This window comes from Haemaphysalis longicornis, unplaced genomic scaffold (genome assembly GCF_048455015.1).
Source record: "Haemaphysalis longicornis isolate Haplotype H1 unplaced genomic scaffold, Haemaphysalis longicornis Haplotype H1 scaffold_1, whole genome shotgun sequence".
NCBI classification, from domain to species: Eukaryota; Metazoa; Arthropoda; class Arachnida; order Ixodida; family Ixodidae; genus Haemaphysalis; species Haemaphysalis longicornis.
In genome coordinates, this window is record NW_027526203.1 from 296571193 (window position 1) to 296715371 (window position 144179).

Genomic DNA, 144179 nt, shown 5'->3' on the forward strand with positions numbered 1-144179 from the left:
GAACAGGCAGCACACACGTAGGGTTGTTCGCTTTCGGGTAAAACCCGATTTTACCCAATTTTTACACACGAATCATTGCATGAGAATCAGGTTCAATCCGATTTCTCCCAGATTGGACCTTTCCAAAGTAGCGATCTGAACAATTGCGGGCTGACGGTCCGCCATTCTCAATCTATACTTGCTGGAAGCAAGCCCCACAATCACAGATTTCGAGCTCAATGGGTATTGGCACGACTCTACTGTTCGCTATTCCAGGCTGGCAAATTCTGCACCGACATTGTCGTGCCTTGCTAATGAAAGCTGCGATGTCGAGAGAACTTTCTCCAGGCAGACTAACAATCGCACAAGTCTCGAATAGAGACCGACATGTTGCGCATGCAGATGATAATGAATGTAATCAAGGATGGGTAAAAAAATCGATGAACAGTTCTTTGCGAATAAAATGCTCCATGCCCTTTACTGTCATCATTACCGATTCATTTTGAAAGAAACACCAAATTTCTGAGTGTTTGCTAGAAAACCTTTATGTCCTTTCGATTACCAACTTGAAACAAACACCAATTTAAACATGTTAGAGTTAAAAAGCTCGTGACACCTTCTGATGAAACAAACTGAGTGTATTACATAGAATATCTGAAGATTTAACAAGACCCCAATTTTTGTAATGGTTTTACAAAAAAAATCTCAATTTCTCCTCAATTGTTTCAAAAATAGCACCCAATTTTTATCCCACCCCCCCCCTTTTTTAAAATATAAAACCCAAAAACGAACAACCATACCAACACGCTGCCTGAGCATACACCGCTCAGCGAAAGTGGACCTCGAAAACAAAAATGGACTTCCCTGGGTATGTAGGCAACAAAAAACATCTTCAAAAACATCCTTGGAACACAGCACCAACCTTCTAAATGCCCCGTTTAGGCTGTTTTGTCATGTACTGATTAGCCGAAAGTAAGTATAAATGCCCTCATTCCAAATGGCGTGGCAGCCACACAGCCGGCCGCCACGCCAAATGGCCGGCCACGCAGCCGGGTCGGTTTGTCGGCGCTTGCGCGTTTTGCCAACCACCGCCGCATTTCGCGGCCGCCAGTAGGCGCCCCCCCATCGCGCACGTGCGCTTCAAGACGTCACGGTTTTTACATACAGGGAGAGGTCTATTGTTTCACATACTGTGAAGATGCCATACTGTTTTGGGACATCCTCGAAGAACTCGGGACTTAAACTTGACACCATATAGCACGAGGTGTCTTGTCTCACCTGGATACAACATTGTGCCTTTGTTTCGTTAACATGAGAGCATTACTAGGCTCATTAGATTTTTCCGTGGACGCTGTCCGCTATCAGCCATGTTCATGAAGTGTCCACGGAGACATCATCCCCCCAAACGAGAAGCTACGACGGCGGCAGCCAGAAGTGCACTCACCTGAAGCTAAAATCGGGTGCAGCAACAGCAGCATTGTGGAAAGGACAATGATACACAATTTTGGAAAGTGCCGCACCTGCAGTAAAGTTCGTTCTCCTTACCTGGTGGTGGTTGCATGGCACTCAGCAGACACAGACACCAGCTGTGATGCAATGATGTCATTGCACCAAAGTGCCTCTCCAACCTCAACTGATGCTGGCACCAACATTAGGCCCCCAACTACAAAAATTTGCCAAAATAGGCTCTCAAAACTCAATGCAAGGACTAAAATATGTACAGAAACGAACTAAAATGCGTCCCAATTAGAAATGAATACCTAGAAAATAGTGCCTCATTACAAATTTTCATATTACAAATCTCCCGCTGCTCGGTCACCCTCGCCAGCTGTACTTGCCAAACGAAGGATGGCGCTACACGGCCACACACTGTGGCCGCATGGTGCTTTGCAACACTCAAACCATTGCATTCTTCCACTTACTCAGCAACTCCCTGCAGCCGCACACTCTTGCAGCCACATCTTAAGCCACGCAAGCGTAGATATCCTAGTCTTTTCTCTCATTGCCTTGCACAGCTTCTAGAAAACACATGCCCGACAGATACGCTGAACCGATGGTTTTTTTCAAATCCCACTTCTGTGAAATGATCACTAATCTCAAAGATGTGTACGACCTAAGAGTTTCCTGCTCAGACTGGTATGCCTGGAAAAAAGAAAAAAAGTTGCCCCCTCCTTTTCCCCCAAATATTCAGTTTAGTTTTGTCCTTATATTCTAATCACTTGCTGGAAAAAAAAAAAAAAAAAACTTTTGGCAGTTTTGTTTCTCCTCAAGATCCCTATTGGCAAAAGCATTTTGTTTTTCAGATCTGGCTTATCAGCGCATACACCACGATACCAGAAAACACATGGCAATAAACACACACGGAAAAAAAAAAGGACCTCCTACAATAAAATCTACTGAAACAGTTAAAAATTTTCAGTTGAATACCATTCGCTTTACTAAGGAAACAAGTAACAAGTACGCAGGAATTTCGGAATGGACAGACGCTTAGCAGTGTATCTTAGGTTAACAAAAAGGTACAAGCTCTATTGAATGCTTCCTGTAGCTGCATATGCTACAAAAGGAAACAACAGCAGGACTCCCCACACATTTGCTCTCTCTACCTCACACACTTCCCCATCCATCCCGTTATCTAAAATCAGACAAGCAAGGCAGGTGCTTTGTTGAGTTTTTCTAATTTATTTTCCCTTGGTTTTTGTCAAACAAAAGTAAAAACCGACATAAAATGCGCCAAAACGAGGAAAACAATAACACGACGCCTATGGTGCAAGCGCAGCTTGCGAAGGCTGCTCCAGTGAAGGCCAACGCAGGGGAACTACCTTCCCAGAGGAAACACATGCACACACATGCACACACAAAAAGAACTCTCTCACCAATGGCGTCACAGTAAAAATCAAAATGTACAATGTCCTTTTTTTTCTCTTTATACAACGTCGTTTCAAAAAGGCAAAAACACTTTTCACCGCCTGTCCTTCAGAAACCTAAAAAAAAGGGCTTGTCCATCAGTACAGAGTGTATTAGTGGGAGTCTAGAGGAAGTAAGACTATTGCGTATATATATGTACAGACATGGCGGCTAATCCTACCCGGTCAAACGAGCAGGACAAACAGAAAGACTGCGTCCCCGGTGGGGGTGCGCCCGACCCTGCAGCTGGTTGGCAATCCTGTCCATGGCCACAACTATCAACCTTGCCCCCAGCTGTTAACCGTGTGTGAAACAAGCAGACTACACCTCGGGGATGGGGGGCGTGCCGGCCGTGGCAAGTGGCTGCTGGCCAGTAGGCCAGCCTTGACCACTCGGCCACTACTACCCCCCCCCCCCCCCCCCCTTCCCTCGTTGAAATTGCGATCCTCGATGGTCATACGGCACTTACACATTGCCAGCTCTCAACCCGGAAAACGGCCAACCAAAGGACCCCAACAGAAACCGCCTCGTCCAAGATCACAAATCACAAAGAAGTGTTGTCTCCAGACTCGTAACAAGTGCCTCGGCATTTGCCACAAGCACTTAACAGCAGTCTCGTGATAACAAGGATGACAGAAGCACAGAAGTGAATCCTTTGCACATGAGAAGCTGAAACAAACAAAATACAGACAAACGACAGGAAAGGAAAGAACATAGTCAGTATAGCCAGCTAACAATTGGAGACACATGGTGCATACATATGCAGTTGCAGATCCTAGAAAAGACAAGGGAAAAAAAAAAAAAAGACTCCTGCTAGGATGTCTTGCATTGCAGCATGACTAGGTTCCATGTGCCTCAGGCCTGTACTGTCAGCACTGGCAGACTGAACGACACAGCCTTAGTGGCCTGCACCATCTTGCTCCTTCTGCTGTACGACCACTTTTTGTCAAAACTCCTAAGACTGCTTCTTCAATTTATCACAAAACGTGCCATAAAAGCTACAAGCGTGCAAACTTCAGCCCCGCACTACCTGCACATAGCTCCAGAAGTTCTATGTGCTGCTGGAAGCAGAGCTAGCATACTCATTGCTTTCACCCCACTGTTGGTGATGCAAGAAGTCACTACACGACTTAACAAAAAGGCCATCACCAACCACTCTGCAGTTTTTGACGGCTGTATGGCCTGCGTGAAAAGCCCACCAGTGAGCTTGTACACTTTAATGACAGCCGTCTGTCTCCGTGACAGCACTTTTCAATTGAACAAACTAATGAAAACAAAAGACATACTTGTAGAGCAGGAACAATCATCTTTTTTTTTTCTTCTGTGCAACATCGGTTCACCATTTTAAAACCATTTTTACCCTTTTCCCCAAAGAAACATAATTTATACACATTCAAACAACAACACTACCCTTTCCATGCACATTGCCGTGTATATTCATTCACAAGCCTTTACCACATTAAAACAGCAATTCAAATAAAGTGGCACAGAATATTTCATGCAATATTTGCATCCTTGGACAATAGTCACTAAAACAAAACAAACAAAAACAAGAAGCCTTGCAGTGACTGAACCACAAGGGCTGCCTTTTGCCATGCATTTTATCCCCTGACAACAAAAGTGTCCTCTTTAAAAGGTTCTAGGGCATAAAATCTTCACTTCCCTCCCCTACTGTCATGTTTCTAACACAATTAATACCATTAGGAAGCCAATCCACAGAAAAAGGTTCGACCATCTGATGCAGCATTTGCAGGCTGGAAACAACACAAAGGAACGACACAAAGGTTAGGATGGCCGTGGCCTGTCCAGGCTCTGCTCAAGAGGACTGCAGAGAGCCTTTATAAATACCGTGGCCTGCCTACGCATAACAAACATCGGTCCAAACTTCTCCCACACAGCCTCACCCTGGCAGCGCTGCACTGCCCCTCACATCACACGGGACTGTGCACTTGCATTCAATCAATAAACGAAGGTTGCCCTTCACTACAGATCAAATCCCTAAGACAGCCATCCCCTTGCTTGACCTTTCCGAAAAAAGGGGAAGTGATAATAAGGCAGAACTCATTGGATAAAACACCACCGGCCCAATGGGGGCTCCAAAATCCATGGCTCGGTGCCGCAAACATCGAGGCGAGCAGCACTGAGCGTGTGGTTACGAAGGAAAAAAACCGCAGAGATGGACAGCAAGAAAACAGGTGGTGCACGAGTTCTTCCTCCAGAGGCAGGCGGCGTCCCTTGCCAGCGGCTGCGCCCAGGCAGCTAGGACTGGTAGCGCCGCCGGTGGTAGCTGTTGGCCGACGCTCCACCATTGGACGACTGGTCCACAGACTGGTCTCCATCTATCACTTCTATTGCACCATCTGCACATTGCGCCACTGCACGGTCAGCCACCACGCCGCTGCAACCTGACTCGGCTCCAAACTTAAAAAGAGGGCACAGCTAACGAGCAGGTGTAGAGACCTATGCAGATTCCTTCGGGACCTTAGCAAAATCTGGGAACACAAGCGTCCCAGTGCACTTGTCTATTTTCCCTGCAGTACAAAAGAGCCTGGAAAGGAGTGCAAAGAGCAAATTCAGGGAGGGAACCCACTTGGACACCAGTGTCCAGGTTAGGCGCTGCATATCACGCCCCACACTGCCCGTTCCCCTCACTCTGCCCAACCAAATCTTCCTCACCAGTGGCTGAAGATGGCCAGGCCACACGGCAAAGCTTCTGCCATATGCTCGGAATGCGCCTAAGGGTGGTATACCATGGTATGAATTATGAAACCTGCCCCATTTACTCCCCACACCAATGCAACAGGAGTGAGGGGGAGACACCCTTAGCCTTGCAGCACCACGGAAGATTTGATCTATTATCAGGCCAAGAGGCTTCACGTATACTGGCTGGAAAGCTTGACCTTTACGTCCTGGCCTTCTTCAAAAACTAGTGGGCTCCACTGTTTGTAACATACATTCCGATTGCACGAGTACACCACCACAGAACAACTTTCACACCTTGTAAAAACTGTGGAGCTAGGCCCCGGAGCATTTCTGCTTTTTAGAGGCAGACACACACACTGTAAGCAGTTGTGCAGTTTACCTCGATATTGAGTGGCTCCATGCTGGCCATCAGAACAACCACATGTTGCGACTCAGCTCATAAGCAAACTAAATTGCAAAATATTTGCGACTGCAAACCCTTGCTGCTGCACCTGAACGCACCTGCGCAGCAGATTCACTTGTCCACACAGCAACAGTGTTATAGTACGGATTTCTAATGTTTTTATGCTCTGCTGCATGTAGAGGACTTGCTAAGCCTCCTCAATTTTGTGCACTAAATTAGACCCTAAAACTGCTTTCATTTTAGCCTGAATTTCTACCTTTCAATCCAAAAATGGCATTTTCTTTCTACAAAGCAGACATTTCCCCTAAAAAAGTTCTGGATCAACTAATTCAAACACACCAACAGCAGGTTTTTAAAAATTGTGGCAGTGCAGTACAGGGGGGTCATCCGCAGTGGCTGGGACATCACAGACGTCACATCATAGCAGCGTGGATATGCAGAATGTATTTGGGTTCCTCCTGGTTCTGACTAGCTACAAGATGGGTGCCCTGTTCCATTCACCCTTTTTGGTGGAGCCCAACAGCACCTACACCTTTTAGGTATGGAGTATTATAAAAGTTAAGGGAGTGCTCAAATATTGAACAGTGGAGCTCAAATCAAACATTGAATAGCTGCAAATTTACCACAAGTCGCGACAACTTCTCTCATAAGAGAAGTTGCTGCGTATGCTCCGTATAAATTTCCACCTGCTTCATGCCAATGTTACAGTCATGAAAATCCCCCTTCCACGGTACTTGTGTCATCTTAGGATGGTAATGACGACATTTATTCGAATTCTTTTTTGGCTTCAAAGTGCGATGCAGACATCGACAGTCCAGGCTGTCGAGACAAACAGCACAGCAATAGTTTTGACTGCTGGTCTCGTGGTCCGTAAACTTAAAGGGACACTGAAGTGATATGTAAACATTGCGGGATTACTAGCGCAAATTGTTGTCCGGAGTCCCCAGGCCATGTTTCGACCACTCTAGGCGCGTTTACGCGATTTTATTTAGTAGAAAAACTAATTCGAAAACGCTGTCCTCCTCTCTTTACGCTCGCCCATTTTCTGTGGCGTTTTCGTGTGACGTCAGGAGGGGATGAGCTGGCAATTGGCTGCGCCACGGCTGCGCTACTGCACGGCTCCCCGGCCGACAGAGTCAGTCGGCCCAGCGTTTCGTCCGCCGGCCGCCGGCGGGTCGTCGCAATCAAGGAGGTTAAAAAAAAATTGCTTGGTCGCAATTCGTTCGCTTAGTTGAAACGAAGCCAGGACACGTTTGTGAATGGAAGAATGTGCCTTTCTTTACTTGGTTTGTTTGTACACTGTATCTAGCTCCAAGTCAAGGTCGCTTCACACAAGCGCAGCACATGCGACGCTTCGCTGACTGGTACGCCAGTAGGAAAATATAAGGCCTCTTGAAGGCGGGAGAAGAGTCAGCGAAGTCAATATAGGTACTAAGCAAATAAAATCAACTGATATTTTTACCGTACAGCGTAAAACTAGGGCGCGGGAAGCACTTTTTTGCGCTGGGCGAACAAGCACAGCGGTCAGCAGCACGACTACGCATCTGCGAACGCTTTTCCGTCTACGAAATGCAATTGCTAGACGTGAGCTACTGCGGAAACTCGGGCGACGCTTACTGCACGATCGCAGTACAACAAATAGTCACCTAAGCGGCTTGAAATGCCAAAACTAAATAAAAGTGCAAACCGGTTGTACAATATATACCCTATATTAGCAAGGCATTCCCGTCCCGCTCCGTGGCCTAGCAGTCTGGGGCGCTACGAATTTACCCCAAATGTTTTGCGAGTCACGAGTTCGAATCTCCGCGGGTACGTGCTTTTTTTTTTTGTAAGTTAACTTTTTTGTTTTCCGCCGATGTTTTCTATATTGAGTTCACCTTTTTTGGGGCCGCAACGTTCATGGCTACACGAACTAGTTCACAAAACGCGCGCAGGCTGGCACTGGCGCGCTAGCGAGTTCTCGTTGGCGTGCTGTTGCCATAAGCACCGACTGCTTGCAGGCAGTGGGCACAGGCCAGAATGAACAGACCTTTGGCCTGGTGCGAACACGCTTTTTACGATACAGGCGTGAGGGAGGCAAGCTCCAAATATGGGGGAAAAGCGCATGACATTTGGGCGTCTGCGGGTACGCGGAGGGCGTTCATGCACTGCGTAGGTCTCGGCTAGTGAATGCTACGACTACAAGCCGTCCTGGGAGGCTTATCTTGTGCATTTTACAGCCGGCAACATGGCAGAAGCGCGGCACAATGATTACTGAGATATTGAGAATGCCCATCCAACAAAGCCATTGGTTATGTTTTACAGAACCGAAACCGAAACCGAAACTTGTGTGATTGCTAACCTTGGGCATCGTCCAATCACGGCGCCCCTCCTCTCAACGTCACAGCCTTAGTTGGTGCGGCCGCCGCAAACCGCGCATGGTAGTTTTTCTTCTTTCGCACTTTGTAAAATAATTACCGATTTGTCAACCGGATAAACGATGAAAAGTGTGCTAATTTGAGCCAGTCTACGCAGTGCAAGCAAAAACGGGAGCTTGACAAATTCACTTCAGTGTCCCTTTAAGCTCGCGTCTGTACTTACAACTATTTTGCCTAGCCTAGGAGGGCTTCGTACAACTATTTTCTTCCCGAGCGTTTCCCCTCAACCCTAATAAACCTTTTTTATTTTTACAGGGCATAAAAACAAAGCAGCAACTGCAGTCACCTACGTCGACATCCCACAGAGCTAGCGCCCGGAATTTGAGTTCAGACTAGTAGACAGATCCCCTCCAAATTCAAATCGCACTTAACATTCAAACTGTACGTCGACATCCCACAGAGCTAGCGCCCGGAATTTGAGTTCAGACTAGTAGACAGATCCCCTCCAAATTCAAATCGCACTTAACATTCAAACTGTACTTGTACATTCAAGTATTCTCATACCCCTAAAGAAACTGAACATATCGCAACAACATATTTCGTATTCAATGCGACACTTGAAGTCAGTTTTTTTTAAAACATTTATAGTATGTATTTTCCGTTGTAGGAAATGTTACTCAGTTAACAGTACAACTTTTAAAGAAACAAGAATAAGAAAGGAGTACATGTTATCACAGCTGCATAATGGCAATCCTTTAACTGGCAAAAGGGAGGCCCACTGCACAGTAATAGCAGAGTCCTTCAATGCCTTTCTGGTCATGAAAATTCGCCGTCACGCTATGGGAGAGCTTCGTACGCTGCCCAGGAAGGCCGCGCCGCGGCGCTGGTGTTGATCGGAGGGCAGCCGGGGGCATGGTCAGAGCGCGTTTGGCAGGGAACAGACTACGGAGTAAGATAAAACAGACGCTCGCCGCCTTATCAGCAGTGCGCTTTCACTTTAAGTGTCGTGGGCCGCTCAAATGGACTTGTCATTTTGTGAGTGGCGAAAAAATTTGGTGCGAACGGGCATGCTGCTACTGCGTTCCTGCCTGCCGGTTCGGCTACAGAGCAACGGCGGCCGCCCGATGCCCTCCGATCTGCGGTGGCGCCCCTCGCGGTAGCCTTTGTCGCCGTACGAAACTTGGCCGGGAGTTTCATGACCAGAGAAGCATTGAAGGACTCTGGTAATAGATTACTGCAGTCCTCCTGTGCCCTGTAACTATTGTGTTACCAACTCTTGCAGGTAACTAGAAGGAAATGGGGAATCTGGGAGAGGCTAAGTTACTTCCAAGCGACAGCTGCTGTCACCCAGTGCTAGGATAAGTGTATTTCCCATGTTTTTCCTTTTTCTGTCTTTGAGTTAGGTGCTTGAACAACCTTTGAAAGGTGCAAGTGAAAGGAATGCAGCACTGTGTGTTCCAGCCTGTATATGGCTGACATGTACGTCAGTGGTCCGTACGTATGTAGTGATATGTGAGCACGACAAGTAAAAAATTGCCATGCCAGCCCTATCCTTACGAATGCAGTGCGACACCAATTTTAACCACAAACCCTGGCAAGTAAACTGGTTTTGCTCATGTGCTAAATTTGATTAAACAGAATTTCAGTATGACAAAGGGAAGTGCCAATTTTAAAAATTTCAATTGTATTTGAACACACCTAGTAGATGAAGTTTTACCCTCTGCTGTGGCCCAGTAGCAAAGGCGTACCACTAAAAATGACGTCGCGGGTTTGAATCCCAGCTATACAGCTGCCGTTTTTTGTTGGAGATGGAAAATGAGAACACCCAAGTTCCAAGATTTTGGTGAACACTAAAGGGACACGACACTGAAGGCAAAATACAAGTTGCTTTTGATCAATCGATTAGCTCACCGAGAACACGAGTAAACCACTCTTACACATAGCTTTTCCAAAATAAGGCAAGAAATAATGAAAATGTGAAGACAGGTGTCGCCACCACTGGCTATACCACACAACTTGAACCATAATGGCTAAAATTGCGTGACAAATATTTTAACAATACACCTTAACAAGTTTATAGAAACTTAACTGGAAGATCTTGTGGTGTCATGTCTGAACGTCGAAGAACAAAGAGAAAACTAGAAACAATATAATAGGAGCAATATAATGGCGTCTGGGATCGGTTTCGGTGCAACACAAGGTGCAATACTCAGCCAGATAATTGGGTGACCGCTGTACAGTATTGTGTGCAGCCATTTTTATCATGGCCCTCTGCGTGCTTTTGCTGCACTAAAAAATACAAGAATGCTTATTTTGGCTAAAGACAATATTTTCAAGAGTACGCAACGTATGGTGTATGCGTCTTCCCTGGCTGCAGCTGAATGGCACTACTTGTCCTCACGAGAAGTTGCTTCAACTCCAACCTTCACGCGGCCTAAGAAGGGCAACATGCTTTTCTTCAACAAAGTGTCGATACTGATTACAGGCCCCATGAAGAAATATTTTGTTTAGTGGTGCGGAGCAGCAAAGGGCATGGTAGTTTGGGAAAGCCCAACTGATTTGACCGAAATTGACGAAACCGCTTGACACTTGGTAGCACTGTATTCAGTTGCTTCTGTACCGCTATACATCACCGCTGCCTCGCTTGTTTCCGGTTTATCATGACGGAAACAGCGGCTGCAGCAGCCGCTGTTTGCGCCATGGAATATCGCTGCGAGGGAAATGAAGGGAAATTCGTCGTTTGATTAACGCTTTCTCAGCAATTAAGGCATCTTTTGGCACTATATTTATGCTAAAAATGGCTATGGGAAAGTCAGAATTTCGCTATACAACAACTTGCTGGTTGCCTTCAGCGGCCCTTAGGGCCATGCAGACAAAACACAAGTTTGGTTCATTCGAAAGATTGCCTCGTTCAATCATACTGACACCACTTTTGACGTAAACTTTTCTCAAATAAGCTACATAATTTGGAAAAAAGGGAATGGCCATGCAAATCACTACCTCATTGCCAGTACTAGAACATATGATGTCATATGCACAGCCGTGTGATATGCCGAGGCCGACAAAAGCAAACGCAAGTTAGGCAGGGCTTATAAACTTGCAGAAGGAGCTATTTTCGCTTAAGTGTAATGCATATTCCTTTTATAGCAGTAAGAATGGTGGGGTGAAACAATGGAAGCTACGAAAGTACGCACAAACATAGAAGTACCAGTGCATACTGCTGCTGGTACTGCGCGCATTGTGCTTGTCATACTGCACAGCAGTGCGGCTCTTCAGGGTTCCCTCAAACCCCACTGGCCCATTAGCGTAAGCGCCATTGTCTTACATGACCCTATTTGTCGAACATACCCCACATTTCATGAAAGTATTACTACCTACTGCAACAAAAACTAGCCAGGCTCAAATATGGCTAAGAACAAAGCAAAGATGAATAGTGGTGCAGAGCAGTATGCTGTCGCCATCTAGGAGAACTCACGGTAAATAAGGCTCCGCAATACGCTGTGGACTGAAATGCTCACTTGAATTTTGTTTGAAGACCCGTACATGTGATGTTATGGCAAACGTCAGGAAACTTGATTTGGTGGGAGAATCAAAATTTTAACTTAAATTTATTAATTTCTCAGTGAATAAAGCATCGTTTGGTGCTGGATGAGCACTGGGGGCACTATAAAACACCAAATCTTTCGAATCCTTTTAAAGACAGCAGGTGGCCTCAACTAACACTTTGCCCTCCTCTCATGGGCGCATAGCCCAGGTGCAGTTTCAAGGCACAAAATTCCCACTGGATCTGGTGAATGCAGTTCTAGAATTCTTGCTAGTTTAGCACCGTCGCAGTTAGTGTTTGAATTCAAACTAACTTTATATTCTGAACACCTTATTTGGCATCACTTGACAGTGCCAGGAGTGGAAGCACACCAGAACACTTTGGAGCAGCTCAGGGAGCAGGAATACAGTCAAACCTCGTTACAAGAGACACTCAAGGGAGCCAGGAAAACAAGTCTCTCTTGTATGCAATGCTGCCGACATGGCGAACATAGGAAAGCCAACCAAACCGCTTTCATTCAAATGTCTCTTATAACCAAGTGTCTCTTGTAACGAGGTTCTACTGTAATGCCGTAGTGGAGCAGCTTTGGAGCATTAATAAAGGACAGCGGTTTGGAGCAGTCTAATTATATTTTGGACCAGACTTCTGGGGCCAGCTGTCCTTGTCAACTGCAATTTTCAACCCAGACTTACTACAATCACCCTCACCTCCACCCACCCCTACTACCACTGCCAGGATCTTAGCTGCACTGTCATTTCTAAATTACTGGCCCTCACCAGAAATAAGGTAGCGGCCCTTGAAGAGAGTACACAGCACCAGGGGGGTGTTTGGTTTACTTTTTTCGTATCGTTTCAAATTTCTTCTCATGTGTACTCAGGATTGTTATATGCGGGCTCCCACTGTAATACCTACCGTGCAAATTACTGGCCGGCCAATAGGGTTATACCCTACTTGCGCCCGGATAACCGGTCCCAATAATTCAAAGCTTGAGTAAAGGTGGGGTGTAAACCATAAGGGCGGTAGCAAATTTTGACTAAAATGCAGCTTCCCCTCAATGCGGGTAGCACCATGATGCATGCGTCATCACCAGTCGTCACTGCAATGTTCCCCCTGTTCTATCCTAGGCGGCTTATTGGCAAAATCAGAAATAAAGTGAAGTTTCACTGTTCAGTCTCGAACCTTAGCCATCCTATATTTATCATGAGTGTGCTTGCCTTTCCAAGGTCAAATGCCACCTTGTGGAGTCAAAGAGGATGAGAAAACGGGCACGAATGAGAGGCGAGAAACTACAGGTGCGTTGGTGTACAGCAATAGATTTCTTGACTGCCCCACCCCCGACTAGTTTTTTATGTGCGCATAAAAAAGGACAGATGGTTTGGCTGTGCCAACCGCCGAGTATCCTGTGAAAGCCCATTTTCTTGCACCGACAGTTTTTTTTTCTTCTTTTCACCAGCTAGCAGAGGCTTTGTACAGACAGAGGTGAAAACTAGGTTATTAGGGTAGCAGTGCCTTTGCATTAACAAAACAGCTTGATAACCACCGATAAATTTGTTACCTGAATAAACACAACATTATTATGCGGTACACCTTTTTTTACCAAGATTGAAAGGTCGCATTAGATGGTCAATGATATGGGCAATATGCGAGGATATTCTTTTTTTTTTTTCCAGGACACAAGTGCATGCAGCAAGGGCAGGTTCTACGAGCAAAAATACCATATACAAAGTTCACACATGTTGCTAATCATTGCATGCCACAGCACCCCAAAACACTCATTAGTACCGTCATCGATTCTCTAGCAAGCAGATGCTGAACGCAGTGATGGCACTTCGCACAGCACCGCTGCAGCAGGCACGTCGTTCGGAGTCGATCAGCCAGTTCTCACAATCCCCGTTTTATCCTTTGGGCTACCCTTAGCTGCCTCCCTAACGTAGCTGGCATTGATCAATTACTTCACAGCTGTTCACGATTTCTGATGGCACAAATCGTAGTGCAGGGAAGTGTGCGAAGTAGTGATATGGATTTCCAAACTTTTGGCACTTTCTGCGTTACTGGCAACTGCTGCGGAGATGAGCAATATGTTTGTGTTCACAGAGTTGTAACCTACTGATAGACGCCAACTTGTTTCCGCACTTTAGTGTCCCTTTAACAAGCTCCACAAACCTGCCTTACGCCATCACAAATCACATAGGGGCAATAGATACTATAATGACACCTACTGCATTTACATCGTCATTATTCTTCAAGCTTGTCACAGAACTTTCCCACAAAGTATAACGTATTGTGAGTGTCAAGCTCCGAAGCACGGAAATTCATTTATTTCACCTTCCCATTATGCCCAACATCAAAGTCTACTATCACAAAACACTTCATCTACTTCCCCAGCTGCTGATCATCATTGTCGCTTGTGGTTGGGCTTGTTCGGGTCGCTCACGGAATAAACAGGCCTGTCACTACTCAACTGCCTTTTTCCTTACAGTATCTTTAATATAGGCATGCTAAGTCACTGATACAAATCACCTTGTCAGTGGCTTAGCATGCCTATTTTAAGTGGTATTAAAAAATATCAGCACACTTCCCACAATCCTGTTGTTTAAAGATAAGATTTTGACAAATGTATTTTCACTGCATTTATGGTATACTAACCCTAACTAATGAATCTATTGTCCAAAAACACACTCAGCTTTACTTTCCCGTACAGTGCAATATTAAAAACAAATACTTTTCGACGGAAAAGCACACCTTTTCCCCAGCAGCAAAACATTGCTCATACAAAAGCATTCCGCAAGAACAACCACTGCAACTACCTATAGTTCTCGTACTGCTTCGAAGCTTCCGCGCAAATAAAGTTCTTTTTTAGCGTTGACATTTGCCGATACCTCTGCAGTGTTACACAAGAGTCCCATTTGACATGTCACACACCTTGAGAGGAGCCATGCAGAGCATTGCGGCCAGAAGTGCCCAGACTGTTGTGAGTCTGCTCATATTCCAGGACTTCTTTGTAGATCAATTCTGAAGCAGAGAATGAGGGAAAACAAAGTCACCACTTGCACAAGAGGTATTCTCATGCAGCAGAGCAACGCGGGCTTTGATCGGATGCCTGGCCACCAATCGAAACCATGACGAGTAAAACCAGCAGGTCAAAACAAAAGGCTCTTATAAGCCCCCACACGGAACTAATGCTATAAGAACAACATAGACGGATACATGAAACCAAACAAGCTAGGCTTGACATAACAGCGTACTGCAAGTGTTTAAAATATGCATACAAATTACGGAGTTTATTAAAGTAGCCGCCCTATTAAAACATGATTCGATTCAAAAATTTACTCAATTTTTTGTAACGTACTGTCGGAAGCAAAAGTCTGGATTCCACGCACACGCGGCAGCCAAAATACATTGCAGCGCTACCACGTGAAGGAGCATCTGCTGCCGAGATGCTGGCTATGCGGCCTATTTTAACTGCAGGCATTTCGTTGGCTTGCTCGAGTTGGTATACAGAAGGATCGAATGATGCCACTTCAGTTCTGCCCGTAACACCTTTTCAAAGCGTTCTGGCCGAGCCAGGCTGAGTGGTATAATTAGCACAGAGCGATGCGTTGAACAGTGGTCTGGAGCCCTAGGTTTGTTATTTTGCAAGTCGCAAGTTCGAATCCCCGAGGGTACATTCTCTTTTTTTTTTTTTTGTAAGTTGATTTTTCCGTTTTCGGCCGATGTTTTCTATACTGAGTTTACCATTTTTGAGCCGAACGTTCACTGCTCCACGAGCGAGTTCGCAGAACGCGCGCAGACTGACACCGAAGCGCTAGCGAGTTCTCGTTGGCGTGCTGAAGCCATAAGCACTAACTGCTTGCGGGTAGTGGGCACAGGCCAGAATCAGCCGACCCTTGGCCTGGTGCGAACACGCTTTTTACGATACAGGCATGAGTGAGGCAAGCTCCAAATATGGGGGGAAAAGCACACGGCCTTTGAGCGCCTGCAGTGACGTGGAGGGCGTTCATCCACTGCATAGGCCTCGGCTAGTGATTGCCAACTGCTACGATTCCAAGCCGCCCTGGAAGGCTTATCTTAGGCATTTTACAGCCGAAACACGGCAGAAGTGCGGTATGGCGATTATTGAGATATCGAGAATGCCCATCCTACGATGCCGTCAGATGTCAAGCATGTTGTTTTACAGAACCGAAACCGAAACTTGTTTGAATGCTAATCTTGGACATCGTCCAATCACGGTGAACCTCCTCCCGACGTCATAGCCTTTGGTTGGTGCGGCCGCCACAGACTGCGCATGGTAGATTTTCTTCTTCCGGGCTTTATAACATAATTACTGACTTATCAGCCAGATAAACGATAAAAAGTATGTTAATTTGAGCCAGTCTGCTCAGTGCAAGCAAAAACGGGAGCTTGACAAATTCACTTCAGTGTCCCTTTAACCCTTTCAGGGTCACGGACGTACATATACGTCCTCAGCAAACACATTCAAAATGGTCAATAACGTATATGCACGTCATCACTCGCATGTTTAAAAAGCGCGCCTTTTTCACCCAACTTCTCTAGCTTGGCATGTGTTGCCACACTGCGGAAATACGTGAAATTATTTTCTTGCGCCGATGGCTGTTCTTTTAATTTTTTTTTTATGATTTACTTCAGCGGCGCGCCAGCTATCGCTTGCGCATCCGGTAACGAGGGGGCGCGATGGGTATCGCCCATTGGGCGCCCTTCACTTCTTGTGCCTGCCACAGACCAAGGGCGTCTGCGAAACTGATAAGGCTCTTTTCTCGTTTTTTTAAGTGCGAATGCACTTTATAAGCGACCCCAAACCATCCACCGCCGGCGGCGGTGGCGTCCGCAGTCCTCCTCTCTATATATAAAAAAAAACAGCATCCGGCGCCAGGTTTCGATCCGAGGACTTTGCGGCCGCAGCGCGACGCTTTACCGACTAAGCCACGGACGCGACGCTGATATCAGTGTTAGTAACACGCTTTATATCTTTAACGCATTCAAACTACGTCGTCAGCGGCGTGCGTTGGCGACTCAGCGGCGTTATAGCGGCTTGATAACTGCGTGGTGTACACGTGATACAACAAACCCGATGGAAGAGATGGAAGAGAAGGCAGCGAGGCGGTGGGCTGCGGGGGCCGAGCGCAAGCGCCGCAAGCGGGCTGACAACCGTGCATTCGCACTTTCACATTCTCCCCCTCGGGGAAATGCGGGGGAATTTTTTTTTTTGCTATTTTATAGGAGCGGTGCGCCTTCTATCGCTCGCGCATCTGGCTGCGCACCCGCGCGCAGCGGCTGGTTTCGGTAACATCCTCCGGGCGCTTCCCGCTTTTTGCGCCCGCGAAACTGATGTCTATCAGATTTCGATTCACTCAAAAGGTGCCAGCTTGTTACTCTCTCGTTTTTATTTAGAATTTTTCTTGTGTTACTCATGAATAAACCACATGTATGTAACAACACAAATGATTTTTTTTGTCACTTTATGGCCACCCTAAAAAAATTACGATAATTTTTTCTCAAAATGGATTCATCCATTTAAATCAGCAATAACAAAAATCGACCCCTGGGGGGTCGCATTTGGCGAAAAAATTCGACCCTCAAAGGGTTACCGTATTTACTCGCATAATCGGCGCACTCGCATAATAGGCGCACCCCCAGTTTGGTCGCAAAAAATCTGATTTTTTTTATTTCTGCGCATAATAGGCGCACCCCCAACTTGGCACTGTGATCAGTGCCGATTGCAAGCCGACGACCCCCCCCCCATCTCAGGTGAAAAAGCACGACGAGTAAGGCCATCACAGAAGATGAAGAAGAAGAAGGGGGAAAAAAAAAAAAAAAAAAAAAACCAATGGGCGAAAAACAGCTGTTTCGTCAACTACCGACACCCCCTTGAACCGCCGAAGCACGACGACCAGTACAACTGGTGCGCAGAAAAAAAGACAAATCAATGAGTGAAAAACAGTTCCCGCGAAGCACGATGACCAACTAATACAAGTGGCACGCGGCTAAAACGACCCAACGCAGCCGTAAAAAAAAAAAAAATAAAAATAACGCATCAACAAGGGCAAAATAGTTCTTCCATAAACTATTGATACCGCCCCCTCCCAAACCACCACATGCATGTACGCTTATCACCACCTTCGCTGCGAGACTCTCCGAGGCCCGGCGACTCGACACAAGCGACAGTGCCATCGCTGTCAAGCGGCAAGCAGCGTGCGTTTGGTTATCTAGCCACCACAGCGTGTTCCTCAATGGGGAAATACGTGAGCTACACGGCTGGATTTAAATTGAAAGCTGTGCAGTATGCACTGGAGCATGGAAACCGCGCTGCAAGCAGGCATTTCAGTGTCAGAGAAACAAGCATTCGCTACTGGCGGGGTCAGCAGGAAAAGCTTCAGGCCTTCGGCATACGAGGACAAGGTGCTAAGTTTTCACCGCTTTGTGATACGGCTCCGGCAGGAAAAAAACTTTCATTTTTTCCCAGATTGGGAATGCCGATCAGACCCCCATCTGTTTCGACATGCCGAGGAACACAACAGTGGAGGAGAAAGGTGCACGAAGTGTGCTTGTAAGAACATCTGGCGCAGAAAAGCTCAGATGTACTGTCATGTTGGCAGTAACTGCGGGTGGGCACAAACTGCCGCCTTATGTACCGTATAAACCGGAATATAGGTCGAGTTTTTTTCCAAAAAAATCCGCACAAAAGTCACCCCCGTCTTATATAGCGGTCATTGGCAGAATGTAAATCGTTGTCTGGCAACAATGTGCAAGCGTAGTCTGTCGCCAATCGACATCGTCATTCGTGTCGGACTGCTCTCTCGCTCTATCAGGCCTTTATTTGATTTCGCTTTTCTCTAGTTTTTAGTCTTTTACTCGTCTATTACGCGTGCGTGCGTACATTTCTGTACGTCTCTGTTCCGAGATAAGTGGCGGCAGTCGACGCCAGTTTACCGCGGCGTTTAAGCTGACGGCGATTGAGTCACCGAGCAGAATGGGAATATGGCGGCGCAACGCCAGTTAGGCGTTTCAGAGAAAAGTGTGCGGTACTGGCGGAGCCAGAAAGCTAAGCTGTGCGCGTGCAAGCCCCGAAACCGATCGTTCTGTGGACGTCAAGCGGTGCACCCCGAGTTGGAGAACAAAGTGGCGGACTTCGTCCGGGAACTTTGTTCGGGAACTTCGCTCACGATCGCTCCGGAGGTCATGCGCGGACCGGCTCCGCGAACTGTACAATGAGTGGATAGCCGGCGACAACAAAAAGACCTATACGGGCCGGTTGCGACCGTGTCAAGCTGGGTGTCCTTCTCTGGGCAGTCGCTGCCCGACGACATGGTTACACGAGCGTTCAGGAAGTGCTCCATCAGCAACGCGCCTGATGGCATGGAAGATGACAGTGCGAAGCAGTCATCCTCGGACGACTCTGAGAGCTCGGACGAGTGACTTCGGCAGGCATAGTGAGTGGCAGTGACGGACGGGCGTCGAAAATAAATATAGACATTGTGAGTGCGCTTCTGTGCCGAATTATATTTTTTGTCAACATTTCCCACCTCAAGGTAGGGGGTTGCCCTATATACCGGGTCGACCTATAATCCGGTTTATACGGTAATATTCAAGAGAAAGACGCTTCCAAAGGGACATTTCCCTCGAGAAATGCACGTCAGGGTCCAGGAGAAAGGCTGGATGTCCGCGGAGTTGATGGTGGACTGGATAAAGACTGTCTGGGGCCGGCGGCCGGGCGGCCTGTTGTATCCGGCCATGCTCGTTTTGGACAGTTTTCGCGGGCACCTTGTAGAAGCGGTGCGAGAGAAGCTGAAAGAGTTCCGCATGGATATTGCCGTGATTCCGGGAGGCCTCACTTCGGTACTGCAGCCTTTGGACATGTCCTTAAATAAGCCTTTTAAGGACCTTTTAAGGACAACGTTCGAAGGCTATACACCAATTGGATGGCTGCAGGACAGCACCAGCTAACTCCAGGTGGCAAAATTAAGAGGCCGCCTGTGGAAGTGTTGTGCGGGTGGACAGTTGAAGCCTGGCGGGAGATCTCCGATGACGTCATCAGGAAAAGTTTCAAGAAGACGGGGATCTCAAACGCACTAGATGCGAGTGAGGACGACCTGTTGTGGAGTTCCGACAAAGAAGACGAGTCGCCACTCGGCGGTGATGAGTGCGTTCTGACCGACTCCGACTCGAACTCCGAATAGGGGGAGGAAAGGAGCACATGTACTGGCAAAAAAACATGTTTGCTTGAGGGGAAGTGGTCAGCCTCCCCCATGTCCGGGAGGCTGCAAGCCCGCGCCGACTTCAGTGCTCGTTTTGCCAGGGCTAGTTGTTGCGTGTGAATAAATGTTACGTGTGGGTGCAGTCGACGTCTCTCGCCTGTTCATTAAAAGGTAAGTAGATAGCTTTCATTTTACTTTATACTGGATTTATTAGTAAATGATGTGAGGCGACAATGCGAGGCGAAAATTTTCTGGAAATTTTACCCCGCGAAAGCGCACCCCGAACTTTCGAGCCGGATTTTTGAAAAAAAAAGTGCGCCTTAATATTATGCGAGTAAATACGGTAATGGAGCCAACGAGAATTTTGTTGACAGGAACCAGTCATGGGGATCTGGGGATGCTGCTTTCTTTCCACCAAGTGATACGGGAGTGATGCTCATGCAATAAAAACAAAAATGCACTATTCCACCTGCTGGGGTCCACCAGTATGGAGTGGTGCTCTCAGTGTTTCCCACTTTTGCAGTGCAATGAAATATTCAGCCACAGCCAGGCTCACTTTTTGTCTGCGCAGCTACAAGGAAGACAACAGCACTCACCTTTCCACTGCTCCACGGTGTGTTCGCGCTCATCTACAGAATGGTCATAAGATGCGGGTGCTGGCTGCAAGTCAGAGAAATAAATACAGCAGCACAGTATAGCAGCCATACATTTTTTATAATAAAAATGTTCAGCATGAAATACAGGGCTGTAAATGCCTGAAACATCAAGTTATACTGCAGGGACCTTGCACATAACTGCAACAACACTAGGTGCTGTACCACTCCAGAATTGTGGCAAGAAACATGCACTGAAATGAGGGTAGTAGAGAGAAAAAAAGTAAAGCTACTGGTGTCTAGATGCATAGTAAAATTTTCCAAAAAGAGCAGCACACAGAAATGCACTAAAAAAGCATCATTTGGAGTGAATGTATGTATTTATAACGTACCAGATGTTGTATATGTATAGCATGTGAATACATTTGTGTCAAAAATTAAACTCAGAAATATGGAATTTTCCAGCATAAAAGTAATTACCAGCCATTAGAGTAGTATGGAACTATGTAGTATGTTTACATTTTAATTAGCCAATAAGATAAAATTAATAATTATTGACTTAATAAATGAATTTAGCCGAACATTTTCAATGAGCAGTTGTAAAACATCGCGAACGTATCCGGAATACTGAAGTTGCTGTTGAAATTGATTAACTTTTGTTAAAATTGGCGAAAACTAAAATATTCCCCCCTCCCCCCCCCCCAGCACAACTGATGACTGCAATGCTCTCTCCCAGTGAAGTGGTTACTCCGACTGATTTTTCACACTGCCATTGATGATTTGGTTATGTAACATGTCATAGTTAATTATGCTCCCCCATTCTTATTGCTCGTCAGCAGGCGCCTTTCACAGGATGTTTGAAACAATCTGAGCTTGTCAGGTGACTGAAAGTAGCAGAAAACAGGCCACTCACCGCGTTCACCTCAGCTTCATCGTACCACACATTGATGTATGGGTGAGAAAGGGCGTCGTCCACAGAAATACGCCTTTCTGGGTCAATCACAAGCATTTTGGAAAGCAGATCCCGTGCTTGACTGGCTGCAATGTCCGTTTTAAAAGAGACGTCATGCATCCACAAGTATGATCCAGATGTACCGAATGTTCCCCAATGTACCACTGCACGCATACAGCAGTGCAATGCAAACAGGGAAGGCCCCCGTGCTCACCCTTCAATCGGCTGTGCTCGTGGCTGTCAGTGGGGAAAAGCACATCTGGAAAAAGCTTGTCGAAAGTGTAGCCTGCATACCGAGGACGATTCTCGACATAATTGCGCACTGTAGGTTGCAGGCGGCGCATAAACTCCTGGGATGGTGTACCAAGCTGTTCGATGATCTTATTCCACTGGTCGATGTCTGCAGAAACATTAGTCAAGGGCCAAAGATTCTTCTTGTTTTTGTTTTTAAACCTTCACTCTTGTGCATGTCCTTTTTTTTTTTTGTCAGCCTGTAAACTATGCCCCTTTCAATTTCTTTCACCGCAATTCTCTGTACTAAATATGATCTGGCCATTACGCAACTGAGACCCAGCATGCTAATGGCTGGCAGGGCCACATTTGCAAGCATAGACAACATGTGGCAACTCTTTGCAACCTTGCTTATATTCCAACACTTTCAGTGCAGATTTGTCCCATGCACATAGTTATCCACTGTAGCTTGAGCATGAGGCAGTTAATTATGAGTGATAATTAATGAGGCCGCCTAAGCTGCAACTTGGGCAGGTCGATGTGCTTACTATGCACATCAACGTTGTGGTGCCTCCCAATCACCACACTCCCAACAGGAGAGTTAGGCCAGAGGGTGAAGTTTGTAACTGCTCACAACTTGCTAGTATTTGTATCTGCACCAAAAAGTGTAATACAGCATAAAAAATGTATCTCAAGATTTTTGCAATTTTCGGAACAAATTTAAGAGAAATATTGTTGCAAGGCTGCAGCCAAACATGGTTTCGATAGAGTATGCACAAAGAAAAGTGTGCAATCATTGCAAAAGCAAACACTATGAAACTTGTCAGTCGTGCTACTTTTTTTCTTCACACTGATTCCAAACATTCCATTATTTTTTAGTCAGTCAATTAGTTCCCAAGATAATTAGAGATAATTAGTAATTTTTGGAGGAGCAATAGACAGAACAGACTCAGCACTAAAACTGCAATCTTTATATTTTCAAATACTATGAGCCCTGGTGAATGCAATAAGAGAAGCGTTTTTTTAATGCACTGCTTGGAACTAAATTTCACAGTTCATTAAATTTTGGTGGCACTAGTGGCAAAGAACCATTTTGAATGACGATTTCAAACACCAAAGTTGTAAAATTAGTTCCAAGCGGTGCATCAAAAAACCGCTTCTCTTATTGCATTCACCAGGGTTCATAATCCTTGAAAATATAAAGATTACAGCTTTATGACTAACTCTGTTTTGTGTATTGTTCCTCCAAAAATTACTAATTATCTCTGATGATTGATGAACTGTAGGGTTTAACGCGCCAACGTAACGCATGCGATGAGGCGCGCCGTAGTGGAGGGCTCCGGATTAATTTTGACCACCTGGGGATCTTTAATGTGCGCCAAAATCTCGTACACATGGGCGCTTTTGCTTTTCGCCTCCATCAAAAAAGCGGCTGCCGCAGATGGGAATCGAACCCGCATCCTTATGCTCAGCAGCCCATGCCTTAGCCACTGAGCCACTGCTGCGGGTTGCTAATTATCTCTAATTATCTTGGGAACTAACTGACTGACTAAAAAAATAATGGCATATTTGAAATCAGTGGGAAGAAAAAAAAATAGCAAGACTGACAAGTTGTGTCAAGATAAGGCTCCGAAAGTTGAAGCTAAGAAAAATAACTTCTTTTTTCTTTTTTCCAAGCCTAACTTTCACTCTATGGCAGCTAAAATGATTCCGTTACTTTTATTCTACACTTTAATTTGTGTATAATCTATCATTACCAAGTTTGGCTCCATTCATGAGACTTTTTTTAAATTACTGACAATTTCTTTCCTGACAACAAGGCCAAGGTAATCTTTTCAGTCAGCAAAAGGATCTAAAATTCTAGCCAAATTTCCATTACAGCAACTTTATTAATGAAGTCTTTCCAAGAATATGATCCCCTCTGAAGTTGTAGAGCTCAATGTGCGTGCGCAACACAGATTGTACAGGAAAAAGGATACGGTCTGTGCCAGGAAAAAGCACTGCACCTCGGATCATCTCTCCCATGATACAGCCAACTGACCAGATGTCCACTGCAGAGAAAATAAGGACACACGTGGGAGGTAAAGTTCTCATGCCCAGAACAGATGCATACAATCCAGCTCACGAATGAAGCAAGCTGCATCCTAAAAGAAGTAGGCAGACACCAACCTTTATCTCTCTCTCTAATATTTGGTTGAACAATACATTATTCAATAGATACTCACTCCAACTGAAGTTCCTGCATTAAAAAGTTTGTATTAAAAATTTATAAGTACTCAACATTAAGAAAAAGCTAAGGTAAGGCTGCTATCTTTCACTAAAAACAGATGACCCACAGCTAGGATACATCCCTTATGCAAGGCAAATCTAAACCAGCTTCTCTTTCGTTGTGTCCGCATTCCGCATTTATTCCGCATTCCAGGGCTCGGTCACTAAACATGGACTAAATAAAGTCGTACGTGCATGCCACGACCCGGACTTGGATAAGGTCATGGACCGTATAAGATTCCATTAAAGTAACCACCACAGAAGCAGAGCCCTTTCATTAAAAGCACTATCTTTGAAACTTCTATTATGGCTGTAGTTCTCCTCACGCAGCTCTGTTGTAACTCATCCGCCAACTCGCTTTTTCTGCTCGAAGGTCAAGCTGTGCTGCGCCGAAGGGGGCCGCACAGAAGGTGCCAATCATATCACAGGCAAGGCGGGCCTGTGATATGAGGGAGGGCTCTTTACAACCTGACAGCTACCTGGGGGAAATCTGCCCTGTGGGTGTACTGTAAACATTGCATTTCAACTTAGCTGCATTTTTTTTAACAATAAAATGATGGCTTCATTGTGTGGAAGGAAAAAAATTGGCTCCGATCCATGCTGTGAAGGTGATTGGAAAGCGAAGCTTTATAACGAAACCCACAACAATTGCCCAAGTGGCGTCATTTGAATTCACACACGTGGCTCTACAAAGAGTGAAACCAGAGATTCTGCCAGCCGTTACCTGGAATTCGCGGGAGTGGCGTCCCAAACGCAGCAGCAGCAGCGTCGGCCACGGCCGGGCTAGAACGGCGGACGCCGCCGCTGTAGCCCGGCCGTGAGTCGGGCGAAAAAAAAACGGAGAGGAGCGTCTTTCGAAGGGTGAGACAGCGGAACCTAGCCATCATGATGAGCTGGTTCGTGGCTACACCACCGCGCGACACAAGCGCAGACACCGAAACAATTCGGCATGTGAGCTTAGTGATTCCCATTTATGGTGATCTAAATTAGTTAGTTTAGTACGTTTGAGAATTGCAAGAAAGCTGAGGAAACTTTTATAATCACTATTTATCAGAACCAGTTGCTACTTTCGCCTTTTGTAATACCTCTAAAAACACAACCGAATTGGTATTCACCAATTTAGAAAACAGAGTCCCATTCGTGGCAAGTAGTGCACAAAAGGTAGCGTTTCTCTAGCGGCCAGATGTCTGTATGTCATTTGTACATTTTGTTTTCCCGCCCTGCAAACCAATCCTTAACGTATCTTTGCCGTACGACCACTTAATTCCACCGGGTCCGGGTTGCCCAGGAGGTGTTGTCAAACAAGTTAAGCCGTGCGAAGGAAGCACGCAATGGACACAAAGCTGCGCCAAAACAGTCCCAGAACAACCGTCACTAAAGCAGACGCCAAAGCCGTACCGCCGACGCACCCGCCAGCAAGCAGGCACCTCTGCACGGGGAACACTGGGTAAATTCACCGCGCCATCTACAGTGTGCTCCGTGAGTGAAACCCTTTCCTCCCCCCTCGCCGCCGCCTCCTCCGCCGCATTGGGAGTTTATTGTCCCACACACCGCGAAAGAACCGTTGGCTGGTAGAGGTAGAAAACTTTGCTTTAAAAAATTCTAATTTGTAATTACCAATGTAAGATGCATTTACTGTCTGGGCACATTTCAATGCCCTAACATTCAACCAAATACCATAAGAGTTCACCCTGAAGTTAGTTATTTATACATCTTTGGTACGTGTGAAGTGGATAACACAGGCACCCCACTCACTGCTCAAAACGGCAACGAAAACTTCTCCAGTGCAACACTAATGTAACTGATCCAGCAGGGAGCTCAACTCACCATTTTCCTTGTACCCCATGCCAAGAATGACTTCAGGAGCCCGATAGTAGCGAGTCACTACATACGGGGTCATCATAAAAGTTGTTCCTGCAGTTCGGGCCAGGCCAAAGTCTAGGATCTTGAGTGTGCAGTCTGACTTCACAACAATGTTGCTCGGTTTCAAGTCCTGCATTTGACACACACATGCCCTTGTTAGCAAATGCCATGCACCCTTGTTAATCAGATCCCAGTAAAATAAAACAAAATTACTTGCAGCAAGAACATCCAAACTACTCTGAATAAAATTACATTTGCACGCACTGAGGTAGACTCCAAAAAAATTTCCCTCCCTTGGTATCTACCCACCCATTCTGCACAATGAGTGGTATAGGTGTTGACAGCAACCAAATTGCTTGAACCTAACTTCAGACCTCGATACCACAATAAGGAGCTGTATAAAGCCCAAAATGATGATTTTCACTTCCTTTGCCACATAGAAAAATTTTATCTGATATTCCCATGCCTGCTGACTCATGTGAACCAGCACAGCAATGCCTATTTTGTTGTCAAAATACACAGAGATAAGCAGACTCCCCAGAACTTATGGGTAATGCTACACTTAGTGGGAGAACTTTGTCCAATGCTCCTGAATAAACGTTTCTTTTGATTATTATGCATTGGTAACTTAAGCTACTTCAGCCATTTGCCACTAACTTGTGTAACACCAGGCAGTGGAACTATTATGCATTGGAAACTTGTGCTACGTTAAATATTTGCCGCTAACCCAAGCAATATTAGACACAGGTGGTTTCCATAGGTGACTACATGACGAAGGGCTGTCATCCATCTTCTTAGTGAGCAGGCACTTACTCCAAGACAAATGGCACAACTTGACATACTCACTGCTGCATTCGAGACTACGGTTACAGAGTTCACTTAAAGGAGTACTGACACCAAATTCCGACGCCTAAAAAATGATATAATTGGCTTCAGTACTTTGTACAGATGCCTCACAGAAATTTTTGCAGCGATCCGAGGCCGGAATCACATCGAAAATCGATTTTGATTGTCCTGGCCGCGATTTTCCACAGATCGGCAGCACTAGCGAAATCACTATCGGCGTGACGACACATTGGCCGGCGTGTCTGGCCGGTTCAGGGTGACGTCATATAGTCGTTTTCGGAACCGGAAACGATAGCCTGCGCTGCTGTTGTCAGTGGTCTTCCTTTGGGCAGGAGATGTGGGTGTACCTCTGTGAGCAATGCTTGTAAACTTTGCACACTTTGCGTGTTCGACGTCTTTGCTCTTCAGCTAGTGGCCGGCTCATGGTGTTTTCTTGCACTGGTGCCGAAAACTGCGTGGTCAGCCTCTTTGTCAGCCTCTTTGACTGCCAGGTCGACAGAGGCACGAGTAATACACGTGACGGCTTTTCTTACCATGTCAGCATTATTATTTCTTTCAGCCTTGTCTACATAATGAACAAAAGTAACACTGCCTGAATTGTGGGACACTCTACTGTGCCTGCACGTGCATAGCATTGAGGAGCGAGGAAGACAATAAAGCTCTCCTGCCCTGCACCATGCACCTGGCATCATGCACGTTGCAACAGGTTGCATTAATTCCAACATGGTGTCAGAAGCAAACGTGCCGGCCACTGCCCCCCGCCTGAGAGACATACCAGCCCAGACACCCCCCCTCACAGACAGACACCCAATCGACCCTCGTCTTGAAACCAAAGTTTAGGGCTCTACCTGGCAGTTCGACCCCTTCCGCCTCATCTACGGGCCTTCCTCAACTACAGAAACTGCCTGCGACCTTCTTGAGCAGCTGGTCCAACACGACCAACAAGAACGGGAGCACTGCCTTGTTCTAAATCGCAACACCCGACCCCTTCACCTTCTCCTCGCTACCAGACTGGCTGGCCCTAGTGAAAGGGACACTTCCTCCGCTACCGGGCTCAGCAAATGTCCTGAAGAATGCCAGGTTGACGCAATGATCTACCTCACTGGAGGCCAGGCACAAGACATCTTTAATACCTTCGAGCACAAGAACTTGATGTTTTATGATTGTGGGAACCATGGAAGCCTGTGATCGTGATTCAGAGTTCGCTACCAGGAGGAGGTATGTAACTAAAAGACAATGGGCCCAGCACCTCGCGGCACTCTTATTTGTTTTGACGACGGGGTTCAGCTGGGCCCCAGCAGATGGTACTACACCCATGGGCAGGCGTGTGGGAACGGACAGCTTGGCAAATGCGATGGTGCACGAGAGCGTTTGGATCTCGAAGGCAGCGCGTGCCGCAGACGAGCAACTCCGCTCTTCTTGTCCAGCCTGGACCAAGCATTGTCCACCAGTTGCGGCAGTGCCAAATGGGTGCGGTTGCCCAAGCAATGCGGGACCCCACTAGAAGACAGGAGTGCTAGGGACGTTTTGGCAGTAAACCCCCTTGAATGATTGTTGTTGTTAGGCTTTGTCTCTTGCCTGCCTCCCTACTACTCAGCGAAGCACTCACAGCAGCCATGTGTGAAGGGTTTTCGAAGTGTGACACATACCACAAGATTTTATAACGAACTTAAATTTTTCCAGCAATTCTTTAATTGGATAAAGTAGTAGAGCTCACAAAGAAACACATTAATGCCGAAAGTTCACTGTATGCCACCTGTGGCTACTGAATCTGATACCCAACAAGACATTCAGGCAAATCTGTTTTTCTCAACATTTGATGACCACCACTTTCCAGCACTGACTCTACCCCCTTTTCTGCCCAAGGAAATTGTTCTTAAAAAAGATCAGTAAGTGGTGCTCAGTTACGGGAATAATGAAGTTATTTTAGTCTCCAGCTGTTCACTGACAACTGCGCAAGTAGCAAGTAGGAAAAAAAAAAAAAATTGTGAATAAAAAGGAATGACAGATTTCAAATGGCAATAAATGTCATGAAAGCAGCAATGTTTAGTCAGCTCAATGATATAACCAGATGGCAAACCTTTATAATTATGTTTAGAAAATAAACGAAGCACAACCGTGCCCTCTCAACTTGAACCTCAAAAGCTTTGTATGAAATGCTCAACCTTCTTGATTGGCAAAGTTAGCAAGCATACTCACTCTGTGGATGATACCAGCCAGGTGGAGGTGCTTGATGCCACATAGCATCTGGTATAGCAAGTAAGACATGCGTTCGTGATCCAGGTCCATCTGGATCACCTGGCACAGATTAGCGTCCATCAGTTCCATGACCAGGTAGCTGCAACAGACCGCATGACACCATGTTAGCAACGACACACGTGATGCAACTGCACCCATCCTTGCCATCAGCCATTAGCCTAAATTAAACCTCAGTAAAGCAGCGCAGTCAACAATACACAACATCTGTTTATGGGGTGATTCTGTGATCACCAGCAACATGCTGCTACATTTAAGAGTAACTGGCAACCTAGCAACATGCAGAACAAAATATTTTTCTCACAGAAATGAGTTTCTTCGCAATATCACAAGTTAAAAAAACTTACAAGAGGCTTGCAATCTCTTTATTGTGGCCCCCAATGAAATATGTTCCTCACAAGAAATTTCAGCAGGCAATATAGGTACTCAAAATTTCTTTCTAACATTGTAAAATTTCCCTTCAGAGGCATAGTTTTTTAAAAACTTCAGGCTATACCAAAACAAAAATAGCATTAATATATAGAATGTAAGACACCCTCAAGCCTCCTGAAAGTTGACTCTTCTAGGCTCAGATAAAAGTTAAAGGGGCCACGCAGACAAAATACAAGTCTGTTTTATTCGAAATATTTGGTGTTTTATAGTGCCCCCAGTGCTTGTCCGGCAGCAAACGATGCTTTATTCACTGAGAAATTAAACAGTTTAAGCCAAAATTTTGATTCTCCTGCTATATCGTGTGTTTTACGATGTCTGCGATGACGTATCCAGGGCAGGTGTTCAAGCGAACGTTCATATGCTGTTTAGTCTGCAGCGAACTGCAAAATGCCTTGTTTACCCTCAGTACTCCTAGATGTCGCCACAATACTCCTCAGAACCGCTGTCTGCACTCACTTTGTTTCTGACCGTATTTCCACCTGGCTTATTTTGTTGCAGTTAATAGTATTCGTTTAGTGGAACATTTCTCTGCAAACAAGGTCACGTAAGACAATGTCGCTTACGCCAATCAGCCAGTGTCGTGTAAAAGAACCCTAAAGTGCTGGACTGCTGTGTAGCCATGACAGGCATAGTGCACGCAGTACCAACAGCAGTACGCAATGGTGCTTCTATGTTTACATTTACTTTCGTAACTTCCATTGCTTAACCCACCATTCTTACTGCTATAAAAAAAATATGCATTACACTTAAGCGAAAATAGCTCGTTCTGCAAGCTTATAAGCCCTGCCAAAGTTGCATTTGCTTTTGCCGGCCTCGGCCAACAACACGGCTGTGCATATGACGTCATATGTTCTAGTACTGGCAATGAGCTAGTTATTCGCATGGCCATTCCCTTTTTTCCTAATTATGTAGCTTATTTGAGCAAAGTTTACGTTAAAAGTGGAGTCAGTATGATTCTAACGAGGCAATCTTTCCAATGAACCAAACTTGTGTTTCGTCAGCATGGCTCCTTTAAGGGGCGCTGAAGGCAACCAGCAAGTTGGTTTCTAACGAAATTCTGACCTTCCCATAGCCATTTTTAGCATTAATACAGTGCCAAAAGATTAATGGAACGACAAATTTTTCTTCTATATTCGGTTGCTTGTATTCGGTCACATGGCCATTCTCTTTTTTTCCTAATTATATAGCTTATTTAAATGAAGTTTGCGTTAAAAGTGGTGTCAGTGTTATTCTAATGAAGCGATATTTCCAATGAACCAAACTTGCATTTTCTCTACATGGCCTCTTTCGGAATGGCAATAGTTCGTGCAATGTATCTTCCGCCAAAGTGACGGCCCCGGATGTCATTGTGGGCACGTGTTTTCAGAGGAGATTGCACTTAATGACTGGCATTGCCTCCTTTTTCTCATGTGGTTTGTTTTTGCTGCAGTAATTTATAGGCCAATTAAGTCTGAAAAATCACTGAAATGACTCGCAGTACTTTGCAAAATCATGACTTCCCGCTGCACAGAGAAACAGCCGGCTGCAGTGATGAGGCGCAGTGGCAACTTCAATTATTGTTCCCAAGTTGTACCCGAGTATAAACTACTGTTCCACTGTTACACCTTTCCCTCCTTTTACATAACCACCGCAAGGGCAACTGATGCCACAAACTCCGTGGTCAGCCAATTCCCATTATTTGTTTTTGCCAGTTTTTTTTTTACTTGTGCTGTGAACCCTGTCCCTAAAGGCCCCAGCAGCCATTCACTAGCCCCATGTTTGCATCACTGCACATCAAGTGAGGTAAGAATGCGTATAAAACAGGGGTAGAACAGGGTAGATGGGTTTGGGAGCAGTCCTGGGAGCAGGCAAAAGTGCCTTTTGTAGCAGGCTGGGAGCAGCCAGGACAGCCTTGTGGAGCAGGTTTGGAGCAGCCAGAAAGGCCGTTTGTCAGGGGGCTGGCACAGGCTGCTGCGCCAGCCCCCTGCCAATTAAGTTTAATCTATCTATCTACTATATTAGGCCTTCTACTGTGCACTAGAACCTGCCCCGAACCAGGAACGCAGTTCTTGTACTATATCTAGAAATTTAGAATATGCGGAGCTATATACCTTCGACCCCAGCGAGTGCGCCACATTATCAACATTTAAAGGGTAAACCTCACGCGGCGCGAGTCAAAGGGGATCAGACAACAGGCCTCGCTTCGTGTCCGGCAGACGGCAGTGTTAAGCGAATTCACAGCGGCATTCTGTAAAACAAGGCGTCTGCTTGCATTTTTTCAATCGAACAGCGGTTTCAGTGCATGTGCAGCAGAACATAGCTTTGTCTTCTCCCGTCACGGAATTTTGAGAGTCGATGAACGTACGCCATAGACTACATAACAAGAGCGTGTTCGAAGGCATAATTAATGCTGGACCGTCCTCCACGTAAGCAAAGCGAACCCCACAGTTCACAGGCGAAAATGAGTAATTACCTCACAACAAAGGCGAACTGAATTAACAAGCTACGGAAAAGCGTTCAAGAGCCTGTTTGTTCAATAATGCCGATACCTCGCCAAAAATGGGCGACTAAATTGAAGTCCACCTCCAATAAACTACAACCCTTCATGCAAATATTATTCTGTTTTCTATGTTTGCGATGTGATGCAAAAGCACTTTACTCCCTTTTGGTCATTTTCCATTAATTGTGGCACAACGGCCGGCCCCAGTCAACAAACCTGTGCATATGTGGCGCATATAAATCCAAGGCAAAGGCGGAGAAGGCGCATAGTGCCTGCGGCCTAACAGCTAGGCAAGAGCCAGCATCCATAGCCGCTCACAGCCTCGATGAAACCGAAACCATAACGGCTTGAAACATAAAACATGATGTTTCCGAGCACGGGGCTTCACGGTGGTCGTATCTCGTCGCTCAATTTGAGCTCTGCGGCACAGGGTGGTGCTGATACACGAGTTTGGCGCAATAGGCTTGGTTCGGCGCAGGATGGCACAGCTGTTCCAGAACTGATAAAACAAGTTTACCGCTCAATGGCACAAAGGGCACAGCTGTTCCACCCCTGATAAAATTACTTAAATGTCAATGCTGCAGGGAGGTGTTTCAAAACAGACAGACAGACAGACAGACAGACAGAGAGAGAGAGAGAGACAGAGAGAGAGAGAGAGAGAGAGAGAGAGAGAGAGAGAGAGAGAGAGAGAGAGAGAGAGAGAGAGAGAGAGAGAGAGTGTATAAGCCACCTCCTTTCTACTTTTTGTTTCTGAACATCACTCCTTTTTGTCTCTGAAAATCATGCAGTTTGGCTAAACCATATTTACTACCTTTCATCACTTTGTCAGAAGTTAAACTACATTTTTTTGCAGAAAAATCTTTATGGCCTGCAGCTTCATTAGCACATATATGTCTATTAAATGCACTTACTAACTTTTCGAAACCCAGCTCCACAAATTACCAAAGTAGACAGTAATCACACACAGAGAGCAAAGACATGCGAAACTAAGGACAAGCAATTGCACCTAACAAATTGTTCCCCAAAAGATCCAATAAAATGTTACACAGCCACCAAGCCCTGTTCATGCTTGATGTCATTTTTTAAACTGGTGATTGCCAAGATCCAATAAAATAGTACACAGCCACTAAGCCCTGTTCATGCTTGATGTCATTTTTTAAACTGGTGATTGCCAAAAAATGCAGAACTATGACTTTATTAGACACATTTTTCCTAACATTAACCTCCTTTGGCTGTTTCATTCTGTAGCACCCTTACTTCCCACACTTTTTCAAGTGCTGCAATATTGCACAAGTCACCAAGTAATGTGGCTGCTGTATCAGCCCTCAAACGAACCAAAGGTCACTGAACAGTTGATTTATGCCAGTACTCAAGGAGAAGACCACTCAAGACGTCACATTTGAAGTAAGCAACAGCAAGCAAAGTATTTGCAGGCTCCAAGCAGGCAGTAAACTTCGCAAGTCCTTGGATATTTGGCTGTAGCAGCTAGGGCACAGTTTTTGCCAGCTTCACTCTGGTACTCTTCTATCAGAGGTTGAGGCACACAAAAGACAGATTCAGTGCTGGGAATGACCAAAAGCATTTTCGGGCAGATTTTGTAGCAGGCAAAAAGGCAATTTGCAGTAGCTGTCAGCTCTCCTGAGGCAGGCACTGCCAACTCAGAAGAATGCAAAGAAAACAATTTGTCAGCAGAAATACAAACATTGCTTGATGAAAATAGGCGTAACAGCAAAAATGAAATACGTGCAAAATAATTTTCATCAATTGTCTGAGACTTTCAGGTAGGCACGAGCACTTTCCCATCCAAAACACAAGGACACTTGAGGCCCTACTCACACGTCCTGGAACTCTTCCAGTGTCTTCTGCGGGGTGAAGGCATTCAGCAGGCCAATTATCTGCAAGTGATAGCCACGTATTGTCTCACAAGCTGCCCATGGCAACTAAACGATAAGGTTACACCCCTGTCACACGGGCACCATCCACGTTGCTTGTGAAAGTGCCCATCAAAAAATACCGCGGTGGTAAGCCGCGGTGGTAAGTACCGTGGTGGTAAGTACTACGGTGGTAAGTCTGCTGCGGCTCGGAGCGCTTCAGATCTCCTGCAATTAGGTGCACGTCTCCTCATTGGTGCAAGTCGTCAGAATCCTCCCACTGCCACGCAAAGAAGCCCCGCGAGCGCGGAATTGTCGACTTGAGTGTGGGGAAGAAGAAGAAGAAGAAGAAGAAGAAGAAGAAGAAGAAAAAAAAAAAAAAACTTGCCACGTGCGGATGCGGAGGGGGTCGCTACCTGCTACCTTCTGAGGTGCATCAAGGACGGACAGTTGTGGTCATCACGTACGCGCGAACTAACGGTTGCCTATTCTTTTCTTGTGCGTCGAAGTTAGAGGAGAGCAAGGGGTGCACGCTGCGTCAGATGGCCGATTTCATCCGTTCTTTTTTTCTTTTGCTACCCTAAGCAATGCCCCAGCTGCGCCGGTCGATCGGCAGACCTGCCACAAAACCGCACTGTAAACGGTATTGTGCTTCGGCCAACCACATTTTAATTAAGCGGTACGCTTATGCATCGAGTTCTATGGGAGGCAAACCGGTGGTCACAAAAACCCGCGTTATATCCGGTCCCGCACTATAAGCGGTTACGTTATAAATGGTCCACACTGTACTTGAGATTACGCAAAACTCTGAAAGCAGTGCCCAGGTATACTGACATCCTGAGTGGTCCCTGAATTTAGCAAGTAAGCTGGAAACCCTTTCAACAGAGCACCTGACATATCAGTATATTATCAGTACTGATATCAGTTTTTATCAGTACATATTTTTGAAATGAAGAGTTCTACTTTGTGTTGCAAAAAAAAAAAGGACAATGGTACAGCAACATTTTGTTGAAGGAATGCCCTTCATTCGCTTTTTATCTTTGTGCCTGAGAAATGGTATAAAGTTGGAGTTGTAACTGGGGGTTCTCAGCAATACTTTAATATTACAAATAGCAGCAATGTTTGTGCGGCAAAGCTTCACTAGAAATCCCTTCCTTTTTGTCTCCCTAAAAGCCCCTGCTGGACAAAATTTTGCACACCCTTTCCAACATGACTTTGCCACACCTGCCATAGACATTAATGAGCAAGTGCACAGCAGTAGACGAATTCGAACGGAATAACAATCACACCCGCAAACCTCAACCTAAAAAGCTTGGGTCAATCCCTCCTTCTAGTTACCAAGAAGAATATGCCAAGAGCTCTGGACTCCATACCTGAACTTTTTGTGAAGTCCACATGGCCCGAGAAAACACTTCAAACTAGAGCCATGCTCTCGTGACAACCAACAAGACCGCACTTCATTTCACCTGCTAAATGTTCCCCCACTAACATTTACAGCATGGCACAGAAAATGTTTCGCAGAAAAAGTATTAAAAAGTGTAAATGAACATTTTTTTCACAGCCCAAAACTTGAAGCACACTGAGCTGAATTTGTCAGTCTTATTTTTGGCTGCAGTCAGTAGTGAACAGTTTTGGCTTATTTGCATTTCCTTCCAAACATGCAAAAAAAAAATGCAGGAAGGAGGGTCAAAAAGGTCATCACAGCCATCTTGACGGGGACCCAGCTTCCCTTTACTTGGGTTAAACTGTGCAGTTTTACCCTATAATTCATTATTTGACTAGGTACTCGGCGGAAGTCTATTGGTGGTGAGATGTTTGAGTGGCGCCCCCTGGCTCTGACATCAGCTGAGGGTCTCGCGCCGCTGTCGTCTGCTATACTTGCGCCGCTGCTACACTCGCGCCGCTGTCGTCCGCTTGTGAGGTGAAGCAGTGCCTGTGCTAGAAATCACTCGCTTTGATGCTTCAGTGCATTAAAAAGCGTATTTCCAGTAATTCAATAATTTTGCCAACTTCTGACACCTCTGAACAATTTCAAGCTGAATCTGCACAAGTTTGCAACACACGAGGAGAGAGAGAACAACTTTCTTCAGAGCATCAGTCAGATGATCGTGTGTAACTCGTCCTTTCCAGCTTATTTGCGAGTATTCAAAATGCATAGGCTTTCCTACAATATTTTTGAAATGTTCCAATGAAGACTCAACAGTTTAACGCTACGCACCAAGGAGCGGGTCACTACACGCGCATCTCACAGCTGGAAATAAAACGGCTGTCTTTTATTTTTTGTTGTTGTTCACTTGTATTAGATGAATGTTTTTTTCTGTGCCCAACGCATTATTTTTCTGCACCTTCACAAACGTCTTATTAGTAGGTTTGGGTATGTTTGGGAAGCTCGCAAAGTTCGTGCGGATATTTCCTTTGGTCGGTAAGGCATACAGTACCTTCTTTAGAAATTGGCTTTCATTATGGCTGCGTACAACAAGGTGCATATCCGCAGCGTGCGTTGTTTATTCACATGCATATGCAATGAAAAGGATTGTGCTAGGTCCAGAGTACTTGGGGCAGCTTTTGTGCTCGCAATTTCTATCTTAACCATCGTTATCGTAACGAACTGAATTTCAACCTGAACGATTGACATGATTACAGTGTTGAGGGCTTGATATACTCGCTAACGAATGCAATAAATAGTATACGTTCCAGTTTTCAGTATAACAAGAATTGAAACCGATGAATATGTGCAAGCAGCTCTCTATTGTTTTCACCCTTTCAGGCGCAAAGAACAAATCCTGGTCTACTCGGAAGGACGTTCGATGAATTAAAGAAAATTATTCTTACTCTGTTGTCCTGGACTGAGGAGCCCGCCCACAAATAAAGTTTTCTCCTCCTCCTCTTGAGTGCAGTTTTACTATAACACATATCTGAATATTGGGAAGATATGGCTCAATGGGAAATACCGAAATATCCTTCCAGGTCTGAACGAACATAGTGCTACTGTATTTTACCATACACGTGACTCGTTTTGCTCAATAAGCCACTATACTGGTAAAACCTGCATGGCCTTATGCACACAGAGGGTATTTGGAACTCAACCTACATTTTTGGCACCCCATCGTGCATGTCGGCAGACCTTCATGCTATGACAACGTCAAGTGATGTGATACACTACTTTCGAGTGTTCGGCAAGGTTGCAAAAACTTTTACCTCACATACGATTGCCGGGAATCGTAATGCCTTCTGCCAAAGCCAATAGCCCCGAAGGCTTGGAATTTGTTTTGGTCATGCATTTTCGCTGTTGTCGGTTATTAGACTCTGGATGCTCCCTTTGTTCGAAAGATTGCCCGATACAGAAGCTGACGCCTGGCTCCGACTGTTTGTGCTCCGCACAGGATCACCTTCATAGGAATGGGGCGATGCCGGCAGTGTTGTTTCTTCCTGAGCGGGTATTTAAAACTATACTTTAAATCACGCCCTAAGCTAGTGTATGCAATTTTAGGTCTTTTTTTTTATGATAAAAAGTCGTGCATATGCAAAATCTGTGCAAACAAGCATCAAAAGTCAACTGTGCGCAAAGAAACACCAGGGAGAGTGCGCCCGAGTGTAGCAGACGACAAATGCGAGAGTCCCTAAACCGACATCACGGACACACGTCTCGCAGCGCTGCCAGTGGTCGCGCTCACCGCCAATAGCCTTAATGTGCATTAAGCACCAGAAAAGAAAATACCATGCACAGGGTTCGTACAGGCTTCAAAAGCAAAAATTCAAGGGTTTTCAAGGACTTTCAAGGACCAGAAAACACATTTTCAAGGCCCCCATCTAATGTTTTATCTGGGATTATTTATAACTTTTTTCAACGCAATGCAAAATTTTGTTATTGCGCAATACCTAAGCACATTAGTGCACATTTAGATAGGCACTAACAGGTTCGTGAATGCTCCCTTAGCATTATTTTTTATTTCACAGTTGGTATTTAGAGGTTTTTCTTTTTTCATGGTGCTTTGCTGAGGCTGTTTGATTTCAAAACTTCATTAATGTTGCCTGTATCTCCTGCTTTGTCAGCAAGAGTATCAGCTGAATTTAAAGCAGCAAGTGTTGCTGCAAGGCAGGATGAACTATGTACACGTCCACCATTTGCACATAAAAGCAAACGCAGATGGAGCGTATGAGGCACAGCAAACATGCAATGAGCGGCCGTCCACAGACTAAATGGAACATGCAAAGTAGAGAAGAGAAGCCGGCTTTCACTCGATTGTATCGTGACATGGAGTCTATTCAGGAGTGCTGCTCCCAATTTTGCCTCGTAATAACGATAATCCAGTAAACTCGTAATTTCACGCAACACACTGAAACTTGATTGTTACACTGTTTCTTTAAATTTTTAACACCTAAAATCCACGACAAACACTTTAAATTCTTGTGAAAAGACAGGGCCATTGGTTCTCGCCAGAACAACCAAGGGTTTTCAAGGACCATTTAAAAATTCCAGGACTTTCCAGGCCTTGAAATTGACACTTCTAAATTCAAGGGTTTTCAAGGATTTCAAGGACCTGTGCGAACCCTGCATGCACCATCTGCGGCCGCACCACACAATAACTACAGTAATCACACCACTAATTTCCAATATGTTTTTATGCAATCTCAGCCTTGAAGATCACTGACCCATTACATGGTTAATACGGACTTTTGTTTGTTATGTTAACGCACAGTTGCACAGGCTAAACGTGCTAGCAATCTGTTCAAGGGGCCATGAAGACAAAATACAACCTTGTTCAATTTGAAAGCACTAGCCTTGGGTAACTCACTCTGCTCCATTCCATCCACAAACCAAAAATATGCAAGAAATAGTAAAAAACTTGCAATTTTCGCAATGCAGTGATGCAACAGAGGCCTGCACTGAAAACATAGTTATCAGTGTGTAAACAGCACGTTAGCATTCAAGTGATGCGATCAAACAGAACTAGAGGCCACACTGCAACCGCCTAGTCATGTTTCTTGGTGCTGGCTTGGGTTGGCAGCCGCCAATCGCACAAGATTCTATGACATTCTAGAGACCTCGCCTGTATTCAAATTATTTATTGAAGTTTGCAAAAAAATTACTGCTTTCATCGGGACAAAGAATTCTTTTTAATGAACAAAACCTGCATTGTGACTTCATGGCCCCTTTAAATTTAGCCCTCTTGCCTTACAAGTGCACTGTCATGTCTCACGACAGCAAACTGGTGGGGAGGACCGTAAGAGGAAAAATGCATATTTGGACACAATTTCCTGGTTTAGAAAATGTCTGCAAATTAGCCAGGAAAAAAAAAAAAAAAAAGGACATGGTTTATGTCTTCTGGACTTTATTCTGGCAGGGTAATTAAACATGGTTTACAAGGATTGCGAGAAGCTGATGTATGCCAAGAAACAAAATGGCGTGCAAGTAGTGGGCTGCAACCAAAACTGCTCCCTTGATGAATTATCGGCCCAATTGTATAACTTTTATCTCTAATGATGTGCGTGATACTTCTGCTCCATAAATACTTTAAAGCCGCCCCCCCCCCCCCCCCCCCCCCCCCAAGCTTTACAGCTACAGTGGAGCCACAGTATCAACAGTGAGGAGTGTGCCCTGGTCACGCACAAGACAGTTTCTTCTACAGCTGTAGCTGTACTGGCAAAGGGTAACCCTGTGATGCAGAAAACGCAGGCCAGTCTTGTCACCACTGCCACAACTGCACAAAAAAGAAAAGAACACAGCAAGGTACTCACGTTTTTGTGATTGACCAGCTTCATAAGCTTGAATTCACGGTATGCCCGTTTGGCGTGGGTCACATTTTGAAAAGGACGGCTGAGCTTCTTGATGGCCACATTCTGACCAGTCACCGAGTCATAGGCCGCACTGGAACGGCAATGCAGACACAGCCCAGGTCAGTTCTATGGCACAAAAAGCAGGCTCGGTTACAAAAGTATGCAAGTTAGCAAGACTCAATACTTTATGAACCCCCCGGACAAAAACAGTTCTTTAGTAACTGGGAATAGTGACCGTAATATTATTTTGAAAACTAACCATGTTACACGAGCAAAATTACAATGCAGTGTTTAACAAGCTACAGAAATAGACAAGCTACAATCTGAGAGATGCACCATGGTTAAGGGCCAACAATTAAGGTAGGCCGGATTCAGATTACGGGATTTAATGTGGCGAAGCTACACCTGGGAGATGGGCGCGCTGTAGTGGAGAGCTTCGGATTAATTATGACCACCTGGATATCTTCAACGTGCACCAAAATCTCCCAAGATGGGCATTTTTGCTTTTCACCTCCATCTGACAAGCAGCCATTGCAGCCAGGAGCGAATCCGAGTCCTAGGGCTCAGCAGCACAACGCCTTAGCCACTGAACCACTAATTTAGGCCACTCGGTGTTTTTAAACATACGCCAGAATCAGATGCTCATGGGTATCAGTTTTCTGCCCACATCACAAAAAGTGCTACTATGGTCAAGAAACAGGCTCTGCGATATCGTGGTCAGAAACAGTAGCAATGTGAATGTGAAATGACCAACTCAATGACAACACTGAGGTTTAAAACATCAGCAGATATTGCTCTCAACATTAAAAACATTACATAGGATACGTGCAACATATGCAACATGGAAAAATCACAATGGCACATGTGGCTTAATTGGCAACTCCCAGTTTCTTCGTAACATCACACCACCAGCTATGCACTCTTCTTTGAGTAATTGCGCGGTCATTTCGCAGCATGCAGTGTTTTTGACTTCATAACAATGGGGTGCTTATGTCCGTTGGTATGATAGATAATTAGCAGTAGCAATTTTAATACAAATAACATGAAGCCACTGCTTCTCGAAGCTACCCCAGCAGCCTCACCAGAGGTTTGGCAAAACCCCTCTGAAATGGATGGAGGTGGTGATGGTGATGTTTATTTAACAGGCAGACCTAGCCTTGTGTGGTATTCCAGCAATTATTTCCCCGATTTTAAGTCTCACACTTCTCTGCTTGGAAACACTCATCTGGAAAACGGAGGTCACATGCTAGTAAAAAAATTTAAATACTCCGATCCAATATCCAATTTCAAATATTCACAGAAGGTCAAGCTGTCACATACTGCGTGCAACAAAAATGCTCAGCAAGTAGGCTAAGAGAACCAAGAATCCGAAAAGTTCATGCACGATGAAAGTAATGCCTGCAAAGCATGACTACACAAAGCTTTTTTCTGCCAGTTATTATTCAATATTTGATTTAAACCACGTATACAGAACCAATAAACAAAAAAATGGTATGGTTAACCCATTATCAAGGGAGTTGATAAAGACCTACTGTGATTAGGAGCGTGACAAGTACTATGCGTAATTACCACTCTCCATCCAGCCACAAAATAGACCCATACTCATTGAAATCCACTGTTGGTGCACACTACAATAGGCGTGCAGTGTGGCTCTCCACGAGAGGTAGCGTTGGTGCAGGCGACACAGTGGGGGACAGATCTCCCGGCGTCATTTCATCGGGGCTATTAACATACAGACATTTCCCAAGTCTACAAGTTTCAATCCATTAAGAACTTATCTTTCCGCAAATTTCCGCAATACCCACCGTTATTGTTAGTCAGCATTGTTCAGCAAGACGAATCATGGTGTAGTCATCACCAGACGCCAGTGTAGCATACTTTATGTCAATGGATATAAGAATACCATACACACTCATGAATGAGGGGCCAGGGCGCACAGTGAGTGGGCCGTGCTCAAAGAATGCTTTGCTGAGACATGTAACACTCAGCAATTAACATCCACAGCATTCAGCCTTTCTGCACTTGCTGTCCAAAGCTCATATTCTACATAATCGCCACAGCATTCAAAACCTACAAACCATTGTTGCAGACAACTGCCCAGTGACACCAAAGCAGCGGAGCAGCCAACCTCGCTATCTGGCCGCCGTGCGTGCTGCAAGGACATGTGGCTGCAGTTTACAAAATAAGGCTGCCATTTCCATCCCATTTTCTAGTTTCTGATGCATGAACTCAGCACTGTGGCCTTGACGCAACAGCGCGAGGAAAAACAAGTGCAGTTTTGGTATGTTTGCTGCCCCTCTGACACATGGCCGGCATAGTGTTAAAAAAAAAGGCCACTACTGCAATTAACTGAAGGGCAACACGAAACTTTAGCCCAACAGGTGCCAAAGTGCAAATCTGAATGCCCTGCACATGCTTGGCACATTCAGTAAGATGACTAAGGCATGCGGCCAGCTGTGAAAAACGCCACGGCAAAGCAATAGCAGATGCCCGCCAAGGCTACAGCTTCCAGCACACCCATCATCATCATCTGTTCTGGCCGCACACGCCCAGTACTCCTACTAGTAAATGACAGACCGCAAAATACCAACGGCATATGACAAGCTGTGACGAATGCCACAGCGGAGTGACAAGAGGCATGAAACAGTCACAGGGTCAGCGCACATGTGATCACCTCTGCTGGTGCCTTGCACCGCGAGAGCCGTGAACTGAAAACTCAATAGTTAGGTGCAGACATTGCAGAACACCCCCAGGACTCATGTGTACCTTGGATAGCTTCATGCCCTAGAATTGGAACATATCTTACAAAAAATTATTCCTACATTAATAATCAGAGCTACTTACGCTGCGAACAGTACTCATGACCCCCTGTATAGTGTACCCTGCCGAGCGCTGTAAACACAATGAAAGCCTCACTCGCGTACTTTCAGCTCCCCACCCCCTTTTCAATCCGGTACAAATACAACCACTTGTACGGTATGTTTCACAAGGAGATTGCTCTCACACTATGAGCACAAAAAGTATGTGCGGCCCCTGAATAGGTCGTGCCGCTGCACCATAAAGTACCACCAACAGCCGCTCTGGTGTCAGCAGCTCACTAGGAACAGGCCTTCCCGACAAAGCTGCTACGGTTAAACAGACGGAGCTGCTATGATTAATCAAGCTGGTTTTCACAGAATAAGCAGGGAGGTTAATTTTAGGGACGTGCATGAAGACAAGGGTGCTATATGGCACAAGGGCATGCACGTATTCAATGACTGGGAACCACGTGGAAGCGTACGCTGTACAGTTGTGCATAGGGCTGCCATCTGTCCGGTTTTGGACCGGCCCGACCGGTTTTTTAAATAGCGGGCTGGTTGCCGGTCCATACTTAAAACCGGCCGTCATTGGCCAGTTTTTTGACCCTTGTGCTGTGATTATGTCCGTTTTGGCGTTTTATAAGCATCAATTCAACAACTAAGACGATAAATATGTGTCGAGAAGCTGCGCAAAGACACGCGTGCAGAGAAAATATGCGGGCGAGAGCGCTGCCTGAGATGGAGAGGGACCTAAGGGAGGAACAAAACAATGAAATGCTGCCGCCGCAGTCAGCAATTGTGGTTACTTTTCAGTGAAGCACATACAGAGCAATAACTAAGCTCTCAATCACTTTCAGTACAAAGGTTATGTTGATTCCTCTCTAAGAAAACGCTACAATAAATGGAACCACATATCAAAAACATCGCGTCTTTTTTCAACACAAATTAAACATTCTATATCCCCCCCCCCTTGGTGGGCCGGTTTTTTTTGGGGGGGGGGAAAGGTGGCAACCCTAGTTGAGCAGCCGCCAAACAAATGTGAAGTGGGAGTCTCATGCTGTTACATTGTAGGTCTGCAACCACCTACTTTTATTATCAACTGCCTTACACTTGTAAACTAGCATCAAAGATAAGTGCCCTTATGAATGCAATCTTGCCAATGAAAGAGTGTGCATTTGTTGTATAAAAAAGAGCTTCACAAATTGAGAGTTCAGCTGAATGTGATGCTCTCTGTGGGAGATATTTTCTGCCTGTGGGTACCAAATTGTGTCACACATTCTGTTCAGCACACTGTGCGTCGGTGACACTGATGGCAGTCAATAAAACCCAGGGCCAAACGAGCATGATGATCCCATGCTCCGTTACTCTCTTACCATTGGTAGTGGCACCCTGCCCGCAACCCGCTGTTGCTATCACCATCAACGCTCCCTACCTCTTCCTCAAAAACCCACAGCCAACCTTGTCGACAAATAAACAGACAACTTTGTGAGGTCCAGCTTACAAACGTGTTACAAATATGCAGTTCTTAATTAAAATATTCTTTTGCACATGCACTGATTGCTTCCACCACATATCACTGCAAGCAGGATGCATTCCCGCATTAACCATAAAGCAAGTAACTGCCTTTGTGGCCAAGCCTCTACAATCCCCATGAAAGTGGATTGGTCGTGCCCTGTGCCTGCCTCCTCCATAGCAGCATGCAGGGTGCACAAAGACACGTGCGCTAAGCTTGGGAGAACTAGCTGCATTAAGCTAAACTTTTTAAAAGCTTTAAAAATCATAGGACAAGATGCAAAAAAGGTGTGATGCCATTACAGCAAGTTCACGTTTAGATGCCTTTTTTTTAGTGAACAGCCCCATTGCCCAGTACAGAAGGCACCACGCTTAATAATACATCACCACTAAATTGTGGAAAACACTTCTGAGAGCAATGTCCCAAGTTCATTGGTGCAGGTGACACACGTGCTAATACTTGGCTGGCTGCAGGTGCTAGCATCGCTGGCACACAACAGGCCAGCTGAGAGGACAATTCCCTTTTGGTTTCCTGTGTTCCTCTATAATGCAGCTGCTTAATACCCATCTTCAGGCTCACTGCCAGGTGCTGCTCTATGAACAATGAAAGGTTCAGCACTGCTCACACTGATTCATGTTCTGGCTTCCTGTTAGCACCAGAAATTTCAATCCTAAGCTTGGAGGAAACGTGTTGATGTGCTTTTTTTCTAGCAAGCTCTTGTCACAAAGCTCAGTACTTTACATAAACCCTAGAACCTCAGTAACTTGTGTTTCAGGAAGCCCGGAAAAAGAATGTATGATACAGGAAAACATAAGCAATAATGCTCACAGATGCACTGAAGATGGCACAGAAACAGCTCCTCTGACACACAAAATTATTCAAGTTCGATTTCAGGCACTCAACAATGCAAAACCTACAAAACAGAGCTCACAAACTGCTGTCTAGCAATTACATACAGTGTGTTCAAAAAAGCCTGTTTTTCAGTGGTCGTAGCCGCAAACCACATTAACAGGGGCTTGTGATTTCCACCTCGTGCTAAAGATCAAATGTTCGACAATACCAGTTTCTTTCCAAGCAGTTGCAGCCCTTCATCACTACTTGCACACTTTTAAAAATCAAATACCTAAGCAAGGCAATGAAGGCAATGACTACCTCCTAAATGCTGGCGCTACGTGATTGCTTAATTTTTCATCCGTTTCTCTTTACTTCCTACATCGCGATCCAGACTGATAAGCAACACGGCACATATTCATGAAAGATGAGGTGGGCTACCATTTGCACCAAATCATCCCAGCCTATTGCACGTCTTTAGCAGACACACTGGCACTGTCAGTCGGCATTGCTGTCACTGCAGCGCCCAGTGACCCACTTCGCTTCAAATACTATAACCACCTTTGAGGAAATGCCCCATAGTGACACGTGAAAGAGTGTGGTTTGGGTTGGGAAATAACAGCAGAAACTGCACAGTCACAATTTTTAAACACAACAGTCTAGAAGACATACATAAGAAATGGGAAGCTAATACTATATTCCCATGCGCGCTAGACTGGACTGACAGCTTGGAGAGTAAGAGCTGAGAAAACGCACCTAACAGGAACATACCCGGTGAGGCGCAAACTAACAACTGTTTATTATCATGAGAAGGGGGCAGTTATTTATGAAGGACATAATTAACAGACACGACACTCACAGACACTCGAAAAAAATAATGAAGTGCAAGACGTGACAGGATATCTATTCCTCATTTATGAAACCTATTTCATGCGTCGAAAGCCGGATCGAAGGGGCACTAACACAATCTCTTTCTGCTCCTGACAACATTGCAAATGCTTCGAAGATATAGCGGGTAATATTGTCTTTGGAGCGGAACAAGATAGTTGTCCTCTCAAAATCTGGTAAACAACCCTTATCTCAACTCTTAACATGCACAGCCAAATTTTCGTTTACCACCAGTTGCACGCAAGCATTGTGATGTTTCCATAATCTGTCGTTGAGACAGTGGCCTGATTGTCCCACGTAAGACCTACCACAAGAGAGAGGGTGCTTGTATACAAGGCCCTCTGTGCAGTTGATGAACTTGCGCCTGTGCCGTGTGCCACATTCGAAATCTTTTTTCTTCTTCGGATATCAGTTTTGCCCACTCCCTTTAGTTTCAACGGAGCAAAAAACAACACCGGGATATTATGTTTGGTGTCCCATTTTTTTTAACTGGTGCGAAACCCTATAAATATAGTTCATGAGGTCGCTTTATAGGTCTTTCCTTACTCTTCTCAGGGCTGTTCGCATTTTTTACCTTTTTAGCACTTTTTCTGCCACCGATACAAGGAGATGTGTCAAGTAACCACCCTTTTTTAGCCTTGTGCATTGGCGATCTAGGCTGTCCCTCACTATGTGTGAGCACGATTTCTTGATTGCTTGCGTGATTCAGGAAGATACAATGCCACATTTTATCAGTTTGGTGTGCGAAGAGTCATCAGACAGCAGTCCCTTTTCCCCTCTCGTATGATAGGCCCAACATGTGTGGAATTCTTTTAGGAACAGGTCAAGAAATTGCAGGCACTTTTTCTCCTGGCTTTTCGTGTGTGAACTCTAGCCCCACGTGCAACCGACTGGACTGTTCCACGATTTTAGGGATGGCACTGTCAAGGTTTGTTCGTGAAGGCATGCTTACTAAAAAATCGTCAACGTAGTGGAAACATCTTGTTGCACCAAGTGGTGCCAAGTCCTCGAGGAGCTTCACATCCCCTTTTTGCCAAGTAAATGTCTGCTAGCACCGGCGATATGTATGAACCAATTGTGATCCCGTCTTGGTGGGAGTAGACAGTTCCTTCGAATTCAATGTACACTGACTGCACATAAATCCTTAGCAGGTCCAGGAAAGCAGGAACGCTAACACACATTTCATTCTGGAAGCTTCATTGCTCCATAAGCGAGTATGCAGTCCTTCACTTCCAATAAATGACTTTCTTGCGGAACACTGTAAAAGAGGTCTTTCACATCTACTGAAAAACAAGACACTGGGGGGCAATCGTCCAGAAAACTAGTGATGTCCTCGTAGTTGCGGATGAGGAAGGGGTTGCTCACATGTAGCTTGTTCAGGTGGTACGTATCGAGCTGTAGCCTGCTGCCACGTTGCCTTGTCTGACGATTACCCTGAAGGGTGCACCCTTCTTATGGCTTTTCAGAGTGAAGAAAGGGCGCAGGCACAATTCTTTGTGCATGAGTTCAACCTCTCAAGTCCTTCCTTCTCACAGAACTTCGCTGCTGAAGTGCGAACCACTTTTAAAGCTTTAAGGCTAAAAAAAGGGTGCTTACTTGACACATCTTGTATCGGTGGCAGAAAAAGTGCTAAAAAAGGTAAAAAACGCAAACAGCCCTGAGAAGAGTAAGGAAAGACCTATGAAGCGACCTCATGAACTATATTTTAGGGTTTCGCACCAGCTAAAAAAAGGTGGGTACCAAACATAATATCCCGGTGTTGTTTTTTGCCCCGTTGAAACTAAAGGGAGTGGGCAAAACTGCAAATCAGAAGAAGAAGAAAAAAGACTTCGAATGTGGCACACGGCACAGGCGCAAGTTCGTCAACTGCACAGAGGGCCTTGTATACAAGCACCCTCTCTCTTGCGGTAGGTCTTACGTGGGACAATCAGGCCACTGTCTCAACGACAGATTATGGAAACATCACAACGCTTGCGTGCAACTGGCGGTAAACGAAAATTTGGCCACGCATGTTAAGAGCTGAGATAAGGGTTGGTCACCAGATTTTGAGAGGACAACTATCTTGTTCCGCTCCAAAGACAAGAATACCCGCTAAATCTTCGAAGCATTCACAATGTTGTCAGGAGTAGATGGAGATTGTGTTAGTGCCCCTTCGATCCGGCTTTCGACGCGTGAAATAGGTTTCATAAATGAGGAATAGATATCCTGTCACGTCTTGCGTTTTATCATTTTTTTCGAGTGTGTTTTTTGTCCTTCGTATATAACTGCCCCCCTTCTCATGATAATAAACAGTACAGTTAGTTTGCGCCTCACCTCATCTCTTCCTGTGTATTTCCCAATGTTCGTCGTACGTTTTCGTGTCAGGCAGCGCACCTCTGTTCAAGATGTTAAAACACCACCTAGCCTACTTCCAGGCCTTCCTGTACCAATGAGACTCCACTATGCATAGCGTTAGTGCAGTGCAGTAAACAAGACACTAAGGAAGACAAACAAGACAAGCACTGACTCTAAACTAAGAATTTATTCAGCCTATTTATTCAGAATTTATTCAGCCCATTTATACATTCAGCAAATGGCACTTTGTACATGGGCCAGGCAAAACGAAACCAACAACAGTGATGCTACCGGCTTAGGCCGCTTTGGAGCAGCTTTTGGAGCAGGCAAAATTGCGTTTTGGAGCAGCAAAACCAGCTTTCGGAGCAGGTGTTGATAGAAGCAATTTTAAGACATGTATGGCATTCATGATAGATAATTGCTAAAAGCACACCCTTCAACGATATTAAAGAATTAAAACAACCCAGAACATGGATATTCTGTTCCCATTTTCATCAGCCTCCTGAAGAATGTCTGCATTGAATTTAGTGCACCGGCCTGCACAACAAAAAATTTAAAACACAAGCTCCCATTTTTACACAACAGCAGCACAACTATGGACAAACTAAAAATTGCTCGTCACAATGAACATGCTATGTAAAATCGAGCGCTATTGGAAGACTATCGTGGGAGCGCTGACTGATAGCATCAGTAGCGCCACGGCTTTGACTGCATAACTGAACATCACGCTCCTCCCCGTGTTGCACATGCATAGAGCCCCTCACTTTTTGCGGCGGAACATTTCAAATTCTGCGATTCTAGATAGGGGAATCTGCAAAATTCCGCGGCAACATTGAAAACGCATAAGGCTCATGTACAGTTCATTTTTTAGACACTTCAGACTCCTGACATGCTAGATTTCATTTAAAACTGACAGAAGCTGTTGTGGCTGAGCATCTGGTGATGCTTTGTGCTTTCTTCACCAAGAGAATTGCGCTTGTGAGACACGATGTCGCCATAGCGACTGAATTACTTTTCTGCGTAAACAGAGTTAATTGGCACCGACAGTTATTTAAGGGCAGTGGAAGAAAGTGTCGGAGTCAGGTTTTCCATCCCAGCCCAGAAAGCCAGGACATCAGAACCTTCACCTGGCTTTTCTTGTTTAGAAAGAAATGGCGCCAAGTCCCTGTCACTAGACTTGAGGCCTTGGGCAGACTTTAGGTAGACTTGCCATTCAGCAGCTAGGGCTAGGGATTCTTCCTCAAGTCCAGGAACGGCCCCAAACTCTGATCTCTTCTCTGAGAGACACCCAACTTGCAGGGGATCCAAGCACCTCACACTCTTGAAGAACTTCCAAGTGTCACAAGTATACTAGCGCCTTGCTAGGCGCTTTATTCATTGCACCCTTCATTTTGTTTGCAATCTGACGGGCCCTGTTGTGTGCGATGTGCTCTTTCTGTGGCTATGGCTAAGCCCCTAGATTCGGGTGGAGGCTGCGCCACCTAGCCACTTTTATTATTTGATAAGGTTGGAATATGCAGATACAAATTCATATTTTCAACAGTAAAAACATTGCAGACAAATAATAGAAACTATTTTGCCATTAGTAACAGAAAATACCACTTTTCCGCCACATTTCACCAAATCTATCGTTTTGGGGACGTAGTGCCACACTTTTAACGGGTTTTTTGGATTTCTGCGGGAAAACCTTAATTCCGCGATTTTTTGCGGAATCGCGGAATCGCAGAAAGCTAGGGGCTCTACACATGCATCACTATTGAGCAGCGTCAGCGCTGCCACCAAAAGGTCTAAAACGGCAAGCCACCGATAGCAGCGCTATTGTTTACAAAGGCAGCGGCAGCCATTTCTGGCAACCAACATGCAGCACCAGGCTGAATCGTGCCCCTTCACGACACGTTTGCCGCAAGCAACCAAAACGGCTCAGTTAATGACAAGGTAGGCCATTAAAACCCGAATAAAAAATTGCCTGTGACGCTGGTGCACCGCCATTGCAGCAATAATGAACGGCAAATCAGCCATCGCTTTTGACAATACCCCTGCTACATGGGCACTTGCAATGGCCATTAACGAAAACGGCAGTTGAATGCCCTAACAGCCCTGGGAACTGAACTATGGTGGCTGTGCTCACACGGCACTTCCCATGTTCAGTTCCGTTTGGATTCGCAACCGTTTTTTGTAACAGTACAGTGAGTTTGTGACAGCGCGCTCGCCTGCAGCGGGGACACGTTGCTGGGCACAGCCATCTTGCCCATCTGCCGACGGAACGGAGACCGGTGACCTCCGTTGGCGCGGTGATCGCCGTTGGCTTTCCAGCGACGCTCGCCCTGCCATGTAACTCTGCCTAACTGCCTTTAATTCCAACTGTCGTTCTCGTAACGGCCGTTAAGGTGCCCGTGTATAATAAGGGTTCAAGTCTGGGCAAAAGAACCGCTCCGTGCCTAAAGGCGGTCATGAAATGAGACCCCCATCGACCTGCAGTGGCACACATACAAGAAAAGCAAAATAAAAGTAAAATGTACAAATCTTTCAGCTTTGAAAACACCATCGACAAGGCCTGTCAACGGGCCTCGCACCCAGTTGTGCGCAGAAACTTCAGTTGACGTTTACATAGCAAAATGGGCAGGCGCCTCGTAGGCGTTGTGAAATCCCTCCCCCCTACCCCGAGACTATGCTAATTCCCTGCGAGGCCACATGCGGGCATTTCACGTTCAATTCCCACGTATGTGAATTCTATGCCTCTACGAACTCTACATGAAATCTTAGACGGGCGTCATCATATGCATGCCGTACTCGTGAAGCTCGGCAACAACGTCAGGAGTCGTGAAATTGCCGTACTCACTCGCTGGCGCGCGGCCCGAACTATCTCACCGTTTCCTGTCCTTGCATACTATTTTCTCCCCCCTGCACTCTGTAAATTCCCATCTGTTTACAGTAAAATCTCGATGATTGAATCTCGCGGGACTGCGAAAAATATTGGTATCATCCGAAATTCGTATGAACAACACAGACAAAAAAACTAAGCACTAAAACAAGTTTTCATTTATTTCTTTTCTTTTGCATGAAGAAATCCGTGACGTTTTTCTGCGTTTTTTTTAAACCTCCATGTCGCTGAGCGGTCCTTTCTGGACTTTCATCTCTCAATCGCGGTGCCCAAGCTCACTACAGGAGCATTTTTGCGCGCGATTCGTGCGCGTCTGCGTTGTGCATGCAATATTTTCACACTCGCGGCGGCCACTCGGTGACCGCGGTCAGAAAATCACGCGCGACGCGCGTGGCAGTGAGAAGAGCCTGACGGCTTGCGCCAATGTGAAGGCGTGCGCCTCATGACGGCAGTTACGAAGTGCTCGAGACAGCCGGCTGGCTCCACCGGGGATGTTTAGGCTTAGCACCCCGACAGATATTTCACGGGTGCTTTCACTGGCACCGCGGATGATGTTTTGTAGCACCGTTTTCGCTCACATTATTAGCTCATTTACCGCACAAAAAACTTTGTGTGTGCTTTGAGCGGCATTTTAAAGAGCGGTTAGAAGCGGTCTTTTGAGCGCCCCGCACCACTTCGCGGCCGAAACAGCCTCCATGTTGCCACGACCGGCCGCGCCCCGCGCAGCGTCCGAGTGGTTTCGTGGCGGCGTCAGTGTGCCTGTGGAGTGTGCGGCGCGTTTTCGCGAGAAGAAAACAACAGCCCGGCCGTTCCTGAAGAAAGAGCGACAAAGAGGGCAGAGAGCCCGACCGTTGCCATAGCTTGCTCACTCGGCAGTCGGGCGCCTCGCCGACTCGTTCGTATCATCCGCGGGGCACTGCAGGTCTGTTCGTAATAGCCGAAATTTTTCCCATTTCAAACAATGCAATTTCGCCGGAACTTATCAGAAATTCGTATCATCGAGATTCCGCTATAACTACAACTCCTGCGTCCTCATCTCTTGCCTACTTTTCTTCCAGCACAACTCCGCCAGCACCCGGTCGACGCGTACGCTGACAGGGCGCGTTGGCGAGCGAGTACAGCAATTGCACGATGCCTGACGATGTTGCCGAACTTCACGAGTACGGCACGCATATCACGGCGCATATCGCGGCCCGAAGACGGCGAGGCGGACGGTCGCGACGGTGGCAGCCGGTCTCGCGAGCGTAATAGGTGCGAAGTGTACTGCACGGAATTAACAGTCTCGGGTAAGGGGGGGGGGGGGGGGGGGAGAGAGAGAGAGGGTTTTCACAACGCCTACGAGGCGCCAGCCACAAAACGCATCATCGCCGTTATCGCAACAAGGGCCAGTTTGCCTTGGCTTGGCTCGGATTGCGTCCTGAAAACAGGTGCACCGCGATGTCGCTTTCAATGGGGAACCTCAAGTAGTTAGTTTCGTTTCTGAAAGTCGGCGTACACCCTTCGGCGCAGGTTGGGCGCAGAATCGCCAAATTTAAAGGAAATGTAGCAGGATGTAGCAGCAAGAGCACTTGGGCGCAGTTTGGCGCAATTGGCGCAGCGGTAGCATCACTGCAGAATGCATGAATTGGCAAGCCCTCCTTAGCCCTCAGTACAGCAGAAAGGCGATAAAACCCCATGCGTTGCTTATCAGATCATGCCTTTTATCTGCTAAACATTTTTATTGACTGTTTCTATGTTAATTTCTTTTTTCCTTGCCCAAGCGCAGAGTGCTCTTGGCTGAATGTAGAGACAGACAGACTTGATGAACAAATGGTTAGTCAGCCCTCATCCTGCTTGTCTTCCTTAGTGTCTTGTGTATTGTAGTGCATTTACACTATGAATACGTACCAATTAGCCAGCTAGCCACTTTATTTCTACTATACATCTCCTACAGATGTACATAGTGACATCTACTTCACATCACAAAAAAGGACAGCTGATGCACAGACTATAAATGATAATGTCACCAGACATGTTTGCTTGAAGTCATTATTAAGTACAAGATAACCTTCTCATCAGGGCACAATGGAAATTAGTCCAAATTTACAGTGCCCATAATACACTGCCACAATGACAACACCTAGCAACTGCCTCAGTTATGAGTAGTCAATGCCTCTGCTAACCGCATCCCCCAACAGGAACAAATGCAAAAAAACTCACCAGACTATGCCCTGGGCTCCGGAGCCGATGGACTTGAGGTTCTGGTACCTCCGCAGGATGGTAAACTTTGTGTCAACCACTTCGAAAGTGTAAAACAGGCTCGAATGCTTGGACATGGCGCACAAAGGGCAGCCAAAGATCAGACCCTCCTACCGCCACCAACCCAGTGCCATGACTGCAACCCAGGGAGGTCCCCTGCGAGCCACAAGACGCCACCACTGCACAGGCGGCTTTGGGAAAGGGCAGCAACGGCGAAAATCATTTCTCAAATGTTAAAGCTGCTTGGGACAAAAGTCAGCTTGGGACATTTCACACAGGCATTTTTTTGTACACGAAAGTAAAAACCAGAACCATTGAGTTCAAACCATGCCACCCTACAAACACTGCTTATCTGTTTAACTGAACTAGAATTATGCTACCTGGGGTTGCTGAAGTGCACCCAAACTTCCATGCACAAGAATTTTCGTATTTACAAAAAACTAAGAAACTTGTGCTTGTCAACCAAGTACCTATACCTCTTGGGGGTATTCTTGGGGGTATACTTGGGGGGTCGGCTCATTCGGCATTCTGTCACTGTTCGACCGACTCTGCTCAGTTATCCTGTGACGACCTCACTCACATCCCAAAAGAATGGGAAGGAAATGGGACAGGGAAATGCCAGTTTTACTTATTTCAAATCAAATAAAGTGTCATCAAGCAAAAGCCAAAAAAGGTACAATCGGCATCTCTCAGCTCAGACAAAAGAATGGGCAACTGAGTGTTGATGTGATGCAAGTATTAGCATTCCGCTGGCTGTGACAGATTTGAGCTGACAAACTGCCGCCTCCCTCCCACAGCCCCACCACCCTTTTCACTATTAAGGCCAAATTGACAACCTACCATGGACAGATGGTTAGATACATCTACTATGTTATTGGAAATGCTCTTTGCCGTAACACCACTGGTACTGGTAACACCACTTTAGCATTGGGGGCTGAGAGCCTCTTGGGGGTATTCACATAGCCAACACAACTCCATTACTCCCAACGTTAGACTAGCTTATATTTAATAAGTGTTGATAACTAAGCTTATTGGCAGCAGCACCTGTCGCAACCACCACACTAACCAGCCCCAGTGATGCCAGAGGATAAGAGCAAGAAAGTGGCACAAGAGTCTCCAATGTTTAATCTGATTTCCTAAATACGTTTAATTGTAACCCCTACCAAGCTATAAAGGTGAAAATTTGGAATTATGTAGTAATAATGAAGCTACACTGCCAAATTACACCCCCCTCTTTTAGGTCAAAATGTCTTACCAACAAGGTATACCACAAGGAAACCTACTTTTTCTCCCCTGCAATTTCCAAATCCTTTTTTTATCCCATTATTCCAGTGGTAATCACATTCAAATTTGATTGCCGACATGTCACGAACGGTGACAGGCACTAGCTTGTCACGGCTTCCCCTGACAGACTTCGAAATAAATGTGCTTCAGAAATGCCTCACTCCTCACAATAAATCCTACGCACACCACTTTTAGCTACAAATTTCACATCTACGCCACATTAACGGGCCCCAAAACCCTCGAGTAGGGCTATTTTAGTGCCGGTGAAATACAGCTGCGCCGATCAAAGGGCAATTACTATGACTGCCCCAGATACAGAATGAGCGGACAATTGGATTGTGCACAAGTAGTAAAACTGGGCAAGAGCAATACTCCGCCATTTCTCTTCAGACACTCAGCTTTTTCAGTGATCAAACTGTTTTCCTCTACAAACTTCACTGGGATGCCAAGCAACAAAGCTGGACCTTAAAATAATTGCAATAAAATTCCCCTGCCTCATCCATACACAATGCAGGGTGCTTGTGATAGTTTCTAGCCAAATGGCACGTGAATCTCAATCTACAGGCTCCGTAACACATTTTTGGGCGAAACGGTTCGCAGGTATACATGAAAGTTTGGCAAAGTACCCTGCCCTCTGAGATCCCCGTCTTTGTCGTGGTTAACCTAAACCTTCACTTACTGCTATAGGCCCGAAATCCACCATTCGAAACTTCTACCATGTGCCAATTTCCTGCACGGAGCGCCACTTTCCACTGATGGTCAATTAATGCCCAGCAAAAGTCGCGCATATAACTGGCCAAAGCTAAAAATCAACCCCCAACATGAATACCTGAAATATGAATTAAAGTGATGACAGCCACTGAAAACAAACAGGTTAGTAAAATAAAATGCTGTCTGTAAGTGTTCACACAAGATTATAAATGTATATTATAGATATTGCAAAGCACCTTAAATATTTTCCTTCCTGTTGTGCTTTCAGGACTGTTTCATCGTGCTAGAACAGTGCTGCCAAAATGACATCCATAGCCATAAAGCATTAGAATCCCGCTTTATACTCAACATCATCGCAATGTTTTCATGTAAGACATTGCAAATTTGCCTTCACTGTAACTCAAATTTGTAAGTGCAGTACTGAAAGGCATTGAAAACATTAAAAAAGATCAACCGCACTTCACAAATGCATGCTGTTGACAAACCATTCGGTAGAAACTCTGACTCCAATAACGAACTTCTTTCAAATCTTGTAGAAGGAACTGTGAAAATATAAATCCTGTTCCAGTCTATAGGGACACGTAAGTGTGACAACAAGCTGGCTTGTATCAAAAGATCCCTGCATTGAAAATGTAAGTATACCACTCACAGCAGTGGTGGTGCATTTGCAAAAGCATGAAAACGGGCATCGCCAGCTCCTACAATCCCCACCCTCCTCTTTCGGCTAACAAATTGTGAATGATGAAATGGGATTTGTGGAGCTTGTTTGAACTTTTTTTTTTTTTTTTCAACCAGGAGTTACACGAAAACATCATTAGCAGAAAGGACGGGAGGAACAGACTGGCCACCGTGGCATTCCTGTTCATTCTTTCTACACCTCCTCCAGGTGGAAGCACCACGCAAGCTTGGGTCGGCTCATTCGGCATTCTGTCACTGTTCGACCGACTCTGCTCAGTTATCCTGTGACGACCTCACTCACATCCCAAAAGAATGGGAAGGAAATGGGACAGGGAAATGCCAGTTTTACTTATTTCAAATCAAATAAAGTGTCATCAAGCAAAAGCCAAAAAAGGTACAATCGGCATCTCTCAGCTCAGACAAAAGAATGGGCAACTGAGTGTTGATGTGATGCAAGTATTAGCATTCCGCTGGCTGTGACAGATTTGAGCTGACAAACTGCCGCCTCCCTCCCACAGCCCCACCACCCTTTTCACTATTAAGGCCAAATTGACAACCTACCATGGACAGATGGTTAGATACATCTACTATGTTATTGGAAATGCTCTTTGCCGTAACACCACTGGTACTGGTAACACCACTTTAGCATTCAGAATACAAGTCTGATCTACTATGTTATTGGAAGTGCTCTTTGCAGTAACACCACTGGTACTGGTAACACCACTTTAGCATTCAGAATACAAGTCTGATCTACTATGTTATTGGAAATGCTCTTTGCAGTAACACCACTGGTACTGGTAACACCACTTTAGCATTCAGAATACAAGTCTGAATGCTAAATATAGGGCTTCAAGACCCTCAGCAGCTGCTACGCTATGAAGTGCACCTAAGGAAGGGATTTAAACTGAGCCACCGGAAATTCATCAGCCTGTGTTTAATTTCATGCACAGGTAGTTATTAACTTCGCCTTAAAATATGGTTGCGGACATACAGTCAAAGGTCTCAAGTCAGATTTCATGGGAAGTAGTGTTGTTGGCCCTAAGCCAATTCACATGAAAGACAGTGCTTTGTTGTTCTCATTAAAAGCCATCATAACTATAAAGGTTCCATCTAATTAGAAAGTAGCCGACAGTTTTTTTGGACTCCGAAAATTCGGACTTGCTGGATATTCAGGACTTTCCCTCGGAACCACCAGTTGTGCCACAGGAGTAATGTATATTCTGGACAAAATAAAGCCATAAGTTTGATTTTTAGGACAAAATTTGCCGTGGCAGAGCCACGGTGCGACTCCAGGACGACGCCATTTTGAATCCTAAGCAACCTGGCTAGCTTTGATATGATGGAGATTGGCTTGACTCCCGCTGGGGTAAACTTTCATCTTGGAGGCCATAATTTTGTATGCAGTTTGTGGCGGAAGCAATCTTGAAAGCAGGAAACGCGTCATACGGGGCCAGTTTTTTTTTAGACCACTTTTTGTTATGCACCAGGTGGCCCTGACTTATAAGCAACATCACCAGCAGGTTTGTACTGAACCCTTTGAGACTTCTTCAGTCCTGTTTAAATTAAATGAAGTTCGGTTTTGCGCCTCATAGATTTTTCAGACTGCTCTTTATTTGGACTATTTTTCGTTCCCTGCCAGGTCCAAGAAATCGGTCGGCTACTGTATCATTGTTTTTTTCATTGTGCAATTCTCTCTACAAAACTCATAAGAAAAAATAAGTCAAATTGATAGGCTGCTATTAGCCCCCCCAAACCTTCATCCAAGCTGAAAGCAGAATTTTACTGGCTATAACCGTGGAAGGACCACTTTTTTTTTTTCTGGTTCATTTTCCACAGCCACCCTACCCTGCTGCCAGTGCAAGAAAATTCACTCTCCCACTTCAGGCACGACAGTTACAAGGATGCACTAGGTGAGCATTCTATACTGGATAAACTACCAGCAAAACAAGTGAAAAACACGTGGAGCAAGCCCAAAAACCCATTCACTTGCTTTGGTCTCTCACCAGCTCCGATGGGTCTGCCACATGATGAATGCCAAATGTTCACCTCAAAAAATATAATTGCTTCAACATAATGGCCAGATTTGATACAGTAAGGTTGCATACAGTAAGGTTACATAAACGAAATAACAGAAAACTTGAATGTCCCCAGTGATGGGTAGTGAAAGACTCGCCTAACTGCAGGATGCAACGTATAGCAGATCTACTAATGCCATGGCACAAACCTGCACACAACTTGTCACACCAAAAAAGCTATGCCAGCTGTAGAACTTTCCAGGTAAAACAGTTTCTGGCACAGACAATGCAGGAAAATTTTTTGCTGCTTTCTCTGCGCCATTTAAAAAAAAAAAAGAAAACATCCTTGGCAATGGTGGAAAATATAACTCATTACAACAACACACTACAGGCCGACATTGTGGATTCAGATCGGGAACACCATAGTTACCCTTATAAAATTAGTTATACCCGTGCCACACGCACATGAAAAACGACATTAAGTGTATAAGGCCTTTTAAGATACCGAATGACATTACTTGGGCGGGCCGTGCTACACGCAAAAATGCAAAAGCATTAAATGCGTTAGGCATGATGGCGATAATGACAAAAAGTAGAAATGCACTCATATTTTAGAAGCTTTTTAACTTAGAGAAAAATGTCTTACAAGGGTTAAAAATGTTTTTTGTAATGGTGAGCCGTTTCTAAAAGTGGCTTCAGAAGCTGTCGTCGCCTGCCAGTGGTAGCCAAATCCGAAAAATTCAAAACGACGAGTAACAACACGATGTTTTGCCCTTTGCCGCTGTTTTAGTGAACTTCGTCTTCTTGAGAACTTTGCCACCAAGAGAGCACAAAAAATCGTCTTATTTCGAAGTTCAGCTACGTTTTCGCGTCAACACTTTGGTGCTGAGAGTATCGTTGGTTTCATTTGGTGCTCATCGCATTCGAGAGTAGGCAGATTTAAGGCGTTCGTGAAGGCGAATGAGTTGTGCGGAACTCCTTAAACAAAAAATGACATTAGAGCGAATGGCATAATAATTTTGCGTTTAGCAGCGAATTAATGGCATTAAAACTTAAGGCATTGCACATAATGTCATTTTTCGTGTAAGTGTGGCACGGATATTAATATAATTTGAAAGCCACACCATATTTTAGTTTACGAACAAAATCTGTATTTGTATGATTCCTGCTGCTTTGCTGCTTACCACTGAGGCTTTTCTTTCCCCTAGTATTACCTTGCGGCACACAGCATTCAAGACGAGGATAGTAAATAGTGACATGAACAATTTGCGACCACAATTTTAACAATCGGCAGCTTCGTTTTCTTGCACACCATAACGCGTCGCTAAAACGCGGCCTCAAGTTCATAAACACTCGCGTGTTAGATACTAAGGATACATCGCTAGTGAACGACTCAGAAGTCTGTCAGCGCGACTTCAAACCTCAATTACGCCAGGGCTTTGAGATTTTATAACGCGAACTTCCGCGCCAACTGCACACCGAAGACAGTGACTACGATCGATAAGCTCAGAAATAAAATTTACTCATAGCTGACTCAAATTAAGGTTCCAAATAAAACTCCTGAATACTCTGCTCTAAAATACTACAAGAAAATGCAGTTTTTTTTTTTCTCAAGAAAATGCAGTCAAATGGCCGCCTCGTACGCGACAACTAGAGTTGTCCGCTTCTGTGAAATTGTCCTACGTTATCCACGAAATCGCATTTAAAATCATACACTTTACGTCGCATTTCTTTCCCTGCGTAATTACGGTTGAAGAAAGCCCACCACGGACAGCAATTGCCGCGAATGCGATCAGATCAGTTACCGTATCAAGCACTCGGCCACTGGTAATAAGGGGCCGGATCGACAGCGCTTCGTATATACACGCTACTGTGTTAAATACGGCTCCGTAAAATAAATAAATCCGGATATTAGGCCTAATATATGGATTATGGTCCGCACCGGCTACGGTACCATGACCCACGGTGACACCACGCAGGTCTCGTTCGCACTTCGCCCATTTGCGGACACGAACACATCAAAGAAAATATTGTCACCATCGCTACCCTATACAACAAAAAGCAGTCCGATCGAGGGTCACAAATATCTACCTCAGTTTAGGGCCTCTAACTGGGTCCATCAAAGACGATATCTTTCAGCACTTCTCTCAAACGGCGATCAGAAACACCGTCGCACTAGGCCTAAAACACTGCACGGACGCATTGAATGGGACAGTGCCGTGTTTTGGATCCGGCATCCTATTCCGTACGGACCGCATACCTCGTTGTGATCCTTGTGAATCCGGGCTAATGACTTCAGCCCGGGTTTTCAGGTACGAAGGACGCCGCTTGAATGCCTAGTGGAAAATCAGAATTATACTTATTGCACTTCGCCCCGCAAAAGAGGTTTCTGTCAAATTTTTCGAAGAAACCACACAGTACAATGGCGCCATAAGCACTTTTGCTTGACGTCACACGGTTATGCGGAGGAGCGGCACCCAACAAAAATACCAGCCAATCCCGTTCGCAGTTTTGGTTTCGGCTTGTAGTCCGCCAGCCAGAATGCGGTTTTACTACGGTCCCGTAGTTTTACTACGTGCGCCAATGCGCGATTCGTATAAATCGCTTAAAGGCATTTAAACGGCATCCCGTGCGTCAAGAATAATTATTTTTTAAGGAAAGCTTTCAGAAATACGGCATGTAGTAACTTCGTAAATAAAAGGGAATAAATGTGAATGCGCCTAATTCTACCGAAAAGAATTAGAAAACTTCGTGAGACTGTACAAGTAAGAACTAACTAAAACGCGGTGTTGTCAACGTTTTTCAAGGAAAATAAACAAATGAAGCTGCTGTAACCATAACCCCCTCTGCGCCGACGTTGATTCGAACTGGTCACCCTGGCAGGCGCGGTTGTATTTGTCATTATGGCTTATACCAAGCCCCAAACATCTTTACCCCTGCAACATTATGCGAAATCTGGAAAGCAAAACAATGATGTCAAAAATTGCCGCAGCGTATACGTAGCCTGCAGAATTTCTCGAAAGCCGACTGCGTGCCTGCCAACGTTTTTAGATTTTAGCCTGCATACAGTTGCTATTTTAATTTCGTCGCAAAACCGACTCAGCCTTAGAACACCTTTGTTTAAAATAGCTTTAGCACGGGGTTTTATTCCGCAGAATAATAACAATCATTAAGCAACTGGGCGGAATTCACCAAACCGCACAGTTCCTATTCCGCGTCAGCAACCATGACACTATTAGTTTAAAATTATCCTCACAGAGGGCGCCACCACCCTGTTCAAACTAGGGTGCCTGGATGTTCCTCCTCGCCGCCCCTCCGTGACGGGTGGAGACAACTGCGTCGTCTGCTACGGAAGCCGCCATGTTGAGCCCCGCCGCTGGGGCAGCGCGCTGCAAGCACGGGGATGTCCTATCGGATTCTTATATGCACACGCATTCCGTGGCCACAAACCACTTCCAGAGGGAAGGAGAACTTATTTGTGGGCTTGTTTGTACGTCTTAACAGTGAAAACACTGCGCTAGCTAAGTCGACAAGATGAAATAGCGGGAGAAACACGGCACACAGAGGCGCATCCGCGCCTACCGCCTATACGTGCGTCTCCTACTTTTTTGTTTTGTGAACTTAAGTCAGCGCAATGTCTCTACACTTTTAAATGTAACACGCATAATAATGCATCACTGAGGCTCGCTTCTTGATCGTTAGTTTTGGTGTTAAATCTCATCTGCGAAAAAGTTGCGTCTTATATAAGTGCGTTCGACCGGCAATGTATTGTGAAAAGACTTCGCGGGAGAGGTATATGTTACATGAATTGCCCTGTTCTTCCACTAAGTCTGTCTGATTTCGCAGTTAACTGATATTAATCATGAGCCTTCTTTGCCGAAAATCATAGCCGCAAAAAGCATACCTTGTATATGCAAGATAATGCGCAAATGGCGAAGCGAGGGCACTCAGTTGTTGTAGTAGTGTATGTAGTTGTTTCTCCAAGGGGAAAACAAAAGCTAAAAGTGAATGAACGAAATAGCAGAGGCTTATCTAAAGCACCGCAGTTAACACATAAAGAAAAAATCTGCCAAGAAGCCCCAAATGTATAGCGCTTTGTAACTGAAGAAAAATGCCTAATCGGCGAAGCCATTTAATAGGTACAGGAAATAGTGGCGCAGCATGCTGATGTTAATTTTGGGTGAGGCGGTGGACCTTAGAGCTGTGAACAGGCCGAAATTTCTAGGCCCGGCCCGACGCGCCCCGATAGAGACACGGCCCGGGCCCGGCCCGGGCCCGAGAAATTCATAAAAATTGAGCCCGGCCTGAGCCCGACGAATATTTAAAATCTGAGCGCGAGCCCGGCCCGAGCCCGCCAGAGTGTTGTTAAATATCATCCATAGTCCGACAGGATATTAACATGAACTTGAAGATGTTTGTTGTTAACCTAAAAAGCGTAAGCACAAAGCGAATACGACTGTCTAAGATTTAAATTTCCTTTCAACTTGGACCGAACTTTGTACAACTTATCCTCACTTAGAAGCTTTTTTTTTTCGGTAGCCGTGTAACTTCATTTGCCAGCCTTCGAAATCAAGGCACACCCGAGGATACCTTAAATGGTTCCGAGTAAGGTGATTTTTTTTATTATTGTAATTCTTCAACAGATATTGCACCTTGCGTTCTTCCATTCCTTGCTGAAATTTTTGTCTTTCCCTCTAGTTACGTTGGCAACATGATTTTATCTGCGCTTCAGTTCTTTCTTGCCTTTAGTCATGGCTCTAAAGAAATTATTGCGCGAAATAATTATGGGCTCTGCTTAGAAAATTGGTTCTTCAAACTCTGCACACACTGCAAAATTCAGGCCACGTTTGTTCTGTTTGTTTTAGTTTGAAAAGGGTTTGTTTTAGTTTGAAAAGGAGAGCAAATACAATCATGTTGTAGTCGGTGGCTGGAGTGTCCTCGTTTCCTGGCCCGCTCTCTCCCACTAATCTGATGGTTTGATTGATTGTAGGGTTTAACGCGCCGACGCAACGCAGGCGATGAGGTGCGCCGTAGTGGAGGGCTCCGGATTAATTGTGACCACCTGGGGATCTAACGCGCGCCGAAATATCGTACACACGGGCGTTTCTGCTTTTCGCTTCCATCAGAAAAGCGGCCGCCGCGGCCGGGAATGGAACCCGCGACCTCGTGCTCAGCAGCAGGAACTAAGCTGGTGGGACCCAGACGTTTCTTTTATTGATGTGAAGGCTTTCTAAGTGCAATCGTTTTTTTATCATATCTTTTAACGGCGCGGTAGTGAAGCACTTCCTTTTTTTTTGTTTTCACTTTACCGGAAATATCAAAAAACTTTCTCTTGCCAACAATTTAGAATTTGCTGCACAGGATAGCCGTGCCTCAGGAACTGCCCGGGCCGGATCGGACCGGCCCGGCGCGACAAAATTTTTGGTTCAAGCCCGAGTCCGGCCCGGGCCCGAAATATTGCATGCTACCCGGCCCGAGCCCGGCCCGCGGGTCGGGCCGAGCTCGGGCTTTCGGGCCGGCCCGGGCCCGTGCACAGCTCTAGTGGACCTGGGAACTTGCAAGAAAACTATCAGAAAAAAGAAAAATCGATTCACAATTAAAAGTAAAAGGATTGGGGATCATTTGGTAAAAAGTTAAAACAAACAAACACAACCAAACAAAGCGAGAAGTCATGAAATATAATTCAAGGGAACTGATTACAACAGAAAGTCTCCCAGTTTGCTACACACCGCCACATCTCGTTATAATACTCAAAATGATGCAATGAAATCCCAAAAGTACGTGTCTGGTTCAGCACCTTCACTTGATCAATTAAAAATATTGCACAAGATACCACCACAGAAACATTCGCCAACCATTCCTGCAGTGGTTTGTGCACAGAGGCACGCAGCAACCAGGCATTTTGAGCCGCTAATCGCGGCCAGACAGTTACAGCACGTCGGCCGCTGCACAATTCGGCGGTTCCGCCGCAGTAGCGGGGATGGTCATGGCGGTCGGCGGCTCCGAAAACCGGTCGAGGCGGCGAGGGACCCTGCAAAGAATGTCTCCACCCTTCACGGAGGGGCGGGCGAGGAGGAACATCCAGGCACCCTAGTTCAAACTTCGCCGTAAGCATAGAGTTATCAGTTATGGCTAGAGTCACTAAATAAGGTCACTAAACCGTATATAGTGACACTAGTTATGGCCACTGATCTCCGCTAGAGTTGCTGGATGGCGCTTCGAGCTCTGCGGCGCGCGGCCAGCGCGGCGGCGCAGCCGCCGGAAGTTCGAGCGCTCGTCCCAGCATAGCGCATGCTACGTGTGGGCTGGTTTCGCGCGCATTCCGCCAAAAATGCCTGCTTGTTGCGCCGTCAACTGCACAAGCAGACCAGAAAAATCGTCTGAGAAGACGTTCCACTTGTAAGTATTACAATATTCTGTACGACATGCGTGATACGCAGCGAAACGCAAATGTCATATCAGTGTCATTTTTTAAGCTGTGGCTCTTGTTACGCAGATTCCCTCGCTCTAAGCCGGATTTATACCGGCGTTGGGTGGCAAACTTAAGAAGGGACAAATGGACTCCATCCCCAGGCAGCAGGCTCTGCAGTGATCTTCACTGACAACTGTTTTGACAACGGGCGCACGAACTCGGCTACAGCCTGACGCCGTGCCCACGTTGTTTTCTTTCCCGAAGCATACATGGCTTGGCATTTTGGTATGGACGATGCTATATGTACTACTTAGTGGAGCCCCACCGGATATACGATGATGATTAGTGGCTTTCCCTTTGAATCGGGGCGTCGGTTGTCAGCAACCCACTTGCCTGTTTTATTACGTTTACTTGCCCTACTCCCAAGCTAACCTATAGATTTGCTTCCTCCCTCCCATCTCTCCCTCTTTTCTGTTTTAAACTCATCGCCCCCACCCCCCTTTTTAAAGCGAAGCTTTTTACCTCTACCCCCCAAGGGTTCTTTCGCGACTGTTGGTGTCCCCAGAAAACTCCAGCGAACAAATAAAAGAATGCACTGGCATCGCCGGGAATCGAACCCGGAACTAACAGGCTAACAAAGCGAGAGCCCGTTGTCTTACCGATTTAGCTACGAGGCCACGCGAAGACGGGGAAGACGGGTGGTGTACTCACCAAGCACATCTACGGGTTTACCCCCTGCGTTCTCGCTGAATGCCACGCGAAAGCGTCACGCGACCACTCACGCCCATCTAGCGGCCCTGTGCACACCTTGCTCATGTGCTAAGAGTTACAAAAATTAAAGGAAGCTCACACCAATGCATGGCATCTCACTTCTAGTACTCCAATGTGCTAAAGCCTGTGGCCTCCAGTGTTCACGTAAAAAATCACAGCTCCTTGTCGTCCGCCCTCACGCCAAATCAAGGATTACATTCAAATACTCCTTGATGGCCAGGCCATCACCCCAAGCCCCAGCATCAAGATCCTGAGCCTACATCTCGAGGCTAACACCAAGAGTGTCGTCTCCTTGCAGCGCCTCAAAAACGGCATTAATCAAATCATACATATGATCAGGCGAGTTGCCACCAAGAAGTGCGGCCTAAAGGAATCCGGTACCTTTCGATTAATTGAAGCCTTTGTCCTCTCGAGAGTCGCTTACGTCAACCCCGTGTCTTCTTCTGAACAAGGAAGACATAGAGATGCTTTATATAATGATTAGAAAGGCGGTCGAGCAGGCCATTGGTCTTCTCATGAGTCCGTCCACACAGAGGCTGCTTAGCACGGGGCTCCACAACACGGTGGAAGAGCTGATAGAAGGCCATCTTTGTAACCAGAAGGTCCAACTCAGAAGTGCGGTGGGTAACCCCATGCTTCCCCAGATTGGCTGGGCAGCCCAGAATGTCACTCCGCTTGACGTACTCCCAGTCTCTTGGCGACTAAAACTAAAGACGCTCCCTTTGCTTAGAAATATGAACCCCTCACATGACGAGGGTCACCGAAAAGCACGGGCTCAAGCGCTAAACACCATCCTCGGTGGGGATCATGCAGTTATCTACACAGACGCCTCCAAACATCGAGGGCAGCAATACGCCATCATCGTGGCTAGCTCCAGAACCAACCTTCTTGCGTGTACCTCGCTTAGGACCCAAAAAATGACGGCAGCCGAATAGGCAGCCATCGCCCTGGCTCTCACTCAACCAGGGGCTAGGAGGGTAGTCACCGATTCCCAGCAAGCCTACTGGAATTACCAGTCGGGTTCGGTGTCCTGACCTGCACTGCGCATGCTAAAAAACCACTCTCCAAACGGTTCCATTCAGCTCATCTGGACACCCCCTCACGCTTCAATGGAGGGCAACAAATACGCCCACCCAACAAGCCTGCGCTTTTACCCCCTGTGCTATGGATATGGAGCTGCACGAGGACAGTCACCCGCTTGTCACGTTCAGGGATATAAGCCAGCATTATTGCCTTCTGAAACAGACCGTACCTTCGCCTTACCCTGACCTTTCCAGAGAACAACAAACTACCCTACGGCTCATACAATCCCGGCTCCTTTCCACAGCCTACGCGTCCTCAATTAATGCATCCGAATCACTACGACGCTGAATGTAAATTTTGCTCAGAAGTAGGAACACTCCGCCCCGTAATCGGGGTGTGCGACTTTAGCCCTGAGCACCCTCCTCTCTTTCCGTCAACTACCGAACAAGAGCAATGGGAGATGCTGCTGTCCAGGCCCTCTCTACCTACCCAGCTTCAGCGGGTGGACAGAACACAGGCCGCGCGGACTGCATATGGGCCCCACAGAAGACGAAATCACTCCCCACGGCTGCACTCTGGGCCGTTCAGAAATCTGAACAGTATTTCTTTCTCCTCCTCCTCCTTCTCTGCCGCAAATCTCGTCACCTCCGTCCGCGGTGCGGAGACGGAGAAGTCAGATCGTGTAACACCAAGTTGGAGCTTTAATTTTATAAAAAACGTTTCCACTCTTGTGCTACAGCAATACAACTCAACCAAACACCGTTCATGCATCATGCATTGATTTAACCTTACCAAGAATATCTCTTTGAAGTAATAAATGGTGTGGTTAAGTGCATTTCACTTTTCTCTGGTTTTACTATTTGTAGAAGGATGTGAGTGAATTTAAGTGACTTCGCATGGGTAATCGTTATGGGTGCCGTTTACAGCTTTGCTTTCCAACCACATTCACGGGGTGGATTGGCGCGATTTTTTTCTCCCCTCGCTGTTCTAAATTCTCATCCGTATGATTACTCCGCCTGCGTACCCATCCCTTCCCTACTTTTCCTCCACCACCACTCCAGTCGCCTCTTCGTCACCTCTATGGCCTTGAAGTTGAGGTTCCCCCTCGCCCCAAATCCCAAAGCCTCCGCCAGCGTCGTTTCCCCCTCACCCCGCGGTGTGGCCGTATCTCTGTGCAGCTCCTGACAATATGGTCTGTAGTTTCCCGATCACTGTCGCAGCATGCACATGTTTCATCCTGCTGCCTGTAGCTACCCGTGTATGCCCGGGTTCTCAGGCCTCTCGTATTGCCATAGAATCCCTCCTTAATTTCCCGTTTCTCTGCCCTATAAGTCTCCAGGGTTTTTTTTGCTTCCATTCTCTGTGCCCACTTCGTCGTCTCTGCTGCCTTTACCTGCTTTTTAACTATTGTGTAAACCCCGCTTTCCCCTACCGACTTTCCGTACCGCTTGGTCAGCTGTCTGGTCCTCCGTCTCCACCGCGTGTCGACGCTCCTCATATACAGGTACTTAAACACCCTCGCGGCCCATTTTTCGTCCTCCATGTCACGAAGTCGCTCCTCAAACTTTATCTGGCTCTGCGCCTCCGATCGCCTCGAAAGACGGCCAGCCCATATCCCCTTGTACCGCTTCATTTGTAGTTTTGCTGTGGGCCCCTAGGGCCAATCTGCCTGCCGCCCTCTGATTTACTTCCAGGCCCGCTTGGATCTCTGGCTTCATGCACAGAACCAAATTCGCGAAAGTTACTCCTGGTACCATGACTCCTCCTTTCCAGACTCCCCTTACCACCTCGTATTTGCTGTATCCCCAGAGGGCTCTATGCTTCATTATAGCCGCGTTCCGTCTTCCTTTCTTCTTAAGGTGAGCCTCATGCGCCTGCGTGTAATCTTCGCTGTTGTTCAGCCATACTCCTAAATATTTATACTCTTTCACAAATGATATTTCTACTTGCTGCACTGATACTGTTTTGTGCTCCTCGCCGTCATTAAAGACCATGATCCCCGATTTTTCTCTGCTAAAGGATAGCCCTAGGTGCGTCGCTTCTTCACCGCATATATCCATCAAGCCCTGCATACTTATCCGGTTGTCCGCCATCAACAATATGTCGTCTGCATACATTAGTCCCGGAACCCGTTGTTTCACCACCTGCCCGTTTTTCATGTAGGATAAGTCGAACCCCAGCGTGCTGACTTCTAGGTTCCTTTCTAACCCCGCCATGTAGATCATGAACAGCAGCGGAGAGAGAGGACATCCTTGTTTCAAACCCTTGTAGGTGTATACAGGCGTATTGTATGTTACCCCCTCCCACACTATTTGCACTTGGTTCTCCCGGTATAGCTCCCTGAGTAAGCTAATGAATTCTGCCCCAACTCCTTCATCCTCCAGGATACTCCAAAGCCGCTCCTTGTCTACATTATCATACACCGCTTTTAATGTCCAGAAAGGCTAACCACAAAGGTCGGTTTTGCATCTTCGCCACCTCTATGCATTGGCTTACCACGAATAAGTTGTCGTCTAGTCTTCTGTCCTTTCGAAACCCATTTTGAAGCTCCCCTAATATCCTATTTTCTTCCACCCACTGCTCTAGTTCGAACTTCACTGCCTGCATTGCTAACCTGTACAGCACTGACGTGACGGTTACTGGCCTATACGAGCTCGAGTTTGTCCTGACTCCTTTGCCCTTGTATACTAAGTTCATCCTGCTCATTTGCCACGCGGCTGGTATTGCCTTTTCTTCTATCCTTGTTCTGATGGCTTGCAGTAGCTTTCCCTTGCTCTTTGGTTACGATGATGATGATCGTTGTGGCCAGAAACCCTTTGTATCGGGCGGACACCGAAATGTCCAAGCCAGGTGGAAAGTTAACAAAATACATATAAAAAGAAAAAAAACCGGCTGAATGCCTAAAGTCATTGCACCGTCCCCACCAGCGAGAAAGCTAAAGGTAGCAGTTTTCCTGCAGTCTTGTGCATATGGTACACTGCATGCGTATGTACGTCCACTGCACTGTCACCATTCACTGCAGTTCACTCGTGCGTTCACTGCACCGTCACCACAGCCGCACCCAGCCGAACCGATCGCTGCCAGAGTTGCAGTCGCTCTTTCGTCGTGTGTACGTCCATGGCATTGTCGACGCCGTCCTCGAACCCTAGCGCCTGTTGTATAGTGGCGTTGACTCTGGCGGGTGGGCGCAGCTTGTGGCAGTGCAGCACCAGGTGCTCCATGCTTTCCTCGTGGTCGCCGCATGCCCTGCACTTTGCTGCTTGAACCTCTGGTGTGCTGTCGTAGTGCCGGCAGTACAGCAGCGTGCGCAGTGCCCCCGCACGGGCCTCGAAGAGGAGTGTGCTGCCGCTACTGTTGTCGTAGACACGCATCCGGCCTATATCTTGCCTGTGGTTGCGGTACAGTTCCAGGGTAGACTTTTGGTGCATTGCGGTCTGCCAGTGAGCGCGTTCCTCTTCTTTCACCCTGGAGCGCACCTTCTCCGTGATCTTGTGCGGCGGGCCCACCTCGATCGGGCTTGTAGTGAAGCCGAATTTTCGACGGAGGTGGTAGAGGCGGTTGCACCACTGTGTGCGAACACCCTTGAATGCCATGTAGCGGAAAAGTCGCCGCGCCCAGCGTTCGTCGTTTATGACTCGGAGTCGCTCTTCGAATGCAATTTTGCTGGTGGCCTCGCGAACCTCAAATGTTGACCATCCCAAGTCACCCTGTATGGCCTCCACAGCCACTCGGCCATGGCAGCCCAAGGCAAGGCGGCCCACCTCTCGCTGACCACGCTCGAGCCACCCCCGTGTTGGCGCCGACACACACACCACAGCGTTCGCAAAGGTGAGACATGGGACGTGCACCGACTTCCACAGGTCACGGACCAACAGGTATCGGTTGCACCCCCATAAGCACCGTCTGCGCAGGATACAGCTGGCGCGACTCGACCTTTCTTTCAGTAGAGCCTCGTGTGTAGCATACTTGTCGCCAGTGGTGTTGAAAGTGATGCCAAGGTAACAATAGCTGTGCATCGGTGGAACTTCTTCCCCGCCAGGCAGCAGCACAATGCGAGCTTTGTCCTCTGGGTCGGAGAAGCACAGGACCGCTGACTTGCGCGTGTTGAAGGCCAGTCCCAGTGTTGACAGATGCTCAGCCGAGGCGGTGACAAGTCCCTGTAGCTCAGCCACACTTCCAGCGAGCAGGACAAGGTCATCGGCGAAGACCAGCCCCGGTAGTGTCCACATTTGCGGGAGTCCATCTTCAGAATAGGGCAGCGTGAAACCAAGTCCCGACGAAATAAGGGCTTTCTCTAGCCCCGCTACATACAGCATGTATAGCAGCGGGGAGAGCGGGCACCCCTGCTTCAGTCCCCGGTGTATTGCCACTGGCTCCGTGTGGACCTCTCCGAAGCATGCCACTGCCTTGTTGCTGGTGTATAAGCGCCGCAGAAGGTCAATCCATTTGGATGGCATAGCCAGGTCGCTCATGTGCTGCAGCATACGGCCGTGTGGGACATTGTCATATGCCTTAGTGACGTCGAGAAAGCATGTCACCAGGCCGCGGGATTCTTTCCGTGCAATGTCTATGCACTGGGAGAGTACAAACAGGTTGTCCTCCACCCGACGACCCCGTCTAAATCCATTTTGCAGCTCCGTCAGGTGACCACTTTGCTCCGCCCACGCGCTCATCCAGGCCTTAAGCACTTGGGCAAAAAGCCTATACAGTACGCTGGTGACTGTGAGTGGCCTGTGATCCCTGAGAAGGCTGCTGTCACCGCCTTTCTTTGGTATTAATGACACTTTTCCCAGTAGCCATGCCTCTGGGATGGGGTCGCCGTGGATTATGCCGGTGAGGATTGCTGCAAGGTGTGCTTGCGCCACTTCCCCCAGACACTTGACCAGTTCCGCAGGGATGCCATCGAGTCCGCTTGCCGTGTGAGCCCCAATGCGAGCAAGAACACGTTTGAGAGCCAGCGGTGTCACTTCCCATTGGCAGTCAGCCATGTACGAGTCCTGTTCACTTGGCGGCTCTCCTACCGGGCTGGCTTTGTGCTGGACGTCACCTTGGTTGGGTGTATGGTCAAAGATTCTCTCAAGATGCGATTGGAGGTGCCGACGTGTATCAAGCACTGTGTCACCCGTCATTTCATCTCGGAGCTTTGGCAGTGGCGATTTGCGGTCGAGTGAGGAAACATAGGTCCAAAACTTCCGGGTGCTGCTACGGCCTGCTGCAGTGATCTCCTCCAGTTGCCTTTGGTCGTTTTCTGCGATTTTGCATTGGACCAGCTGTTGCACTGCTCGTTTGCAGCGCAGATACTCTTCCCAGGCTAGGAGGCATTCACTGGCTGTGAGATTTTTCACTGCATGCCTGTGTGCCCGGTTCGCCGCACGCCGCTTTTCAAGGGCCTCTTTGATTTCCCTGTCCCACCACCGCTTTCGCTGAGGGCCTCCACGAGAGCCTGTGCGAACCTCGTGCTTGCGCATGATTCTCTTGAGCTCATCGACAAACTCCGAGTACGTTGCCTTCCCTGCGTGGATGGGGCTGCACTCGAATTCGCTGGCAACTGTTTTGTATGCAGGTGCCGGCAGATAGCGCTTTGCAGGTTTTCGAGGCTGTCGCACATGTTTTTGGTGGGGCGATGAGAGTGACAGCTTGATGCGATTGTGGTCACTCCCTAGGCTGAAGAGGCCGCCTTCGTCGATGTGGACCTGTCTGATGTGTGCTGCCAGTGAGGACGATATCAGTGCGTAGTCAATGCAGCTACGACTGTTGCGAGCACACCACGTAAAGTCACCTTCACAGTCTCCTCGCAGGTTGGCTATCTCGAGAGAGAGCTTCTCAGTCAGGCCAACCATAAGGTTACCATTATAGTCCTGGAACCCATCGATGGCCTGAATGTGCCCATTGAAGTCTCCCATCAGGAGCACTTGTTTGTTGGTTCCCCACCGTGCCACATCCTGTTCTATGCATTGCAGTATGCTGCAGTTGCCGTCGTGTGGCCCTTGGGTGACAGCTAGGTACACAACACCGATGATTGTGGGCTTACCAAAGATGTTTCCGGTGATCCAGAGATGTTCCCGGCACGATCCTTCCAATCTCGCCCATGCATCACCGTGTCGCCACAGCACGCCCACCCCACCACCTCTGCAGTCAGCTTCCCGGTTGCAACCCGCCCAATGCCAACTTCCATGTATCGGCGGTTCCTCAGAGCCCCGAAGGTGCGTCTCAGTTACTGCATAGATTGCAATGGCCTCCCGGTCAAGAGTTGCATACAGCTCTTCCCACTTTGAAGCTTTCCTTGCCCCGTGCAGGTTTAGCAAGCCGATGTTTACCGTTCCTGCCCACTTTGTGCGGTGTCGACAGGAACGCTTCCTTTTTTGTTGGGCACTTTTCCGGGGGTCAGTAGGAGGTGCTCCCTCCCTCTGCGGGATGTATCTGGTCTGTTGGGTTGGGGGCTTCACGGTGGTGGCTGTTGCCTGCTGAAGAGATGGCGGTTGCGGTGGTGGGCTCCCTCGGCCATCGGTGTTGTTGCAGGTGTCTCCTACTGGGTGGGCCATTTCTTGGCTAGGATGCTTTCCAGGGACTGTGCGATGAGCTGAACCAGCTCCATTTGGTGCTGATTTGTCCCGCTCTTCCGTCTCTGCTGGTTTTTGTTTACCGGCCTTTTTTGGGTATGGTGCATCACCCCTGTACCTTGTTTTGGGTCTCCACGCTTGTGCCCATGCTGTACAGGCAGCTGGCCCTCCTTGGACAGCATCCTTGTCAGTGGTTTTGGTTTCCCCAGTCGGGGTGGGCCTCCCCGATCTAAAAAACGCACCAAGGACTGTCCAATGAGTCGGCTGATGAGGCGTGTGCTGTCCTCGCTGTAGTGGAAGCCATCTTTGCCATAGCCGATAGGCAGCTCTATCTTGTTCATGTCGATGAAACGTTGCCCGGTCTTCCGACACCACTTTTTGAGCTTCGCATTGGCCAGCACAATTGCAGCGCGCACCTCTCCGCCTCGGCTGGTGATCTCTGGGATGGAGCACACAGTGAGCTGTCCGCGCCGACCAGACCATTCCCGCGAAAGGATGTCTGTGATTCCCTCAGAGGTGCCTTGCAGGACGTCATGGATTCCGGCATGCAGGATGTACTGTCTCTGGGTAGATGGGGCCTTTTTCTCAAAATCAGTTGCATAGCGGACAGCATCTGCCATCGTTGTCTTTGCTCCGTATAGGAACTCAAAAGTTCCCCGCGAACCAGTCTCGGCCATCAAGGTCTCCGCCAGGAGGCTCACATTTTTGTCGCCGGCCATCACAACCTCCCTCTGCCCGCTCTGTGGTGGGCACCCCCTCGCGTTCTGGTGTCCGTGCTGGTCGTTGGCAACCTGTGGCTTGTCCGGATTCTTTCCAGCAATGGTCAGAGCCTGAGCTCCACCACTGATGCGCTCTGGGGTGTTCCACTGCGAAGCCTTGTTCTTTTCATTACGCCGCAGCTTCCGGTGCGTTTTTCCTCGCGTTCCCTTTAGCTGAGCATGTCCCAGGTCACATGACTCTTCCACATCCAGGGCATTGGGCAACTTCTCTTGGCTATTTTGTCTGAGGTTGTTCTTCGATGAGGCATTTAGTTGCGTGTCACCTTGCCCAGTCCCAAAAGCCACCTCATCTGGACTTGTTCCCGATGATTCATGTGCGGCACTTTTCTGTATATCTGGCTTACGCGCAGGGGTCCTTTCCTCCAGATGTTTCCTTGGTGGTTCGTCCTCACTAGAGTTCGGTGCTGCATCCAGATTCGCATCCCGGAAGCTTGTTACTTCCGGTGCTGTAGCAAGGGGCTTGTCAGCGACGTTGCTCAGGTTGTTAATTCCAGATTCATCCTGCGTACTGCTGCCCGCGCCGAGCGCTTGTATAGGAAGGACTGTGGGTTCAGCTCGCCGGGGTGGCTGCTGTTGACTTTCCAGAGCAATTTCTTGAGCACACTCTGATGGACTGGAGGGCACGAGGGCTGACGTTGACTCAGACGGTCGAGAAGACTGCAGCTCGGGTCCAGAGCTCCGCTGCTCAGAGATCACGCCACTTCTTGCGAGCTGTGTATTCAACACCAGGATTTGCTCTTGCAGTCGGGTTATCAACTCTCGCAGCTTCATTGTCTCCGTTTCCAAAGCATCCAGTTTCGCAGCAGAAGTGGCATCTGAGACGCAGAGAGTGCACATGAAGCCGTCCGCGGCTCGGGCCTCCCGGAGCGTCTTGTACCCCGTCTCGTCCAGGTACACCCACCTGTTGCAGTTGTCGCATTTTACTTGCGGCGTGTCGGCATCCTCCCGTCGCACCGTACTTCGTACCATTTTCCCGAGCGCGCCGGCGAAGAGGCGGATGGAGTCGGCGCACAGAGAGGGTTGAGCGGTGGGGGAAGAGGGAAGAGGGGAGAGGGGAGCGACCATTTACGCCCTACCCATATAGCGCCATCTATGAGGCGCTGTCAGAAACGCTCCCGAGCTTGCTTGGTGGCGGGCTGACGCGACCTTCGTACGAACGCAAAGTACCTGGTTTCGGTCACAGCAAAATTTGCACTGTAGTCATGGGCGTGAAATAGGTTATGGCTGCCCACAGGGCCGTTTACGACACGTTTGAGCATTTAATCAAGGCAGGAACAGAAACTGCGCGGTCAGCCGGTGCAAAACATACGGTGTTGGTCAATCGTATGTTGTGTAGGGCCGCCCGCGTCATTTTTTAATTTTACTTTTGAGTTTTGTGTAATCAAGTATGTATCTTTAGTAACCCCAAGCTGTCCATTCCTGGGTATCGCCAACTCGCTAAATAATATCCCACGGCGGCTTTATTCGCCTCACTTAATACATTAGTTCAGCATGCCAGACAGAAGTTTCCAATAATTCATATGAACATGCGCAGTATTCGTCATAAACATGATGATTTGCTGAATTTATTTAGTTCACTCACGTTTTCTTTTGATGTAATGCTATTTACTGAAACCTGGCTCACTTCTGACGAGATCCCTCCCCATTTTGAAAACTATGTATAATATGGTATTGTACGCCCACATGGCCGTGGTGGCGGTGTAGCTGCGTATGTAAAAAAACCGGCCAGTCATGAACTGATTTCAGAATTTTCTACTGTTACCGCCAATGTTGAATGCCTCACCGTACGCGTGGAAAAGATTATGATTGTTGCGATGTATAGGCCACCAGCTGGCAACAAGCAGGTTTTTTTTTAGTTCTTAGACAATGTACTTCAGTTTCTGAGTTGTTCTGGCCTTACCTTCGTGATAATGGGTGATGTTAATATAAATATGCTTTTGAATGACCCTTCATCAAGGCAGTTCACGGAACTAGTGAATTCCTATGCTTGTGAAAACGTTATTACTGAAGCTACCAGAATAACGTCCCTTCTTGACATATGTGTCACAAACAAGCGACCACCGCTTTGCCTCGCTGGAGTACTATCGCCGAGATAAGCGACCATTTACCCGTATTTTGTCTAATACCTGTCTCGTTTGATAGGCGTCAACGTCAAACGGAAAAATTCATTCGAAAGATAAATGACCAATCTTTGGAACACTTTCGTAGTCTCGTATATGTCGCAGATTGGGAATGCGTATTTAAAGAAAAAGACCCGAACAAGGCGTACACCTTGTTTTTAGAAAAACTTTTGCTGTGCTATGATCAAGCATTTCCATTAGAACAAACGAGGCCAAGATGTAAAAAAATACGCAAGCCTTGGATCAGCAAAACGCTTCTAAAAAAGATTAAAAAAAAGAACAATATGTTTCATTCCTTTCTTCAGTCAAAAGACCGTGATAGCTTTGCTGCCTTTAAAAAATACCAAAATCAGTTAAAGGCTGAACTGAAAAGAGCAAAAATAGAGTATTATGAACGCCTGTTCAGCAATATACGTAATGACCCCAAGAAAATTTGGAATGAAATTAATAACCTTAGAGGTGGTCACACAGAATGGAGCTGTCTAAATATAATGACAACTACAGGCCTTAAAACGGGATATGACGCTGTTTGTTCACTGAACACGCACTTTGCTACTGCTATTGCGCCTGAGGATAGATGCGACGAATCTGAGAGTCCTATATCCTCAGTTAGCCAAATAGCTAATTCTGTCTCGTTGACCCCGGTTACACCTAATGAAATCAGGGAAATTATTATGAATATTCAAAACAATGTTGCTTCGGGTTTTGACGATTTAAAAGCCGTACCTATTAAGAATGTATCGGATATCATATCCCATATTTTGGCAGTTATTGTTAATAGAACATTCGAGACGGGAATTTTTCCAGACCAGTTAAAAATAGCACGAATTTGTCCTGTTCATAAGGGTGGTTGTGAAAAAGATTTAAACAATTACAGGCCAATCTCAATTCTACCAGTCTTGTCTAAAGTATTCGAACGTGCCATAAACACTCGACTAGAGAAATTTTTTAGTAAATTTAATATTATAAGCAATGTGCAATTCGGTTTTCAGAAAGGAAAATCTTCTGAAGCCGCTTACTTAGTATTAAGCACGACATAATACATAATTTTGAAAGCAGATTATACACTCTAGGATTATTTGTTGACTTGCGGAAAGCGTTCGACTCTGTGTGTCATGATGTCCTTGTGTCGAAACGTCAAACATATGGTGTACGGGGGGTGGTACTGAAGTTAATAGAGAGTTACCTCACTGATCGATGTCAGTACGTCAGTGTATGCGGTGACACGTCAGACCAAATCAAAGTGAAAAGAGGCGTACCCCAGGGCTCTATCCTTGGACCTTTGCTATTTTTAATTTATGTGAACGACTTTTGTAGCATACCTTATACGCCTAAAGTCATTATGTACGCTGATGATACTAACATTTTCTTTACGGCCAGTAGCCTTTTTGAACTGGAAAACACTGTCAATACGTACTTAAATCAGTTATCCGAATGGCTAACCTTAAATAAGCTACAACTAAACTCTGATAAAACTAAATACATAATCTTTGCTGCTATCAATAAGCCAAAAAATTATGGCGTCGAGATTATTTTTCGATGTGTGAAACTAAAGCAAGAAAAGCAACAAAAATTTTTGGGTGTCTGGTTTCAGGAAAATCTTTCTTGGAACGTTCACATTGATAATTTGGCAATTGATCTCAGTAGGTCGGTAGGCTGCCTGTATAGGTTAACCTCATTAATTCCCACATGGCTGAAACTTTCCATGTACTACTCACTTTTCTATTCAAAATTAAGCTATTGCATTTTGGTATGGGGCATAACCACCAATACGAATTATGACAGGCTGATAAAATTGCAGAAAAATGTTTTGCGCATTCTTGAGTGCTACACGGGTCATGCGGAATATTTGCCAACATCTCCCCTTTATATAAAATACTCCCTATTAAAAGCAAACCAAGTTTTTTATTTTAGGCTTTTGCAACATATATACAAGCATAAACTCTACATCACTGATAACGTATCTGAACCATCTTTATACAGCTTTCGCCGGCAACAGCTTAAGCTGCCAAAGACAAGAACTAATTACGGGCGACAACATTTGGAATACCAAATTCCCTTTCTTTTAAATGTGGTAGGGATGCGAGTAGACTTTAGAAAGAAGATATCGAACACATTTAAAACTATAATAATGGAAAGTAATGTTCAGTGTACGTAATTTGTTTCTGTGCCTTGAATTTACTTAATATGGGCCGACTAGTTTCGTTCTGCGCAAGTATAACTGGTATTGTTGTTGCCTGTTGTATATATTATTGTTGTTGCCTGTTGGTATTGTTGTATAACTGGTATTCTGTGCTTATTGTAATTATTTATTAATTAAAATGATGTTGTGATATGTGCCTTTATTTTTAATACACAGCGGTGACCCTTTTTTGTTTTGATAAGAGTGTGGTTGTATGTAAATCAATTTCCTTGGAAAGCATTTTTATGTTCTGCTTTGCGAATCAATTGCCATGTTTTGTTTTGTTTGTATGTACCTGCGTGTCAACTGTGCTCGGAGGGAAGGCCTCTGTCAGGCTAGCCGCCTTTTGCCTTCCCTCCGTTTTTCTGTACTCAGAAAATAAACTTCAAACTTCAACTTCAACTTAATAATTAAGATTTCTCACACGCCAGATTGCTCAAATCTCGCATGGTCTCTCATGGCTGCAGGAGGTACTATGTCTCGGGTTCGATTCCCGGCAGCCAAGGCTGCATTGAATTTACGATGAAGGCGAAAAATTACTGTGCGTACCACGTTTCGATCAACACTGAAGATCCCTGAGTGAGATGTCTAATACGCTGCCCCGTGCCTCTAAGCGCGATGTGGTTTCGGCGGCGCACAAAACACCAGTTTTAATTGACTACGCAGCAGTTAACTAAAGCATGTTCTACAGGAACTCTTGAGTACAAACGGGGGAACGCGCACCTGTGCTTTTAACTCGTATGTGTTCGTACACCTTGCCTCAAGCTGTTAAAGTTGGCTTTTTCGCATGGCTGTTAAGCTGTGCAAGAAAGTCACCGGGGCTAAACGTGATTGTAAGAAGCGCTTCTGATGTAAAACAGCTCATGCATAGTGTTTAAGAAACTCTTAAGACACACTCTTTTGCAGTGTGACCTTTAAACGTTTCTCATCCCTCCTCCCACCCAGCCTTGTTTTGGCAAATAAAGGCGCTTTCAACATGCTGCAGAAATAGGAAAAGGAAACAGGAAGATGTATATAACTTTTATCCAGCATTCTTTCACGTGCATAATGTCACATGCTAGCAGTGCCGTTTGTCCAACACGGTTTCCGTTGTGCACTGAAGCAGTTTCTTACCAAGCCCCAAAGACTCACCTAGGCAATTTCACATCACGTATGGTAAAAAAAAAATCTCTGTAAATTATTTGGAAGCAATGCCCATCTCTTCATTATTGACATTTTCTAGTTTATCAGAGCTCCTGAAGCCAAGCATTATGTTATTTATAAACTAGAAAATACAGAAAGAGGCCATTTCTAAGCAGAAAAAAATATATACTGATTAGCATCTGCATTGTTTGAATTGTATGTTTTCCAACTGGCAGGGCAACTGCTATTATTTCTATGCCACATAAGATGCCCATGATTTTGCTCAAGTATGTGGACTCTCAGGTGGTTACATGCTGATAAAAGAATTCTGTGCTACCTTCATTCATACACTGCCACTCGTCCGTGCTCATGGTGAGCATGCAGGGTGCACGTGTGACACTTAGCATGATAAACGTCAGGCGACGTCCGCTAAGTTGTACTGAGAATATGTCTACTCCAGAATGCTTAAATAACTGAATCAATCATGAAAAACAGTCAACTTAAAACAACCTGAAAGAAAAGAAGCACCACCCAGCCTAAAATAAAAAGACAAGAAGAAACGGGTTAACTATTTTATATTGTTTTCAGGTTATCCAAAAATAAGTCTGCATAAAAAAGGTCCATGAAAGACTGCTGTTTCTTACACTTTTCAAGAAGACATCAACACTGTCTTCTTGAAATATAAAGTAAATTTTTACTTTTTAAAATTTTAAAAAGTAAGTAAGTAAAGTTTTACAATATAAAGTAAATTTTTATTACACCACATCCTCAGCTTCAATTGAAGTTGTCCTTTCTGGGTGACCTGTAAAACCAAAGGGGCAATACAATTAGCAATAAGGCTATGTTGCTGGTATAAACGGTAGAAAAAAAAGCACAAAAATAAACATGGCAAAACGCAGGACCTTTGTTGTGTTTTTTTTTGTGTGTTATTTTTGTCCTACTGGCACAATTTCAATTCTTGAACCAAACTATCGTGAAAAACCTATTGAGCACGATTTTCCATACCAACCATTATTACATGAAATGGCTGCACAATACTTTTTGCCTGCATGTAAATGTGGCTAAGAAATGTGTTATTATTTTGAAGCAGCCAGTTTTTATGGCCAGTCACAGAAAATGGGGGCAGATGCCGTTGGTACAGGGCTGCACGTGACCACACCGTGTGGTGTCCAATTTTTTTGCAAATCATCTGTTAGCCCGACAGGAACCACACCGCATGCAGAAGCTGTCGTAGTCTTTGTTATAAATTGACGTGAACCTTTTTCCTCCTAAGTTAGAACTGATCTCCTTTTTTTGCTGTTTGGTCCTGTTTCAGTAAGAACTACATTTTTTTAGAAAAAAGGAACTGCCACCCAAAGAAAGCCAGTACTTCTGAGTCAAAAGAGCAATGCACAAGATTAGAATCATACTACACAATGGGAACATATACATGTCGCCCCCCCCCAGCTACCCCAGCACTTGCACCCTCCCCCATGCCCTCTCCCTATTCGTTCCCGAAACAATGGATTTGCCCCCCTCAAGGTAAAATCCTGCAGACGCCCTTACTTATACATAAGGAACCAGTAAAGTGTGCAGCTGGCCGAATTTGTTCTCAATGCATAAATACAAGGCTGCTTCAAAGAGAAACGATAACAAAAATGGCAGGGGTGCCTTCCTGGTCTGTTCCACAACTTTCACTACAACCAGGAACGATGACCCGCCGCGGTGGCTCAGTGGCTAAGGCGTTGCGCTGCTGAGCACGAGGTCGCGGGTTCGATTCCCGGCCTCGGCGGCCGCTTTTCTGGTGGAGGCGAAAAGCAAAAACACCCGTGTGTACGAGATTTCGGCGCACGTTAAAGATCCCCAGGTGGTCAAAATTAATCCGTAGACCTCCACTACGGCGCGCCTCATCGCCTGCCTTGCGTCGGCGCGTTAAACCCTACAATCAATGAAAAACCTGGAGCGATGTTTTGGTCCTGAGAAACTAATTATACGGCACTAGAAAGCGGATACAAGCATCATCACTGTGTAACGGCGTAATTTGGTCCAGCACCGCTACTGTTGAAGGATGAGTCCGGCGATGAAGCACTCGAAGGTTTTAGAGGTTCAAAAGGTTAACTTGTTTAATTATTGACACTTCGATTTAGAACATAGAGGCAAAACGTTACAACTGATACATAAAAATAGGAGAAAACAGGCAATCAAGAGTACTTAACGAAACATAGTTGGCGGGCGAAGGGCTCCCGGCGTCTGGCTCCGACGACCGGCAGCAAGTGGCTCCCCTGGTGCAGCTGCCGCCCCCGCACCCCTCAATAGCCAGCGGAGCCGTGTTATATTCGCTTCAAGCGGTCCGGTGGGGGACGTATTGGGGGAAAAAGTGCATCCTGGAGCGTGCGGACCTAATGGAACAAGGCTTTCTGCAGCCAATCGGCGAGACGCTTCTTAGCTCCAATCAGCCACATTTTTGAAAGGAAAAAGGAACCAATCACGGAAGACACAAAGTTCAAACTCGAAGGCGCCCGTTTCTGGCAAAAAAAATTACTGTTGAGACTAAAGTAAAGGTATACAAACTCGAAAGGGAAAAAGACAGGCGGTCGTTTGAACGAGACCGGGGGTTCGGAGAACAGAGCGGCCCGCGTAGACGCAACGGGGGGTCGGAGACGCCACTGCGGCGCGGCAACCTAACCCTCGCAACAGCCGTGTCTCCTGGTCGGTCAGCGCGCAGACACACTCCGCATGCGCTTCTTAGAAAAAACGGGGCTAGGTGACCAAAGAGGGTTACTACCATGGAGGAAAGAAAAGCTTAGGAGAGGCCCTGACGTCACACCCAGCGCAGCCGGAAACGCCATTTCTGTAAGTCGAATGGCGGACCATTGGCCCTCCATGCCATTGGCGGACTCTTTTTGCGTCTCTCTCTCTCGGTGCACCTTCTCCGCCTCCTCCGTCCTGTATCGCCTCTCTTGTCGTCTGCATCTGCCAGCGCCGAGCCGGCGGAAATCAGCTGATAGGCAGGTAGAAGGCCGTTTTGCAGCGCGTGACCGTGAACCTAAACGCGCGGTTACACTGTTACACGTCTTCAGTGTGGCCGCAGCAGGTTTGCGAAGCGGCTCGCTCTAACAATGCCGCAATGCTCGGTGCCAGGCTGCAAGTCGCGATCGGTACCCAAGGAATTGGGCGTCACTTTCCACCGGTTAGTGCATCATTCCGCTGACAAGTATTGCTGTACATTGGTGTGCATTCATCCTTTGTTTGCAATCGCCGCCGTTTATAGGTGCCCAAGCGATGGAGAACGCCGCAAACAGTGGGCGAACGCCATGCGGCTACCGGACTGGAAAGTGCCCAAGTTTGCGTTGCAGTTTCACTGGCAATCCCAGAGATGACTAGTCAATTAAACGGCCGTTCTATATATATAGGTAAGCAATACTTCATACAGATTTCACGCTAAAAAATTGTGGAATGTTTTTACCGTTGTTCGCGTGCCTTCGATAGAATTTTTTGCGAAGGAGGAGGAGGAGGAGCAGGAGGAGGAGGCAAAACATTTTATTGAGTAAAAAAAAAAATGAGAGGGTGGGTGGCGTCAATAAACTTTTTTCGCCAAGTTTCAACTTGTCTCTGTGACAATAAATTCAAGGTGATATCAGTTGAAAACGTTCATACACTAACCTCGCAGTATGAAGCGTTGAAAATCGAAATCCAGAGCGAGACCACAAAAAGATCCAGATTCCAGATCCAGCACTCTTCCAGTCAACAGACGGACACCTACTAAGGTAATAGGACGATGGAATTATATCAACTGGGAATCTACCTTGTAACAGTTGCAAAAGCACTGCCGCGCATTGCCGGCCTAGCAAACTATATATTGCGGCGGCGATAACCAAAAAATTGAGTTGCGAATCGTTCGGTTGCAAGTCGCCTACGTACTGCACACGTGTATCACTTCCCGAAAATCTACCAGACGGGTGTCCGCGCGTACGACGGGACGGCGCGTTCACGATATCTGCACTTCAATAGGCGCGTCGTGATCGCGACCGGAGCAATAGCTTGACGCGGTACAAGGTGCACTTGCAAGTAGAAATTAAATGACATATTCCCATCGGCGCAGCTGTCGCAACTCGCAGCATCCTTTTCGAGTTCCGCAAGACCACAGCGCAGCAAAGCGAAGCAGCAATCTTCGCAATCGGACGACAAGGCAGGCGCTGCCTTTCCTCCATGACTGGCGAACGGCGGGCGGGCTGTTGCTAGGACGCCGTTGCTAACGCTACTTACAATGGCCGCCGAAAACACGTGACTTCCTCCACACTTTTGCCAATGCGCGGGGATAGCTGGGGGCCTCTCCTAAGCTTTTTTTTCCTCCATGGTTACTACAAAAGAGAAAAGAGCAAACAGAACGGGGGCTTCGCGACACCTTCCCCTCCGGAAAAAAAGAGTGCCCCCACTCTTGCACAAAGTCTAAAACATAAAACATTTTCGCCAACTGACAGCGATACTGAAATGACATGGCATACGGACTCGAGAAGACAAGCACAGGCTCTAACACAGGAGTCGACAACATATCGCCGCTGGATCAGTCAACGCACACGCGGTCACTTAATGGAGTTCGTCTTTCACTTCACGCGCGCACAGTCTCTTGTCCATCACAGGAGGAAACATTCCATCCACACAACACAAAAAAGAAAATAACAATAACACCATGAATAACATAGGAATAGCAGGCGCGGTCTAAAAGTCACATCTCGGAGAAATCTCAAAAACAGCTCCACTATTCAGGCCATATGCCGAGTTCTAAGCAGTAAGGCGCGAAAGAAATAGCCTGCCTTTGACAACAGGTCGGATAAACATAACACTCAAGCTATCCGCTAGCCAACTTCAAGTAATCAGCAAATAAGAATAAAAACAAGCTCATTCTCGGCCATCGTCACTCAAGCAAATACTCAGTGCCTTACAGTTAGGCCCTAGGATTACAATCGGTTTGTAAGAAGGCACTCTAAGGCAGAAACAAAAAAAATATACACGGGGGCTCACTTTACTGAAGTGGGATATCACGCATCAGTGAAAATATAAGTATATCTGCCACTGTTGGGCACGTCACTCGACACATTTCTGTATTCAACTGTACTCTTTCAAAATACTCTTTCAAAAACAGCCCAACTCGTCAACGATGACAAAATGCACCCAAGATAAATCTACCCGGTCGTTCAAACACCCTATACAACACGAAGAAACCGTTAAGAAAACGAGTTACCCAAGACTGCCACCCATCTAAATATAAAAGCTACAAACTTGACAGTCGCACGTGTAATACAAGAAAGGTTGGTGCCTGGCAGAACCTCTAAGCGCAGTTCAGACTCTCCTGCCATGTCGATACTCAGAAATAAACAATAAAACCAAACAAGCATCTATACAAACATTTTCATGAACACGAGCATAAATCATAAAGGCAACACATGATCCAATATTTTCACAGAAGACTTTAAATTACGCGTTAGCTATCCTACCTGCTTACAAAAGAGCAGAGTCTGCCGAATATCAGCAGTGGTGAGAAACTTTCGCCAACCCGACGCATTCGCAGAACTGCACACCCGCTAGCTCTCCCCGTCCGCGGCATCCCGGGCACCCCCGCTGGTGTCTTTGTCTGTACCTCGAGTAGCGTGGTGCAGCGTAAACATCTCTTCTCAACTCCTCGTTTCCCTCAAACCCCCAACCCCGAAGTGGCTGCCGTATTTGCTTCAAGACAAAACCTAACTTCGGTGGAAAGGAGCCGAGGAAGCGGATCTCAGCAATCACATATATAGCGTGATTTGCGCAAAAATCAGCCTTTTGATAGGCGCGTGGGGGTCTTCCTCTTCTTCGGGGCTCCTTCGCTGGGAGAGCCGAACGCTTGTGCCGTTTAGATCCTGACTACACAGTCTACAAAGACTACAAAGATATCTAGCTGGTGGTGATGAAGCAAACACACCAAAGACAACCAGTGGGCGCCCCGGAAACGCGGAGAAGAAAAGCCTACAGGCCTACAGTCATGCGGTGCACGCCGAGAGGGAAAAATCTCTCACCTTACTGCGTGCGCAGAAATTAGGCGGCCGCGATGAAGGAAGGCGGTCCGCGTCGGGGCCGTAGGCTCCTCTTCGCCGGAGCCGGTGCCTTGTATGACGCGCCTGGTTGGCGCCGGGACGGTACCGCATTGCAGGATGGGTGGTCGAGAAGTCATTTCCACTGTCGCAAATGTTCTGGCTTGCCTGTTGCGCATGCGATGAACCGACGGATGGCGCGAAAACTGAAGATTCTTGCCAGGTCCAGTAGAAGGAGAACTTGAAGATCAGAAGCAGGAAGCTGAGTGATGAGAAGGGGGAACCCATGATGGTAGAGGGGGTCTTCGCTACCGCGCACCTTCCACCACTTTTGTAACGGCGTAATTTGGTCCAGCACCGCTTGTTGAAGGATGAGTCCGGCGATGAAGCACTGGAAGGTTTTAGAGGTTCAAAAGGTTAACTTGTTTAATTATTGACACTTCGATTTAGAACATAGAGTCAAAACGTTACAACTGATGCATAAAAATAGGAGAAAACAGGCAATCAAGAGTACTTAACGAAACATAGTTGGCGGGCGAAGGGCTCCCGGCGTCTGGCCCCGACGACCGGCAGCAATTGGCTCCCCTGGTGCAGCTGCCGCCCCCGCACCCCTCAATAGCCAGCGGAGCCGTGTTATATTCGCTTCAAGCGGTCCGTTGGGGGACGTATTGGGGGAAAAAGTGCATCCTGGGGCGTGCGGACCTAATGGAACAAGGCTTTCTGCAGCCAATCGGCGAGACGCTTCTTAGCTCCAATCAGCCACATTTTTGAAAGGAAAAAGGAACCAATCACGGAAGACAAAAAGTTCAAACTCGAAGGCGCCCGTTTCTGGCAAAAGAATTACTGTTGAGAATATAGTAAAGGTATACAAACTCGAAAGGGAAAAAGACAGGCGGTCGTTTGAACGAGACCGGGGGATCGGAGAACAGAGCGGCCCGCGTAGACGCAACGGGGGTTCGGAGACGCCACTGCGGCGCGGTAACCTAACCCTCGCAACAGCCGTGTCTCCTGGTCGGTCAGCGCGCAGACACACTCCGCATGCGCTTCTTAGAAAAAACGGGGCTAGGCGACCGAAGACGGATACTACAAAAGAGAAAAGAGCAGACGGAACGGGGGCTTTGCGACAACTGACTCCCCCCATCTCCTATCATTACTGAAAGCTTCACACTGGTTGATTAAAAAGTGCTTGTCCTTATACGTTATCCCACTTGTAACAATGCATGCAACGACATTTAACAAGGTCAGGGGAAACGCGCTGAAGGCATCCAATACGCGTTCGCACCGTTCAGTTGCACGGGCCGGCTGAAGGAACCACGCGACATGCATGCATGCTCGCGCATCAGCTGGAAAGGCTGGTGACGGAAATATAAGCTCGGCGGTCGACGCGGGTCTCCTACTTCAACATCAGTAAAGCAAGCGTCACGGGACAAACCAACGAGGCCAGAAATACCTACCTTCAGATTTCGAACCACTGCGGTGTGTTGACGGCGCGATCGGGAAGTTGCCACGCCAGCTTGACGGCCCTGGCGCGAATCGTGTGCGTCAGCCCGACCCATGATTCAAGACTTGCGCTTTATTACCGTGATTTGTCCCAACGAGATTGGTGGGATGGATCCATCAATGGATCGGTCAAAAGCGACGAAAAGCAGCCATGTCGACCGGCCGAACGCTTGAGACTACGTACGTGAAAACATAAAAAAAAGGGTTTCTGACAGCGTCCAGATTCCGCCGCCAGGTGGCAAACGCCACCGAACACGAGTTGGTTCGGCTCCCGTTTTATCTCCCTCCAAGAGCGGACCTTCAACATTGACCACCATACGGCCACTACAAACAGTTCCGGTACGTCTTCTGGAATACGTAGACAGCCGACTGAGCCCCCAGACTCGAAATAACAGTGTTGCAGCCCACGTCAAGGTCTCCCATCTCGCCGCCCGCGCTAAGCCTCGTCTCCAGGCCTAGCGACACCGTCGTTCCTGCCATGACATCCACCGCTACAGCGCGAGGCCAGGGTGACCCGTCGACATCCCATCAGCCGGCACCAACCACCGTCAACATGGAATTCGACGAGCTAAGTGGCCGCACCATATTCCCCGATAATCCTTGGGAGACGGTGCTTGCTGCCCGACACAAATTGCCTGACGCCAAGCAGCCGCATCGCCATCCACCGGAAGGCACGAAAGCAACTACAAAGACGCGCGTAACTCCGCCGCCACGCCTCCCGGCCAACCACTACATAATCATTTATCGACCACGATCCGGTCTCAATATAGCTGCCTGGGCTCCCCGCACCCTTGCTGCAAGTCTTGCTGAAGCAAGTGCCATTTTGAGAACGCAGTTTCTCAACGAAGTCATCGTGGAAGCTCAACAGGATCGCAACCTCTTGGTGGCAAGTACAGCCAATGCCCAGATAGCAATTCTGCTAAGCAAAATAACGGCGATTAACCTCGGCAGTGCCAACTATGAGCTTGCACCGTACATGAAACCACCGCCCAACACCTGCCGCGGCGTGATCCACGGTCTCGAAGAGGACATCACACAGGACGGCCTACAAGAACTTCTGGAAGCCAACCGCCCGCTCCTCCTGCACGCTCGGCTCATGGGTCGCACCACATCTGCCCTCCTGACGTTTAACGGCACCCGGGTACCCTACTACGTTCGAGTTGGCTGTGTACTTCACCGCTGCCGACCCTACCGCCGCATCGCCCAGGTTTGCCAACTCTGTGGCGACGTCGGACATCGTCAAGACACCTGCCCCCACCCGGACTCATCGAAGTGCCCCCGCTGCCACGTCGCCAACCCATCCCCCCAGCACGACTGTCAACCAACGCGCAGACTATGCCAACAAGCACATCCCACCGCCAGCAAGGACTGCCCGAAACGCGTCCTGCCCATACTCGGCCCAAGACGGGTCATCTCACCGCCCCCTGCAGAAACGACGAAGACTGCCCGCTAGAACACCCGCCAATACAAGATGCCCACTAGCACCGCGCCCGGCCTCAAAAAGGTGAGCTGGTCCAACATCGTATCGCAAACTCCCACTGCTCACGACTTCCCCCCCTCTCCCACCCATACTCACTAACCCCCCGAAAACTTCTCAACAAACTCCCGATGCTCATGACGCCTCCCTCTTCCCACCCAAAACAACCAGCCCATCGGAAACACCTCAACAAATCTCCCTCTCTCCCAACCTTCATGAAGTCCTTCGAAACATCCAGCAACAACAAGCTGCCCTCAGCGAACGCCTCAATTCATTGGCGTCAGCTATAGCTGCTATTCAAAGCCCCTCCTTATGCACTAACCCCCCCACAACCCTCCCACCACAGACTTTACAAACCGAGCATGCTGCCGCCATCCTTGAAGAGAGCATACCAACACGAATAATCCCCCTCATCGACCAACGCCTGGAAAAGGCCATCGGCGACTTTCAATCGACCATCACAATAACCCTGACTTCTATTCAGAAGATGAGCGAAGTGCTTACTGCCCGCATCACAAACATTGAGAAGGCCCTCGCTAGCAACTCTTCCTTTCCCGTCTCGCAATCCAAGAAAGCCAAACTCCAACCACCCAATACGCATGATCCTATTGCCCTAGCCACTGCCCTCCCCAACGACGATGTCGAACTCCCCGGCCCTGACCATCTATCAGTGGAATTGCCGATCCTTAAATAACAAAAAAGCCCAATTGGGGTTCTACATCACCCCTGCCCCTCCCGATATCATCGCCCTCCAGGAAATCGACACGCCTGCCCCTGGAATTCGCGGGTACACGGCCTACACCCAAGATCCCTTACACCGCACGGCAATACTAGTGGCCCAGCACCTCACCACCCAAGAACATAACCTAACCTCCCCCATCGCCCACACATTTGTCGAAATTCTTCCAACTCGGAGAAACGAACCCAGCGTTTTTGTTCTAAACGTATACAGCCCACCTCTAAGTCCTTTGAAAGCAATCGACACCCTCGTGCACGACGCCAAGCGGACAGCGCATCAAAATCCTTTCTTTTTGCTCGGCGATTTTAACGCCCCACACTACTCTTAGGGATACTCCCAGGCTACAAAAAAGGGAACAGCCCTCCTCCACGCCACCCAGCATCACGCCCTCGTTCTTTACAATGACCTGGCCACTCCAACCAGACTGGGGAACAGTGTATCACGCGACACCTCCCCAGACCTCACATTCGTAGCCAACATAGGGCATTTGACTTAGCAAAGGACTCCAGACACCCTCGGAAGTGACCACTACCTCATTCAAATCGTGATACCTCAATTGCACACAAACCGAAAAATTGGTTTCACAAAGATCACTAATTGGCCCGCATTCCGCAAGGATCCCACCGCCCTTCCTTCCATCACCGAAAACCTAGAAGAGTGGACATCGGCCCTAGAAAATCTCGTCCAGAAGCATACCGAAACAATTCCCCTCACCGACAAGAATCCTGCCGCCGACGCCCATTTGCTCCATCTCTGGGCAGCCCGCCGAGGGCTAGTCAAACGGTGAAAACGACAAAAGCATAACCGCACCCTCAAGAAACGTATTGCGGCAATCACTTTACAAGCGACCCAGTACGCTCAAACATTGCACACACAAAACTGGCACTCCTTCTGCGACGAGCTAAGAGGCACTCTCAGCACCAAGCGCACCTGGCACATCCTCCGGAAACTAATCGGCGAAAAACCCACTCGAACAGCCACCAACCACCAAATTCATAGACTCATACATAACAGTGACCGGCCTCCCCGAGAACTCCTACATTCGATCAGAGATTACTTGTTCGGCCACCCAGTCACGCACCGATCCCCTCCGGCCACCAGCTACACGGGTCCGCCAAACCAAGCACTTTATGCCCCGTTCACCCACGCCGAACTCCAACAAGCCCTGGGACGCCTCACTCGCAATACCACCCCGGGTAGGGATGGTATCACCAACAAGCTCATTCGGAACCTCGACGATGAAGCCCAAGAATCCCTTCTCACTCTTTTCAACCACCACTGGGAAGCAGGCACCTTGCCCCTCAATGGCGTCACGCAGACATAAACCTAATTCCCAAACCGCACAAGCCTGTTACCCCCACCAATCTGCGACCCATTTCTCTAACATCGTGCCTGGGAAAACTTTTCGAAAACATGGTGAATTCCCGGCTTACTTCCTACCTCGAAACTAAAGATCTCTTTCCCCATACCATGTTTGGCTTCAGAAATCACCTGTCTACTCAAGATGTGCTCATCCAACTAAAAGAACAAATTATCGACAACCTCAGCAAGACTTACCCCAGCACCATCCTCACCTTAGACGTCCAGGGCGCATTTGACAACGTGACGCACGACGCCATATTACAAGGGCTACTTCACACGCAATGCGGTCCTCGAACCTTTGACTACGTGCGCGCCTTTCTTACTGACCGAACTGCAACTATCCGCCTTGGCCCATACAAATCCCCTACTTTCAACACACCAGCCGAAGGGACTCCCCAAGGGTCGGTTATTTCCCCCTTGCTATTCAATCTGGCCCTCTTTGAACTACCTAAACAACTTTCCACCATACCGGATCTACGCCACGCCTTTTACGCGGATGATATGACACTTTGGATAAACAAAGGCTCTCCAGGCTACCAACAAGATGCCTTACAACAAGCTATCGACCTCACCCTCCAGTATCTCGCACCTCGCGGCCTAACCTGTGCTCCCCAAAAGTCCGCTCTCTTGGTCCTCCGCGCCAGAACGCGTGGTCGACCCCCGAGCACCACCCCAGACCCTCAAGTTACTATCAAAGATGCACTGGGGCCGAAAGTGAAAACCCTGCGAATTCGCGGCGTGCCTTTTCACGTGGATGGGTCTGGAGCAGCACTCCTCCCACAACTGCAGGGCACGATATCGCAACTTATCCATCACATCCGGCGAATCTGCACACACCAACATGGACTGAGGGAACAGGACACTTGCCGTCTCGTTCACGCCCTACTTCTAAGCCGCCTCACATACGGCACCCCCTACGTCTGCCTCAAACCCCAAGAACAGAGCAAGCTGGATGCACTCATTCGCCGGGCTTACAAGATCGCTCTAGGCCTGCCAGCTTTCGCCGCCACACAGAAATCGCTTCAACGGGGGCTGCATAACACCCTCTCTCAACTCCTCGAAGCACAACAGACAAGTCAATTGGCACGCCTGTCCCTCACTCCTACCGGCCGAACTGTCCTCAGGGCACTAGGCCGCCCCACTCCGAACCCTCATAACGAGCTTCACCCCCTCCCTCCCCATATCCGGACCAATATCAAGGTGGCACCAATTCCACGTCACATGCATCCCGTATGCAACCCAGGCCGACGCAAAGCCAGAGTGCAGCACCTTGAACGAAAGTACTCGTCAGCCCCGGATGCTCGCTATAGCGACATCGCCCAAACCCCATCACACCCCCGCTCGACCCTAGCAGTCACGGACAACGAGGGCACCGTTCTCAACGCCGCTACCTTCTTTCATCTTTCTTCTAACGCTGCTGAAGCCACCGCCATTGCCCTCGCGGCGGCCACCCACACACCCACCACCCACCTAACCATAATCACAGACTCTCAACAAGCCTGCCGATATTACCTCCAGGGAAGAGTACCCCCGGCGGCGCTCAAGCTCCTGAAAGCCATTCGCGACCTACCTACAATAACAATCGTGTGGACCCCGGGACACGCCTCACTCCCTGGGAATGAAGCAGCACATGCTGCAGCCCGCGAGCTTCACTTCCGGGCGTTCCCTACAGGGCCAGGCGGCTCGGACTCTACGACGGTCACTATCCATCCTCTTCCACCCTGCTTCACCGACATCGTATCCCACTACCGCCACGCTCGCCAAAAATATCCTCCGCCCCACCCTACCCTGTCCGCCGAAGAATCACGAATCTGGCGCAGACTACAAACTGGCACATACTATAACTCCACCATCCTCTCCCACATCTCCCCCTCACGCTTCGAGTACAACTGCCCGGACTGTCAAGTTCCTGCCACCACTGCCCACCTCGTCTTCCTGTGCCCTCAACACCCTGATCCTCTCCCTTCCCCTACCCCCGAGCAGTGGGAATGCGCGTTGACCAGCTCGGACCTGCAGGAGCAGCTCAGCCTGATCCAGCGGGCCAAGCGAGCAGCGGCGGCGTGCGGCCTCCTGAACTGAGGACGCCACCCACCGTTTTTTTTCTCAATAAACGTTTTGCCTCCTCCTCCTCTGACAGCGTCCATAGATGGCGCTATATCGGTAGTGCGTATAGCAATTTCCGGTGGGACTTCACTACGTAGTACATATAGCATCGTCCTTTTGGTATACGCCTCGAGCTTTGCGACCGCTGCGCCGCCTGCCGCCGCTTCTCCGCGGCGTTGACGGGATTTGCGCTGCGTGACTGATAGGGGCTCGTGTAGTGTTTTGGTTCTATTTCGCTTCTTTTCGCCTTTCCGCGCCCTAAAAAAAACTTGTTATGGTGACGACTATAGTCAAAGAGTACGTTTAGGTCACTTAAAAAGCAGCTGCGTCTTCGTAGAGTACGCGATCGCCTGCAAGAGCTACCCGGGGACGCGGTTCTGCGCGCTTCGTCGCCGCTCTTCCGGGCGTCGCCGACGGCAGCAACATATCACCCCTGTCACCTCCAAAACATCAGGCACAAATGAATTCTACTGACGCCTAGTTTAGACCTGATACTGGCACAATGAGAGGTTGGCTTCATTTTGCAGCGTGGGCAACGAATGCGGCTTCGTTTCGCATATATACGCCGCAGAAAAATATGTTTCGGGGATGTGATTACCCAATCCCGGACAATAACTTATGCCTTCTATAAGAATATAAACCATGCGAAAATGTAAAGTATATTCCAAGCCTGTGCGTCGTTAAATATGTGCCCACACACGCCATATAGCAAGAACCAAGGAAATGAAACCACATGAAAATAAATGCTGTGCCAATGCGGAATTTAGAAACATAGTAGCTCTAACGGAAATGAAAAAAAAAAAAAACAGTGCAGCTTCTGCCATGCTAAAGACGTTCGTCTAAACTTAAGCCAGGTAGGTTTCACTAAACGAACTATACGCGAAATGAACTGCTTTTTCACGAGAATTCGGTGGGGGGGGGGAGGGGGGGGGGGACGCCGTGTACAAATGCGGAGCGGAATCAAGCAATGAACATTTTAGTAATCCCACACATAAATCTCGGGTTCACTTTCCTTTTGTTTTTCTACTTCAACGAAGAGCTGATCGTACGGCGGCCGCATTTTTGGAAGTATACAGGGTAGGCTGTTCAACAAGCGATGAAATGTGTCGTTAGAAGAGTGTGGTATGTGATAAAGCCCTCTGATTTCAGTTTCTGGTTTATTCTGCAGGCTCCCTGTGCCATATGACGATATTTCGAAGAAGCATTTAGTCGCGGACGCGGATTATATTGTAAGCCCGTCTCCGCGCTGCTCGCAGAGGATATGTAGCAAATGAAGGTCTGCGTGCGCGCACCTCACGACAAGACGACTCTGTCGTGTGCTGATCCCCGAGTATAATTATGCATTGTCCATCGTACGTTTGTTGAATATTCCCGAAATTAACACAGACTGGCTTGTAAATGGTGGTGATCAATATCTGAGGTATAATATTGGCAAACGTAACTGGTGTGCTGTCAGGTATGAGTGCTCCGCTGATTACGTAAGCGCACGAAACTGATTTAAATCGTAGTGTATAGCCGTAGCATGAACATCTGAGGAACAGGTGGTTACGGAGACACGGCTAGTAAATTCAGGTCAGTGTAACTACAATCGGCTCCATCATACGCCGGTTCCGCGGCGCTGGCCTGTGACATATACCTGGCGCTTATACAGACCGAAAATACCACACTAAGATCGCGTATGAAACATTAACACTCTCGTAAACACACCCCATTTGCGAACAGAGTGACTGCTCCACACAAACATGAATTTCAAACGCCCACAAACGGTAAATCTCAGTCGTGAACGTGCCGCAAAAGCAGCGGCGGCACTGGGGAGCGGGGAGCGGACTCCCGCGCCTGCTTTCGAAACGGGCCGCTAGGGGGATTTCAGTGGCGCCCCTACAGGCCGCGCTCGAGGCGTATAGCGGCCCTGAAAAAAAAAAAAAAAAAAGAATACTGTTCGGCCATCGCAGTTCGCTCGTTTAGCGTTCGTATAACTTCCCCTGCAGCTGATGCTACGTTTTTTAGACACTTAAATCGCCTGCATGGGCGCTACCTTCTTTCGTAGTATATTTACAGAGTCGCTTTAAAAATGACGCCCTACAAATTAGCTCGGAGCACAATAAAATCTACATGGAGCTGTGAAAAGCTGTGGTTGATGAAGAATTGTTTTGCAAACTTACTGCGAAAACCATGTACTGTAAGCAATAAAACGTAAGTGGAAAAACATTTCCATTACGTTACAAAGCGCGAGGTCTTGAATTTTAAGTACCCAATTTTTTCTTTCAATTTTTGAAATGCCTCTATCAGCATTATGTATCTCAGTGGTGCTATGATAGCTGTCTAAGACGCTAGTGGTATAATTCCCAAACTGCTAGACTGCTATAATATGCTTGACGCCAGCATATTTTTTTACTTACACCATTTTGCACTCGCAGTAATAACTAAGCATAACTGTGAATGAAACACGGCCGTTTCAGAGGACTGCTGAGAGAAAGCCGCCTAAGCAGAGAAACTGCCATTGTGGATGCGACCCCAGTGGAACAGCCAAACGATAGCACTCCAACAACGACCCTAGAGAACTCAGCCTGTGCAAGTTGCCTTTTTTATATTACGCTGCCGCAGTGCAGCTACTCGGTCCGTCCTCGGTTTAATGTGATTAGTTCGGTGTTAGTCAGGCCACATTTTTGCAGTCTTGTGGTAACCAACACGATAGCTATGTATACAATATGCACACCAAGGTTAGCATCCAATTTGAATCAAGTTAGCAGTCATGCTACTCATTTAACCCACAAATCTTAAACACTGCCGTGTGGATGTATATATATACAGGGTGTCCCAGCTATCATGCACCAAGATTTAAAAAAAGAGTAAAGCCGTAACTCGAAAGAAACCAGGTGCATAATGTTTCCAGTACTGTGAAGAAGCGGACAGTATTTTTTCTTTAATGAGACTTAATTAACTAATTGTAATTAATTATCTAACTCGAGAAATACTGTTCTAATCACTAAAGTGTCAACGAGGAACTTGTAGGTAATCACGAGGGGCATCTAACTGCGGTATTTTCTGCGATGAACTAATTGCGTACACATTTATTCTGACTGATAAAGGAAGCCCGCGAAATATGAAAAATACCACGCGACGGCGCCTCCGCGCGCACCGTAAACCAACGCCCTCAAACAGGCTGCCTCTGAGTTAGCCAGAATGAAATAGACAAAAGAAAGAAAGAAGAAATCGCGACAGAGTGTTCCTTATCTGCACACGCGTCCCGTGAAACTTGCTGCTGCTGCTCCTTCCATGCAGGCTATTATCAAGGTGATGCGCTGTCTCTTCGGGCGGGTAACACGCGAAGCAGTTGCTTTCAATTAGCTTTGTTTGGAGACGCTGCTTTACAATGCGCGCGTAAGCGTCGTCACGTGGTATTTTTCATATTTCGCGGGTTTCCTTTATCAGTCAGAATAAATGAGTACGCAATTAGTTCGTCGGTGAAAATAGCGCAGTTAGATGCCCCTCGTGGTTACCTACAAGTGCCTCATTGACACTTTAGTGATTTGGACAGTATTTCTCGAGTTAGATAATTAATTACAATTAATTAATTAAGTCTCATTAACTAAAAAATTACTCTCAGCTTCTTCACAGTACTGCAAACATTATGCACTAGGTTTTCTTCGAGTTACGCAATTTCTCTTTTTTTAAACCTTGGTGCATGATATCTGGGACACCCTGTATACAGGGTGTCCCAGCTATCACGCACCAAGATTTAAAAAAAGAGTAAAGGCGTAACTCGAAAGAAACCAGGTGCATAATGTTTGCAGTACTGTGAAGAAGCGGACAGTATTTTTTTCTTTAATGAGACTTAATTAACTAATTGTAATCAATTATCTAACTCGAGAAATACTCTCCTAATCACCTAAGTGTCAATGAGGCACTTGAAGGTAACCATGAGGGGCATCTAACTGTGGTATTTTCAGCGATGAACTAATTGCGTACACATTTATTATTAATGATAATGGAAACCCGCGAAATATGAAAAATACCACGTGACGGCGCCTCCGCGCGCACCGTAAAGCAACGCCCTCAAACAGGCTGCCTCTGAGTTAGCCAGAATGAAATAGACAAAAGAAAGAAAGAAGAAATCGCGACCGAGTTTGTTCCTTATCTGCACACGCGTCCCGCGAATCTTGCTGCTGCTGCTCCTTCCATGCATGCTATTATCAAGGTGATGCGCTGTCCCTTCGGACGGGTAACACGCGAAGCAGTTGCTTTCAATCAGCTTTGTTTGGGGACGCTGCTTTACAATGCGCGCGTAAGCGTCGTCACGTGGTATTTTTCATATTTCGCGGGTTTCCTTTATCAGTCAAAATAAATGAGTACGCTATTAGTTCGTCGCTGAAAATGGCGCAGTTAGATGCCCCTCGTGGTTACCTACAAGTGCCTCATTGACACTTTAGTGATTAGGACAGTATTTCTCGAGTTAGATAATTAATTACAATTAGTTAATTAAGTCTCATTAACGAAAAAATTACTCTCCGCTTCTTCACAGTACTGCAAACATTATGCACCAGGTTTTCTTCGAGTTACGCAATTTCTCTTTTTTTAAATCTTGGTGCATGATAGCTGGGACACCCTGTATATATATATATATATATATATATATATATATATATATATATATATGTAAGGTAAGTAGACACAGAGGCACACGAGAAAAAAAAAATTCCCCCGCATTTCCCCGAGGGGGAGAATGTGAAAGTGCGAATGCACGGTTGTCGGCCCGCTTGCGGCGCTTGCGCTCGGCCCCCGTAGCCCACCGCCTCGCCGCCTTCTCTTGCATCTCTCCCATCGGGTTTGTAGTATCACGTGTACACCACGCAGTTATCAAGCCGCTATAACGCCGCTGAGTCGCCAACGCACGCCGCTGACGACGTAGTTTGAATGTGTTAAAGATATAAGGCGCGTTACTAACACTGATATCAGCGTCGCGTCCGTGGCTTAGTCGGTAGAGCGTCGCGCTGCGGCCGCAAAGTCCTCGGATCGAAACCTGGCGCCGGATGCTGTTCTTTTTTATATAGAGAGGAGGACTGCGGACGCCGCCGCCGCCGCCGGCGGTGGAAGGTTTGGGGTCGCTTATAAAGTGCATTCGCACTTAAAACATTTTACTGACGTTTCACCATGAAGAGGACTTCCTTTCTTCAGAGGACGTCCTCTTCCTGAAACGTCAGTAAACTTTTATTTCTTTAATGTTTTTCTCGTGTGTCTCTGTGTCTACTTACCTTGTTTTCTCGCGCTCTGTGTGAGTTTTTATGTTTCCAGACTATATATATATATATATATATATATATATATATATATATATATATATATATTATAGAAGTGTGTATGAGCAAAATAATACAGCCAGGTAAGCCAGGTAATAACTAGCAAAAAATTAGTTATTTTCAGATTAAAAAAATCTGAAAATAACTAATTTTTTGCTATTTGTAGTATATACACTGCGGTATAGAACGTATCACCCATTTATATGGACATTAAATATGGCGGCAGGAATCAGTGAGACTTGCTATGCTTGCCCAGTGCCTTAAGCGTGCGGCTGAGCAGAACATTGCTTTTGTCATGGCTGCAGCACCAGTTTTTCTAATCCAGGAAAATAATAAAATTCCTGTCTGAGGTGCCATTTTTCGAGTGCACCGGAAAATAAAGGGGACAAAGGTAATTTCTAAACTCCACTGTGCACCTGGTTGTTTAGTTTCTGCGTTAAATCACGTAAGCTACGAACAGATGCCAGCTCTACAAAGACTGTCATATGATGAGTGGTTTTCGTGAAATGTCTCTTTCAACAGCTTTAACTTTCAGTGTTTTGTTTTCAGGTTGGCGAGCACAACTATGCGGTCCTTGACACGCCAAAAACACTGAAGAGGAAACTGGATGCTTGCACAGATTCAGCAGCTACAGTGAAAAGAAAGCTGGAACTCAGCCTTGAACGAGAACGTCGGTTAAGAAGGAAGGTCAACTCATTTAATGAAATAATTGATGACCTCAAGCATAAGCAGCTCATTTCAGAAGATGCCTCGGCAATGCTTGAAAGGTGCTTCACGGGGATTCCCTTGGAAGTTACGAAACGTTTGCTCAAGCAAACATCCAGTGAGGGCGACAAGTCGTCTGCTAAGCTAAGCCGAGACAAATATTCTCCTGCACTGCGTATGCTTGCACTCACGCTACAGTTTTACTCGACAAAGGCATATAACTATGTCAGAGAGACATTTGAATGTGCCTTGCCACATCCATCAACTGTAAGTGGTATAGTTCCATTAACGGAGAACCTGGATTCACAGGCGAAGCAATGAACGCCATCCGAGCAAAAGCCAATGAGGCCGAGACAAATAACAAACAGCTTCTCTGCAACCTTGTTGTTGATGAAATGGCCATTAGAAAGCACCTTGAATGAAATTGCAAAAAATTTCGAGGCTACGTAGATAGTGGCAATGAAATGGATGATGATAGTAATGCAGTTGCGTCTGAAGCCCTTGTTTTTATGCTCGTATCTCTGGACTCCCACTGGAAGGTACCGTGTGGCTATTTTTTGATCAATGGTCTTTCAGGAAAAGAGCGTGCGAACATTGTGAAGCTCTGCCTGACGAAGTTGCATGAGACAGGAGTGCACGTGACATCATTGACATGTGATGGCCTCCGTTGTAACTTTACAATGTTCAAAGACCTGGGGGCTTCCGTTGAAGATGCATCAGCGATGTCAACATCATTCCCTCACCCTGTAACACAAGAAAAGGTGTACTGCTTTTTAGGTGCATGCCACATGGTAAAGTTAGAAATGCTCTTTCTGCCCTTGGATGCCTCAGGGACGCATCAGGCGCATCGGTGAGCTGGCACTACAATGTCCAGCTAAAAGAACTTCAAGAAAAAGAAGGCCTGCATGCTGCAACAAAACTACGCGCTGCACACATTCAGGGGCAGAAACAAAAGATGAAAGTCAACCTTGCTGTCCAGACTTTAAGCACTAGTGTGGCTGACGCCATAGATTTTTGTCGTGAAGACTGACAACTCCCACAGTTCAAAAATTCAGAAGGAATTGTGAAATTTATTCGTATGTTCGATAAACTGTTTGATTTACTGAATTCACGCAACCCAATGGCCGAGGGTTTCAAGGCTCCGCTCCGACCTAGCAACAAGGGAACCTGGATGAACTTCTTCAAAGAAGCCAAGCAGTACATAAGGGGCTCACTGACGGATCAGGTGTTCCCATTTTCAGGACGCCCAGAAAACTCCATTTCTAGGATTTCTGGTTACCATTGAAAGTGTCATCGGTCTGGCATCCGCACTCCTCCTCTCGGACAATTCTCCACTCCGTTACTTTCTTACTTACAAGCTTTCACAAGACCACATCGAACTCTCCTTTGCCGCTGTGCGTTCTAAAGGGGCTGGAATAACAATCCCACAGTCTCTCAACTTGTGGCTGCATACAAGCGACTGGTCACACACAACCAGGTGAAGGGTTGGCGAGGGAACTGTGAATCTCTTGACAAGACGAGCATATTGTACGTAAGCAGTCAGTTTTGCTCCAACGATGAGCTCGACATGGCCACAGCAAAGCGAAGCGGCACAGAAGACCTCGTGCGAGGCGTAGACCTGCCCGACGAAAGCGAGCTGAATGTCATAGTTGAGGATCTCCCTGCACTGTCTCCGTACCTTGGAAACGTCGTTGGTTACATCGCAGGGTTTGTTTGCTGAATGGTTAAACGTAAAATACCTTGCGCAGTATGCTACTCGGCCACCGTTGCCGAGACGTGGTTCGGCACTCCTGAACAGAAAAAACCGTGGAGTTCTTTCCAAGCCGTCATCATCGACAACATACATCTGTCAGCTGACAGAAAAAGCTGTTCGATTGCAGGAGAAGGTTTACGGCGGAGGCCTTCAAAAAAAAAATGCAGCTGACACAGTGACAGCCAAGGTTATGGCAGAACTTTCGGGAGTGCTGAGCATGAACAAGCTCTACCCGGAACTGCATGACCCCATGTTTGAATCAGCAGTTGACGCTAACCACTTTGTGCGTCTCGTTAAATGTGTCATTGGCTGCTACGTGAATATCAGGATGCACCATGCCGCGAAGCAAGCTACTGCAAAGATCACTGGACCTAAAATACGCAAGCGATTGGCAAAGTGGATTATTTTCAACGACCAGTGAAGTGACATGACAATGGAAGTGATACTCCGGTACTTACGGGATGAGAACTTGCTGGCAATCGAACTACCTCAGTCACGAACTGCCGGAACATGTGATCTAATCTTCACGTTATTGCAATCATTTTATATGTGACAATAATTGCGTGACTTAAGTGCTGCATGAAAATTTATGAACTCAACATTTGCAAGAAACTGCATTTCTTTTTGAATTTTCAACTACAATAAAATGCATTGACACGGCTTTGTCTATCGCAGTTCTTAGATGTTTCCAGTACAATAAACACGCGAAATTCATCTTTGTACATGTATGCCTGTTTTTTTTTCAATGGCGAGGCGGTAGGAATAATTAAAAATTAACGTGCATGCACTATTGCCAACCATCTCCGGGCACTGCGTTGTCAGTCAGTAACAAGGACATGTGCAGAAACGTTCTGAGTAATTGTTGATTTTTTCGTACAATTGCAAGCCTCTCAATCAGAATGAAACAGTTCCGCGGGGTCTCCTTTATCATTCTCTAAGGGTTTCACAAAAATGTCCAATTTAAGCCGTAACCACTAGGCGAATCTATATCTGGATAGGCAATGCCAGTTTGCATTAGGCACTGCGTGTGCGCACTGGGTGGGTGTCCCTGAAAACTAGCAATAAATGTGTTCATAAGCCAGAAATTTTCTTTCCAGAGAAAAACTAAACGTGGGCGATACCTTTTGCCAGGCAATGATGAGAAAGCGAGTTTTAAAAGAATTTTGCTTTGACCTGCTGGTTGCACACATATGCTTCAATTCATACTGCAAAGGGTTCCGATGTACTGACCTTCAAAGGTTAAACAGGAGCAAGCTGCGCACAGTCATTTTCACTTTTTTTTTGTCGGCACGTAGCAAACCTCAAATCGGTTCTTCTGCTTCAGGCAGCTTCCTCCGCGTTGATATCGAACTCGCTTAGCTAGTTGATTTTCGGATAATCCAAGTCCTTTCACGGCTGTTAATTTATTGTTTTCGATAATACAAGTCCCTTCACGACTGTTAATTTATTGTAAGACGTGCATCTTAACACGAATGATAAAGTCCGCTCGCCAGCATAAATCCCATTCGAGCTGTGTCGTCTCCTCTCAAACCAAGACCCAAGTGACATTTTCGTTCTCCTTCGCAATTAAAGGGACACTGCAACACTCTTCGTGCGGTGCAAGTAAACCTGCGCGAAGTTTAGATTACGCTGCCAGGAACACCCGAGCCAAATATTTCACGTGTAGCCGTAAGCGCGCAAATCGCTGTGAAAGACGCGGAAAAACCAAGAGAAATGAAATGCACTTAACCACACCATTTATTACCTCAAAGAGATATTCTTGGTAAGGTTAAATCAAGGCATGATGCATGAGCGATGTTTGGTTGAATTTTATTGGTGTAGCACAAGAGTGGAAACTTTTTTAATAAAATTAAAGTAAGCTCCAACCCGGTGTTAGACGATCTGACTTCTCCGTCTCTGCGCAGCGGACGGAGGCGACTAGATTTGCGGCACAGAAGGAGGCGGAGGAGGAAGAAATACTTCTGTTCAAATTTGTGAACGGCCCAGAGTGCAGCCTAGCTGGGGAGTGATTCCTTCTTCTGTGGGGCCCATATGCACTCCGCGCGGCCTGTGTTCCGTCCACCCGCTGAAGCTGGGTAGGTAGAGGGGCTGTACAGCAGCATCTCCCACTGCTCTTGTTGGGTAGTTGACAGAAAGAGAGGAGGGTGCTCAGGGCTAAAGTCGCACACCCCGATTACAGGGCGGAGTGTTTCTACTTCTGAGCAAAATTTACATTCAGCGTCGTAGCGATTCGGATGCATTAAGTGAAGACGCGTAGGCTGTGGGAAGGAGCCCCGATTGTATGAGTCGTAGGGTAGTTTGTTGTTCTCTGGAAAGGTCACGGTAAGGCGAAGGTACGGTCTGTCTCAGAACGCGATAATGCTGGGTTATCTCCCTGAACGTGACAAGCGGGTGACTGTCCTCGTGCAGCTCCATAGCACGGGAGGTAAAAGCGCAGGCTTGATGGGCGGACGTATTTGTTGCCCTCCATTGAAGCGTGAGGGGGTGTCCAGATGAGCTGAATGTAACCGTTTGGGGAGGGGTTTTTTAGCACGCGCAGTGCAGGTCAGGACACCCAACCCGACTGGTAATTCCAGTAGGCTTACTGGAAATCGGTGACTACTCTCCGAACCCCTGGTTGAGTGAGAGTCAAAGTGATGGCTGCCTCGTCTGCTGCCGTCATTTCTTGGGTACTAAGCGAGGTACACGCAAGGAGGTTGGTTCTGGAGGTAGCCACGACGATGGCGTATTGCTGCCCTCGATATTTGCAGGCGTCTGTGTAGATAACTGCGTGATCCCCACCGAGGGCGGTGTTTAGCGCTTGAGCCCGTGCTTTTCGGTGACCCTCGTCATGTGAGGGGTTCATATTTCTAAGCAAAGGGAGCATCTTTAGTTTTAGTCGCCAAGAGTCTGGGAGTACGTCAAGCGGAGTGACATTCTGGGCTGCCCAGCCAATCTGGTGAAGCATGCGGTTACCCACCGCAGTTCTGAGTCGGACCTTCTGGTTTGAAAGATGGCCTTCTATTAGCTGTTCCACCGTGTTGTGGAGTCCCGTGCTAAGCAGCCTCTGTGTGGACGCACTCATGAGAAGACAAATGGCCTGCTCGACCGCCTTTCTAATCATTATATAAAGCATCTCTATGTCTTCCTTGTCGAGAAGAAGACATGGGGTTGACGTAAGTGACTCTCGAGAGGACAAAATTTTCCATTAATCGAAAGGTACCGGATTCCTTTAGGCCTCGCTTCTTGGTGGCAACTCGCCTGATCAAGTGTATGATTTGATTAATGCTGTTTTTGAGGCGATGCAAGGAGACGTCACTCGTGGTGTTAGCCTCGAGATGTAGGCCCAGGATCTTCATGCTGGGGCTTGGAGTGATGGTCTGGCCATCAAGGAGTATTTGAATGTATTCCTTGATTTGGCGTGAGGGCGGACGACAAGGAGCTGTGATTTTTTACGTGAACACTGGAGGCCACAAGGTTTAGCACATTGGCGTACTAGAAATGAGATGCCATGCATTGGTGTGAGCTTCCTTTAATTTTTGTAACTCTTAGCACATGAGCAAGCTGCGCACAGGGCCTCTAGACGGGCGTGAGTGGTCGCGTGACGCTTTCACGTGGCATTCAGCTGGAACGAAGGAGGTAAACCCGTAGATGTACTTGGTGAGTACACCACCTGTCTTCCCTGTCTTCGCGTGGGCTCGTAGCTAAATCGGTAAGACAACGGGCTCTCGCTTTGGTAGTCTATTAGTTCCAGGTTCGATTCCCGGCGGTGCCACTAAATTCTTTTATTTGTTCGCTGGAGTTTTCTGGTGACACCAACGGTCACGAAAGAACCCTTGGGGGGTAGAGGTAAAAAGCTTTGCTTTAAAACAAGCCAGGTTTAAATGCGGGCAAAAACAAACCAAACGCTTGCCACGGTATGGTGGCGCCATCTAGGTTACGGAACGTAAAGAAACGCGGGAACAAACCAACACCGCTGTACAGGGTGGAGACAACCTTTGAACGGTCCCGTGCCGCCGCAATTGGGCCAACGGGCTCAACGCGTTATTCTTTTCGTTTCCCACGAGACCTAGCAACGCGAAACAGACAATATGATTCAAACTTCTTCAGTGAACCGCGTTGCGGCGATAATTTTAGCGCGGTTTTGACACAATGACTTGCTTCGGCGGCGAGCGAACAACCGAAAATGGCGGCGCCAGCGTATACGTGTCTCTACCCTGTACGGCGGATGCGTGAATGAAGGTATTCTAGGCTGCAGAGCGGTCGGTTCCTGTGATGTCATTTGGGACCACGAAAACGCCCGATTGAGCGGGAAAATCAAAATTTTAACCTAAATTGTTTAATTTCTCAGTGAATAAAGCACCGTTTGTATCCGGACAAGCGCTGGGGGCACTATAAAACACGAAATCTTTCGAATAAAACCAACTTGCATTTTCTCTTCATGGCTCCTTTAAATTCTGCTTCATATTAACGTCGCATGTTTCGGTATAGCATAAGTTGCGATCTGAACGGGATGTTTATCGCCAAAATGCAATAAAGTGAGAACAAAATGCCAAAATGCGCCAATGGGGACGCTTATCGGCGGTTGAGAAGCGTAGCAGACGCCCGACTTCCGGGACGAGCCGTTGAACTTCCGGTGGCCGTGCGCGCGCCCGGCTATAGCCCGGCCGCGACTAGAGCCACTAAATAAGCTAGTGATGCTAGCTGCGACAGCGGCGAAGCGCCATCCAGCAACTCTAGTGGAGATCAGTGGTTATGGCCGTAAGGTCCTTAGTTCGCCGAAATGGGCGCTCCATTGGGAATACGACGACCGGCTATACCATGGAGGCTATACTTTATAGCCGTCGTGGGGAATACCCCCATGCACGTCTGCACCAGAGAGCAGAGGGTGGCCGTACTACTCTCTGCGATCCCGTACTACCTGTACTACGGTAGCTAGCCCAAATCCGCCCTGTTCTGTGGCCCCACGGCCGCTGGATGAGAGTGCATGCAAGCTGCGGCCTGCCGCTTCGCCCAGATATAGGGAACTAGAAGTCTGATAGAGTGGTTCAAACGCCCCATAGCCCCCATAAAAAAGCATTTCGGGCCAGAAGGCGCGGCACCCTGATTGGTCAATTTAAGTTAAGCTGACTGGTCGGTTTACAAACGGATGTGACGTACAGTTATGGTGACAATTTTTTGTTTACTGCCTTTTCTGATTTTTGAAATGGCGCGAACGTCGATTGCAACTGCTTTTAGCGATGAAAATAGTTCTTGCTGCTCTGTAGGCGTGTTCTCGCGTCAAAAAAACATGCAACACGAGAGGAACGTGCACCGCTCAACTTGGACGCCGCGGTTGTAGTGCTGCAGTTTTTCGGTGGCGCTGGAGGTAAGGAAACGGACAAGTTCGCAACACGCTTTGTGTAGTAAAGCACTGCACGGGCCCGGGCCGGCCCGAAAGCCCGGGCCCGACCCGGCCCGCGGGCCGGGCCGGGCTGCCCGAAGTCGATTATCGGCGGGCCCGGGCCGGGCTCGGGCTCGACGCCGTGGGCCCGGGCCGGGCTCGGGCTTGAATTCATAGGCACGGCCGTTAATAGGTCCGACGTGAAGTGTAGAAAAGAGCATCAAAATGAATATTCTCGGTTTATTTTTGCGCGCTTCTTGCTGTTAGTTGTACGCATTGTTTTAAAAACGTGTTTTGCTAGGTCTGATGGTCACTATACCGCAATTTTAATGACATTACTTGTACTGCATCAAGATTTTATATTTTGATGTATAACATACCAAAGATACGATTACAAGGAATGCCCAAGAGGGGAAGGAATTAATTCAGACATCCTGGAGCTGTGCCCCTATGTCTATGTATGTACACGTGTGTTTTAGATATCGCACCAATCAAAATGCGGCTGCCGTGGCTGGGAATCAAACTCGCATGCTAGAGAAACACCAGTGCTTAACAAACACTGCAGGTAAAATATTTTAACGCACGTACATACTCGTTGATGCAAATGCGGATCAAAAAATTCAGCAATACCAACTTGTGGCCGAGACAACCACGTGAAGTTGCCAAGAGTCTGGTCATCAAAAGTGATGGTGTCTCTCGTGTAAGAATACGAGCTATTATTTACGCCGATGTGGCGCGAACTTCTGTCGGTGAAAGCTGAACTACATGCACTTTCAAACCCTTATTTTTTGCGTTTCAGTTCATGGCGTGCTTGTACAGACTAGATCCTCCGTCTGATCGCCCGGAATATAATAAACAAACTTTCTTCAGCGTCAAAGACCGGGCCTGGTCACACACGCGCGGGCCCTCCCTAGGCCAAAAAATAAATTAGCGGGCCGGGCCGGGCCTGGGCTTTGGATGGCGGGCCCGGGCCGGGCTCGGGCCAGGCTCACTGATGAATGCCCGGGCCCGGACCGGGTCGGGTTAGGTGTTACGGGCCCGGGTCGGGCTCGGGCTTCGCGAAGCGAGCTCGGGCCGGGCTCGGGCCTTAAAATCAGGCCCGTGCAGTGCTCTATTGTGTAGTGCTGGGGTCATCGTTAACTATCGTACGAAGTGTCCATGGTTTGAGCCGAATGCAATGAAATGGAAATATGAGCTGATGTATATCGGCGTTATTTCACCGAGTAAACGTTATTTATGTGTGAAAGTAACGACTGTTTTGTTTCATGTCTTGCTCTGTTTCAGATTTATATTGGGCCTACCCTGTTAGCGTTGTACGCTTCGCAAAGTGACAACTTCTCGTTTCAAGCGTTTATGCAACGCAAAGTGATACATGTTTCACTCTGATAGATAAACACACACGGCATGCCTTGGCTTTCACAAAGCTTTTTTTTTTTGCATGTCAAGATGAGTACCCTACCCAGTTCAAAGCCCACCACGTTTGTTACGATCGTACTAGCGTGCGAAAGATTGTCACGGTGTCTCAATTCGAGCTTGTAATGTATCTCCATCCTGAGAGGCGCAATAAAGCCTAATTTTTATCGGTTCAGATGAGAAACAACAAAAATCCGCGCAGTTACTCTCGCATGTAAATATTAATCCTTAATGCGGCTACTGCAGTTGACTCACGAGAAAGTTGAACTGTTCTTGTGTTTTGGCTTTAATATTAATAGTTGCCACACATGCGGAGGCGTTATACGCAACGCACATTCTGCTTTTTTTATGGCTTGTAGTTATTGGCTGTGATGAGGCAGCATGATGTCTTGTGTTCATAGTGTCGCGTTGTGCTGCTGAGCGCAAGGACGCGGGTTCGAGTCCCGGCCGCGGCGGCCCCTTTTCTGATCGAGGCGAAAAGTAAAAACTCTCGTGTGTACGAGATTTTGGCGTACGTTAGGGATGCCCAGGTGGTCAAAATTAATCCGGATCGATGCACGAGCGGCAAAGCAGTCGACACTTGCTGGGGTCGGTGAAGCCGACGCAACAACCCATGACGCTGCGGCATGGTGTTTCGCAGATTCCACTACGCTAAAGGTCGACTCTGTAGTGCCGGCGCTGGCGTTTCCTGGCAAGGCGAGACTGAACACTGCGGCGAAGTTGTATGCACAGTTGGCGTTGGAAGGTGTGGTGGTGTAGAGGATGGCGTCGGCATGGGCGTGATGGAGGTGGGTGTGTCATCACAACCATCACTGTAGTATTGAAATATGCTGTCTGAGACGCCATAGTGCCTAAGAACAGCCTTCAAGTCGTCGTAGGTCTGTGGGCTAGGTGGTGGGAGCCGGAGCTGCGCGAGGAGCCCGTCAGGTAGCCGTGTCGCTCCGATGTGGTAGCGCAGCGGTTGGCTCCTTACGTTGTTGATGAAAAATTGGCTCTCGAGCTGAATAAACCATATGTCGCAGCGAGGGGTGTAGAAGTCCAGAAGACCGCTGAGGTCTGGGAGCTCGAGATACGCGCCCATGATCGCAGACCCGTCACCTAATGAGGGTTCGGGTACATGGGCCGAGGGCGGTGTCGGAGGAGGACTGGTGGTGGTAACGGCTGCAGGTTCTGTTGGGATTGTCGTCTGCCAGGTTTTCATGCCGTAGTGGTTGATGACAGTGTTTTTTAAGTCGTCATACGCACTGAGGCCTGGGGTCGGCAGCTGGATCTGCTCAATGTCAGCAGGTAGCTTCTATAATGTCACGAGGCACCTGATTTCCGGGGCCAGATGTCAATTACATAAAAATGGCTCTCCAGGATGACGAACCATGCAGCATGGTTTGTGATGGAGTCAAACGGAATCAGCAAGGGAAGGTCTGGGAGGGCGGGGAACATTCTTCGCGTGCCGTCGTCCACGTTGTGGATGGCGAAGCCGCTTGTCCGGGTCACCAAATTGTAGGCGGTCGATGAGGCGGTGTGGCCGAGCCCACGTTTATTGAGGTTGCACTGGCTGTGCCATGGTCAGCACGAGGCGAGTAGAATAGGGGAGCAACTCCCGACGGGGTGCCGAGTGCTCAGGGTCTTGCGTGCCAGCTGGCCAATCTGCTAATGATGATGGTGGCGCTACACTGTGACGCTTGAACACGAACTGGTGCCTTCGTGGCGTCCTTCATCAGCCACTGCGGCGCCGCTCTTGTACTGTGATGCTTGAACACGAGCTGGCACCTTCATGGCACCCTTCGTCCGCCACTGCGGCGCCGCTCTTGTACTCTGATGCTTGAACACGAGCTGGCGCCTTCGTGGCGCCTTTCGCGAGCGTCCAACAATCATCATCTAGCTTTTTCTGCTATTCCTTTCTCATTAAACCTACTCAGTGGAAACGTCCTGCAGTCTCGTCACTGAAGAAGCTGCTGTGACCAGGATACAACTCCCCGCAACCAAGCGAAGACAACCTGCCATCGAGCAGCAGTGAAGACAACGGCGGACTAGCAGTGAAGTAGCCTGGAGAAGACCACAAAATCGCAGCAGGCGGAACACCCATGGAGACAACGGATCCCCAAACGTAAGCGGAATTTCCACTTCCGAAAAGAAAATGAGCGAGGAAGTCGTCGCGAAGAAGACAAGGGTGTTGCGCACGGAAATCACGCAGCTAATTAATGCGGTGGAGGTTCAAATGCAGCAACGAGCCGACAGAGAGCATCTTATTTCCACGAAAGCCCAGATAAAGGCTATAGCATCAAGCCTAACGAAGTCCAACGAGCAGATGGAAGGTTATTTAACGGATGAAGTGGAGGAAAGTGGAATCCAGAGTGATAGAATATGACTTGAAAATTGCGGCCGTTTCTTCAAAGATGCAGAGCTATCTAAAGGAGAAAACGTAAGGCGTGCTGTCAGCTCCAGCGCAAGCACAGAGAACCGAATCGCCGAACCATGCAACACGTACGGTGCGCAAGGATCCATGGAGCTTGTAAAACTGCCGAAATGAGAAATGATCAACTTTAGCAGAAATTCCTTGAATGGACTAGATTTTGGCCGCAATACGAATCAGCGGTTCACTTGAGGCCTAATATGAGCAGTGTACAGAAGTTCAACTACCTCATGTCTACAGTGACCAGCAAAGCAGCCGCAGCGATTGAAGGACTTCAGTACTCAGCCGAAAGCAACTATGAACAAGTGATTAAGATACTAAACGATACATTTGGGAGACACGAGCAATTTATGGACCTGCACATGAAAGAACTGCTACGGCTCGATAAGCTAACATCAGCGTATCATAGGGAAGCCCTGCAAAAGCTGTTCCAAAGGTGCAGATACACACACTGGCAATGCAGGCCCTCGGAGTGAACACAGAGTGCTACACCCCATTGTTGATGCGAGGACTGTAGAAGGCTATGCCAGCAGAGCTTTTGATCCAGTTCAAGGCAAAAGAGGCATCTGAAAACAGGTCGACGGCTAACAGTGAAGAAACGACGTCATCAATGGGAACGGACAGTGCCAACACGCTGAAAAGAAGGATAGGATTCCTACGGGAACAGGTGTGCCTACGCGAGGAAGCTCAGCGGGAGCAGGAGACAGAAGGTACGGTACCTAAAAACGAGAAAAAAAAAACGTACAGCACGACCGCTAGTTTCTACAGCTCTGCACGCAAGGCCTGCTTGTTCTGCAAGTAAACTAACCACCTGACTGAAGACTGCACGCGAAGCACGCCTATGGACGTGAAGAAGCTGCTAACCGAGAACAGATCATGCTTCAGATGCACTCGACCGAATCATACGGTGCGGATTTGCAAAGCAAATATGTTTTGCAAGCGATGCAAAGACTGTAGAGACGCGCCCGGGTGGCGCGGACGCCGCGAGCCGTGCCGAATGTGGGCGTGAAGCCCGCGAAGAATGACGCAACCACGCGCAGTTCACGAACAACAAAAAGCCCCGTTTAATCCCCGCCAATGCCTTTATACAGAGTGGGGGCGCCACCTCCCAGTTACTCGAGTGAACAGGTGGCGTCCTCTACATCCCTCCTTCCGGAGCTCTCAAACACAAGTGCTACAAAAGAGCACCACCAAGAAACAGTCCTTGCAGCAGTCTCACAAATCCAGTCTGCGAGGTGGCACCACGCGCCGGCCGTATCGTGTGCAACGGTGGCCTGGCGATCCTGCAACAGGTGCAGGAGCTGGAGTGTCCGATGCGGCACCAGTTGCTGCCCGCTGTGGTCCTGGAGACGGCGCAGATATCGGGGCCGCACGGTTGGAGCTTCCCGTGTCATCTGAGGGGGCTGACTGAGGATTGCTGCAAGGGACGAGGTGTCTGCGGTTTCTCACTAATATGCCCCTGGGCGTCTGGACGATGTACGAGCCTGGTCTCTGAGCTGGGCTTAGGACCGTCGCCCTTGACCGCGTGTCGCGTACCCATACTTCCTCCCCATCGTCGAGAGCACGGAGGTCATGCGCTGCGTGCCGGTTATTGTAGTCTCTCTGTTGTCTTCGTCTCTGGGCGGCATCCCTGTCATTGAATTCTTTCACCTGTGGCCAATCTGGAACAAGGCTTTGAGCCGTGGCTGGCACACGAGTTCGCAGAGAGCGTCCCATGAGCAGTTGAGCCGGGCTGTAGCCAGACACACCGGGAGTGTTACGGTATGCTAGCAGAGCCAGAAATGGGTCTGTGGCCTTCAGAAACAGCGCCTTGATTGTGCGAACCATGCGCTCTGCTTCGCCGTTGGACTGCGGGTAGCGTGGACTGCTCGTGACATGTGTGAACCCGTAGGTCTTCCCAAAGTCCTCGAAAGCTTTACAGGAAAACTGTGGCCCATTGTCGCTGACTACAGTCACCGGGATGCCGTGTCGGGCAAACGTGCTCTTGATTGCAGAAATAACGGCGTCCGCAGAAGTGGACCGGAGTGTGATGACCTCTGGGTAGCGAGAACGGTAGTCTACAACCACAAGGAAATCTTGATTGGCGAAATGAAACAAGTCGATGGCCACCCTCTCCCACGGAGCTGATGGTGTCTCGGTCGGAATCATGGGCTCACAGCGTTGGACACGTGTAGAAGCACATGCTGGGCAGTTCTCTACGGCTGCTTTAACCTGGCTGTTGAGACCGGGCCACCACACAGACTCTCGGGCCACCGCCAAGCATCGATTGACGCCTTGATGACCATCATGCAGCAGGTTCACGATGTCTCTGCGTAGTGCTTCGGGCACAACTAGACGTCCGCCCATGAACAGCAGGTCCTCGCATATGGTGAAGTCCCCACGGTGCTCCCAGTAACGTGTCATGTTGAGCGGCAGCCGGTCTCGTCGAGGCCACCCCTTCATGCTGTATGCTTTCAGCATTGAGCACTCGCCGTCTGAAGTTTGGTGAGACCTGAAGTCTTCAAGACGTACGGCCAGGGTTGAAGGAAGGGCTGCCACGACCATAGACACAAAAATTTCTGTGCTGTCCACTTTGGATGTAGAAGAGCATTCAGGATCCCTAGAGAGGGTGTCTGCAGTGGCCAGGTACTTCCCTGGAACATACTTGACGGTGAACTGATATCGCATGAGCCTTATGCGAAATCTCTGGATGCGAGGGGGCATGAGGTCAAGATCGGCGGAGCCAAGCAACCTGACGAGCGGCTGATGGTCTGTTTCAACGACAAAGCTGAGTCCGCGCAGGAATTCCTCAAACCTCTCGATGGCCCAAGAGACACCAAGCGCTTCCTTCTCAATCTGACTGTACCGCTGCTCAGCAGTAGTCAGTGCTCTTGATGCGAACGCGACAGCCCGTCGCTCTCCCGTCTGTTGCTCCTGCAAGAGAACCGCGCCTAGCCCGGACGAACTGGCATCTGCCGACACCAGAGTGGGTAGCTCTGGATTGTAGCTGGCCATACAAGCATTAGATGCCACCATTCTCTTCAATGTCTCGAAAGAGGTCGCTTGCGCTTGGTCCCAGGTCCAGACCGCATTCTTGTTCAAAAGGAGCCGAATCGGTGTAGTGACGGCAGACAGGTTCGGCAAAAACCTTCCAATGTGGTTCAGCATGCCCAGGAAACGACGGACGCCTTGCGTATCTGTCGGCGGTTTCATGTTCACAATAGCAGATACCTTGTCGGGGTCAGCCGAGATGCCAGTGGCGCTTACCACTACACCAAGGAACTTGACGGAAGATACCCCGAAGGAGCATTTCGAGGCATTCAACGTGATGCCCGCTTGTTCTAACTTGCGAAGGACTGCTTGGAGTCTGCTGTCGTGCTCGGAACGGTCCCTGCCGAATACTAGAATGTCATCTACCATGTTCACACATCCTTCCAGACCCTCTAGAATCCGAGACATTTGGCGCTGAAACACTTCGGGAGCGGAGGTGATGCCGAAGGGCAGGCGGCGGTAGCAGTAGCGACCAAACGGGGTTATGAAGGTAGTCAGTTCCTGACAGCTTTCAGATAGCCTTACTTGATGAAACCCCGATTTTGCATCAAGTTTCGAGAAGACTGCGGCATTGCCAAGACGCCCAAGTACCTGGTCCACCGAGGGCATAAGAAATCTCTCCCGGAGAACTACTTGGTTCAACTTCGTGAGGTCGACACAAATTCTGTACTCTCCATCCGCTTTGGGTACCAGCACAATACCAGCACACCACGGGGTTGGCACAGTGACTCGCCGGATGACCCCGTCCCTTTCCATCGCGTCTAAGTCCTTCTTGACTACGCCTTCGAGGGGAATAGGGATGCGCCTAGGAACGCTGAGAGAAAATGGAACCGCTCCAGGCTTGATGCGGATGTGATATTCTTCAGGCATCTCGCCAAGGCCTGAGAACAGCGAAGCTGCCGCCTTGTCGGACGTTGGGGGCCTTTTCGGAGCTTCGTCTTCCACGGCGTCAACAAACTGGACGACTCCCAGGTCCACTACCGCCGAGTACCCCAACAGAGGAGAGTCAATGTCTGCTACGACATACAATTTTTTGCATACCGTCCGGCCTCGCCACGACAGGGTAGCAGGAAACGTCCCGAGCAACTTTAGGCGGCAGCGGCCCGGCCCCATCAACTGTTCATTATTGGGTTTGTCTAGGTCTACTGGGCACCCCGAGAAGCTCGGAGGTACGACCGAAACGTCCGCCCCAGTATCCACCTTGAATTGAAGGGGGCGTCCATTGACATGAACAACAACGTGCCGGCGTTCTGTTTGCGCTGCATCCACGGCGCAGAGCTGGATTTGGCTTAAGCGCCTAGTACTGTTCGAGCGGCAAACCGCCGCGAAGTGACCGTTCTTGCGACAGTGGTTGCATGTGGCCCACCGTGCTGGGCACTCAGATCGCGGATGAGGGGCGTGGCCGCAAAAATCGCATGCCGACTTCGGGCCGGCGCGGTACTCGGGAGGCCGACAGACGTTACTTCGTGCAGTTTCGCGCGCTGGGGCGGCGGCCATTCGGTACTGCTTATTCACAACGGCGTCGACGTTCAGTGCGTCTGGTGCGAAGTCTGTCCCCTGACGCCGCCTTTTCTCATTTTCGGCGTCTTCGTACTGACGAGCTTGGATGAGCGCCTCGTCCAGTGTAAGCTTTGGATTGCGGCACAGCTGGTCGGTCAAGCGAGAGTCAAGCAACCCTACGATAAATCTGTCCCGAACCAGCCGGTCGTCAATTTCCCGAGAGGCGTAGTTGCATTTCTTCACGAGAATTCGGAGCGCCGTGAAAAACGCGTCGACTGACTCGCCTACCACTTGCGTGCGCTTGTGGAACCTGCTCGATTCGTATACCTCGTTGACGGGGTGTACAAAATATCCCGAAAGACTCGTTGTCACGCCGGAGTACGAGCCATAGGCCTCAGCGTCTGACATGAGAGACGAAAGCACCTCGCGACCTTGGGGACCCATACAGTAGAGCAGCGTGCGTACCTTGGTTTCTTCGGGGGCGGAGGACAGCCCTGAGGCGAAGGAGTAATCCTCGAATTGTTGAAGCCACGCGGTCCATTGGGCTGGGTTGTCGAAAGTGAACTGCGGCGGGGTTCGCAACGTGAAGCTGGCGGTCACGGCGGAGGCGGCGGCTGGGTTATCCTCCATGTTGCACGGTTGTCGCAGTATCCCACTTCTGACACCATGTAGAGACGCGCCCGGGTGGCGCGGACGCCGCGAGCCGTGCCGAATGTGGGCGTGAAGCCCGCGAAGAATGACGCAACCACGCGCAGTTCACGAACAACAAAAAGCCCCGTTTAATCCCCGCCAATGCCTTTATACAGAGTGGGGGCGCCACCTCCCAGTTACTCGAGTCAACAGGTGGCGTCCTCTACAAGACCGCCTTGCAACATCGATATGCAAGACAAAAGACAAGAAGAAACAGGAAACCACCACAGTACAGCAAAGAGCAGCGTCCCTGGTGCAATCAGTGGGAAAAACGACAAGAAACTGCGTGTTGCTGCCGACAGCAATATCATGGGCCCAAGGAGAAGCATTAGAAGACATCTGTCGAGTAGTACTTGATAGGGGTAGTCAAAGAACCTTCCTTACAACATCTCTGGCGGAAAAGATTGGAGCAAGAACTCTACGACAAGAAACGCTAATAATTTGATCCCTTGGAGGGAAATAAGAATTGCAATGTATGTACGTCGTGAAGTGATGGTAAAGAGTCGAGAAAGGGAGTCCGCTATAGTTGTCGAATCCCTCAAAGTAGGGAGCATATCACACAGACATCTCCCAGCCCCGGACAGAAACATCAGAGACAAGATGCGAGAACACAAGCTAAAATTGGCGGACGACGATTTTGAAACTAAAGGCGCTGGGACAACCGGACTTCTCATCGGGTCAGATCACAACTGGGAGTTCGTCATGGGACAAGCACGACACATCGAGAACCGACTAGTTAGAGCCGAGACCACTCTTGGCTGGATAGTGCATGGACTAGTGATATACAAAACGATCAAATTGAGAGACACAATCAGTGATGGTACTCGAGGTTGAGGCAACTAATGCGAAGTTACAGACAGAACTGGAAAGATTTTGGAGCTTAGAAGCCATCGGTATCGAAAGAAGTAGCCAGATGTACAAAGGGAGCACGGTTGCCGAAAATTTCAAACAGGAGGGGTTGAAAGAAAATGGACACTCAAAGGTGAACTTACCGTGGAAGGAAAACATCGACATCCAAACCAAAGAGGACACTGCAATGGAGAACCTCATCCTGCTGACAAGGAGGTTAAACAAGAACGAAAAGATACGCTAAAGAACAAACCAACGCAGTTGTGGGTTTGTCCATGGGGAGAAAACCCTGCAGACATGTTCACACACGGAATCAGCGCCAGATATCTAATAGAGTTGTCAATGTGGTTGCACGGTCCGAGCTTCATAAAATCCGAAGAACAGAGTCTGAACACGGAAGACAACGTGAATATCAAAACTGAGAGTGAGCAAAAGACGGTTGAATGCAATTAACGAACTTTCAGCAGAGCAAGCAACACCATCAGTGCTAAACATTGAAACGTGGCTCTTACCACAAGCTGCTACGCGTGACAGCCTGGATGTTTCGTTTCATCGAAAATACCAAAAGGAGACGTATAAAAGGCGCACTAACAGCAGAGGAAATAACAAAGGCTGAAGAGTACTGGATTAAGGAAACTAAGAAATGTTTTTTGCCTTTCCTAATCAACAGAGGTAGCACTCGGAACAGATGCTTCCAGCTGCACGGAAAGGAAGTGTACTTGGATGACGCAGACATCATACCACACAAACGGCGACTACAGTTCAGCCCTTTAAAGAAACTCCTAAAGGATGCACGATTTACCGAGCTCCTAATCCGGCACGTTCATAACCTAGTGCTGCACGGTGGTGTTCAGGAAACTCTCACAAGACTTCGTACCAAGTTCTGGGACTACAAGGACGGCAGGCGGTGAAGCGGATCATTAGCAAATGCATAACATGCAAAAGGCAGAACACACCACACGTAGAACAGCCAGTACATCCGCTGGCAGCAGATCGGGTAAAAGACGCGAAGCCATTCGATGTTATTGGATTAGACTTGACCGGAAAACTGTACGCAACGTACAAAGGCACACAAGTACAACAATATGTCCTTATTTTCACCTGTGCAGTGACGAGAGGAGTTCACTTAGAATTGACAGATGACATGACCAAAAATAGTTTCCTACAAGCGTTTTTACGATTTGTAGCTCGAGGAGGACTCCCAGAGGTCATATACTCGGACAATGCCAAGACCTTTAAACGGGGCGAAATGGAGATCAACAGATCGCTTGAAGCATTAATTAATAATCCAGTGACCAGTTACAGCAGTAGGCACAAGATAAAGTGTAAGGCCATTGCGGGGTGTGCACCTTGGTGGGGCGGTTTCTATGAACGCCTCATACGAATCATGAAAACATCCATACGCAAGGTAATCGCCAAGAGAATCACATCTCTTGGGAAGCTATAGACTGTGGTAACAGAGGTGGAAGGAGCTCTAAACAATCGTCCAAGGACATACTTATACGGCGAGCCCGACGAGCCACTTCCATTAACTCTATCGGAAATAATTGGCACCAAGCTTCAGCTTCATGACTCCCCAGGCAAGCAACAGAGCCACGACAATGAAGATGCATGGAGAAGCCGTTTTCGCTTAACGCAAGAGTGGCGGGCGACATGGCGAAATGAATGCTTAAAGGAGCTTGGATCAACGGTACGAGCCAAAGCTGCAAGCAGCCCACTGTTATCGGAAGGCGGCGTCATACTCATTGAAGACCAAGGCCCCAGGACGTTTTGGAGGATGTGCCGTATAGAACGGACGTATACCGGAAGCGATGGAAGAATAAGATAATGTCCTCTGCGATCAAGCAGCAAGGAGTTGGTACGAAGATCAACAAAACACATATATCCCCTTGAAAACTGCTTCAAATGAGAGCACCAATTCAAGCCATTGAGGCATTTCCGGCGGGCGGGAACCTGTTGTAGATAATCATCATCGGATCTCCCATTCAAGGCACAATAAAAGTGAGGAAGAAGCCTTGCCTCTTGGAGCATGCAACAATCATCATGCGGCTTTTTCTGCTATTCCTTTCTCATTAAACGTACTCAGTAGAAACGTCCTGCCATCTCGAAACTAAAGCGGCCTTCGGCTGCCACTGCGGCGCCACACTTTTACTGGTGCGTTGAACAAGAGATGCCGCCTGCCTGGCGGACTTCGGCTGCTACTGCGGCGCTGCCCTTGTACCGGTGGTGCTGATCAAGAGCTAGCGCCTTCGTAGCGGCCTTAGGCTGGCACTTCGGCGCCACCCTTGTACTGGTGGCATGAGAAAGCTGGCGCCGTCGTGGCGGCCTTCGGCTGCCACTGCGGCGCCGCCCTTATACCGGTGGCGTTGTGCAAGAGCTGCCGCTGCGGAGCGGCCCTTGTACCGGTGGCGCCGAGCAAGAGCTGGCGCTATCGTGGCGGCCTTCGGCTTCCACGGCGGCACCACCCTTTTACCGGTGGCGTTCAGCAAGATCTGGCGCCTTCGTGGCAGCTTTCGGCTGCCACTGCAGCGCCGCCCTTGTACCGGTGGCGTTGAGCAAGAGTTGGCGCCTTTTCTGGCCGCCTTCGGCTGCCACTGCGGCGCTGCCCTTGTACCAGTGGCGTTGAGGAAGTGCTGGCACCTTCGTGGCGGCCTTCGGTTACCACTGCGGCACTGCTTTTGAATTGGTGGCGTTGAACAAGAGCTGGCGCCTTCGTGGCGGCCTTCGGGTGCCACTGCGGCGCCGCCCGTGTATAGCGTTGAGCAAGAGCTGGCGCCTTCGTGCGGCCTCCGGCTGCTACTGTGGCGCCGCCTTTGTACCCGTGGCGTTGACTGCGGCGCCGCCCTTTTACCGGTGGTGTTGAGCAAGAACTGGCGCCTCCGTGGCGGGCCTCCCGGCACTGCGGCGCCGCTCTCGTAATGGTAGCGTTGAGGAAGAGCTGGCACCTTCGTGGCGGCCTTGTCTGCCACTGCGGCGCCACTCTTCTACTGGTGGTGTTGAACATGAGCTGGCGCCTTCGTGGCGGCCTTGTCTGCCACTGCGGCGCCACTCTTCTACTGGTGGTGTTGAACATGAGCTGGCGCCTTCGTGGCGGCCTTCGGCTGCCACTGCGGCGCTGCTCGTGTACTGGTGGTGTTGAACAAAGAGCTGGTGCCTTCGTGGCGGCCTTGTCTGTCACTGCGGCGCCACTCTTCTACTGGTGGTGTTGAACAAGAGCTGGTGCCTTCGTGGCGGCCTTGTCTGCCACTGCGGCGCCTCTCTCTACTGGTGGTGTTGAACAAGAGCTGGTGCCTTTGTGGCAGCCTTGTCTGCCACTGCGGGGCCACTCTTCTACTGGTGGTGTTGAACAAGAGCTGGCGCCTTCGTGGCGGCTTTCGGCTGCCACTGCGGCGCTGCTCGTGTACTGGTGGTGTTGAACAAGAGCTGGCGCCTTCGTGGCGGCCTTCGGCTGCCACTGTGGCGCCTCTCTCTACTGGTGGCGTTGAACAAGAGCTGGTGCCTTCGTGGCGCCAGATCGGGTAATTTACCAAACAATAGTTTGTAACCGTATAAAACAGTTGTAAAATTTGACAATGCCTACATGGCTTTTGGTTGGGTTGTCTCCTGGAACTGAAAGTTACTTTAGTTTGTGATCAAGAATAACGTCACGACAGCATTTGCTGCGGTCTTCCTTAAGGGTGCCTCAAGTCCGTATTGTGTTGCGGTCTATTTTCACTTTCAAGCAAGTTTTTGTATTTTGTTTGAGCATAAATCATTTTAGGGGCGAAGCCCCTTAAAGGGACCCAGAAAAGCCTTCTGTAAAAGTTACAAAAGGCCTGTATTGTCACGTAGCACCAATATAGCGATGCAATGCCGTTGGAATTATTGATCTACATTCGGTATTAGCTGCGCCAGAAGCAATTAAATGCACCTCTCCCCACTTGCCGATCGACTCCTCCTCCCTCTCTGCCTCCTTCAAAGCAGCTAGCTACATTCCTGCGCCTAGGCTCGCGTCAATCACTGCGGACCCGGCTTTGCCGCCTTTGCCTCGGGATCGCACAGGAAGGAGGAAGAGCAGCCGGAAGCTAATGGCAGTGACGCCGCCGGCGGCCGACCTTGCCGGCAATTGGGCGAATCAGTGGGCGCCTTCGCCGTTGCGTCAGCAGCGATCGCCGTTGCGTCACCCGCGGTCGCCGTTGCGGCTCGCTGCGGCGTCGCGCTCATCGGCTGAGAAAGGCGATCTTCAAAAATTGTTTACAAATTATCTGTACAACGTACGGGGCTCACACTCGGCTCAAAAATCCCCCGTTATGTGTTCTACCACCTGAATGCATTTGATTGCCACCTTCACAAAGCTTTTCGGGGTCCCTTTAAGAGCTGGTGCTGTTGGTGTCTCCCGTCGTCGTACTTATCATCTTATGTCGTCACGATATTAAAACACTGGGAAACTCGTTTACACCTCGCTCTAGAGAACTTCGTGCTTCAAAGACAAGAGACTTTTACAGCAATGCTTTATACCTCTACCCCCAAAGGTTTCATCTCCGTTGGTAAATCCGCCAAGGCGCTAAGAAAGAAAACACTTGTACACTGCATGCTTCGCCCCTTCCCCCAGGTTTCCCGTTACTGGAGATGGTCCGGGATTTTTAGCGAGCAATTTATTCACTAGCGAACAGTTTATTCACGAGCAATTTATTCACATTTTTAGCGAGCAATTACTGCTCCGCTTTATCTATTCAGTGAAATGTTTATTACTTTGGTAGAACAATTTTTTTCGAGCAGCCCCATTTTGGAATCGTAACTTCGGTCATATTTCAGGGGGATCTTTATAAACGGGGTTCGTAAGGTAAAGCATTAGGTATTGTGGAGTTTAACCCGAAAACGAACCCTCCTGCCTATAGGCCGTGAGTGGTGCCTGTAGGGGAACCATTGAAAGCACAGTTGCGAGACGTCTGGAAAGCATTGGTAAAGTTATTTTCCTGTCAAAGCAATCATGGGTCACTATTTCCAATGTCCACTTTTTCTGGAACAATTACGTAGTTCAGGGCTCAAATTTCTGTTTGCGTGCGATTCAAGTGGGCATTTATATCAGATTGTATTTCAGTGGATGCTTAAAACCATTATCAAAAAGCCGGCATATAAAGTGGAGCAAATTTTCCTAACTTTTGAAATTAGAACCCTCAGTGGACTGTGTTTATTTGGATGGTTACAGTGCAGCCAGACCCTTGTGATGTAAATAGCCTTGGTGGGCATTTATGTAATACAGCGCAGCAATCAATCCTCGCTGCGCATAACATCTTAATGTTGCTCAGATGCACAAAAAAAAAGCCAAAGCGTCATTCGCCCTGCGGCTCATCACAGCCAAGCAATGCTTTTTTCCCTACGAGTGTTACCTCCAAACGTAGCAGCTGAAGGCAACCCAAGCACATGCTCAGCTCTAATAACATAGAATTAGTTTCTAGATCAGCAGACATTATCAATTACATTTCTTCGGCAGCAAAATGAGAATGCCCTAGGAAAAGGGGGGCCAGGAAGTAAAAACAATTCTGTGGCTCTCAGAGTGGCTCAGTTTGGTCATTTTAAAAGAAGTGAAAAAATACAACAAAAACTAGTTATGTATGACGTGATGTTCTGTGGAGCTGGCAAGCTAGTGCAAGTCTAATGAGCCAACACCAGTTTAAAAAACCAAGAAAGATTATTATGTGTGGGTTTACGAATTGATGTTTTCGCCTCTGCTCCCGTGTGTTGTATAGCTTAAGTGCATGGCTGCCTCGGGGGGAGCATTCCTAGCAGTTCCAAGTGCACTGCGACCGTCCATTCTACTTTAGTAAAATATGCTGTTGGGCTTGTTGTACACATAAAAAGATAGCGCTAAAACTAAAGACACACTGTAATGGAGACATTTGTTTGTCTCCCTTACTGTTCAGTTTTGGCGTTATTTTTTGGGCTGTGGGTGGAGTGGCACAGCCTGCTGCGTCTTCCCTCTCTTTCCACAGGGAGTGGTGGCCGATGGGAACGACACAATCGCGAGCGACGCGGTAATGCGCCAGCATGACGTGCCACGGTCCTCTGGGGAAAATGGCTGCGTCTTCGCTCAGCTAACCCTAGATATGCAAGCGAAAGCTTGGTTTAGCCTTGTAAAGTTGTGGTTTCACCTGATTAACCTTTCAATTACCTGTACTTATTATAGTTAAGTACACACTCAGCGTTAAGCCAGATATACATCAGCTGTGCTTTTTGCTGTGGTCCAGATTCCGGCGTTTTGCGAGTCGAGCGGCTCGCTCTTTCTCAGACTCCGGCGATAGCTTCACGCGCTTGGCATTCCGGACCCTCTCCAGCGATATGGGTGGCGTGGTCAGACGCCGCTTGCCGACAACGGCTCAAAGCCTCCAGCTCCCGCTCAATGCTTAGAGAAGACGGCCCCGGCCTCGCTCTCATCCATGGTCAAGCTAGCAATAACTAGACAAGCGCAGCGCTCCTCTTAGCAAGGCGCGCGGCGAGTCACGTCGTCAGGCAGTGACCCAGCTGCGGAGAGCGCATGCGCCAAGCCGGCGGTAGTGGCAACTAGCCCACGCGGCAGCGGTGGAGCTCGACCCGATGAGTCACGTGATGCGTTTCCAAGGCTACGGTGCAGCTGCGGCCAAATGATGGTGAAATTGCTGGCGACGGCGAAACTCGGCTCGACTAGGTTAGTAAAGCTTGGCTTGAGAACGTCAAACCCTCTTCCTCCACTCCAACTTTCCCAACTCCCCTTTCTTAAAGTCCAAAGCCAACGTCCAACCCCACACCACCAAAGTCCAAAGCCAAAGTCCAACCCTGCTTAGAGGATGTCTTCCGTCATGATGATCGCTTTCCGGCGATGTGTTTAAAGCTGACTTTCCTGCAATGCACTTAGAACGTATTCTTTTATCATCATCATCACTTTTATGCAGTTAGTTTAAAGTTGACTTTCTTGTAGTGTGTTTAGAACGTATTCCATCATCATCAGTATTGCTTTTCTGCAGTGTATTTCATCATCATCACCGTTTTTCTGCAGTTAGTTTAAAGTTTGATTCCCTGCAGAGCGTTTTCCTCGGACGCACGACGCCATGAGGGAGGCATAGAAAGCGCAGCATAAACAAATTGGATTTTATTCCAAAAGTACATTTATTGCCGTGTTGCGTTGAAGGCTTGCTTGGTGGTCTCCTGTTTTTCACATATTAGGCAGTCTGCGCCCCAGGGAACGAAGCCGCCTCACTCCTGCTGGTGAGCCATGACTGTCTACACTCTCGCGTGGGAGCGGAAAAAAATCTTATCGCCAACTGGGATGAGCGATTGCTTTGCTCACATGACAGGCACTGGACTGACCCGCGAGCGATGAAATGGGGCCTGGTTGGGGAGCTGCGAAAGAAAACCGCGGAAGTGCTTCGACATGCGGTGGTCAGACAGTGCCGACACTTACCTAGACATAAATATTGTGAGCAACAATCTGTCGCTTGTTACGCTGTGTGTAGATCATCTGGCACTTCGGCTTCTCATTACCATTATCACCATCATGTCGCACCTCATCTGCTTCTGCTAACCATCCACATCATCATTCCCTAGATTCTGTGCTCCGTGCTGACGCTCCGAATAAACGCCCTGTGTCGACCGTCGCCGAGGCATCTGCCGTATGTTCTTGGCGTGTCCCTCAGGGGCGTGGGCCACACGGTGGTGCCTTGGTAGAAACCAAAAGTTGATGCCACTAAACGGAAACTTCACCCTTGGAAGTTCCGAGCTTTATCCATCTACACAAAGGTGCTTCTGTGCAACATATGGTGGCTTACCCTGCGATCTTGTACTCAGCGCGCATTACCATCATGTATACTTCTGTCTATACTGAGCTGAGCTACACAAGTCGTGGAGCGGAATTGTACGGCATCAGCCAATGCACCACACAAATCTTCTCTGGAGCAAAGACAGGGCAGGCATTGGTTTGATTAATGCAGAACTCAGGGTCATTATCCAGCGCTTCGTACATTTCCGCAACCAGGCTGATACGTTCCTTGAATCGGCTGTCCACGTGCCTCAGCTCTCTCCACTTGCAGCTGTGGCTTGGCACACCAGTGATTGTCGATTGCAACAACTGCATCTGTGGGGTGCAAAGGGCGATGTACGATGCAAAACGATGTACAAGGCGATCGCATGCACAGTGTCTTCACTGCAGGTGGTTTTTTTTCAATGGGAATGCCTGCTTGCGTCAAGCCACAACTTGGTGGCACAGGCACCCCCACCACATCTTTACCGCCAGCCATTTGTCCCTGAGGGTGGCGACGACGTACAGAAGTAGCAAAGTATAGACGAGCAGCAGAGCATGTTTCCGCTAATATCCCAATCAGACCATACTCCCTAGCCAATTAGCTGAATGAACCTCTGAAGGATCCAAGCTTTGTTCTTGCAGACAAACATTGAGCTGTCTGTGTCCCTCCCGCGTCGTAAGCATCTTACTGTTGGTGTAACACACAAACCCTCTCCGCTCTACCACTAAGGACTACGGATAGGTTCCATTGGGCCGTTTAACGTCTTGGGTTAAACCTCGCACCAGCACAAAGGATATGTTATCCATCAGTACGGGCATGAAACCTATAGCTGCGCGTGCTTAGAAGTGACAGACGGGGTCGAAAACATACCCTGAAAGCCCTCTAAAGAAGTGATACTGGCTCACGCCGGCGTTCCAAGCGGGCAAGTTGCTGTTCATCCGGGAGGGATTCGCCGCTACTCGACGAGCTGAACTTGAGGCGGTAACAGCGGCGCAAGCAGCTGTCCGTTGTTTTTGCGCCCGTCCGCGCTTCTGTTCGGGCCAACGCTTCAATTCTTGTTCTTCCTCGAGACATATACTGCTTTGCAGTAAAAAAAGGACTACAGTACGTCTCACCACGGTTCCATCGAGCGCAGACGGGCTTTCGCCCAAATCTGAGCGCCCATGACTGTCTCCGGCCGCTACGCCAACTCTGTCGCCGAGTCTTCAATCACACGTCCACAGCGGGTAACCCTTACTACGTCCTTTCAATTGACATGCACTAAGCATTCGATCGCGTTAGTCAGGCTGGTATTATCGAGGAGTTAGATCAGGCATTCCCTAGTCAGAGGGCCAAAAACTAGATACGTAATTTTTTTTTAGAACAGTCCCATTCATCTTAGCAGCACGTACCTGGGATGGAGCCCAAGGACCTACTACGAATAGGGGCGTGCCCCACGGCTCTATCCTCGGGCCCGTGCTTTTCAACCTATCCATGGCCTGCGTTGCTGGTATGCTGGAACAGGACTCTGCCGCTCGCTTTGCTATGTACACCGATGATCTCACGGTTTTGGTGGAAATCGCTGACTTTTCCGATCCGGATCACATGTTGGACAAACTTCAAGGTGCCGCTAACAGCCTCAATGATGTTCTTCCGACTCTGGGCCTTGAGCTTGCCCCTGAAAAGACGGAATTTCTCCTTGCTCATGCTCGCTATCACCTCCCACCGGATATGCGTGTCACGTGATGTATGGTGAGGGGATGCCTTGACCAGCTCAGAGAGATGGACGTAGGACAGCCGTTGACGGGTTTAACAAAACCCACATTTAATGTACACTTGGAAAAATCCCAAAGCAAACCACTCAAGAAATCAATTGCACACAACCAATAACCAGTCAAACCCCTATCTAAATATCCCAAAATACAATCCACACCAAAACCTAAGAAGTCTCCGCAATAATGTTTCTACACAATTCCTTCAAATGCACTCATTAGTAACCAATAACACTGTCCTAAGCGAAGTCTCTACCACAACCCATCCACGGTTCATCAGATTCAACAAATGATTAGTCTGCTTGCTCACAATGGTACCTCTGTACGTTATGCGTGGATACCGGGACACATGGCTCAGGGTTCCGGCAGCCAGGCTGCGCATGACGCAGCGCAGGAGAGTCTTCAAGTAACTCCTCCACTGGTTGACGGCCCTGCTCCCCCGCTCTCCCTGAGGCAACAGTTGGATCACGCTGGCCAGGCTAGGCACACTGCCTTGCCGCTGCCACTGCTGTAGTTTCCTGCATAACGCCCCTCACTAACTCGTCCTGCCGAAGTTTTTATTAACAAAGTTCCCGCGAACGCTCCATTCACTCCTCACATCACACGCAAATGGCATCACCCGACGGGTGATCCTACGCCCTACTGTCCACATTGCAACACAGCTACAATAGCAAATCTGGCACACCTTATTTAGCACTGATCTACTTACCAATTCTTCCGCCCCATCCTGCTGAACGCCCTACCAAATCCAAGTGAGGTACCCCCCATGACACTCAGCGACCCTAATTTCCTCGCTGCCCGTGGGCGCTTTGCTTTCGAGAGTGGCCTCGCGGAAGTAGTTTAGCCAGGGTCTACCACCCCTATCTGTGCATTCATCAACTGATTAGTCCTCTCCAGGATCTTCAAGTGAACATAGCCTCCGAACAACCTCTCGCTTCCTCTTCTTCCCCTTTCTTCCCCTTTCGGCCCTGGGCCCTCGTGTTATTAGGGGCGAAGCCCCTTAGGGGTTCGGGCTGCCTGCGTCTCATGTCGTCGTCGTCTCATGCCATCGTAGCATCATGTAATCCCGGTACTAAAACACCGGAACACTCGTTTTCCAACGCCTCGCGCTAGAACGTAACGCGTACTAAAAGAACACACCGGGACACTCGTTTTCCAAAGCCTTGCGCTAGCACGTTTCATCTGCGTGGGCAAAAACTCCTACTAAAAGAACACACCGGGACACTCGTTTTCCAACACCTCGCGCTAGAACACTCCGTGCTTCAAAGACACGAGACTTAAAGCAAATCTGTATACCTCTACCCCCCAATGGTTTCGTTTCCGTGGGCAAAAACACCAAAACGCCAAGAATACACTTATACACTGCGTGATTAGCCCCTCCTCAGGTTTCACGTTAGTGAAGATGGCCATTCTCGTGTTTATAAAAGACTCACTCCCTGACGCGTAGGAAAAACAACGATGATGATAATGACAGATACAGTCGAGCCACTAGACACGTGCCATCCAAGCTTATGGGCAAAATGTGGCGTCACTGTCTGCACTAGGTCGTGACTGTACCTAAAATGAGCGCGCTGCCTTCGTCGCGTGGAGGAACGAAATCTTCCTCCATACTTTTACGTGACACTTGTTTTTAGAAGTTCGTCCGGAATTTCGAAGCTGAAACAATTCTAGCTCTTCCTTACGACGAGGCATTCGCAAACCCACGAATCACGCAGAAAAAACACCGTCCAGACGAATGTTCTTGCCAACACCACGCCGCAAACCACGTATCGCGTCGGGAAACGCCCTTGCCCGCGCGGCGGAATGCAACCGCACATATGGCGTCGGCGCCGCCGCGCGGTCGGAAGCCCAGTGAATGCACCCTATGGAGTTATAATAAATAGTCATTTTTGGTGATGAAGAGGTTTGCGGTTGCCATGCCATGTTGTTGCAACGGTACCCGACTAGGCCCTGTCGCGCAAGAAACTTGATCCAGGCCACTGCAACGCAAATTGAAATTATAAGCATATGTATAAAATTTTCCACCGCAATGAAATGTTTTATGCTTGTGGCATGCCCATGCTTTGAGATTCTACATTTGTGAATAAAAATACTGGGTGAAAAAAAAGTCGACTGCCGTTCTTATTTGCCAAGGATGACCAGCGGAACAGCAGTGTGCAGTCGAAAGAGTGCATGAAACAAACACGTTGTTTGTAATTTGTGATTGAACGTATACTTCCTAGGTAATTATGCTAACGAAACTTGCAGGGACTAGAGTTTATTTTAGCGGAAGAACATGGAGCTGTCCGTTTCCCTCTTGTAGATGTATTGACAGCATACGGAAATTTAAACTTCACTGTGACCTACCTAATGGTGAAAAGCAGACAAAATTTGGCGTAATGTTCGAGTAGTCTCCGCTTCTAATTGTCATATAATTTGTTGCGGGGTAATTTTGATAAAACAAAAGTTACAGCCATTTTCTGTATCCATGCCTACACCATGCATGCATTGTGTATGCATAGAGCATAGTGTATGCGTAGGCCATGCATAGAGCAGACGGGAATTCTGTAACGTTTAGAACGTCCCTGTAAATGACGATTACAGGGGTGTAAAAAGGAAGGCCTGTAAATACGTATCTTCTGGCATAGGGATGCAGAGCATGTCAAAAACATAGGTATTCCACAGAAGGGGGCTAAAGGGAGAACCTTGAGGAGACCACTTAGTTGTGACGTGGGTAATGTTTCTTGAGAACGTCTCGTAACGAACGGTGCGCCACTCAAGGAACGATTTTAGGAGCTCATAGATGTTTCGAGGGCAGTTGTGTGAGCGGAAAAAGTACAATAGTCGAGGGTGCCATATAGTGGCAAATGCCCCAGCGAAATCAAGGGATACATTAAGAGACAGGTCACCGTGGTCTCGATGGTGTTGCAGATGGTTATGCAAATCAAACAAAGCGGTTGCGTTGTGTCCCAAGATAAAGCCATACTGATGTGGATGGAGGACTCCGGAACGGTGTACGAAATAGTAAAAACGTGAATTTAGCATTCGATATAGCAGCTTGCCAATCATCGACGTAATGCATATTGTTCTGTATGAGAAGGCTCCGTCGGCGGACATCCAGGCTTCAATAAAAATGGAACGTGGGCTTGCTTCCACTGAGGAGGAAAATAGCCAAGAAGGGGGCAAGAGTTACGCACGTGAAGGCGGAAAGAGGAGATGTTTAACAGGATGGAAAGTTGGGCGAGTTGGGGTTGATTCATCTTGAAAACAGGCGTGGAAAAAACGTTGACCAAGAAGACCGTTACTCGGTGCTTCCGAATTGCCGCATTGAATGGTTGCCCGAACAAGTTTTTGCGGGACACACCTGCGCATGCCTGTCGAAGGGCCTTGTCCTTGGCGATCTGTATATGCTCTCTGTAGGCGGCGAGACTCCTGTCATAAACAAAACGGTGATCTGCCCGCAAGAGTGGATCCTGACAATGTTGGTACCGCCTCCACAATACTCGCCTCGCCGATCTTTCCCTCGCCAGAGCGTCGCTCCACCAAGCGTCTCCCCTGTGTTCCTTGAGCGGTCGTAGAACTTTTTTTAAACTGGCAAATTTGGAATAAAAAACGTTAGGAACTGTGTTGAGGCCGGGCTTTGTAGAGGCATCTTGTGGGTTGAAATTTTGAATCCAATCATCTGCTGTCAATTCCTCAACCAAATATTGTAATGATGCTTTGGTTAGCCGTCTTTACATAAGCAGTGCAACCGTTGCAGGCCGAATACTACGTACTTGTGATCTGATAAAGTTGGCGTGTCATGTACATTCCACAATCACCTCCCCAAATGGGACCGGAAACAAGGGTAAGGTCCATGCAAGACTCGGAGTGGGCCCTTTAAAAAATCGCCACCGAAGTTGGGTCGTTCAGTATTTTGAGTCGAGTCACGTGAATGAAGTGGGCGAGCTGGACGCCGCGGGACTTCAAAACATCGCCTCCCCAAATGTGATTCCGGGCTTTGAAATCTTCTGCCAATAGCACATTCGTTGTACAGTGTCGTTGGAGGACGTAATCATTTCGAGATAAAATAAAGTTTATCGGCACTGATGGCGCACTATAAGTAGCGATAAGGAGCATGTTAGACTGCTGATTTTGGAGTCGCAGAGCCACAACGTAAGGAGACACGGTGAGAGGAAAAACATTGAATTTACACCGGGGTATGAACACCATGCATCGGGGAGTGTATGGGTGCAGAAATCGAAGCCAATTGGGTGGCACTCAATGCACGGTTGATCCGGGAGCATATGGGTCACAAACAACAGCTACATCAAAGTGCTCTGCTTCGAAAAAATCAACAAGGTGTGGGGTTGCCACACGAGTATGGTCAAAATTTGTTTGGAGAAAGTTTAAAGAATTCATGGTGAGATTTGAGAGGTCGGTTGGAGCGGTTGTGTTAGGCGGTAACGGAAGAGGGCGAGGTAGATGCCGGAGTGGTGTCATAATTAGGTTTTTGGCGTATGCGTGCCAACCTCCATTTTACTTTAAAACAGCACGGTGCATTGAAAGTGTGGTCGGAACGTCGCCCTGCCACCGACACTCCCTGCACACAACGTTCTCTTCGTCGGCAGGGGTGCAGTCTTCTGCAAGGTGATCACCCGCACAGTACAAACAGCAGACACTCTCCGAGTTGCATCGTAAAGCGCCGTGGCCGTATGTGCAACAACGGCTGCATTCGGTTATGTAGAAATTTTCTTTTTTACGATAGGACGTCGAGCCGATCAATAAGCGATGTCTCGTTTTCAGAATGTGGCAGATGGACGGCGAAACCTCTACAATATGGACGTTGTTACCAGTACGGTCTTTGAAGTAGGTCCTGTGTTTTAGCTTCTCTTCGCGGCTATTCAACCCATTGCGAGCATTGACGTTCATGCGCAATATACCAGGAACGATACCGGGGTCTACACCACTGATTTTAAACTGCGGTAAATGGCGTGGGGAACGGAGGACTTTGATGGCTGTTCTAAGCTGAGTATTTTCTTCGATGGCTTTTTCGAGATTGTCTATCGACGCTCGGTCCGCAGACACTACCGTCAGCCCGGTACGGTTGGAAATGAGTTTAACTTTTTTCACTCCGATTCCGCATGGATCGTTCCCAAAAGTTCACTTGAGCAACGTAATAGTTTCAGGTCCTGGATGAACAGATGGAAGAGGCTTAACGTGCAGAACGTCGTATGGGTCAGTTGCAAAACGCCTAATTTCTTTATCTGGGCGGTGCTGCACAGGCTGCAGGGGAGGAGAGAGTGACGGTTCGGGAACGTGTGCATTACACGAATAGTCCCTGGGGTTACGCACAGCATACACGAAAGACTGCCAGGGCACAGAAGGTGGATTATGTGGAGCGACCTCTTCACAGCGGCACTCAGCTAACTGCGATCGTAGCTCGTCGATCGTACCTTCGGCATGGAATATCTTCGTATGGAGGGACATGAACATTGCCTGCAACTCGAAGATGTCCATAATCCTTTCGTGCGCTGGGTACAATGGTTTGTTTCTGCCATCACTGAGAACATTTAGGAGCTTTGTCACAGAAGAGGGAGGTATTTTCTTCTCTTTCTACTGCCAATCCCTCAAAGGGATGCCTGGGAGACGCCGCAGGGCTGGAAGCACGGACACTGTCACTTTGCGCATTATCCCTAGGGGGATTGTACGACTCCGCATGATGATGACTACCTTGGGGGCTGCCAGCTAGCAACTTCTCTTGATCTTGAATCTCTTGTTGAACGTCTTACTTCGGACCGCCATCACCGTATACACGTGATCCACGACATGCTGGGCGGTGACCAACGGGCAGTTGATCTTTCAATGTGTCACTTCCGCGGGATCCCATCAGGCGCTTCAATGCAGGTTTCCTTGTGGGCTATACACGATGGCTTGCAACCCAAACTAAGCCTAACCAGCTAACTCGGTCTCTTCAATCAAACCCATCGCCTTGGGAAAAACGTGTACGCTCACCAGCGCAGCTCTAGGTGCTCAGACGAACGAACATGCCACTGATTAATCACCTCGTGGTCCGTAGAATGGGAAAACACGCCTCTAAAGCAGAAAAAATCGATGATTCGTCTTCCTCTGCGTTCGAAAATCGTCCAATGTAGAGGAAGACGAAGCCAGGAAGCACGTAGGTGACAGCTCGCCTTCAAGCCTGACCAGTGCAAGGGCTAAGCCACAGCGACCGCCAAAAACTGACATGCACGCGACAGCTCACCTACAAGCCTAACTGGCGCAAAGGCTACGCCTCAGCGATAGCAGAAAGGCTGGCATCCAGGTGACAGCTTGCCTTCGAGCCTAACCAGTGCAAGGACTAAGCTGCAGCGTCAGCCGAGAGGCGACACACAGGCGAAAGCTCGCCTTCAAGCTTAACCGGTTAAAGGGCTAAGGCGCAACGACAACTCGCGTTCAAGCCTAACCAGTGAACGGGCTAAGCCGCAGTGTCAGCCGAAAGTATGACACGCAGCCGATAGCTCGCGTTCAAGCCTAATCAGCCCAAGTTCTAAGTCGCAACGACAGCCGAACGGCGGGCAAGCAGGCGACAGCTCGAGTTCAAGCCTAACCACTGCAAGGGCTAACCGCAGTGACAGCCGAAACGCTGGCACTTGGGCGACATCTCGCGTGCAAGCGACATTCAAATGACATCTCGCGCTCAAGGCGACTGCTTGAAAAGCTGGTATACAGGCAGCAGCTCGCGTTTAAGCCTAACCAGCGCAAGGTATAAGCGGCAGTAAACCCCGAACTGGTGGCACGCAGGCGATAGCTTGGGTTCAAGCCTAACAAGCGCAAAAGTAAACCGCAGTGACAGCCGAAAGGCTGGCACACAGTCGGCAGCCCGCGTTCAAGCGCAACCGGTGCAAGGGCTAAGCCGCCGAGAGAGCAGAAAGGTTGGCACACAGGCGACATCTCGCGCTCAAGCAAGGTTCAAGCGACATATCGAGTTCAAGGCGACATCTTAAAAGCCAATAAAGTGTACTGTGAGGCGAGTTGGTAGTTCATTGTAAAAGATGCTACAGCGCGAAATAAAACACCGACATAAAAAGACGATGGGACGAGCGCTGACCGCGACTGCAACTAATGTAAGTAGAACGGAAGGGTGCAAGGTTAGACAAGAAAAGTAGGCCGGTGAACTAGAAATAAAACTTAACAAAGCGTACTGTTGGGCGAGTTAGTAGTTCATTGTAAAAGATGCTACAGCGCGAAATAAAACACAGACACAGAAAGACGACGGGACGAGCGCTGACCGCGTCTGCAATTAATGTAACGAGAACGGAAGGGTGCAAGGTTATACAAGAAAAAGAGCCCGGTGAACTAGAAACTAGTCTTTCTGTGTCTGTGTTTTATTTCGTGCTGTAGCATCTTTTACAATGAACTACCAACTCCTCCACAGCACTACACTTTGTTAAGCTTTATTTCTAGTTCACCCGGCTCTTTTTCTTGTCAAACCTTGCACCCTTCCGTTCTAGTTACATTAATTGCAGTCGCGGTCAGCGCTCGTCCCGTCATCTCTCTGTGTCTGTGTTTTATTTCGCGCTGTAACATCTTTTACACTGAAAGGCAAGTCTACAGGTGACAGCTCGCGTTAAGGGCACAGGGTAAGTAGAAATTTCGAAAAAATTACTTTTTGTTTTTCTTCGCAATTAGGGAAGTTCAATTCCTTGTGCACATTTTCCATATTCACACTTGCCTTAAAAAGTATTATTTCTCACTAAAAAGCAGTTTTCCCGTAAGCAAGTAGTAAGTGCCAACATCCTCTTAAGAATGTTCTCAGGGTTTATTGTCATTTTTTCTTCAAAAAAACTTCCAGTTTCAGATCAAAATGCTTTTCTGGAACCAGCTGTATTAATAAATTGCTTAGCAACCATTGCATAGCTGATTTTTCAGTGAGGGCAATCCAAAGACCCTGTTGCACGTTTTTTCCACATTTGCCCTTCGAAGCTGCGCACAAAAAAACATCTTTTTTGGGCTTCACACTCTAATGATTGCAGCATTAGATGCTGTTCTTTCATTAAATGATGAAGCAACGCATGAGCCAGCATTTTGAAATCATTCAGACCAAAACCTGGGTGCAACACCACCATCAAGTGGCTCAAAGAGGTTGACCACAAGCAAAATACCTTGTGAACAGATCTGTACGATGGGGCACAAAATAGTCAAGGAAGAACAGACGACCGGGTGAAAAGCAAAAAAATGACTTTGACAGTGATTATGAAGCTGGTGCTTTTTAAATAAATGGCTCCAGTGGTTTTTTTGGCAAAAAAGTATTGTTTTTCACCTCTTTTTTACTTTAAACTCAATTATCTGAAAACAATATTTTTTCCTACATAGGTACCATTATTTCATATATCTTCCAACACAACGAGCTCATTTTTTCCCTGTCATCTACATAACTTGTCACACCTGCTGTACTAGAATTGAAAATATGCATGTAACAGTTTTTTTGGTACACAACTTTCAATACTAAAATAATGCCAAAATTTAGGTACTAACGGAGAAAAAATTATAAAAAACTGAATTTTTTAAGAATGTTCATATTTCTAGTACAGTTAAAAGAGCACAAAATTAGAAAGAAAATGATATATACGTTATGTAGATACCTTTATTATATGCCGAGAAAAATGTACCTCAAAATGGCCAAAAATGCATGGGAAGTATAGGGCTTACCCTGTGCACCCCTTAAAGAAACCAGCGCCAGGGCTAAGCCGCCCTTAACCCCGAAAGGCTGGCAGGAAGGCGACAGCTTGCGTTCAAGCCTAACCACGCAAGGGATAAGCCACAGTGGCAGCCAAAAGGCCGGCACGCATGCAACAGCTCGCTTTCAAGCCTAACGAGTGCTATGCCTAAACCTCAGTGACGGCCAAAAGGCTGACGCCCAGCCGACAGCTCGCATTGAACTTTAACCAGTGCTAGCGCTAATCCGGAGTGACCGCCCAAAGGCTGGCACACAGGCGACAGCTCGCATTCAAGCCTAACCAGTGCAAAGGCTAAGCCGTAGTGACAGCCGAAAGACTGGCACGCCGGCTATTGAACTGATCGCGTATATACCTAACCAGTGCAAGGGCTAAGCCGCAGTGACAGCCCAAAGGCTGGCATGGAGAAGACAGCTCGCCACCAGGCCTAACAATTGCAAGGGCTAAGCCTCAGTGACAGCCGAAAGCCTGACACGCAGGCGACAACTCGCCTTCAAACCTAACCAGCGCAAGGGATAAGCCGCAGTGAACGCCAAAAGGGTGGCACGGCGACGAAAGCTCGCATTCAAGCGTAACTAGTCTCAGGGCTAAACCGCAGCGAAAACCGAGGGGCTGGCACGCAGTCGAGAGCTCATGTTCAAACCTAACCAGTGCAAGAGCTAAGCCGCAGCAAAAGCACAAAGGCTGGCACGCAGGGGAAGGCTCGTCTTCGAGCCTAACCAGTACATGAGCTAAGCCGTAGTAAGCGCTGAAAGGCTGGCATGCAGGCGACACCTCACATTCAAGCCTAACCAGTGCAAGGGCTAAACCACAGCGACAGCCGAAGGGCTGGCACGCAGGCGACAGTGTGCACTCAAGCATAACCAATGAAAGGGCTAAGCCACATCTGCAGCTGAGACGTGTGCACGCAGACGACTGCTCGCGTTCAATCCCAAACAGGGCAAATGCTAAGCCGCCGCGACAGCGGAAAAGCTTGAACGCAGGCGATAGCTCGTTGTCGAGCCTAACCAGTGCAAGGACTAAGCCGCAGCGAGAGCCAACAGCTGGCACAAAGGCGATAGGTCGCCTTGGAACCTAACCAGTGCAAGGGCTAAGCTGCAGATACAGATCGCGTTCTAGTCTAACCAGGGAAAGGGCTAAGCCGCAGTGACAGCCGAAAGGCTGGACCGCAGGCGACAGCTCGTGCTCAAGCCTGACCAGCGGAATGGCTAAGCCTCAGTGACAGCCGAAAAGTAGGCAAGCAGGCGACGGCTCGCGTTCAAGCCCAACCAATGGAAGTGCTAAGCCACAAAGACTGCCGAAAGCCAAGGATGCAGGCGACATCTCGCGTGCAAGTGATGTTCAAGCGGCATGTCACGTTCAAGGCCACAGCTTGAAAGGCTGGTATACAGGTGACAGCTCATGTTCAAAACTAACCAGCGCAAGGGCTAAGGCGCAGTGAACCCCGAAAGACTAGGAGGCAAGCGATCCGCTCGCGTTCAAGCCTAACCACCGCAAGGGCTAAGCCGCAGCTAAAGCCGATAGGCTAGCACGCCTGCGACCGCTCGCGTTAGAGCCTAACTAGAAATAAGCCTCAGTGAACACCGAAACGCTAGCAAGCCGGCTACAAATCTCGTTCAAACCAAACCAGCGCAAGGGCTAAGCCACAGTCACAGCTGAAAGGCAGGCACGACGGTGATAGGTCGCCTTCAGGCCTAACCACAAGGGCTAAGCCTCCGTGACAGCCAGAAGAATGGCACGCAGGCGACAGGTCGTGTTCAAGGCTAACCAGTGCAAGGGATAACCCTCAGCGACAGCCGATAGGCCAAGGCATACAGGTTACAGCTGGCATTCAAGCTTACCCATAAGGGTATAGCCTTAGTGACTGCCGAAAGGCTGGCACGCCGGCGACATATTGCGTTCAAACAAGGTTCAAGCTACATCTCGTGTTCAAGGCGACATCTTGAAAGGCTCGTATACAGGCGATAGCTCGCGTTCAAGCCTAAGCAGCGCAAGCGCTAAGCAGCAGTGACCCCCGAAAGGTTGGCAGGAAGGCGACAGCTTGCGTTCAAGCCTAATCAGTGCAAGGGGTAAGCCGCGATGACAGCCGAAAGTCTGGCACGGAGGCGACAGCTCGCCTACAAGCCTAACCAGTGCAAGGGCTAAGTTTCAGCGACAGCCGGTAGGCAGGCACGCAGGTGACAACTCGCATTCAAGTCTAACCATATGGGCGAAGCCTCAGTGATAGCTGAAACACTGGAACACAGACGACATCTCGTGTCCAATCCTAACCAGCTCAAGGGTTATGCCGAACTGACAGCCGAAGAGATAGATAGATAGAACTTTATTCGAGCCCTGGAGGTCACCGTTGAGGCGGCCTCCGACGGGGTGGTCCCTTATTCACAGGGCCCATAAACGGCCAACACCTCCAGGCCCCGGGCCACTAGGGCCGCGTGGGTCGTTGCGGTGGGGCTGGACCGTAGGATCTCCCATCGCTCTTTGGGGGAAGGGGGTAGGGGGGTGGTGGTTGGGAATGGGATTTGTGGGATGGGGGCTTTGAGTGACGTACACTCTGCGATGACGTGTCGCAAGGTGCCTTTTTCTTGGCGACAGAAGGGGCATGTGTCTTCATATTGTTGTGGGAACATGGTGTGTAGTAATTTTGGGTGGGCCAGCGACTCCGCTTGAATTCTTCTTAATATTGTCTGTTCTTTCCGTGTAAGTGTATAATGGGGTGCCGGCAGTGTGCGCCTGCCCTCCCTGTACATCTCTGTTATCGCTTTGAAGCTAGTGACGGGAGTCGGGTCGTCTTCTCCTCCACTCGCCTCCTCTTGTGCCCGGCGTGCCATCTCTCGGGCGTAGTAGTCGGCAATTGTGTTGCCGATTAATGAGGAGTGAGCGGGTGTCCATACGATCTCGACTACCCTTTCTGGTGGCTCTCTCTTATTCATAATGTGTGCTGCCAAGGAGGAGATCGTGCCCTTCCGGTAGCTGCTGTAGGCCTTCTTGCTGTCAGTGACAACGACTTCGACGCCGGGTTGAAGCAGCGCTAGTGCCATGGCCACTTCTTCCGCTGTGGTTGGGTCTCGTGTCCTCGTAGATGCCGTGGTAATTAGTCTGTTTCGAGACGTTACGGCCACTGCTGCTCTGTCCCTGTAGTAGGGATGCGTCCGTGTACAAGACGTGAGGGTTGCCGCCGAATCTCCTCTCCAGAGCTGCTGTTCGCGCCTTTCTTCTTCCCTCGTCCTCTCCCGGCGTCATATTACGTGGAAGGGGCTTCGGCGTGATTTTTGCTCGCCAGTGTTCTGGTATGAGGCCCGGTGTTGGCATCAGCTCGATCTTCCATCCGATCTTCTGGAGGACCCTTCTGCCGTGTTCGGTGCAGCTGAGTCGCATCCTCTGGTTGGACAGGTGGGCTTCCACAAGCTCGTCCACGGTGTTGTGGACTCCCATTTCATGCAGCCGTTTGGTGGACGTGTAGATGGGGAGTCCCAGGGCTTGCTTCGTTGCCTTTCTTATGAGTATGTCTAGTCCTTCCCTCTGTGTCTTCGTTAGTTGCAGGTACGGTGCTGAGTAGGTGATTCGCGATATGACGAAAGCCTGAACAAGGCGGATTGCGTCGTCTTCTTTGATGCCGCGATTCCTGTTGGCTACCCGTCTCAGCATACCCAGTACCTGTTCCGTGGTGGTTCTGATCTTGGCAAGGGCTGCGTCCGCTTTACCGTCGGTCCTCAGTATGAGCCCCAGTATACGGCATTGTTGGGTGGGCTTTATCTCGATTCCGTCTATTTGAACAGTGATTTGACTCCTGGTCTTCTTGTTAGCACCCGGCTGAACTACTAAGAGCTCGGATTTTTGGGGGGCGCAGCTCAGGCCGCACGACTTAGCGTACTCATGCACCGTCTTCGCTGCTTGCTGCAATGTTTCTTCTATCCACCCCTCAGACCCTGCTCTGTTCGTCCATACCGTGATATCGTCAGCGTAAAATGCATGGTCGATTCCTTCAATCTGTTCCAATAGTCGTGGCAAGGGCAGGAGAGCGAGATTGAACAGTAGAGGTGACATCACCGATCCCTGGGGTGTACCGCGCTCGCCCAGTCTTATGGGGTCCGACTTGGTTCCTCCTATCGCCAATGTTGCCGTTCTGCCCGTTAGAAAGTTTCTGACATAGTGGAAGATCCTGCCTCCGCATCTCGTTGTGTTGAGGTTCCGTAACACGCTGGCGTGGGTTACGTTATCAAACGCTCCCTTGAGATCTAAAGCTAGGATGGCCCTTGGTCCGGTTCTCGTAGCTTGTTTGACCACCAGCTCGTGCAGCTGGATCATGATGTCCTGTGTTCCGAGATGTTTTCGAAACCCGTACATGGTGGCCGGCATTTGTCTCGTGGCCTCGAGATGTTGTTGGAGTCGTCGCAAGACCATGCGTTCCATTACCTTGCCGACGCAGGATGTCAGCGATATCGGCCTAAGGTTGTCCACCGACGGGGGTTTCCCAGGTTTCGGTATAAATCTAACTTCAGCTTCTTTCCATTCGTCCGGCAACGTCGAGGTCTTCCAGGCAGTATTGATATACTGTAAGAGTTCGTTTGCTGTTTTACCACACATGTTAGCTAGGAGCTTATACGTAATGTTGTCCGTGCCGGGGGCGCTTTTCTTGTTGCTGTCGTCGATAGCCGCCCATAACTCTGCGATAGTGAATGGGCGATCTAACTCTTCGTTTTCGGGTCCCTCGTATTCCTCGGGTGGGGGGTGAATTCCTTTCTCGGTTTGCAAGTACTTCTTTTTAAGTGCTTTCAGGAGTTTACGTTCCCTGCCTTTATACGTGTTTAGTACCTTGGTCAAGTTTCGATTCGTTGTTGTTTTACTTTGCGTTGGGTCAATTAGATGTCTGAGTAGCTTCCACGTTTTACCGGTAGATAATTGTCCTTGAAGGCCCTCACACATCTTGTGCCATTTTTCTCTGCATAGCTTGGCGGCATATTCTGCTATCTGTTTGTTTAGTAGCGCAATGCGTCGTGCCAGCTTTCTATTCCGTCGTTGACGCTTCCACCTGCGTGTCAGCGAGCCCACATGTTGGAAAGCTTGGCGTCAACGAACGGTGTGTCTGTTGTTGTTATGATCTCCTGTGTAAATTTGCGAAGTGCTTCCCGTTGTCTTTTGGCCCATTCCGCATATGGCTCTATGGGATGTTCGGCTTCTGCCTCCACTTCTTCTTGTGTGGCGCAACGCTCCTGGGTATGTTTCCTCATCTTGTCCCAATCTGTGACTCTTGCTTTTCCTAGCTCTGCTTTGTATTTGGGTCCATGTATATCGATCTTAATGATCTTGTGGTCGGAGCCTAGGTCGACGTCGTCACACTTCCATTCCATCTCGAGCGTTCCCGACATCCATGTTAGGTCTGGCGTAGTGTCATTGGTGACACTGTTGCCGGTTCGAGTTGGCACTCCGGGTTCGTTGAGAAGTGTGAGGTTATGCTTCTCCATCGCCTGTATAAGAGCTTTGCCCCTCTTGGACGCGAGCTTGTAACCCCACATCGGGTGTGGTGCATTGAAATCACCTAGGACTAGGAGCGGTCTGTCTTTCGCTAGTTGCTTCGCGTCCCCCACTATTGCATCAAAGTCGTATGGATGCTTAGCACCCGGTCTGCAGTAGATGTTCAGTATAAATATGTTTCTTGTGCTTCCTATGTCTCTTGCGTGTATCTCCACGAGTGTGTGATCACATCCGTGTTGTGCCGTGATGTGTTGCGTTGCCGCCACGGTGTTTCGTACGAGGATTGCTGTGCTCTTCTCTGTTGGGTCCGTATATGTTATATATCCTGGCAAACGTGGCTTTACTTTTGTTTCCTGTAATGTTATGATGACTGGTTGTCGACACCTGTCTTGTCCTCCGATGTGCAAGATGAGTTCCATGTCTTTGGCTCTAAAACTCCTGCAGTTCCATTGATAGACAATAGAGACTTCCTTGTTGTCTTTCCGTTTCCGTTGCCGCTTACTGTCGGGATTCAATGTCATCTTTTTGACTGACGTCTATGCGACCTCGCCTCTTTGCGATGGTCTCTTTCAGTCTTTCAGCCCTCTCCTTCTTGAGAGACCCGTACCGGTTGCGAACTTCCATAGCGCTTACTCTGGCCGCAAGGCGATCGTGCTTGACCTCCAGCGTGGTGATACGGTCTTCCAACCTGCCTGATGCTGCCAGAATGGCCGCCTCACCTGGTGTTATTTGCGCCTGCTCATCTGCCTTCTTATTAATGGTTTGTTGATGGTTTATATTCTGTGGGGCTTCTTCTGCTTCCATCTCTTGCGTTTCTGTATTCTGTGTTGTCTTGGGGAGTGCCGAAGACGGCGACATCTTCCGCGGCATTTTACGTGGTCCCTCACACGTGGTAGCTACTGGTGTTTCTTCGCATCCTTGTGTCTTTTTCTGTGGCGTGTTACCTGTAATTTTCTCTAATCTGCTCATTAACTCATGGATTTGCGCATTTTGTCTTTCAATGATGTTCTTTAACTCTGTTACCAGTGCGCTTTCACTATGTGTAACATGTGAGGGGGTAGGGGAAGGGGATTCAGGGGTTAGATCTTTGGGAGACTCATTGGCCCAGCCCACCTTTGTATGGGTGTTCCCGCGCTGGTCTCCAGGGCCGCCCCTCGATCTCGAACGTCCTCGTTGTATCCCGTTCTCCGCTCCGTCGACGAGCCCGGCTCCGTTCCGCGCAGCCGACGCCGCCCGTCCAGCTGTCTCCCAGCGCCGGTTCCCGGCCTGCGCTGCTGGCCTCGACGGGGAGCGCCCCTTGCGGCCACTTGCGCCGCTCCGTCTTCTGGATTGCGGCCCTCGGCTGACGCTGCGCTCTCGCCGCAACGGTGGGAAATCCTCGCCAAATTCTTTCTGTTCTTGTTCTTGTTGTTGTCGTCGTTCCCATTGTCGTCTTCGCACCACGTACAGTCTGGCACGAATGCAGCAGCTCGAGTTCGAAGCTAACCAGTGCTAGGGCTAAGCCGCAGTAACAGCCAGAAGGCTAGACCGCAGGCCTCAGCTCGTGCTCAAGCCTAACGAGTGCAAGGGCTGGCACGAAGACGACAGCTCGTATTCAAGCCTTACCACAGCAAGGGCTAAGCCCCAGCTACAGCAGAGAGACTAGCACGCAGGCGACAGCTCACGTACAAGACTAACAAGTGCAAGGGGTAAGCCGCACTGAACCCCGAATGGCTGGCACGCACGTGACAGATTGCGTTCAAGCCTAACCAGTGCAAGGGCTAAGCAGCAGCGACAGTCGAAATACTGGCACGCATGCGAAAGCTCACTTTCAATCCCAACCAGTCCAGGGGTTATGCCGCAGTGACAGCCGAGAGGCTGGCACACAGGCGACAGCTCGCCTTCAAGCCTAGCCAGTGCAAGGGCTAAGCTGCCGTGACAGCCGAAAGGCTGGCACTCCAGCGACAGCTAGCCGCTGGCATAACCACTGGGGCTAAGCCACAGCGACAGCCTAAAAGCTGGCAGTTAGCGGGCCGCTCGAGTTTCAGGTTTAGGGCTAAGCCTCAGTGACAGCAGAGAGGCTGGCACGCAGGCGACAGCTCGCGTTCAAGTCTAACCTGTGATGGGGCTAAGTGTCAGTGAGAGGCAAAAGGCTGGTACGCAGGCGACAGGTCATGTTCAAGACTAACCAGTGTATGGGCTAAGCCGCAGGGACCGCTCGAAAGCTGTGAAGGAGGCGCCAGCTTACTTTCAAGCCTAATTTGTGCAAGGGCTACAAGGGCTAAACCGCAGTGACAACCGATAGTCTGGCATGCCGGCTACAGCTCGCGTTCAACCATAACGAATGGACGTGCTAAGCCGCAGCGACAGCCAAAAGGCTGGCAGGTAGGTGACAGCTCGCGTCCAAGCCTAACCAGCACATGGGCGAAGCCCCAGTGAACACCTACAGACTGGCAGGCAAGCTACCGCTGGCGTTCAATGCTAACCAGTGCAAGGTCGAAGCCTCATTGACAGCCGAGAGCCTGGCACACACGCGACAGCTCGCGTTCAAGTCTAACCAGGCAAGGGCAAAGTGTTAGTGAATGCCAAAAGGCTAGCACGCATCCTACAGCTGGCGTTCAAGCCTAACCAGTGACAACCGCAGTGACAGTGACAACCAAAACAGCAGTGACAACCGAAAAGCTGGGAAGCAGGCGCCAGCTCACGTCCAAGCCTAACCAGTGCATGGGTTAAGTCTCAGCGACGCTCGATAGGCAGGCACGCAGGTGACAACTCGCATTCAAGCCTAACCATATCGGCAAAACCTCAGTGATAGCTGAAAGACTGGAGCCCAGACGACATCTCGCTTCCAGGCCTAACCAGCGCAAGGGCTAAGCTTCTGCGACAACCGAAAGGCTGGGACGTAGTCGACAGCTCACGTTCGAGCATAACCAGTGCAAGGGCTAAGCTTCTATATGCAGGCACGCAGGTGCTTCTATATGCAGGCACGCAGCCTATATGCAGGCACGCAGGTGACAACTCGCATTCAAGCCGAACCATAAGGGCGAAGAAGCCTCAGTGATAGCTGAAAGACAGGGAAGGAGACGACATCTCGTGTCCAAGCCTAACCAGCGCAAGGGCTATGCCGCACTGACAGCCGAAAGGCTGGCACAAAGGCAGCAGCTAAAGTTCAAGGCAAACTAGTGCTAGGGCTAAGCCGCACTGACAGCCAAAAGGCTGGACCGTATGCCTAAGGTCGTGCTCAAGCCTAACCAGTGCAAGGGCTAATCCACAGTGAGAGCCGAAAGGATGGCACGAAGACGACAGCTAGCCTTCAAGCCTTAACCCTGCAAGGGCTAAGCCACAGCTACAGCCGAGAGACCGGCACTCAGGCAACAGCTGGGGTACCAGACTAAGCGCAAGGGCTAAGCTGTAGTGAACCCAAAAAGGCTGGCACGCACATAAAAGCTTGCGTTTAAGCCTAACCAGTGCAAGGGATAAGCGGCAGTGACAGCAAGAAAGGTGGCACGCAGGCGACAGCTGGCCTGCAAGCCTAACCAGTGCACGCAGTCGACAGCTCGCGTTCGATCCTAAAAAGTGCAAGGGGTAGGCCGCGGCGACAGCCGAGAGGCTGGCACGCAGGCGACAGATTGCGTTCAAGCCTAACCAGCGCAAGGGCTAAGCCGCAGTGACAGCCGAAGGGCAGGCGCACAGATGACAGCTCGCAATCGAGCTTAACCACAAGGGCTAAGCGTCACTGACAACCGAAAAGCTGGGACGCAGTAGACAGCTCACGTTAGTAATAACCATTGAAAGAGCTAATCTTCTGCGACAGCCGAAAGGCTGGCACGCCGACGACAGCTCGCCTTCAAGTCTAACCAGTGCAAGGGATAAGTCTCAGGGACAGCCGATAGGCAGGCACGCAGGTGACAACGCGCATTAAAATCTAACCATATCGGCAAAACCTCAGTGATAGCTGAAAGACTGGAGCCCAGACGACATCTCGCTTCCAAGCCTAACCACCGCAAGGGCTAAGCTTCTGCGACAACCAAAAGGCTGGGACGTAGTCGACAGATCACGTTCGAGCATAACCAGTGCAAGGGCTAAGCTTCTCCACCAGCCTATATGCAGGCACGCAGGTGACAACTCGCATTCAAGCCGAACCATAAGGGCGAAGAAGCCTCAGTGATAGCTGAAACACTAGAACGCAGACCACATCTCGTGGTCAAGCTTAACCAGCGCAAGGGTATGCCGCACTGACAGCTGAAAGGCTGGCATGCAAGCAGCAGCTCGAGTTCAAGGCTAACCAGTGCGAGGGCTAAGCCGCAGTGACACCCGAAAGGCTGGACCGCAGGCCTCAGCTCGTGCTGAAGCCTAACATGTGTAAGGGCTAAGGCTCAGTGACAGCCAAAAGGCTGGCATGGAGACGACAGCTCGCATTCAAGCCTTACCACTGCAAGGGCTAAGCCACAGCTACAGCCGAGAGACTGGTACGCAGGCAACAGCTCGCGTACGAGTCAAACAAGCGGAAGGGGTAAGCCGCAGTGAATACCGAAAGGCTGGCACGCACGTGACAGGTTGCGTTCAAGCCTAACCAGCACAAGGGCTAAGGGGTAGTAATAGCAAGAAAGCTTGCACGCAGGCGACAGCTCACCTGCAAGCCTAACCAGTGCACGGGCTAAGCAGCAGCGACAGTCGAAATACTGGCACGCAGGCGACAGCTCGCCTTCAAGCCTAACCAGTGCAGGTGTTATGCCGCAGTAACAGCCGAGAGGCTGGCACACAGCAAGCCTAGCTAGTGCAAGGGCTAAGCTGCAGTGACAGCCGAAAGGCTGACACGCAGGCGACAGGTCGCGTTCAAGCCTAACCAGTCAATGGGCTAAGCCGCAGTGACCACCGAAAAGCTCTAAGCAGGCGCCAGCTCACTTTCAAACCTAAGCTGTGCAAGGGCTAAGCCGCAGTGACAACCGATAGTCAGGCATGCAGGCGACAGCTCGCGTTCAACCCTAACGAGTGGACGGGCTAAGCCGCTGCGAAAGCCAAAAGGCTGACAGGTCGGTGACAGCTCGCGTCCAAGCCAAACCAGCACAAGGGCTAGGCCCCAGTGAACACCAAAAGGCTGGCACGCAAGCTACCGGTGGCGTTCAAGCTTAACCAGTGCAAGGTATAAGCCTCAGTGACAGCCGAGAGGCTGGCACGCAGGCGACAGCTCGCGTTAAAGTCTAACCAGTGCAAGGGCTAAGTGCCAGTGACAGCCGAAAGGCAGGAACGCATCCGACAGCTCACATTCAAGCCTAACCAGTGTATGGGCTAAGCTGCAGCTCCAGCCGATAGACTGGCACGCAGGCGACAGCTCGCGTACGAAGGGCAAAGCTGCAGTGAACCCCGAAAGGCTGGCATGCACGTGACAGCTTGTTTTCAAGCCTAAACAGGGCAAGGGCTCAGCGGCAGGGACCGCAAGAAAGCTGGCATGCAGGGGACAGCTCGCCTGCAAGCCTAACC

General features: G+C 48.3%; 2 protein-coding genes and 1 long non-coding RNA gene across 6 annotated transcripts; 1 reads left to right on the plus strand and 2 right to left on the minus strand.

The window, feature by feature from the left end:
* Positions 1 to 2637: 2637 nt before the first annotated feature.
* Positions 2638 to 60291, minus strand: Bsk (mitogen-activated protein kinase dJNK). Of its 4 annotated transcripts, none has more exons than XM_077680047.1 (12): positions 60104 to 60291; positions 53117 to 53311; positions 39634 to 39763; positions 33860 to 33918; positions 29056 to 29194; positions 25975 to 26140; positions 23859 to 23930; positions 21863 to 22048; positions 21610 to 21734; positions 20700 to 20763; positions 14813 to 14902; positions 2638 to 5243 (listed from the first exon to the last, which is right to left on the minus strand). In XM_077680047.1, the coding sequence occupies exons 2-12, from the start codon at positions 53230 to 53232 to the stop codon at positions 5143 to 5145; spliced, it is 1248 nt and encodes a 415-aa protein (XP_077536173.1). In that variant the 5' UTR covers positions 53233 to 53311; positions 60104 to 60291; the 3' UTR covers positions 2638 to 5142. The 4 variants fall into 4 exon arrangements, with proteins under 4 accessions (XP_077536173.1, XP_077536160.1, XP_077536180.1 ...); XM_077680034.1 differs by having other exon boundaries at positions 23859 to 23933; XM_077680054.1 differs by having other exon boundaries at positions 2638 to 5431; positions 23859 to 23933.
* Positions 60292 to 81711: 21420 nt separating this feature from the next.
* On the plus strand, positions 81712 to 83139 carry LOC144169964 (uncharacterized). Its single transcript, XR_013322546.1, has 3 exons — positions 81712 to 81981; positions 82063 to 82204; positions 82462 to 83139. It is a non-coding gene; the product is annotated as an uncharacterized LOC144169964 (long non-coding RNA).
* Positions 83140 to 112378: 29239 nt separating this feature from the next.
* On the minus strand, positions 112379 to 114355 carry LOC144159208 (uncharacterized). Its single transcript, XM_077690562.1, has 2 exons — positions 112599 to 114355; positions 112379 to 112399 (listed from the first exon to the last, which is right to left on the minus strand). Exons 1-2 carry the CDS (start codon positions 114135 to 114137, stop codon positions 112379 to 112381), a joined length of 1560 nt encoding a protein of 519 aa, XP_077546688.1. The 5' UTR covers positions 114138 to 114355.
* Between the last annotated feature and the right edge of the window lie 29824 nt (positions 114356 to 144179).

Excerpts from the sequence above, each read along its gene's own strand:
- Bsk (XM_077680034.1), bottom strand. The coding sequence starts at position 53,232 with ATGTCCAAGCATTCGAGCCTGTTTTACACTTTCGAAGTGGTTGACACA. Across the intron at positions 29,195-33,859 it reads CTGGAAGAGTTCCAGGACGT|CTACCTGGTCATGGAACTGA; the intron begins GTGAGTAGGGCC and ends GGTCTGTTGCAG. Across the intron at positions 14,903-20,699 it reads CACCGTGGAGCAGTGGAAAG|AATTGATCTACAAAGAAGTC; the intron begins GTGAGTGCTGTT and ends TCTCTGCTTCAG.
- LOC144159208 (XM_077690562.1), bottom strand. The coding sequence starts at position 114,137 with ATGGAGGATAACCCAGCCGCCGCCTCCGCCGTGACCGCCAGCTTCACG. Across the intron at positions 112,400-112,598 it reads TTATGCCCTCGGTGGACCAG|AGGGTCTGGAAGGATGTGTG; the intron begins GTACTTGGGCGT and ends CTCGGATTCTAG.